A 144,179-nucleotide genomic window follows, 5' to 3' on the forward strand; every position below is an offset into this window, starting at 1 on the left:
GAGAGGGGGGGAAAGAGAGGGGGGGAAAGAGAGGGGGGGAGGAAGAGAATCTCCCTCTGCACCACGGCCACCATGTTGGCTCCCTGCAACCAGCCCCGACGCCGCCGTCGCTCCTCAGGCGCCCATCGACGGCCTTACCGACGCGAAATGAGAGCCGAGGCCGGGACCCGACCGCCGCCGTTAACGACTTCGACCGAGCAAACCCGCCTAGATATACTCCACCCCCCCACTTTCTTCTTCTTCTTTACTCCTCCTTCTCTCTCGGCCGCCATTTTGTGCGAGGCGATGTCGGCCGGCGCGCGCGCCCGCGAGCGAGGCGGGGGGGGGGGGGAAAGAGAGGAGGAGGAGGGGTGTCGTGTAATGGTTGAATAGGGGGCACCCCCTCTCCTCCTCCCTCCCTCCCTCCTCCTCCTCCCGCCGGGGCAGCCGGTTGGCTCGAGACGAGGCGCTATTGTCTCGCTCCTCGGAGGGCGGCTCGAGCCCCGCTGCCCGTCGGCCTCCTCCCTCCCCCCCTCCCTCCCTCGCTCGTCGCTCGCTCGCTCGCGTGCGCTCCCTCCCCGCGTGTGCGCTCCCTCCCGCCGCTTTCTTTCTGTGCGAGAGGGAGTGCATGGAGCCGTTGACAACAGCGCAGCCCGTCTAACACACGCACCCACCCGCCCCACAATAGACAAGATGTAAGTTGGCCCCTTCTCCCCCCCCCCCCATCGTGTCCTTGGACATAAAGGAATCCTGCCATCGAACCCCCTCCCCCCCCTCCAAACTTTCCCACTCGCCCCGCCGGCCATGAGTGAGCGGTGGCGGGATGGCTCCCTCGCCTAGAGCCTGAAGGAAGTTTGTTGGAGAGGCTCGTTTTTTCCGGCCACCATGAGGAAGAGGGTGAAGGCGGCGGGCGGCTCGGAGCCGCGCAGGAAAAGGCTGGCGTTCCTGCAGGAGCTGCGGCAATTCCACCTCCACCGAGGGTAAGCAGGCTTGCGGCCTGTGGGGAAACTTTCTCCTGGGATGGGATGGGATGGGGGGGGGGGCTTGACTGGGGAGGGGGGGGCTTGACTGGGGAGAGGGGGGGCTTGACTGGGGAGAGGGGGGGCTTGACTGGGGAGAGGGGGGGCTTGACTGGGGAGAGGGGGGGCTTGACTGGGGAGAGGGGGGGCTTGACTGGGGAGAGGGGGGGCTTGACTGGGGAGAGGGGGGGCTTGACTGGGGAGAGGGGGGGCTTGACTGGGGAGAGGGGGGGCTTGACTGGGGAGGGGGGGGCTTGACTGGGGAGAGGGGGGGCTTGACTGGGGAGAGGGGGGGCTTGACTGGGGAGAGGGGGGGCTTGACTGGGGAGAGGGGGGGCTTGACTGGGGAGAGGGGGTCTTGACTGGGGAGAGGGGGGGCTTGACTGGGGAGAGGGGGGGCTTGACTGGGGAGAGGGGGGGCTTGACTGGGGAGAGGGGGGGCTTGACTGGGGAGAGGGGGGGCTTGACTGGGGAGAGGGGGGGCTTGACTGGGGAGAGGGGGGGCTTGACTGGGGAGAGGGGGGGCTTGACTGGGGAGAGGGGGGGCTTGACTGGGGAGAGGGGGGGCTTGACTGGGGAGGGGGGGGCTTGACTGGGGAGAGGGGGGGCTTGACTGGGGAGAGGGGGGGCTTGACTGGGGAGGGGGGGGCTTGACTGGGGAGAGGGGGGGCTTGACTGGGGAGAGGGGGGGCTTGACTGGGGAGAGGGGGGGCTTGACTGGGGAGAGGGGGGGCTTGACTGGGGAGAGGGGGGGCTTGACTGGGGAGAGGGGGGGCTTGACTGGGGAGAGGGGGGGCTTGACTGGGGAGAGGGGGGGCTTGACTGGGGAGGGGGGGCTTGACTGGGGAGAGGGGGGGCTTGACTGGGGAGAGGGGGGGCTTGACTGGGGAGGGGGGGGCTTGACTGGGGAGAGGTGGGGCTTGACTGGGGAGAGGGGGGGCTTGACTGGGGAGAGGGGGGGCTTGACTGGGGAGAGGGGGGGCTTGACTGGGGAGAGGGGGGGCTTGACTGGGGAGAGGGGGGGCTTGACTGGGAGAGGGGGGGCTTGACTGGGGAGAGGGGGGCTTGACTGGGGAGAGGGGGGGCTTGACTGGGGGGAGGGGGGGCTTGACCATCTCTCTCTCCCCCTCCTCACTCTCTCTCTCTCTCTCTCCCCCTCCGCACTCTCTCTCCCCCTCCTCACTCTCTCTCTCCCCCCGCAGGACCCCGTTTCGAAAGATCCCCGTGGTGGGGGACAAGGAACTGGATCTCCACGCTCTCTACACCCGAGTCACCAGCCTCGGTGGATTCGCCAAGGTGATTATCTATTTGAGGATTGTGATGATCCCCCCCCCACCCTTCTTTAATTAGGGGGGGGGAAGTCCCGTGGGCCGACTGCTTTCTCTCTCTCTCTCCCCCTCTCCCACCCCCCCCCCCTTCCTCCTCCTCCTCCCCCCCCCCCCCCTTCCTCCTCCTCCTCCTCAGGTCAGGCCTGGTGTGTGTGTGTGGAGCCGCTGCATCAACTTCTCGCCCCAAGTCAAAATTAGCGGGCAGCTTTGAACACGGATTAATCGTGAGGGTGGGGAGGAAACGGTGGCTGGCGGATCGGGCCGGGGAAGCAGTTCCTACGCCGCGCCAGGGTTCGGTTCCGGGGGGATGGGGGGGGTTGGGGAGAGGTTGTAGGCCTCGCATTTAGGCCCGGTCGGAATGGAGAAAATGTACCATCGTTTATTCTTTTATTCGGAGTTGGGGGGAGGGAGACACAAGCTAGGTTTTGAGGTTGAGGAGCTCGGAGTGCCGTGGGGTGGGGGAGTAGGGGGGGGGGGGGAGGAACAGATGGCGATCTCTACTGGGATGGGTGCGCATGTTAATCAGGCTGCTTGTTTTTGGTGCAGGTAACCGATAAGAACAAATGGTCCCAGATCACTGAGGATTTAAACTTTCCGAAGGGTTGTCCGAATGCAGCGTTTGCCTTGAAGCAATATTACTTGCGGTGAGATCGGTTTGGCTTGATCGATTTGACTCTGGGATAAATCTAGGGCATTATCGGCTGGAGAAACTCAGCAGGTGAAACTGTGAACTTTATATCACAAAGATAAAAGATGCATAAAACCAACGTTTCGTGCCCCAGCCCCCAAACGTTGGCTATTTAAAGGACACTGTTTGACCTACTGAGTTTCTCCAGCACTGTGTCTGCAGACTTTCGTGCTTTACTCCAATATCAGACTTTTTAAAGTGCAGTTTTAAGGTCATTTCTGAAAATAGGAACACTTGGAAGTGTTTTTGAGGTCTGATTTGTGCTGTATTTTTTTTGGTGAATGGACAGGGTTGTGAAAACTTGTTGAACTTGCCGTTCTAAATATTGAACAGGTGTGTGACCCACTTTTTACGGTAACAGTTTGCAGTTGTGCAGTGCTGCAATATTAACAGCAGGCATATAAACTACTTAAAAGGAAATAGAAGGTCTGATTGTACCGACAAAAATTGCAGATGGCATCTGTAAGTGAATTCTGTGGATAAAGTTGAGCGAAGAGTTCATGTTGAGCTGTACTATTAATTATTTAATGGAGTTGTTCACATTTCAGTATAAATTTATAATTCTATAATGGTCAACGTGCATATGGCCTATTTTTGGAGGTGTAATTTTTAAAAAAGTTTTCATTTGGTGTTATAGTGAGTTCTGTGTATACATCAATTTTCATAACTATTAGGACATGCTTGGCCCACTTACGGAATGCCTGCCTCTCAGAGTTCGAGTAACGAAATAATTCAACAACAATCACTGAGCAAATCACATGGCTTTGAAGATTTTTAGTTGGCTATTTTAATGATGAATAATCAGGAGATGAAAATGATGGTGGGGGTGGGATAGTGGGAAGGAGGACATTTCTATGGACAGATTTGTATTTGGAATTGGTCAGATTCTCCAGTTGTCTGATGTGTACACTTTTGGGTAACTGTCATATAAGTACTAGTTCCACTCAATGATTTCATGTGCACTGTGTCTCTGCTTGCTAAAGTGCAGTTTACTATTACTTTAATCATTTTATAATGCACTAAAAAATGATATCAAAAGTGTAGCTGTTGAATACAAGACAAAACTTCTTGCATTTGAGTAACTTGTGGCCAGTTTTTGTAGTTAAGGAATACAGCACAAACAATCACTAAAATTAATTCAGAAGCATTAGCAATGATGAAATTGCATTTATTTGTCAAATTGTCTTGTTTTTAATAGATGTTCAATTGCAAGAAAAAGAGGATGTGATATTCTTGCATACAAACTCTGATTTAGACATTAGAATCATAGACACATAGGAATAGACCTTTTGGTTTAACTTGCCCACCCTGACCAAGTTGGTATTTTGGGCTGGTTGTTTGCCTGCATTTGGCCCATTTCCTTTTGAACCCATGTTCACTTATCTGCCTAAATGTCTTTTGTAGTCATTCTATCAGTTCTCTGGAATTTCTGAGTGGAAAAAAAATGGACTCTCAGTTCTCTCCTAAATCTTTTTCTACCTGCTCACTTTAAACATATGGCCTCTAGTTCTAGAAGCATTAACCGTGGAAGTGGGGGGGGGGGGGGGGGGAAGACTGAGCATTCACTTTATCCATGCTCCTCATGGTTTTGTATACCTCGGTGAGATCATCCCTCTGCATCCTGAGCCTCAGGAATTAACGACCTGGCCTCTCCCTATAACTTGTGCACTCTTGTCTTGATAACATCCTGGTGAATCTCTTCTGCACCTTTTCCAACTTAATGATATCCTTTCTATAGCTGGAGAAAAATAACTGTGTGGTCATGCCAACAATCGGTATAGCTGCATCACAATGTCCCATAATTTATACTTGTACTCTGCCCAATTGTCCATTGAGTTGCCATTTTCAGGGAACTATGCACCTCTTCGACAATGTTCATAATAGCTTGCCCTGAATATAATACTATCTCTGGATGAATTTAGGATGAATTTGGGAAGAATGTGTTAAATAAGATATGCCACTTGTTGACACATTAGTTTTTTGTAATGGTTTCCTCATTGAGATATCAGATTTATTGGCAGAGCACACACATAACATCCCATAAAGCCCTGAGATTCATTTTCATGTGGGCGAAGCAGAATTACCACTTACTGGTAGCAGAAAAAACCTTGTACTCAAGGTTCACACAAGCAAATAGAAATGTAAACAAATTGATTTTTTTCTGTGTATTGCACAATAGAGTCCTTAAATGGGTCCCTAATTGAGTTTGTTGTTGATGATGTGGTATCAGCTCTTCTTGAACCTGGTGGTGCAAGTTTTGTGGCACCTATACCTTTCTTTTTTTTTGAATATTTTATTTATGATTTTCCAAACTTAAACAACAATATCAGTGTCAATGTTAACAGTATCAGCATTGACTACAATTTACAATTATTAATTCTATACAAAGTTTCCTGCAGAGTTCAAACTCTTTCCGTCCCCCTCTCGCACCCTCAGCATTTAGCACTTAACTAACCACAGTTACACATGGCATTGAAAACACTCACCCTATATCTCTTTCTTGATGGAGGCAGTGAGAACAGACCATGTGCTGGGTGATGTGGATCCTTGATGATTGCCACTGCTCTCTGACAGCAGTGTTCCATGTAGATGTTCCCAATGGTGGTGAGGGTTTTGCCTGTGCTGTCCTGGTCTGTGTCACTACCCTTTGCAGAGCTTTATGCTAGGGGACCCTTTGCAGAGCTTTATGCTAGGGGATATTGGTGGTCCCCTCTCAGGCTATGATACATTTCCACCATGCATTTGCAGAAATTTGCCAGGGTTTCAGATGACATATCAAAACTCCTCAAACTTCTGAAGAAGTAGAGGCGCTAACACGCTTTCTTCACTATGGGTCCATTTGATTCATGAAAATATTTTTTGATCCTTGAAAATATTTTCAATCTATTGTAGAAACAGTCAAATCAAAACATTTTTCTCCTGAATTTTCTGATGGGCCATGTGACATGCATGTTTTCACGTGCTTAGATTTAATTTATTGAAGTGGTTAAATGTTCCTCATGGACTTTAAAAAAAACTATTAGTTTTCTTGAGTGGGTGTCATTTATGATTGCAATATTTAATTAAAGCTTATTGGTGGAAGCTTGCAAAATCAATATTAATTACATGTTTGAGGTGCAAATAGAAATTTGTATGCAATTTTTCGAGTACTAACCCTTTAATTGTCATCTGGGTGAAGAGTGGTTTAGAAAGGGTAGGGGGGAGGATGAGAAAATAAACAGTAAAAAAATTAGAATGCTTTTATCCATCAAATATAAAGTTGTGTCCCGCATATATATATATATATAAAAATAAACAAACAAATAAATAAATAAATAAATAGATAGAAATATAGAGCCTGTCCCACATCGGACTTGTCAGTCACCAACGAGCCTGCAGCAGACGTGGACATGCCCCTCCATAAATCTTCGTCTGTGAAGCCAAGCCAAAGAAGAAGAAAAGAATAAAGTTGTGTTCAGCAGTAAATTAGCTTAACACCATGGTGCAATGTTAAAGTATGTAATTCACTGAATTTTCGTATGACAGTCACATTTACAGTATTGAGGAGAACCTTTAAAGCAATTGTTTAAATTTATTTAAATAGAGTAGGGTGGATTTTTAACCCGACAAAAAAAATCTAATGACCAGACTGCAAAGAGCCTAAGCAATGTGCTTGCTTACAAATCCTGGTTAGAGGTAATGAACTTAGTATATTTTTTGTTTATGATAAATCTTTTGCTTAGAGAAAAATGCTGAATTATCACTCATTTCGACAAAATTTTGGGGTTTGCCTTTGAGAAAGGTCAATACGTGTTTAATTTGTTTGATCATTAAAAGCAATATTGTGTAAATCAACACAAAGAAAGTAAAGTTTTAAAGTAGTTTCTATCAATGATTGTTAATGGGCTTGAATGAATGTATTGTACTTTATTGTATTTACTGAGTTTGCGTAGTGTATGCTTGGTTCAAATTCATGTATGTGATTTCAATGTGATATCTGTGCAACACTTAAAAGCTAATAAGTACATTTGGCAAAAAGAATTTGGGTTGAGTACCCTGTATCCGAAGTTCTGAAAAGATCCAAAAACCAAACTTTTTTTTAAGCGCTGACAAGACATCACAAGTGGAAAAACATTCAACACCTGACTTGCCCATGTGGGGCTCTGACACTCTCCTGGCACCAGTTTGATTACAATAACAGTAAAATAGTTTTTTAAAGAAAACAAAATCTTTACCACTGGCTGGAAGATGCCAGTGTTGGCTGCAGCCGGAGTTGGCAACTCCATTCTCAACATTGGTGTGGTGCTGCTGTCTGCATCAAAGAAGTCACCCCTGGCTCCTGGGCTGGAGTGGGGACCTTGGTCTCCCAGGCAGTAGTTGGGGACTGGTGGCGGGGAGGTGTTGGGAAAGGTGGTGTTGTGGCCGTACATGTTGTAACTACAATTCCCGGGGAATTGAAGGATTTTGCACAATTGTGGTCTTTAGTGGCCTAACTTGCCCATGTCAACCAAGCAAGTTCCATTGCCTGCGTCTGGCCCATATCCCATAAAATCTTTGAGTCCATACTGAATGTATTTAAATGTTAGAATTGATTCCATTTCTAACACATCCTAGCAGCTGGTTCCACATTCCCGTCACCCTTCATGTAAAGAAGGTACCCCTCAGATCATTCTGCATAAAAGTAAAGAGAGCATACAGCCTTGCAAAAATTAGTGGGAAGCCAGAAATTGGGACCTTTTTAAAAAAAACCAACATGTCAACTAAATAAGCAAAGGAGAAAGGATGAATAACAAAAATGAGAGGATGTTGTAGTGAGTGGTGCAGTGAATAAAGCACAACAGAAGTTGTCTGTGAGCTGAACCAACAGAACTGTGTAATGGAATCTTTGCAGGAGTTTAAATAATTACAGTTGGTGTGCTATCGTAATCACTCGACCTCTGAAGTCGTGTACCTCCCAGAGTTCTTTGTGCCCCCCCCCCAGCCACCGGGATCTCCTGATCTTGCAGGGGCACGGCAACTACAAACACTGATTTGATAATGGAGTGGTGTGGTTCACCACAATGCCAACATTTTTTCAGATAAATAAAGAAAGAGTGGACATCGGACTGCTGGAAAATAATGATGGAGATGTAATGGGTCAAAGTAATAGTGGATGACCTGAAGGTATTTTGTGTCAGTCTTCACTGTGGCAGAGTCACTGTTGAATCGAGTAATTGTAGACGACTAAGGAGAGGGTGGTTACAAAGCTGAAGGTGAGTGTCTCCTTGACCGGATGGATTACACCCCAGGGTTCTGAAAGAGGAAGGTGAAGAGATTGTGATTGCATTAATAGTGATCTTTCAAAAATTATTAGAGTCTGGTATGATCCCAGAGGACTGGATATTTGCAAATGTCACTCCATTCTTTTCAGATTTATTTTTTGTCACTTATATAAATGACATCACATACAACCCTGAGATTCCTTTTTGCCTCTCTTCCTAGAGTTCCAGAAGTTGTAGAATTTTAGAGTTAATTATTAAGGATGAAGTTTCGGGGGACTTGAAAGCACATGATTAAATAGGCCAAAGTCAGCCTAGTTTTCTTCAGGTGAGATCTTGCTTGTCAATTCTGTTGGAATTCTTTGAGGAAGTAACAAATTGGACACACAAAGGAGAGTCAATGAATGTTTACTTGGATTTTCAGAAGGCATTTAATGGGAGCACATGGTATTACGGGAAAGGTACTAAATGTGGACATAAGATTGGCTGACTAACAGAAGTGGGAATAAAGGGGGCCTTTTCTGGCTGGCTGCTGGTGACGAGTGGAAATCCTCAGGGATCAGTTTTGGGTCTGCTGCTTTGCACAATGTATGTGAATGATTTGGATGATAGAATTGATTGCTTATGGGCAGATTTGTGGGATACAAAGATTAGAAGGCATAGGAGCAGAAGTAGGCTATTCAGCCCTTTGAGTCTTTCCAACCATTTAATCATGAGCTGATCCATTTTCCCACTCAGCCCACTGCCCAGCCTTCTCCCCATAACCTTTGATGCCTTGGCTAATCAAGAACCTATCAATCTCTCCCTGAAATGCAGCTATTCACACACGACCATTCTAGGTTACAGGACCTTGCATGGTCCTTTACATTTGAAGATGGAGCCGGTGTTGTTGAGGAAGTCGGGAGTCTACAAGGGACTTGGACAGGTTAGAAAAAGCATCAAAGTAGCAGATAGATTTCAGCATATGGTCCAGGTACTTTGGTGGAAGGAATAAAGGTGTAGTTTATTTTCTAAATTGGGAGAGAATTCAGAAAGTGGAGGTCCAAAGGGACTGAGAGTCCTGGTGCAGGATTCTCTAAAGGTTAACCTGCAGGTTGAGTTGATAATAAGGAAAGGAAATGCAATATTAGGATTTGTTTTGAAAGGACTATCTCAGCCTTTCTTTCCACTTGCATATCACTTTAAGTATTCCCTATGCCAAAGGTGCTCTGTGATTAGTAAGGGATTGCTTAAGGTGGTATATGGGTAAAAAAAAAAGTTTGAAAACCACTGTTTTAATCGTCCCTAATTAACTCATTATGTGGACAGTTTCATAACTTCAAAGGAAATGGGCGAATGACAATATTTGTCAAGCAAAATACTTCAGTAACAATTGGGTCCAGAGCAGTGATTCTCAACCTTCCCTTTCCACTCACATACTACCTTAAGCAATCCCTTACTAATCACAGAGCATCGATGGCATAGGGATTACCTAAAATGGTTGTGAGTGGAAAGAAAAGGGTTGAGAACCACTGAATTATAATGTGAAACCAAAGATGCAATGCTGAGGCTTTGTATGGTATTGATCAGACCCCATTTGCAGTATTACAAGGAGTTTTAGGCTCTATAAGGAAGGATGTGATGTTGGAGAGGGTCCAGAGGAGGTGTATGAAAATACAGGTAGTCCCTGATTTACGACCATAATGGGGACCAAAGAATTGGTTGTATCTCAGAATGGACACATTGGAATTGTGCCCGTGTACGTGGAGCTTCCTGAATTTGTCAATCAACCTTGGAGAATCTTTCCATATTCTGGTCCATGCTTAGCTTAGCCCCTTTTCCACTGGCACCGTGTCCCAGGAGTTACCTGGGAATTTACTGGACAGGGTCCAGTGGAAAAAGAACATTGTCCGAGTGCCAGCATCAAATGATGTCATTTCACACCAGGGATTAATCACTTCTACCCCTACTCCTATCCCTGGCATTTGCTGACGCCGGCATGCTGGTGAAACTAGTGGAAAAGGGTCAGCAGAAAGTCTCCTGTTTCCAATTGAAGGTAGAACACTCTGATCCCTGGGGATGAGTATGTTCAGTGGAAAAGCAATTTGTATTCCAGTAAAGGGTGGCCCAGTGGAAATGGCATAAAGGGCTTCCTATCCTGAGACACTGCACAGCCAATTAACTGCCAGTGGAAAAGGGGCTCTTGTTAGTCGGCGTTCTGGGATCAGCTGTATACATGTGAGTCTTCAGTTGGCCCATATGCAAGCCTTCAGTGAGTTTGCGTATTGGAGTTCAGTTGGTGCATGTGCAAGAGTTAAGCACCCTGATGGTAGTGAAACCACATCCTTAACTCTCGCACATGCGCCAACCGAACTCCAATGCGTGAACCCCTTGTACATGCACCTATCAAAGACTCATGAATTCGCAAAGAAGTCAAGATGGCAGTGCTCAGGCCTGGGACCCTGGAATGCCAACTAACAAGGTAAGTACACCCATTTTGGCTCTTACGTGGCCTGTACTCCTGTTGTAGTTTGTGACAACATGAATTGTATAAATGTGTGTGTAACATGAATGTGCATAAAATTTTTAAAAAGTTGTATGTGTGAATGGTTATAAGTTGGGGACTATCTGCCAGCCCAGAATGAGAAGGTTAACATATATTTTATGGCTTTGAGCATGTACTTGCCAGAATTTGGAAAGATGAAACCTACTGAATATTGAAGCGTCTGGCTAGTGTCGATATGGAGAAGATGATTATAGTTGTTGGAGAGTCGTGTCTCAGAGGGCACAGCTTCAGAATAAAAGTATATTCATTTAGACAGATGAAAAATATCTTCTGCATCCTTTCCAGCTAATATCTTTCCAATAGCTGGGTAACCAAAACTGTGCAAGAGTGATCTTGCCAACAACTTGTGCAATTTTAATGTTATTTCCCTCCTCCTGCACTCACTTTCTAGGATATTTTGTTGCACAATTGATTTTCATTACAGAAGCTTTTGCACATTAACAACCAACAGTCTGTTTCCAGACATCTGTGTGTGACATCTCATGGACAAAGGTATTAGGATGTTGATCCTAATCTAATGCACTGTCATTTCCAAATATTTTATAAACCAGTGGGCCAAGTTACAGTGCAGGGTAACTAACTATATTTTTGAGTTTTAGACTTAAATGGGCATGAAGCTAGTTCAATATCTTTGGATAAATGCTGCAAGCGTTGTCTGATTACTCAGTTTTGTTTTGCAAAACCATGTTGATAATATGGGGTTTACAGATCATTACATTCAGTTGATTTGCATCTGATTTTGTGCAGGGAATTGTATGATTATCACTATAATTGTCCAAATTTTTCTAAAATATTCTCTGCTTAGACTGGCATTAAAGATGGTATGAAAGTTATTAAACCAAACATAAAATATGGTTTATAAAGTAAATGTGCATAATGCGAAGTAGTATATGAACTAATTTTCCAAAATATTGTCTATTTTGGTCTCTGGATATGCATCTAATCAAACATTTTGCATGTTATTTTTGTAATTTTATATTGTATCTGAATTTGGGAGTATAATATACTCATTATCAGTTGGTAATACCTGAACAAAGTAGCCCAAAATTCAAATCTTCTCAGTTAATTTGGATGTCAAAAGTAAGCTGCAACATTTCTGTCTTAAGAGCTTTCTTCTCAATCCCTTAAATAAGGAGGTCAGAAACCTCAATTGAGCCACCTAGTAATAATTCTTGAAATTTGAGTGTGTAAACCTCCCAGTTCATATATCCATTTAAATTTTTCTATAGATATCTATGACTTCTTTCCGTTACAAAGTTTGAAAAAGGTATTGGATCTATGGAAAAATATTAATCTTAGTACAATTTACTCTACCCACTAATGTTATCAGTAAGGTGATCCATTTTTTTAAAATCCTTTTTTAAGCAATGGTAAATAATTCAATTTATACAAATTATTTAAATTATTATCTATCCGTATACCCAAATATTTAATTGCCTCTTTTGGCCATTTAAATTGAGTATACCTTTGACAGAGAATATAATCACCTTGAGTAAGAGACGTCACTTCACTTTTATCTCAATTTACCTTGTAACCTGAAATCTTGCCACATTCTTCCAAATTTAAATGCAATTTACGGTTTTGTCAAGAAAATCAAGACAACTTGTACTTCTCTTGACCAACCTTAAACCCCTTTATTTCCACATTGCTTCTAATAATCTGTCAGTGATTCTATGGCTAAAATAAATAAAGGTGGAGATAGGGCGAGGCCCTATTTATTCCTCTCCCCACCCCGACAAGTTGTCAGAACATTTTGGTGAAAGTTGCAATTTGCTTGTTTTTTTTTTGCCTTTTCATGGTTTATTTGTCTTTGACCTTACAGTGGCAATTTTATGGATGACAAAATGGTCAATCTTCATCGTCAATATACGGTGGAAATAAAAGCACCTTCTGGAGTTCTGGCACCAGATATTTCTGAAGCATCATCTCTGTGAAAATGCCTTAGAAATGTTATCCAATTTTTGCATCTCTAATTAAATGACAATTACTTTTTGGCAAAGTAGCACTTGCACAGACCATTTTAACATTACATTTTAGCTTGGGTTTTATGTAAAAAAAAAAGTGTTTTTAACGTGTAGCGCAAAGTAGTATTTTGTGTTACGTCACAGACTAGCAGCATTAGAAATTCATCGACAATGGTATATTCAAAACAATTTACTTTGGCTTGGCTTCGCGGACGAAGATTTATGGAGGGGGTAAAAGGTCCACGTCAGCTGCAGGCTCGTTTGTGGCTGACCAGTCCGATGCGGGACAGGCAGACACGATTGCAGCGGTTGCAAGGGAAAATTGGTTGGTTGGGGTTGGGTGTTGGGTTTTTCCTCCTTTGCCTTTTGTCAGTGAGGTGGGCTCTGCGGTCTTCTTCAAAGGAGGCTGCTGCCCGCCAAACTGTGAGGCGCCAAGATGCACGGTTTGAGGCGTTATCAGCCCACTGGCGGTGGTCAATGTGGCAGGCACCAAGAGATTTCTTTAGGCAGTCCTTGTACCTTTTCTTTGGTGCACCTCTGTCACGGTGGCCAGTGGAGAGCTCGCCATATAATACGATCTTGGGAAGGCGATGGTCCTCCATTCTGGAGACGTGACCCATCCAGCGCAGCTGGATCTTCAGCAGCGTGGACTCGATGCTGTCGACCTCTGCCATCTCGAGTACCTCGACGTTAGGGGTGTGAGCGCTCCAATGGATGTTGAGGATGGAGCGGAGACAATGCTGGTGGAAGCGTTCTAGGAGCCGTAGGTGGTGCCGGTAGAGGACCCATGATTCGGAGCCGAACAGGAGTGTGGGTATGACAACGGCTCTGTATACGCTTATCTTTGTGAGGTTTTTCAGTTGGTTGTTTTTCCAGACTCTTTTGTGTAGTCTTCCAAAGGCGCTATTTGCCTTGGCGAGTCTGTTGTCTATCTCATTGTCGATCCTTGCATCTGATGAAATGGTGCAGCCGAGATAGGTAAGCTGGTAGACCGTTTTGAGTTTTGTGTTTTGTTTACATCCGGTACCGCACGGATGGCAGTCTCTTCAATCTGAGGCGCCTGCAAGCTCACACCAAGACACAAGAGCAACTTGTCCGTGAACTACTCTTTGCAGATGATGCCGCTTTAGTTGCCCATTCAGAGCCAGCTCTTCAGCGCTTGACGTCCTGCTTTGCGGAAACTGCCAAAATGTTTGGCCTGGAAGTCAGCCTGAAGAAAACTGAGGTCCTCCATCAGCCAGCTCCCCACCATGACTACCAGCCCCCCCACATCTCCATCGGGCACACAAAACTCAAAACGGTCTACCATTCAAAACAATACTACTTTATTAATAACTATTAATCACATAACACTTCTTTCTTAACTCCAAACTGAACTCTAATTTATCCCCACTATGCACAAGTGTGTGTGAGTGTGTGTGGCAGGTCCAAAACCATTGCAGTTCACAATGAGAAATTTGGTATTTTGCAGCAGTATCAATAGTACAAACCATATTATAACCAATTAACCATCTTACATCATTAATTATATAAAAAATGCAGGTAAAGTAAGGCTGTGTCTTTAGTTCATTGATTATTCAGGAATCTGATGGCAGCAGGAAAGAAGACAGTCCTTGTGCCATTGATTGTTTGTCTTTAGGCTCCTGTACCTTTTTCCCCAATGGTAGCAGAGTGAAGAGGGCTTGTCCTGGGTGATGGAGGTCTTTTGAGGGTAGAGGCTGTTTTTTTTTTTTTTGAAGACACTATCTCGATGGAGATAAATTAATTTGGAAATTTGATTTGGGTAGCTTGCAATTACCAAGTTTTAAAAATTATTACAAAGCAGCTTAATTGAGAGTTTTAAATTTTTTGAAATGGAAGAACAACCAGCGTGGATTAAAATTGAACTTGATAAAACAGGAGATAAGAAATCGGAAGCCTTTATATATAAATGAGAAGCGAGGTTATTATCTGGCAAAAGGGAAGTGCTCTTGTTGAAAGATTTGATTAATATCTGGAATAAAGTAAATGATGAAACTGGAATGAGGAGTGCTCTCCAGTCTAAAACACCTTTGATGCAAAATCGACATTCTGTCCTCAGTGGATAATCAATTTCTGCATATTTGGTTTCAAAAAGGAATCAGATATGTAGGAAGAAATTTAATGACAATTGATCATTTAAAAAATAAAAAGGATACAAAATAATACCCTTTTTTGTTATTATCGATTAAGGGCTTTTTAAGAGATAAAATGGGCCCTACAATGGTATTACCCAAATGTGATGATGTAGAAATGTTGATACATAGTAGATATCTTAAGAAATTTATTTTGGCTATGTACACTTTATTGCAGAAGGCAACTATTAAACAGGGAATACATAAATCTAGCAAGGTTGGGAGTCAGATTTAAAGCTTAATATTGCCAAAATAAATTGGTCAGAGTTATGTCGTGGTAGTATGACAAATACTACAAATGTTAGATACAGACCTCAACAATGAAGACCGCACGGATGGCAGTCTCTTCAATCTGAGGCGCCTGCATGCTCACACCAAGACACAAGAGGAATTTGTCTGTGAACTACTCTTTGCAGACGATGCCGCTTTAGTTGCCCATTCAGAGCCAGCTCTCCAGCGCATGACGTCCTGTTTTGCGGAAACTACCAAAATGTTTGGCCTGGAAGTCAGCCTGAAGAAAACTGAGGTCCTCCATCAGCCAGCTCCTCACCATGGCCACCAAGCCCCCCACATCTCCATCGGGCACACTAAACTCAAAACGGTCAACCAGTTTACCTACCTCGGCTGCACCATTTCATCTGATGCAAGGATCGACAAAGAGATAGACAACAGACTCGCCAAGGCAAATAGTCTGGAAAAACAACCACCTGAAGAAACACACAAAATCAGCGTGTACAGAGCCGTTGTCATACCCATGCTCCTGTTCGGCTCCGAATCATGGGTCCTCTACCGGCATCACCTAAGGCTCTTAGAACGCTTCCATCAGCACTGTCTCCACTCCATCCTCAACATTCATTGGAATGACTTCATCACCAACATCGAAGTATTCGAGCTGGCAGAGTCCACAAGCATCGAATCCATGCTGCTGAAGACCCAACTGCGCTGGGTGGGTCACGTCTCCAGAATGGAGGACCATCGCCTTCCCAAGATCGTGTTCTATGGCAAGCTCTCCACTGGCCACCGAGACAGAGGTGCACCAAAGAAGAGGTACAAGGACTGCTTAAAGAAATCTCTTGGTGTCTGCCACATTAACCACCGCCAGTGGGCTGATATCACCTCCAACTGTGCATCTTGGCACCTCACAGTTCGGCGGGCAGCAACCTCCTTTGAAGAAGACCACAGAGCCCACCTCACTGACAAAAGACAAAGGAGGAAAAACCCAACACCTAACCCCAACCCACCAATTTTCCCTTGCAACCGCTGCCTGCCTGCCTGTCCCGCATCGGACTTGTCAGTCACCAGCGAGCCTGCAGCAGACGTGGACACACCCCTCCATAAATCTTCGTCTGCGAAGCAAAGCCAAAGAAAAGAAGATATAGGCTAGTTCAATATATTTTTTTACACCAATTATATCTTACTCAACAAAAGTTAAATAAATTAGATTTGTCAGATCAGTGTTTTAGATGTCGTCAGGAAGTAGGCACTTTTTTCATTCTAGATGGTCTTGTTCTAAAGTGAGATTTTTTTTGATCAAATGGTGTTGTAGTTGGAATGGGTTTTAGAAATTACCACAAACTCCAATGTTATTTTTATTGGGTAATAATGAAGGAATAAGACCCAAATTAAAGTTATCTACATATCAAAAACAAATTTTAAAGATTGCTTTAGCAGTAGCAAGAAAATGTGTAGCAGTGACATGGAAATTAGTTGTATACTTGGTATGGAGTGTTGGAATGCAGAGATGCACAGCTGTTCTTTTGGAAAAATCACTTATAATTTGAAATAGATAAGACATATTTTTGAAAATTTGATGCCTGTATTTAAGAATTGAAGGAATTAATCTGTAGTCCTTTCCTTCAGCCCAAAACTTCGTTAACCTCCTTGAAATAATATTAAAAGTTATTAATGATTAATTCCGTTTGGTAAGGGGGACCTCTGGCAACCAGGTTTTTATTCTAGTTTCTTGCTTTGACTTTCCTTACTTTTACTTAATTTCTGTTTCTTTTTTTTGTCTTTTATTTCTTCTTGGGGTTAGTTTAGTGGGGGAGGGGGTTGGGATTTATATCATCATGTAATAGACTTTTGATTGTTATAATTATAGCTGGATAATTTACATGTATGGAAAAAATTTTAAATAAAATTTTCAAATAAAAATGGCCTTGATAGAGTGAAGTCTGGTGCTTGTGATGTTGAAGGTCGAGTTAATAACGCTCTGGAGTTCAAACTTGTCTTGAGAGTTTAGGGACGGTAGTAAAAAGAATAAATTTTAAAAGTTTTGTCAGGTTAGTGTTGAAACTCAGATTATTTAAATTGTTGATCAAAAGTAATTATGGTAGGTGTGATATCTCAGACTTCTCAAAACTCTAAATTCTTGTACATTTGTTTTCAGAGAATTGTTTCTTCATATGAATGATTTCTCTCTTGCATGGAGGTTGCAGTATCTGTTTCACAAGATGATTTCACAAACTTGAGTACGAGTCTGACGAAGTAACCATCGTAATGGTTATGATCCAGGAACAAGAATGATCTTGCTTTCTTTTACCTAGAATTGGGTCAGTCACAAGTGGATATTTAAAATACCTTTGCAGCACTGTTCTCTCTCTCGACCATGAGAAGCAGCAAAGTGGTCATCCTTTCTGAAGCCATTGCAATTTTGTGTTCCTCTCTTGACAAGGAAAACACAAGTAGTTATTTCCTCACAGAATGTTACTGCATTCTGACCTCAGATGTTACTTAGTGCAATATTATAGATGTCTTCTGTAATGTCTTTTCTGGAGTGTTAAAATCACATGACATGACCTCATTGGGGACTTTGAAGTTTCTTCAAACCACTTCAAAATTATAATTCAAAAACAAATGACCCCTCTCTGTTTACTGGCCATTGAATCAAAAGACCTCTTTGTGTACGTGGCTGCTTCTCCTTAGCAAACACTATTGTTCCAGCAATTGAATAAATCATTCAATTCTAATTTTTCCAGATGCTGCATCTTTAAAAGATCTGTTATCTCAACGAATTGTGTGTGTGCCTATGTCCCTGTCCAGCCCATAAAATCCCTTTACTAAATATATAGAATTTTTAACCAAAAATTAATAATAGCAATTCTGTCGCATCTAGTTCCTGGCTTGCCTATGTGAATTATTCATTGCAATTGATTGCTTGAATAGCTAGATGATCTCTTTGTTGTTGGACTGCTGGAATTCCATGGAGCAGATTTTGGACTTTCCCCTTTTCCAAAGTTTGTTGATGTCAATGTAAAGATCTTCAAGCAGCCAATTTTAAAGGCAGTGGTGAACACTTGTTTTTCTACTGTCCTCAATATCAGCCCATTGATATTAGATGGAGAGTTAAAACTGAGGGAATTATTAGGGTAAAGAAAACTTAAAATTGGTGGCAAAGACTAACTGGATTGGAGAGAGTTGTGCAGATATATTTAAGGGAAAAGATCAAAATGGTATGAAGTTGATGGGAGAGGCTAGCTCTGGCATGCATCTTGGTAGAAATTTGGTGAGAAGGTCAACTTGAAGTACATTAGGTAAACAGCTAAGAGATTGTAGGGTACAAGACCAACTGAGTCAAAAATGTTTGGAGGGGAGCATGTGGTGAGAATGGAACATAGGAACATAGGAAGTAGGAACAGGAGTAGGCCAAAAATGGCCCATCGAGCCTGCTCCGCCATTCAATATGATCATGGCTGATCTAATTTATGACCTAACTCCACCTACCTGCCTTCTCCCCATATCCCCTAATTCCTCTATCATGTAAAAATTTATCTAACCGAATTATAAATATGTTTAATGAGGCAGCCTCAACCACTTCCCTGGTTAGAGAATTCCAAACATTCACTACTCTCTGGAAAAAAGTATTTTTCCTCATCTCTGTCCTAAATCTACTCCCCCGAATCTTGAGACTGTGTCCTCTCGTTTTAGTTTCCCCGGCCAGCTCAAAAAAACCTTCTTACATCTATCCTATCCATACCCTTCATAATCCTATATGTTTCTATAAGATCTCCTCTCATTCTTCTGAACTCGAGCGAATACAATCCTAGACGATTTAATCTTTCATCATAAGTCAACCCCTTCATCCCAGGGATCAACCTAGTAAACCTCCTCTGGACCGTCTCCAAAGCCAGTATATCCTTCCTCAAATATGGAGACCAGAACTGGACACAGTACTCCAGGGGCTTATACAGTTGCAACATGACCTCCCTAAAGAGGGATGTCAGAGAAATCTCTGGGTATATTGGAAAGCAAGAGAATCTATACATGCTTCAGCAGAAGGCAGAAGTATGGGGCTGCATTTTTTTTTCAATCCCTGGACATTAAAAGTTGCAAAATTCATGTTAGACATTCTTTTACTGTTTTTATATATCGTAAAAATACACAATATGCTAAAACAAAATATTACTCCCCTTGCTTAAAAAAACTCCCCTAAATAAACTACAAAAACAACCCCCCATTAATTATAAAAAACCCCCAATATATTAAAAAAATATTTTTTTATCATAAAACTACAATAATGTAGTAACTCCCCAAAAATCTGAGTATGGTAAAAACCCACTAGTGGCAGATGACTATCAGAAGTTTCAGAGCCGTCCACCCTCCCAGTCAAACTATTTAACAGTTCTTAATCAGTCATAATCAACCCAACGATTCCAATCCCAGAGACTGTTGCGGATCTTCAATATCCAGCACACTCTGTCTTAATTCATCCTTCTTTCTATTCCCATTCTGCTTATCAAGTACCCTCCTCTTAGATGACGACAATGGTGACCGTCTACCTCCTTGCAAGTCTGGCAACGAATTAGCAAAGATTAATGCCTCATGATTATTCTCAAGACTGAAAATTTCCATTAAAAAAAACTTTCAATACAGCAGGGCAACGAAATTCAAATTTATAACCCTTTCTCCACAACACTTCTTTAGCTGAATTAAATTCTCTACGCCTCTTAATAATTTCCTGACTCAAATCGGCATAAAAGAACACTCTATCGCCCAGAACCATCATTGGAGTTTGATTTTGTCGAGCTTTTTGAACCGCAATCCGTAGTATCATCTCTCTATCTTGATATCTCAAGCACAGAATCAAAACTGCTCGTGGTGGTTGACCCAGAAAAGGCTTCTTCCTCAACGCTCTATGGGCTCGATCCAATTCCAAACCATCTGGAAAAAATTCACTTCTCAACACATCAGGGATCCACTTTTTAAAAAATTTCACCAGATCAGAACCCTTAATATCTTCTGGCAGTCCTACTATTTTTACATTATTCTGTCGACCTTGATTTTCCAAAGAATCAATCTTCTTCAACAATTCTCTCTTCTCAATCTCCCAGCCCATAAAAGAATCTTCAATTTTTTCCCTATTACGTTCCACCTGATCTTTACAATCATGAAAAGCCTCCTCAATTTAAAAAAAATTTATCCTGTACAGTATCCACAGCTTTCAAACATGTATTGACATCAGCTTTAACCACATTCATATTATTCTTTACAGATGACATTTCTTCACAAATATTATTCATTTTGACCTTCATTTCCATAAATCCTTGATTAATTTGTATAGACATCTGCACTGACATATTGTCCATCTGGTAGGCAATTCCTTCCAAAATAGAAAACACTGCTTTATATCCAGAATGTCCTAATCCCTCTTGAGGCCTACCTTCTTTAACCACAGCTCCCAATTTAAATTCTTCCTGCCTTAATTCCATCAGTGTAGGGCTTTCTTCTTCTTCTTCTTCACCTGCAACTATGTTAGAGCGTCCAGCACGGCTGTGGGTCTACATCCCTGTTGGCAGCGGCCCAACTTCGTCAGGCCGCTCTGCTGTTCGCCCCCACCCCACAGCCCATACTTTTTCCAACAACTCCCGAACACGCGTCACACCTGCGCATGCCCAGGAGCACTGCCGACTGTGCAGGCGCTCCCCCAGGCTACTGGGCGCTGCAGCGGGCTCGCGTAATAAACTCTGCTCGGACAACTCAACCGTGCGCCTGGCTTCACGGGCGCGTGCACCAGAATCAGCCGAACTCAAAACAATGAGGGTAGGCACCGGCGTCATACTTATCCAGCCGGGACTTCGCTGAGCCTTGGGGATTAATTCCGACTACTCCGTGGCTTCAACCTGGTGAGTAGGCCTCAATTTTTCAACACTCTTATAAGGTAATTTCTTCTGCAATTGAGCTTTAGATTTCTTCACATTTGCTGTCATTTTCATTCTTCACTTTTCAGACACTCTTCAAACCTTTTAATTTCAGGTATTTACTCGTTCAACCAGGGAGAGGTGGAATTGCACGTCTTTTTCCCTCGCCATCTTGCCATGCCCCCCTGGGGCTGCATTTTTTGATAGTGATCTCAACATTAAAAATAACCAAATAAGTTTAAAAGAATTGTTTTAATATCCCATGGAGAGATGTTTAAATGGTTGTAACCCACGAACAGAAAAAAGAACCAATTGGAAATTCAATAAAAGGACATGGGAGAAGGTGTGGGTGATGAAATTGAATTTATTTAAGAATCTAGTAAAGAAAACCAAGATAAGTTATCTAGGTAATCTGTTGGAGGGTACAATTGCCACTTGCAGAGAATTACAATGAGATAATATTGAAGTAGTCTGGTTGTTCCTTTTTTAGTTAATTTTTTGAAACAGTAGGTAGCTGCTGAGGCTTGTGCCTAATTATTTTTTATTCCATATCTCTTGTATTCATTTGTATTCCTTGCCAGTTCAGTTCAACTTGCCTTCATGTAGTTTTCCTGGGACATCATTCGGTTTTCATCTAATCCCATGTTAATTTATTCACTTCCTTCTTGTTTTGTTTCCCTTTTAAATAAATCTTTCTCATTTACTTCAAATATTCTGTATGGAAGCGGTTTCCTTTTAATATTGAGAATAGGTATCGGAACGCCACAATAGGAAAAATGATTGATTGTGAGTTTTCAACATTTCCCAATGAATCAAATGGAACCACAGAAACATTATGGCGCAGAAGGATACTATTCTGTCATAGAGTTCCTGACATTTGTTTTTGTCAAGGCCCATGCATTCTGATTCTCCTTTTTTTTTAATGGAATTAAATTTGTATAATAAATGTCTTGGTGGTTAGGATCATTTGTTCTTTGGGACCATGAGAATTTTCAGCACCTAGGAATAACATTTTAAATTAAGCATCAGGATAAAGAATTGTTTAAATTGCTTTGTTTAGGTTTTGAAGCTAAATGCTTATATCCTATTAGCATTCTTGATAACTGATCATTTATAGTCCCATACCTTGTTTGGTGTTTGAGACATTCAATTATTCTGGAAAGTAATAAATGTGGATTCATATTTTGCAGAATAATCTTCATGGGTTATTTTGGAACAGGACTTAAAAAATAGTTTGAAACAAGATTTTACTCTTAAATGCAACCACTTCAATATACAGTGCCCTCCATAATGTTTGGGGAAAAGACATTTTTTCCCTCATTTGCCTCTGTTTCTGTTTTAAATTTGTACTTATACAATTCATATGTTATTAAAGTACACATTCCAGATTTTATTCAAGGTTATTTGTATGTATTTTAGGTTTACCATGTAGAAATTATAGCACTTTTTATACATAGTCTCCTCATTTCAGGGCACCATAATATTTTGGACATACCAATGGTATGTATATTAAAATAGTCATGTTTAGTACTTCGTTGCATATCCATTGCATGAAAGACTACTTGAAATCTGACTCATAGGCATCACCAGGCTCTGAATATCTTCTCTGGTGCTCTGCCAAGCTGCTACTGCAGCCATCTTCATCTCCTGCTTGTTTCAGGGTCTTGTCCCCTTAAGTTTTATCTTCAACATATGGAAGACGTGCTCAGTTGGATTTAGATCAGGTGACTTACTTAGTCATTCAAAAATTTTCCAGTTTTCAGCTTTGAAAAACTCCTTTGTTGCTTTAGCAATATGGCTGGGATCATTGCCTTGCTGTAAGATGAAGTGCTGTTCAATGAGTTTAGAAGTATTTGCTCAAACTTGAGCAGATTGGATGTTTCTATGCACCTAAGAATTCATTTTGCTACTGCCATCAGCAGTTACATCATCAATGAAGATGTGTGCACCAGTACCTATGGCAGCCATAACACCACAACTACCATATTTCACAGATGAGGGGGTATGCTTTGGATCTTGGGCAGTTTCTTTATGGTTCCACGGTTTGTTCTTGCCGTCACTCTGATGAAGGTTAATCTTGGTCTCATCTTTTCCAGTGTTCTGCAGGCTCTTTTAAATACTTTTTGACAAACTGTAATCTGGCCATCCTGTTTCTGTGGCTAACTAGTAGTTTTCATCTTGCAGTATAGTCTCTTTATTTCTGTTCATGAAGTTTTCTGCCGACAGTAGTCATTGCCATATCCACAACAGCCTCTTGAAGAGTGAATCTGATCTATTGGACTAGGATTTTGGAATTTTTCTTCATTATGATGAGAATTCTTCTAATACCTTTGTGATAACTGAGCTCACCAGTACGCTCTTAATTCTTAATCAAGTTCCAAATAGTTAATTTTGGTAATTCTAAGATTTGGGTGATATATCTTACCATTTTATCGTTTTTCAGCTTCATATTGGCTTCTTTGCCTTTCATTGGCACAGCTCTGGTCCTCATGTTGAAAAACGGCAACTACAGACTCCAATGGTGATCAAAAGCTTTGAAGCAAGCCTAGCTCTCTTATACCTGCACCATTGAAGCAATAAAACATACTCGAGTACTCACAAACACCTGTGAAGCCAAATGTTCCAAACATTATGATGCCTTGAAGTGGGGAACGATGTATAAAAAGTGCTGTAATTTCTACATGGTCAAACCAAAATGTATACAAATAACCTTGAATAAAATCTGGAATATGCACTTTAATTTCACATGAATTGTTTGATTACAAATTTAAAACTGTGGATCACAGGGTCAAATAAAGAAGAGGATGTCTTTGTCCCAAACATTATGGATGGCACTGAATTATCTCCAAATCCCAAGTTTAAGAAGGTTTTTGATCTTTCTCTTTTGCTCTTGCAGCATGCCATATGAAAATTTCATAATCATATTTTATTTGTAAAATTTTCTCTGAACTAAATCAGCAAAAGTAAAACAAAGGTGCAGCTGGTTCTTAAATGAATAATTAAGTTCACTAATTGCAGAAGAAAATGTTAAGTTTCTTTTGTTACTGTTCTGTTTCAGCTCTTTGGTCTTAATATGACTTCCACAATATCTAGTGTCTGATCAAGATAATACTTCATAGTTGCTGAGTGAGATTGACAAATTATGGGTAGCTTTTGGTTTCCCACCTTGACGAGTCATGACTGTCTCAGAAAAAATATAGAAATAATTCTGAATGGTTGGCAATTACATGGCAATTTCATAAGCTGAAATGAAACCTAGTGTTATCTACTTCACAATTATATTGTATTAAAAGAATTGGACATATCATTTGTATACAAAAAAATGTACAAAAACAGCAATATGTTCATTGCCAGTACATCCTCATAGAATTGCCTTTAAATACCCTCTTTTCAGAAGTGGCATTTCCCCATAATATTTTGAATTAGGTCACTGTATTATCCTTTGTCGCAACAATTTGTTTTCAAATGCCATTTATTGTACTAACTCAAGAAAAAGTTTAAAGTAATTTCTGGCAACACTTTCCATAATTTATTTGCCTCATTAAAACAAACTTCTTGATAATCCTGATAGAAATTGCGTAATTTAGAAAATGGTTGGTTCATCCCATTACCTGATCTCTTCCCTCCAACATGTACTCTGGCACTATATAGATTGATGGATCTTTCTGTAAAATTGTGGTGTTAAGGGAGAGAATAAAATTACTGATGTAGTACAAAATTAGAAAGTATATTTCCTGCCATCCATTTAGATTTTAACTTGGAGATGCGTCAAAGCCAAATATTGCTTCATCCACTATTCATCAGTTATATTCTTTATTCTGTGTTTAAATAACTCATTTATTCACATAGATGGATATGAAAATTTGTATGATGTTGCATTTATTACTACAGTCACAATGAGCAGTTCATTTGTGTATGATTTGGCCATGTTTGGTGGGAGAACAGAACAGTTTTGTGGGATATCTATTTTCTGAATATAACAATATCGTCAATAGAAATATTGCAATGTTTTTCACTAGATGCTGACATAATTAGTAATAAATGATTACTTAAAGATATGAAGTGGCTTACAGTTAGGATTATCAAATTGAGATACTTGTTTGAAAAGCTTGTGTTTTGGTAGTTTATTTTGTTTTGTATCAAGTTCTATGCATTCTGCTATTATTAAATTTCTTTGATCACAAAGGGTTTGGTGTGTGTTTTCAAAAAAAATTCATGTTACATCCAAGTTTGTCTTTCTCTTGAGAGGTTCTCTTACAATAACCTATTGTAAATTGATTTGTTATTTAAATGTTGGTGCATTGTTATAAATTTGCTGATCTAACATGAATGTTAATTAATTATAAACTAACTTCTGCATTCTCTTTTATCATATCATTAAAAAGGAAAAAAAATCAGTACTCCTCTGAAGGAACTGACTCATTTATATTGCTGATATGCAAAGGTATGACTAACTTTGGGGTGCAGACTTGCTCTGTAAATACTTCCACTGTACTTGTGATGTTCTGAGCAGCATTCAAAGCACTATTGATCTTTGACCAATCAGGTTGAAGAATCCTTTCCCGGCGCATGGGATTCAGAATATGATAAAATAAAATTGAAATTTAACTTGTTATTACATTGAAACCTGCAAATTACAGGCAAGGTTAACAGAGACCATTCATAGATGGGGGGAAAAGGTAGAAAAAGGGAAAAATTAGTGCCTAGGTCAGGGAAGTTTATCAATAATTGTCATTTATTGAGCCACTTCAAAAACTCTTTTATCCTGAATGAACTGATCCTAATTTCAATGCTTTTTATTCCATGCAGAACTACTGAGTAAGTTCTGCTGTTGCAATCACTGCACCCTTTGGAGGTGCAGGTTTTTTTTTTGACAGCACTTTTCAGTTTTGTGCATTTAATTAATTGCACACATAGACTCAAGTAATGACAGTTTGATTTGCCTAATGATAATGACAGAAGTGAGACTTTTACTGCAAAAACAGGGCCATGGCCACTCTTGGCATTAATCTCTCAGGATATAGTAAAACATAAAAAGGAAGCATTTCAAAGTGAGGATTGCTCTGAGCTTGTACGGAAGTGGTTTTAAGTTTTGTGAATAACTGCTGCTGTTGCATTTAATTTGGGGGAAAAAAACCCGTAAAGGTGTATTTGCAATTGATGTGCATATTGTATGTTTTATGTTAGATGCAGAATTCTATTTCATAAGATCTGTGTTGTATGACAGAATAATGCAAGGTCATGCAGCTTTTGCAATTGAGTCCCAACTTCATTTCTTTCAGATGGTAGATGATGAAGGTACAATAATAATCTGAGTTGGGGGGAGAAAAACTCGATGAAAATCAGTTTATGGAGATGCATAATCTTCAAAAATGCAGTGCAACCATTCTTCTTTTCTATTGTTTAACTTATTCAAATATGGATATTGCTAACTAAAACAAATTGCACACACAGTAGAAAATAATTGACAGATAAAAAAATTTAATGCATTTGGAGTAGATATTAAAAATGTACACACAATAATAGACTTTAGCTGAAAGAAAATCAGATTGTTCTTAATTGCTTATTTCCATGCAAATATCCTCTTTTGCTGTTAAAATCCCTGGTATCCAGCACCTATGGGAATTACAGATGGCGGATATGCAAATTTTCCAGTTGACTGAAACACTTACAATGCCTAACTAGGAGTAGTTATTGGGGAAGGAGGGTGGTGATTAGTGGGGAGGGAAGGGATGTAGGTTTTTTTTTGTTATATTATCCACATTTTTTGTGTATTAATTTATTAAAATTTGATGTAATTATAGTTTAATTTTTTAAAAGGTATTTAAAAAAAGCACAGTTTAAAAGACAAACTACTGCAAAATGTAAAGTAATTTGAAAAAAAAAACAATTAGTATTGTAGTCATTCATTATGTATCGTTCACTTTAGTCAGGTAATTCCTGTAACTTAAAAAATTTACATCTAAATTCGAACCCCGGTCTCTAGTGTGTAACAGCGTTGTGCTAACCATGCCATTGTCATTTTGCATATAAAATCTTACTAATATACTTAAAGGTAAAGATTCTTAATAGCAAGGGAGAGACTTTGGGAGACTCCCCCTGAGAATGCAAGTTTTAAAATGCTGACTGGAAGATGGAAGCTAGCTGTACTCCATTCTTTCTTATCACCTGAAGCTGATAACTACCTCCTTATTTGGTAAGGTAGTAAAAGACTATTAACCATTGGATAAGGGACACGAGGCTGAATAACAAATCACAAGAGAATCCTAAGGAATGTGTACTTGTATCTAGCAGTCTGTTTGAATGTTCGTGAATCCTAGGCTTTTGAAGGTATAAAAAGTATACTTGTAAACCATGAGGGGACTCTCTTGATGGAAAGGCAAGCTGCTTGTGATAGTGCTTCTTGCTGTAAAGGAGTTCTCATGCTTTGAAAAGTGATTAAAAGTTTGTGCAGCCATATTCAAGCTTGTCTTCAACAACCGAAGGTCCACTTTAACAGTCCCAGCGGTGAGTAGGATTGGCCAGCTCTTCATCCTGGGCACTGGCATTTTATTCAAACACCTCACTCAAACTTTATTCAAACAGCTTTTGTGGGTGGGGCATGACCAGGGCACTCCGCTGGCTGAATGTTTGCTCCCATCTTCACCAAAGGGTTGTGTGTTTCTTCAGAGAACATTAACTTTGTCAGTTTTAAACTTTTATTTAATTCTTTATTTATTTTAAATTTATTTATTTTCTGATTTTTTTTGTGTGTGTGTGTGTGTATGCTGGTTGCTGGTGGCTTAAATTCCAGAACTTGGGATTTTACTTTATTACCAATACAGGTAAACCCCACTTTATGAATACTTAAATTACAAAAATTTGCTTTTACGAAGAAAGCAGTGCTTATTTTTCCAAAAGGATTTGAATAGGCTTTTGCTTTTACGAAAGTAGCCTCCAATAGTTGTGAATGGGTCTTTGCTTTATGCCATTTTGGCTTAAAGGTTTCCTAGAAATGCTGTAGTTTTATAAAGTGGGGTATACTTGTATGTCATTTAGTTGTAGTGTGAAAAACTAAAAAAAAGTGAAGACTCTAGTTGATGTAGGGGCTGCTCTTTAGGCGTATATTTGAATTGTTTCCAACTTGCACCCTTGCTGATAGTTGCATTTTGAAAAACCTTTGAGTTCAATGCAGTTGTACATATGAGTGATATTATAACCCAACCTTAAAAAATAACCTAACAAGAGTAAAGTTCTAGTAAAAGGCTACAAGAAGTGTCAAGTAAAATCTGACCTTTATTTAATACCTAAACTTTGTGGCTGTAAGTTGTGTTTAATAAAAGATACCTTCACATTTTTTTTCTGTTTTCTTCATTCCAAACACAAATATAACAGAGGGTAAATCCAGTGTCTGCCAGTACAATCTTGAGCATTATTTCATATATATATTTTTAAATATTTGTATTGTCAATCTCCTACTTGCTGCTTTCAATTTTAGTGTCTTAAATTTTAATGCTTCTTCTGCACAGTCTGTACTTGGAGTTATTTTTACTGGCAAGAATAGCATAAAGCAGTGTTTGCAGCAAATAATCCTGCAGTCAGTTATAAGAAATGATGAGAAAAACAATCCTAGAAACAGAAGGACTTGGGTTCTGTGGGATATTCACTGCTTTATAAAGGCTTTGCTCATAAATGGAAAACCACTCCAAATTGTTGAAAACTGGATGTTAAATGGGTGGTTGGTAGTTAGCCCAGACCAAGTAGATAGGGCTTTTTCTCTCCGACTCAACCACTATAAAAGCATGATTAAAAAGCAGTCATTGCAGTCGCAAGGTTTTAAGACTTTATTACACACATTTTAAAAAGATGCATGAAACCATACTCTTATGTTTAGAATATTTAAGTGATTCCTTAAAATTGGGCTTTTTTTAGAGTTGGATCCTAAATCGCTGTTTGTCACAGGCAGGTATTTTGTTCACTGGAAATTTAATTATTATTTTTTCTCAGTGATTTTTTTTGCATAACTGAAAAGTTAAGAATATCAAGTTTTTATGGAAGTATTTGTAGTTTAACTTTCTGCAAAAGTTGTGTTATTTGGTAGAAATCTGTGAATATTGAATGAATACATTTAGGTTAAACAAAATATGTCTAGAATAATGTCATCAGTTATAGGATTAAAATGACCATGCAATACATTGGGCAGATATGAGTTTATGACCTCATCAACTTAAAAAGTATTTTGGCAGATTTAAAGATCTTAAAAGCGTCTATCAGATCTTGAAATTGAATCTTCTACCAGCACATTTCTTATTAAGAGTAGGGTAAGTTTTAGCTTGATGATTTGCTTCTCTGAAGATGCAAACATTTATGTTTCATCATTATAAAATTAGTCATTGAATGGCATAGCAGTAGGCAACTTGAAATTTCACAGTAAAATAATCTTGATGATTACTTGGAGCATGAAAGAAATTTATGCAGAAGCCTGACTAGTAAAGGGACAATATTTAATTATAAGTATATTAAGGGCAAAAGCATAATGCAAGAAAGAATGGGGCCCTGTAGGATCAGCATCTTCATCTTTGTACAGAACCAGATATAATTGGCAAGATCCTAAATAAGTATTTCTCATCTATGATAGATAGATATGATGTCTTGAAAAGCATCCATGTTACAGAAGAGGTGATGGAGGAATTAGAATGCCTAAAGGTAGATAAATTCCCAGTCTCAGATGTATTGTTAGTTTCTGTAGGACGCAAAGAAAGAAATTGCATGGGCCTCTACAGGGATGTTTGTGTCACATTGACCACGTGTAAGATGCTGGAAGATTGGCGGGTAGTTCATGTTCTGCCTTTATTTAAGAAAGACTGTAAGGATAATCCAGGGAAATCTGATGTGCATAGCTGTCAGTCCTGGGTAGGTTACTGAAGGGGATTCTAAGAGACAGGATCCACATGCATTTGGCAAGGCAAGGACTGATTAAGGATAACTCAGCATAGCTGGGGAAATTGTGTTTCAGAAATTTGATTTGATTTTTTTTGAAGCGGTGACAAAGACTGAGGCCAGACGGTAGACGTTGTCCACATTAACTTCAGTAAGCCTTTGATAAAGATCCGCATAATAAACTGATCTGGAAGTTAGATTGCATGTGATTCAGGATGAATTGGTCAATTGGATACAGAATTGGCTTGATGGTAAGACAGAAGGTGGTAGTGAAAGGTGTTATTCAGATTGGAGGCCTGTGCTGGGCCCACTATGTAGTTTATAATCTACATCAACAGACGATTATGTAATTCAGCATGGTTTTGTGGTCTTGTAGATGACACCAACATTGTTAGTACAGTAGATGGTGAAGTATTTGTGACAAGAGGAAATGGCAAATGGAATTTAATTTGGACAAGAATTTTGCACTTTGACAGGTTATATATACCAGGGCAAGACGGTAAATGGTAAGCCTCTGGAGAGTGTTGTAGAATAGAGAGACCTAGCTACAGGAAAGATTCACAAGAATGTAGAAAAGATTCACAAGAATGTTAATGGGACTGGTGGACTTGTAAGGAGTGGCTGGATGGACATGATTTGGTGTGTAAGAGGCTGAGTTAACTTATTAAGAAGTCATGAGGGTATAGTTAAACATAGTCTTTTTCCCAGGGTAGGGGAGTCTGAAGCAGAGTACAGATTTAAGATGAGGGGGGTAAGATGGACACCTTTCTCGCACAGATGGTAGATATTTGGAAGGAACTGCCAGAGAAAAAGGCTGGTAAAGTTGTAACATTTAAATAAAAAGGATTTAGTTAGGTTCATGGATAGTAAAGGTTTAGAGCAGTGGTTTTCAAACCTTTTTCTTTCCACTTACATACCACCTAAGATGGTATGTGCTCTAAATTGATCTAATTGACTCGTTATGTGCATGGTTTCATAACTCCAAAAGAAATGGGCCAATGACAATTTTTATCAAGCAAAATATTTCAGTAACAATTGGGTCCAGAGCAGTGGTTCTCAACCTTCACTTCCCACTCGCCTACCACCTTAAGTCATCCCTTACTAATTACAGAGCAACTAGAGCATAGGGATGACTCAAGATGGTATGTGAGTGGAAAGAAAATGTTTGAAAACCACTGGTTTTGAGGAATATGGGTTAAATACTGGCAAATGGGACTAACTTGAGTAGATAACTTGATGGATTAGCATGAACCGACTTAGGATTTCCATTTTTGACAGCTGCTATAGTTTTTCATTATTTTTGTGGGGTTTTGGAATTTTCAATTAGTTTAACAAAATTAAATGAAGTTACTTGGTCAGATACTGAGGAGTCATTTCTTTGATCATTTGAGTCATACAGTTGATAGATGAAGGTTGGAATTTAATTAATTTGTTGCAAGTTTGATAATCACAGTGATTCTCTTGATCAGCTAATCCCTTTAATTTTTAACATGAAGCACATTTTCAATTAAAATTTTAAATATTTATCAACGATATAGGATTAAAGTCTTGCTGCATTTGTTGAAGTTGAATGGAATAATACTATATGGAAACATTCTAACACGTTGTGTACCATTGTTATCGATTTATAATGGAACTTTAGTGTATTAAATTATTTTGTGGATTCAGCATTTTATATTTGTCATCTTGGTTGTAGCTGTAAAAGAACAAATTGTAAGTGTGAATTTATTGTGCTGGCTCAACACCAAAGGCGAATTTGTAGTAAATAATGAGGTTTTTATTCCTATTTATTATACAGATTAATTTAAACAAGCAACCTTGACAACAAAGGAGAACATTGATCTTGAAACTGGCAAACGAATTGCTTGAATTTAAATTGTAAAATCAATTTTTTAAATTGTTATTTGCTGCTCTGAATTGACTTTTTTTAAATCCATTGCAGTTACCTTGAAGCTTATGAAAAGGTGCATCATTTTGGGGAAGATGATGATGAATTTAGTTCAGGTGGTCAACGGGGATCAGTTCCTGTTGGCGCAGTACCTTCGTCATACAGTTACCAGCAGCATATATTATCAGGTAAATGATCATTAAATCATATTACAGTTACAGTATTGCATATTACAGTTTAGTATTGCTACACAAATGTTAGTAAGATAACAACCTTGTATCTTTTATGAAATGTTCCATTTCACTTCCTTAACATTCATCACTGAAAATCTTGAATATTATTTAGTAGCTGGTAAAAAGACAATTGTCCCAAAGGAAAGCAAACTTCAAGTCCTTTGCAGTATTGCAGACCTCACTGCGAATTGAAAACACAATGCTAGAGAAATTCAGCTGGTCAACAGTGTACTTTATGTAGCACAGATAACGTTTTGGGCTTGAGACAACGTTTTGGGCTTGAGACTTTTCATCAAGGTTTGAAAAAATATGGACAAACACCTGAACAGAATGGTCATGTATCTTTAGCCTCTTTCAGGTGGCCAGAATACTCCGATGTAAATCCACATATTCTACTCCTATGCGGCTGTCGGGAGGCCACCTGAAAGAACCCAGTGCCAGAGCACTGAAGTCCCCCATGGCACCTGAATGCAGCCACCTGAAAGCGGCTGCTAAGGGCGGGCTGATGAAAATCAGCCGGCGACCCAACTCCCCGCTGCCTGAGAGCCCCCTATCCCCGCTGCCTTATAGCCCCTGCCCCCCAGAGCGGGACGGTGCGGGACGTTCCCCGCCAGGAGCCCCAGCCCTGAAGACCCGCGCCGGCCGCCCCTGCCCCGACGTCCCAAAGGGACAGGAGCCGAAGTACGCTCCAAGGTTCCTCTCTTGCAGCTATCCCTTTCAGGTGTACAGCTCAGTGCTTTCAGGGCTGCCACCTGAACGACCATTCCACAGGTCTGCATCCACTTCTGCAGGCATATTCTTGGCGGAGAATGCACCTGAAAGCGGCTATAATCCTTGCTTTGTAAAGTACACTTTGATCAGCTGAGTTTCTCTAGTATTGTTTTTACTTCATTCACAATGTTTGTAGTCTTTCGTGTTTTCCTTCACTGTGAAATCACTTTCCCTTATTGGGAAGTTTAGCATATAGCAGTTACAAATGTCAGTTTTATATCTCAGTAATAACAAGCAATTTCATGGATTAACCCATGATTTAGCTAATATTTGGACCTGCACAATTAATTTGTACATTGCCTGTTGAAATAGACTGATTAGGTTGGAGCATCAATGAGAATTTAAAAAAAAAATTTGGATATGCAGCATGGTAACAGACCATTTCCACCCACAAGTCCATGCTGCCCAATTTACATATACCCTGTTAACCTGCATCCCGGTATGTTTTTGAATGGTGGAAAGAAACTGGAGCCCCTGGAGAAAACCTGTGCAGACACAAGGAGAACATACAAACTCCTTACAGACAACACGGGATTTGAACCCAGGTCTGGTCCCAATTGCTGGCCCTGTAAAGGCATTGCGCTAGCTGCTATGTCAACTGTACAGTATTTTATGCTAGTCTGTTTTGGTATATACAATAGGTAGCTCGTACCTTGTGGATATATTTAAAAACAATTGCTGCAGATAAATTGGTGAATTAGGACTGAATCTTTTTTGTGCATTTTGTAGAACTTCTTGATTTTGAATAAATTGTTCATCTCCCATAATAATGCACCAGAAGTTTCATTTTGGCAAATTAGAAATCCCACTGGTATAACAATTTGGCTTGGCTTCACGGACGAAGATTAATGGAGGGGTAATGTCCACGTCAGCTGCAGACTCGTTGGTGACCGACAAGTCCGATGCGGGACAGGCAGACACGGTTGCAAGGGAAAATTGGTTGGTTGGGGTTGGGTGTTGGGTTTTTCCTCCTTTGTCTTTTGTCAGTGAGGTGGGCTCTTCTTCAAAGGAGGTTGCTGCCCGCCGAACTGTGAGGCACCAAGATGCACAGTTTGAGGTGATATCAGCTCACTGGTGGTGGTCAATGTGGCAGGCACCAAGAGATTTCTTTAGGCAGTCCTTGTACCTCTGTCTCGGTGGCCAGTGGAGAGCTCGCCATATAACACGATCTCGGGAAGGCGATGGTCCTCCATTCTGGAGACGTGACCTACCCAATGCAGTTGGATCTTCAGCAGCGTGGATTCGATGCTGTCGGCCTCTGCCATCTCGAGTACTTCGATGTTGGTGATGAAGTCGCTCCAATGAATGTTGAGGATGGAGCAGAGACAACGCTGGTGGAAGCGTTCTAGGAGCCGTAGGTGATGCCGGTAGAGGACCCACGATTCGGAGCCGAACAGAAGTGTGGGTATGACAATGGCTCTGTATACGCAAATCTTTGTGAGGTTTTTCAGTTGGTTGTTTTTCCAGACTCTTTTGTGTAGTCTTCCAAAGGCGCTATTTGCCTTGGCAAGTCTGTTGTCTATCTCGTTGTCGATCCTTGCATCCGATGAAATGGTGCAGCCGAGATAGGTAAACTGGTTGACCGTTTTGAGTTTTGTGTGCCCGATGGAGATATGGGGGGACTGGTAGTCATGGTGGGGAGCTGGCTGATGGAGGACCTCAGTTTTCTTCAGGCTGACTTCCAGGCCAAACATTTTGGCGGTTTCCACGAAACAGGACGTCAAGCGCTGAAGAGCTGGCAATAAAACCCCTGATATCCAGAGTTCAAGCAACCAGCAGCTTTAAGCAACTGGCAAAAATACAGAAATTTAAAATGGCACTCCTTGTGGTTATGTCACCAATCCATGAAACACACAATCTTAAGCAACTGGAAAATTAACTTATCTAACATCTACCAATTTTCCATAGATGCCAGATACCAGTGGCTTTTCTGTATTATGGCATATTTAGTATAGAACATCTTTGGCAATTATCTTGTAAGAAATGTTTTGGAAAATTGCCAAGAAAAACCCTAAATGGTTCTTAGAAAGATATTTGAATTAACACAGTTAAGTAATGGCTAAGAATACCTGGTTCCAGCAAAGAGCCCATGAATTTATTCTCTAGAAATGAGGCTTGTATTGCTTTTTGCCTCGTTGTTAAGCATTAGATAAACAAATGATTCGAGCATGGTGGCTTCTGGGGTTAATCCTTAGTTTTCCCTCGCTTTCCATCTATTTCTCTGTAGTCCTGTACATTGGAATATAACAGTTTATGTAATGTGACCTAGTTAAGAAGTCAGCAAGTGCTTTTAACTTTGGACATAAGGAAGGATGAGTTATTTCTAGCCACAAATTTTTAATACCATTGAAATTCAGCACCTTTAGCAATATCTTTCATTTACAGCTTTTGATTTTCCAGTATAAAATGCTAGTCACTCTACAAGACAACCATTTGAAATAATTTGGTCACGTCATTTTCAGTAATTCACCCCTGACAATTTCAGCTCTGCTTTGAATCAGAGTACACAATTCTCTTGTGCCAATGCAGCAATTAATTTTGAGGCTTCATGTGACATACCTTTCGCCATTTCCAATGTTACAATATCCTTCCTATGGCTAGGTGACTAAAACAGCACATAATATTCAAGGTGAGGCCTTACCAATGTCTTGTTCCACTTCAAGTCCCTGACCAATAAAGGCAATTATTCTAAAGACATCTGTTTTTTTAAAAGTTCATATCTTGAGGAAGGGCTCAGGCCCCAAACGTGGGTGATTATCTACCTCCTATGGATGCTGCAAAACCAGCTGAGTTCCTGAGCTGCTCCCATTTACCCAAATGCTGCACCTCACACTTCTTAGTTGAACTGCATCTGCCATTCCTTAGCCCAGTTCCTCATGTGGTCGACCCTGTTGTAAACCCTGATAACCTTCTTCACTGTCTGCCTTAACTTATATTTTGGTGTAATCACCAAACTTGTTTAACTTGCCATAAACCCCCCTTTTCCAAATAATTTCTACAAAAAGCAAGAGTCCTGGTACTGAACCCTGAGGAACTCCACTGATCATGGTCTAATAGTCTGGAAAAACTAAATTCTACAACCATTCACAGACTCCTATCAATGGGCTATTTAAAAAAAAATCCAATTGGCCTCCTATCCTGTGAGCATTAATTTTCCATACCAATCTGAAATGTCGGACTTGATCTTAATACTTTACCATAATTAATATAAATAACATCAACTGCCTTGCTCTCGTCTACCAGCATTTTTAGTTCAATAAATTTTATCAAGTTTGTGAGACAGAATTTCTCTGCAGGTACATGACCCCCTCATCCAGTCCTCCCTCACCACAGTTGTCCCCTTGGCATCTGTGACTGCAGGAGATGCTCCACCTATGGCCACATACCCCCTCCCTCACTACCATTTGGGGCCACAAACAGTCCTCCCAATTAAAGCAAGTCTTCACTAGTGAATATACAGGGGTCGTCTACTATGTCTGCTGTTCCCATTGTGGTCTCCTCTATATTAGAAATTGCTTTGTTGAGCACCTCTGCTCTGTTCGCCACTATAGCTTGGATCTCACAGTGGCTGTATCTTGCTGAAACTGGCTTTGATCAATATAGGATTTAAATTTGAGAGTTTTTTTTCCCATGATTATCATTAAAGCTAATAGACTTGTGGTTACTAGTCCGAAAGTGTTCTCCAACTGATACATTAGTTAGCAGACCGGCTTCATTCCCCAGGACAAGGTCCAATATTGATACTTCCCAAGTAGGCCTATCTGCAAATTGCTGCAGAAAGTTCTCCTGGACACACCTAACAAAATTTACCCCATCCAATCCCCTAAGTAGTAATAATCCCCTGTTTTCCAGTCAATGTTGGAGAAGTTGAAATTACTTTCAATAACAGTTTTGCTATTTTGGCAGTATCTCTACATATTTGATCCTCTAGCTCCTGGTAATTGTTTGTATGGTGACCTTTGGTATAAGGAGACTTTTCCTGTTTGGATCCTGATTTTCATCAACCCTGCCTCACACAATAGTTCTCTGGCAATGTCCTCTCAATTGTGATATATTCTTCAATTAATTTTGAAACTCCCACCCCAAATCTCTTTACCCACTATCACACCTGTAAGTATGGTACCCTGAATCATTACACTGCCTCCATCAACCACATTTCTGTTGTGGCTACAACATCCCATTGTTCTGTACCTATTCACGCCCTAAGCTCACCTGCTTTCCTAGTCAGATCTCTTGCTTTAAAATAAACACACTGAAGCTTAACCTTCTTACCTCGACATTTGTCCTCCACCATCCTGTTCTGCTTCAACACACTTCCTTTATCATGTTCGCTCCATTACCTTTTTAGTCACTCTCTCCATTTTGAATCCCACCCTCCTGTCAGATGACTTTAAAACCTGGGTGAATCTATCAAACCTCTCTGGCAGGATATTGGTTCCCCTCTGGTTCAAGTGCAAACCTGTTTCTCTTGTGCAATCACCTGTGCCCTAGAAAAGGTCCCAATTGTTTACAAATCTGAAGTCCTCCCATTGCACCAACTGCTCAGCCACATGTTCATATGTTCTATCCTTTTGTCCCTTCTCCCACTGACATATGGCATTATTAATAATCACTGGCCATGAAAGACCTCAACAATGAAGACGCTGTTTACATCCGGTACCGCACGGATGGCGCCTGCAAGCTCATACTAAGACACAAGAAAAACTTGTCCGTGAACTACTCTTTGCAGACGATGCCGCTTTAGTTGCCCATTCAGAGCCAGCTCTCCAGTGCATGACGTCCTGTTTTGCAGAAACTGCCAAAATGTTTGGCCTGGAAGTCAGCCTGAAGAAAACTGAGGTCCTCCATCAGCCAGCTCCCCACCATGACTACCAGCCCCCCCACATCTCCATCGAGCACACTGAACTCAAAACAGTCAACCAGTTTACCTACCTCGGCTGGACCATTTCATCTGATGCAAGGATCGACAAAGATAGACAAAAGACTCGCCAAGGCAAATAGCGCTTTTGGAAGACTACACAAAAGAGTCTGGAAAAACAACCACCTGAAGAAACACACAAAGATCAGCGAGTACAAAGCCGTTGTCATTCCCACGCTCCTGTTCGGCTCCGAATCATGGGTCCTCTACTGGCATCACCTATGGCTCCTAGAACGCTTCCATCAGCGTTGTCTCCGCTCCATCCTCAACATTCATTGGAATGACTTCATCACCAACATTGAAGTACTCGAGCTGGCAGAGTCCACAAACATCGAATCCATGCTGCTGAAGACCCAACTGTGCTGGGTGGGTCACGTCTCCAGAATGGAGGACCATCGCCTTCTCAAGATCATGTTATATGGCGAGCTCTCCACTGGTCACCGAGACAGAGGTGCACCAAAGAAGAGGTACAAGGACTGCTTAAAAAAAATCTCTTGGTGCCTGCCACATGGACCACCGCCAGTGGGCTGATATCGCCTCCAACCGTGCATCTTGGCGCCTCACAGTTCGGCGGGCAGCAACCTCCTTTGAAGAAGACCGCAGAGCCCACCTCACTGACAAAAGACAAAGGAGGAAAAACCCAACACCCAACCCCAACCCACCAATTTTCCCTTGCAACCGCTGCAACCGTGCCTGCCTGTCCCGCAACGGACTTGTCAGTCACCAACGAGCCTGCAGCAGACGTAGATATACCCCTCCGTAAATCTTCGTCCGCGAAGCCAAGCCAGAGAAAGAAAATAATCTAGAGACTTCCACCTTCGAGACCCTGCATTATAACTGATGTCCTAACTCCCTATTTTAGTTTTGCAGGACTTTGTCTCAGCCCCTATCTCCATCATTGAGACCATGATGCTTGTCTTTCCTTGTACTCAATCTGAGATGTCCCTGACCAGGATCTAATGACACTCCCTCTGACTACAGAGTCCCCTATCATGATCATTATTGCTTTTCTTCCCCATGTTGTTTGAGCCTTTGAACCAGACTTTTTGCCAGAGACATAGCTTCCATGACTTCCTCCTGGTAGGTCATTTCCCCCACCCCCAAAACTATACTTGTTACTCAGGGCCATGGCCACAGGAGTTCCTGCTTTTGCAGGCTACACCCTCTACACTTCTGGTAACCTCTCTCCTCCCTGTCTGCACCTTTGGAGTCACCTCATCACAAAATCTCTTATCTACAAGGTTCTCAGCATCCCAAATAATCTGTACTTCCACCTGCAATTCCAGTTTCTTGAACTAGTCATTTAGGAGTTGCAGCTCCATGCACTTCCCTCAGGAGTACTCTTTAGGGAAACTGGATCATTCCCTGTGCTCTCATAATCTGCAGCAGGAACACAGGACAACCCTCAGTGCCATATTGTCCGCACTTAATCACTGAAAAGGAAAGCCATTGCCTGCCAAAGCATCAATGTCCCATTCTTACACTGACCATTGTTGCAATGGTCATTCTGCTGGACTGTGCCTATCCTCTTTTATACTCTTCTAAAACTAACCAGCACTCACCTCAACTTTAGCTTTTTATAAAATAAAATCCACTGCTCAGCTCTTCCACTTTTCTTCTGACAAGACAGTAGCCCTTTCTCCACTCTGACAAGTTCAGCTCTGTCTTCCCCTCTCTCCTAATAAGATAGCAGCTCCTCTCAAAAATATTGAAATAATTGCAGTTTTATATTGGGCACAAATAAAGAATTTGGTGGAAACTTTTTCTATTTATTGTTGATATGAAACTTGCTACTAGAAATATATAATAGAAGCAGGTCACTAGTCCTCTGAAACCTATATGATCATGGCTGATTCACACCCTCAATTCCTTATTCTTTCACACACTTGTGTAACTACTCCTTAACTATATCTAATGATCTGGCTTCCTCCACCACTAGATCAAAGAATTCCACTAATTCATTCCCATTGAGTGAAAAATTTCGATTTGCCTCCGTTCCAAATGAAAGACTCTACATTTCATAACAATATCATGTCAGTGTTCATGATTTCCCCACAAGTTGAAACATCTTGATACCTTTCCTGTCAAGCCCCCTTAGCATTTGGCATGCGTGAATAAGGTTGCCCCTTTTTTTTTAAACTTCAAACTGCTTAACCTCTCTTTATGGGGCAGTCCTCTTGTCTCAGGAATTGGTTTGTCCAATGGTGAAAGGAAAGTTGGGTGAAAGCATAAATAAAAAGGAAGTAGTCCGTATGTTGCTAGTTCAGGAAGAATTGGAAATAGTTCAGATGGAGCATTGATACAACTATGAACTAGATAAGGTGCATGCTTGAGTTTCAGTGATCTAGGCTTTCATTGACCCTATTTTTAGATGATTTGTGGTGAGACAGCACAGGCTGAAAAATATGGTTTGGCAATCATTGATGTGTTTCTACCACAACCAGTGCTGGTAGGTTCTATGGAATGGAATTTATACAGAGGTCATGGTCTCTTGATATCCCCTGATCTCTCTTGTTAGAACAAATGGATACATTCGTATATCTTGTTTGAAATATTTGTGTACTTTTTAATATAATGGATAACTATTTCCAATAGCAATTTTAAAATTGAAAAGTCATTGTGTTTTCTTGTAGCTCAATCAACTTGAATATTTTAAAGCTCTTTGTTAAAATTCTGAAAGTAGGGCTTGTGATACGTTAGTTGAAGTAGTAATAATCAATCAATACTTACTATTTGAAAATGCTACCAGCAGCTACTTTGTAAAATCATTACATGGAGTTTAAAAGAAATCTGAACTGAAATTTGAACCCCTTGCTTAGTTTAAAATTAATGGAAGGAATGTATTTGAGCTGTTGATATTAATTTGCATTGAATCGAAGTTGAACTTGTAAATTTTTTTGTGATGTGTTCACACTACATTTGTGATTTTTTTTTTCTCTCTTAGATTATATTCGGCAAAGTTATGGACTTAATACAGAGTTTGTCACAACTAGTATCTACAATAAACTGGTGCTTTCCCTTATGTCTGGACTACCTAACGAAGTAGATTTTGCAATTAATGTTTGCACTCTTCTCTCAAATGAGAGTAAGCACATAATGCAACTTGAAAAGGATCCAAGAATCACCACCGTACTACTTGCACATGCAGGAGTTTTTGATGACAGTAAGTTATTTTAATTAATGCTTAAGTACCCTAACAATATTTAGTGTTGCTAGTTGTTTCACTTCAAAGGTGGCATTGTTGAACATTGTGCAATGTGAGTTGAATGACTATGAATGTACTGGTTTATTTGTGTTACTGTATCTTTTCAAGTTTGAAGTTGATAAAATATCCCTGAGATGTTTATGCACATCCCCACCCCAGTATAAAGGAACAATTTATCATTTATTTTCTTTCTATTAGCAAGATTTTCCATTATATTTATAACATTAGTAAACCATTGAAAGCCACCATGTTAGAGCAGTATTTAATATTAATTTGCATTTGTCTAATAATATAGGAACTCAAGTAATCCATTTACCAGCTGTTGGTCTGTAGCCTATGCTGTGGCAATTTAAATGCCTACCTAGATACTTAACAGTTGTGAAAATACCTTTCTCCACTATCCCATTGGTCAGTATGTTCAGTATGTTGGGTGAAAATTCTTTTTCTATCCTTTTTTCTTTAAAATCATCTACCTTATCAAGTAAAATAATATTACCCTTTCTGTAACTCTGTACTCAATATCATGTTTTATTTTGTGCACTTGTAGTTGGATAGACTTGCTGGTTAGCATGCAAAACAAATCTCACTGTAACTCTGCATATATGATAATGTAATTTTGAACACCTCTGTCCTTTAGAATTTTGTATACATATTTAAGGTATGCATCTCTGCTCCAAGGAAAACAAACTCAGTCTATGTGTTCTCTCCTTGTAATGGAATTGCTCCTTCCCTGTGATTTCCCCAGTGCAATTATGTCCTCCTTACAGTGTGGCAGTCAAAATTTTGCTCACTTCTCCAGATTTGGCAAACCAATTTTATAAAGATATACTCTTATCCTCACTGCTTATATATTCTTTGCCCTGGATAATGAAGGCAAGTACCCCATATGGTGCCTTACCAACTTGTTTGTTCTCCCAAAATGCATAATCATATGTTTATCATGATTAAAGTCCACCGGCCACTGCTCTTTTCATTGTACCAATAGATGTATATGCTGTTTGGGATTTCAAAAACAGAAAATGCAGGAAATTCTCACTCACGAGGTCAGGCAACACTGAATCTATGATGCCAGTTGACAAGCTATTTTACATTATTCATACATTAATTCCACATTCATATCAACACTCCCCAGTCCTTGCAGGACACAAGGTAGGAGCATATGTTTAGTTATATGGCTAATGTTTTTTTTCTTTATTGAATGTTTCCTTTTGAGTTTAATGGTCAAATTTCAGGAATGAAGCTGTATTAAATGCTCTTCCTCTTTTACATTAAATTTCAACTCTGTGTCCAGAGTTACAGGAGAAATTTTGGCTCCATCGAGCTGCTGATACCTCTGGGATTTCCTGTTATAGGTTGTGTGACTTGCTGTGGTGTTACCCACCCAGGAACTACCACAAATCCCATTTTCAACAAGCACCAACAGCAACCTATTCTGACCGTGGAATGGAGCATTTGCAATAGTGGACGTGACCTTGACAAATCCATCATGACATTTTAAGAAATGGACAGAAGAACTTGGAACATGACAGCAGAGTGCAGGCCCTTTAGCCTATGATGTTATACCGACCTATGTAATCATAGCAATCTAATCCTTTTCTACCTCACACCCATAACACTCCATTTTTTTTGCATCGCTGTGTCTATCTAAGAATATTTTGAATGGCTCAATTGTACTAGTTTCCACCATGCAATGCATTCCGGGCACCCACTATTCTCTTATATAGAAAGAACTTGCCTCTTGCATCCCTAAACTGACCTCCGCTCACCTGAAACAGATGCCCTCTGGTATATGTTGGAGTAGGCCAATTGGCTACTTGTTTGATCTGATCTTGAAGAAGATTATGGATAATTTAATCTTGGCTTCAACACTACTTAATAATCTTTTTTTTCTCCCCCATTCATCTTGATTTCCTTGTGATTCCATTATTTATTGATCTCTGCCTTGAATATATTCAACGATTCTGCCTCTGCAGAATTCTCTGGGATAGAGAATTCCAAAGAATCATGACCCTCTGAGAGAAGAAATTCCTCAGCGCTATCTTAATTCAACAATCCTTTACTTCTAGATACTCTATTAGAGGAAAAATCTTCTCCAGGATCTTGTATGTTTCAGTAAGATCACATGCCATTCCTCTAGACTCAAGTGAGTATAAGTTCACCGTACTCGACCTTTCTTCAAATGTCAACTCCTCATCTTCAGATTCCGTCAAGTGAATCTTCCATGTACTATCTCCAGTGTAGGGCTATCATTCCTTGCATGTGGAGACCAGAAACATACATTGTACTTTAAGTGCAATGTCTCCAGTACCCTTAAAATTACATCAAAAGTTCCCTGGTCTTTTATTCCATACCCCTTGCAATAAAAAAATCCAGTAGTTACCCTATTTACTTGCTGTAGCTGCATGTTAGCCCTTTGTGTTTCATGCACCAGGATCGTTCTGTTCCTTTGGGACAGTAACAATTTGTAATGTTGGTTTTGAAATTATTTTTATTTCCTACAGAGTAGATTACCTCCTATTTTTCCACATTATATTCTTCTGCCAACCTCTTGCTCACTCACTTGACCCATGTACATCCCCTTTCAGAGTCTTCATGTCCTCCTTACAAATTGCTAACTTTTGTATCATCAGCCCAACTTGACTTCAGAACACAGTCTATTTGTTCAGATGTTTAATAAAGATGTAAATAGTTGAGGCCCCTGATTTGATCCTTGTGCCACCCTCACTAGTTAGTGATTAGTAATCAGAAAATGATCCACGTATCCTGATTCTTCTCTGACCCATTTCCTTATCCATGTCAATTTATACCTCCATTCCTGTGTTTTTTTTTGTCAAGTAATCATCTATGTTGCACTTTATCAATTACCTTTTGGAAATCCAAATGCATCTTCTGATTCCATTTTAAACCACCATGTTACATTCTCTAAGAACTCCACATATTTGGCAATCATGATCTCCCTTTCATAAAAACAATGATGACTTTGAATATCATTTTCTAAAAGTCTTGCTGATACCTCCTTAATAATACTAATTGTCCTTGTTGAAATTCTAAATGTTGATTTTTATGCTATCCTTTTTGTTACCTCGAAATGATTGGACTGACCAGCTTAAAGTTGCTTCTATTCTCTGTATTCCTCATTTTAAACCACTTGTATGAAATAAGCTGTTTTCCAGTAACAAACCTGCCAAACAACACTTGGAAATGGTGATGAGTGCCTGTGCTATTTGCTTCTTTAAGAGCTCAACAAATATTTTTTCAAAATTTTATTTGCAATATCAATTAGTAATTTTTATAAGTAATCACAGAACAGCCCTTCTAATAGGAATTATGGAAGGAGAATAAATACTGATATTGCTTAATGATGCCCTTGTCTTGAGAATGAATTATTCGTAAGGCACGGTCACCAGTACCAATACAAATGATGAGAAGCTGGAGAAACTTACAGCAGCCTTAAGAATAAATGGTCAGATAATGTTTCTGAATCTTTATTAAGATTCTTGCATTTTCAGTTTGTCATTCTGAATTAGCAGTTCTAGTATTTATTTAGCATAGCACATTTGTTATGGATCAATGCACAAAATTATTTTTTAAAATCTGTGCGTTCCCTGCTGATGGGCCTACAAATAAATGGCTTGTGTGCTTAAATTACATTTGCTTTTCAATTGCCCAGTTACCTATCTGTCTAAATAGTTTAATTATTTTAGTTCTGTTGCCCTTTCCTGTGTTCCTGCCATTAACAAATGGATTGAGGGAATGATTAAAAAATGTACAGTAAATTATAAAATATATAAATCAAATGTTAACTGCAGGGATACAAGTATGTTTGTTGCCTCTCATTTGAGCTCTGGATAGTTTGGGCATCCTGGACTTGTTTATAGATTAAACATAGAGTCCAAATTGTCGTATATATGTATATAAAGTTTTATCCAGTCCTCCATTCTACCATTTGAGTTTTGTGTTTTAAGATGACTTGAATTCATTTATGCGGTCATTTCATTCAAATATGTTGAGAATGTTCAAATTAAGCATTCTATAGATTATTCTTTTTGTCTGTTGACCTTGAGATCAAAAGCTGGTGAAGTGTAAGCTTTCTTATTCAGTTATTGATGGCTTTCTCCTCCCCTTTTATTAATGAATATGGAATTATTTTTTGTATGGAAACTTAGTTTTTGAATCAGTTAAATTCTTGGTATTACAGAGATAGATAACCATATAACCATTTACGGAGCAGAAACAGGCCATGTTGGCCTTTCGAGACCGCACCGGTTCACTGATTTTGTGCGCCCTCTTCAGGCATTGGTCCCGGTAGATCTTGAGAGAGTGCTGATGCTGCTCAGCTCTAGCCACCCAGGTTGGTTTCTGACTTCATGTTAGGTACATTCTATGCAAATTACGTTCCTTTTCTTGGGAAGATAGAAAGAGACCGACAGAAATGGAGGGACTTGCTGATTACTTATGATCCTATTTATTCAGGTCAGATACAGTGGATGATTACCATTAGTTATAAATTTCAGTAATTTCCTTGCAATGGGTGATAGACCAGGTAAGATCTATAATTTCTGGTTTATTTCTCTTCTCCAGAACAATATTTGAAGTGCCAATTGTCCAAAACATTTTTCTGTAATTCTCCCAATTAATTGGAAGGTTTCAGCCCTTTTAAAATTGTGTTTGGACATCAGGTTAGAGGACCTTTAATGTTGATAAAAGAACAGTGGATTAATGAGGATGTGCAGTTGAACTTGCTGGATTAAGTTTCTAAATTTAAAGATAGGTTACAAAAAGTGTGGACTTTGGCTTAAGAGAGTTTAAAAGTGGCTCAGGGTGAAATGAAGTGTTTATTTGACAGGAAAGCTCAAGTGAGGAATTTTAAGACAGGAAGTAAAGTTTTAATTTTGTTTCCAACACATGGCAATCTTTTGAGAGCTAAATTTTAAATCAAAACTGAATGATGTTAACTATGTTGTTAACACACTCCAGATCGAAGGAATAAAATTTAGGTTTGTCACATAAATATGTGGAAACCTTAATATGAGGATAAGGGTAGTAGAGGACAATCTGTATCAGAGGTGTTAGTTGTTGACAGGGTTGAGGAAGTTATGGATCATAAGATTATGGAAACAGAATCTTGTGAGGATGACCTTAAAGAAATCATGGTTCCTGTATGCCTGTCTAACTCAGCAATTTTGGAAAATTTGGAGGAAAAGTTAGGCCATCTTAAGTCACAAGAACAGATGCAGTTGAAAGAATTAATTTTGAATATACAAATTTATTTCCTGATATGCCAAAAAGGACATCAGTGATTTATCATGATGTAGACGTGGGAGAAGCAAGTCCCATAAAGCAACACCCATATAGAATAAATATTCAGAAGAGTAAAATCATGGATCAGGAGGTGGAATATATGTTGAGATTGATATTATTAGACCTTCAAACTTGGATTGGAGCTCTTCTTGTATTCTGGTACTGAAACCAGATGGAACTGTACAGATTACAGGAAGGTTAATTCAGTAACTAAAACAGATGCTTATCCTATTCTGAGAATAGATGACTGTATAGATAAAATTGGGAAAGCTAAATTTCTTGCTAAGTTGGATTTGTTGAAGGGTTACTGGTGTGTGCCTTTAACTGAGAGAGGAAAGAATATTTCGGATTTTGTAACTCCATCCAGTTTGAGTTACTTTTTGGCATTTAAAATGCCCCTGCAACATTCCAAAAGACGATTAATTTGATAATCCAAGGGTTAACACATTCTTCTTTGGCTTGGCTTCGCGGACGAAGATTTATGGAGGGGGTAAAAAAGTCCACGTCAGCTGCAGGCTCGTTTGTGGCTGACCAGTCCGATGCGGGACAGGCAGACACGATTGCAGCGGTTGCAAGGGAAAATTGGTTGGTTGGGGTTGGGTGTTGGGTTTTTCCTCCTTTGCCTTTTGTCAGTGAGGTGGGCTCTGCGGTCTTCTTCAAAGGAGGCTGCTGCCCGCCAAACTGTGAGGCGCCAAGATGCACGGTTTGAGGCGTTATCAGCCCACTGGCGGTGGTCAATGTGGCAGGCACCAAGAGATTTCTTTAGGCAGTCCTTGTACCTTTTCTTTGGTGCACCTCTGTCACGGTGGCCAGTGGAGAGCTCGCCATATAATACGATCTTGGGAAGGCGATGGTCCTCCATTCTGGAGACGTGACCCATCCAGCGCAGCTGGATCTTCAGCAGCGTGGACTCGATGCTGTCGACCTCTGCCATCTCGAGTACCTCGATGTTAGGGGTGTGAGCGCTCCAATGGATGTTGAGGATGGAGCGGAGACAACGCTGGTGGAAGCGTTCTAGGAGCCGTAGGTGGTGCCGGTAGAGGACCCATGATTCGGAGCCGAACAGGAGTGTGGGTATGACAACGGCTCTGTATACGCTTATCTTTGTGAGGTATTTCAGTTGGTTGTTTTTCCAGACTCTTTTGTGTAGTCTTCCAAAGGCGCTATTTGCCTTGGCGAGTCTGTTGTCTATCTCATTGTCGATCCTTGCATCTGATGAAATGGTGCAGCCGAGATAGGTAAACTGGTTGACCGTTTTGAGTTTTGTGTGCCCGATGGAGATATGGGGGGGCTGGTAGTCATGGTGGGGAGCTGGCTGATGGAGGACCTCAGTTTTCTTCAGGCTGACTTCCAGGCCAAACATTTTGGCAGTTTCCGCAAAGCAGGACGTCAAGCGCTGAAGAGCTGGCTCTGAATGGGCAACTAAAGCGGCATCATCTGCAAAGAGTAGTTCACGGACAAGTTTCTCTTGTGTCTTGGTGTGAGCTTGCAGGCGCCTCAGATTGAAGAGACTGCCATCCGTGCGGTACCGGCTGTAAACAGCGTCTTCATTGTTGGGGTCTTTCATGGCTTGGTTCAGCATCATGCTGAAGAAGATTGAAAAGAGGGTTGGTGCGAGAACACAGCCTTGCTTCACGCCATTGTTAATGGAGAAGGGTTCAGAGAGCTCATTGCTGTATCTGACCCGACCTTGTTGGTTTTCGTGCAGTTGGATAATCATGTTGAGGAACTTTGGGGGACATCCGATGCGCTCTAGTATTAGCCAAAGCCCTTTCCTGCTCACGGTGTCGAAGGCTTTGGTGAGGTCAACAAAGGTGATGTAGAGTCCTTTGTTTTGTTCTCTGCACTTTTCTAACACATACAGTTGCTTATATTGATGACTTGGTCACAAAAAGTAACACATGGGAAGATAGAAAGATATCCAAAGCAAACATAACTGTTAATTTAGCAAAAAGTCAATTTGCAAATGCCACTGTAACATACTTGGGTCATGTAATTGATCATGGCGGGGGCGTGGCAAGATGGTGTAGAGTCCAGATATGCAATCTTGACCTCTCTGGCCAGACTTTTAAATACCCGTTTTGTAACCCTTTGTTTCCAAGGTTAAACTTTTTAAATTTTAGTTTAAAGTATTAAGGAATTATTATGGCCACTAATGGTAAAAAGACTAAATCTCAAGTTCAAAAGAAAATACATTTTCGAAGTGCTGAAGATTTGGGGTCTAGATGACTTGAAACAGCCCCAGGCTCAATTTCTTCATTGCCTAAATTCCAAGGATCCCCTGTGGAGGCTGAAAAGGAAATGCATCAGGCAGCATTACAATCTGAAGAAGTCGTTTTTCTTTGCGAATGGATGAGAAGACAACAAGATGCCGGGGGGGAGACCAGCGGCGACTCCCTGAAGAAGTCGGGATGCTGTCGCTGGGAGTCCAGACCCGCAGTAAATCTTTTAAAATGCCTTTTGTTGAATTGCAACAGGAGCCGCAGTTACCTTGTTCTGCCACCATGTTAGAGAGCAGAGCTGAGATTTACGGATTCACAATGTATGCAATTAAATGTATTTATTCAACCTACGTTGACATTTCTAATGAATGAGATGGTTCAAATGAATGCTGGTATAAGTTCAGAATTAAATATGGTTAAGACACGTGTGGATGCATCTTTTGAAGAATTTAAAAAATTTCAGACTGCTTTTTTGGACTGTAAACAACAAGTGACTTCTAACACAGAAAAAGTGTTGAAGGTGGAAAAATTAGTCATAGAATTAGGAGATCGTGAGAAGGAGCTAGAAAGAAAAATAGATTATTTGGAAAATCAAAGCAGAAGGAATAATGTGAAAATTGTTGGTTTGCCAGAAGGTATAGAAGGACAAGACCCTCTTCGTTTCTTTAAAGACTGGATTCTGCAAATATTAGGGCAATAATTTTTCTATGGGGGATTGGCACCTGGAAAGAGCACATAGAGTTTTAAGAAGAATACCCTCAGCTGGTCAACCCCCGAGACCGGTAATAATTCGAAGTCTGAGTTATTTGGATAGAGAAGCAATACTTCGACTTGCAGTACAAAATGCAAGATACCGACAAACCCCATTATTGATTCAGAATAGTAGAGTATTTTTTAATCCTGATCTGAGTCAAGATGTAATTCAACGTCGACGTCAATTTAATCCAGTTAAAGAAGTTTTGTGGCATAAAGGTTATAAGTCTACTTTTCGTAACCCTGCAGTGTTGAAGGTCTTTTACGGTGACTATCAATTTCGGTTTTTTGAAACTCATTGTGAAGCAATAATTTTTGCTGACTCATTGCCAGATATAAGAGGACAAAGATGTAGCTCACCATTATCTCCTAAAGATAAATTTGGTAGTTCTGGAAACATAAGAAATGGCAGAAATGGGAATGGAAAGAGTCCACCTCCTTCCGAAATGGGATCTTCGAGACTGGAGTCTTTTGGATGAAAAGAAGAATTTTCTTTTTTTTTTCTTTTGTTATTATGATACTTGGATGTTACTGATTGTTTGGCTGAAGGGGGGGGGGGGAGATTTGCACTAAGTTCTTTACTAGTCATCAGCCACTGGTGGGTGATCCACACCCAATTTTTGTTTACGGGATTACTACCTTTTGGTAGTTTTCTTTTGGGGGGGGGGATTTTTTTTAAATTGTTTTTTTTTAAACTTTTTTCTTAGTTTTTAATTTGTGATTTTTTTTATTGGAGGGCCTATATATGTTGATTTGAGTTTTTATATAAAGATATTATTGGTATTTAGTAATAATAGCAGATATGTCAAAGTTGAGGTTTGCTACTTTTAATGTTCAAGGATTAAATAGTACGATTAAACGTAAGTGAGTCTTAGTGTATATTAAGAAAATGAAAATTGATATTGCCTTTTTACAAGAAACACATTTGAATGTGAAGGAAAGTGTGAAATTAAAAAGGGATTGGGTTGGGCATGTATATTTTTCTTCATTTAATTCTAGAGTTAAAGGTGTAGCAATTTTGATACATAAAAATTTATCTTTTGAATTACAATCAATGGAGGAAAAGGCAGGATGTATTCTTAAATTGAACTGTAAGATTTTTTAGTGAATTTTGGACTTTACTTAATATTTATGTTCCAAATGCAGATGATGAAGTATTTATTTCGAATGCATTTTTGTGTTTGGGTCAAGCTAATGATAATATTTTAGTTGGTGGTGATTTTAACTGTGTTTTGGAAACTTTATTAGATAAATCTCCGAAGAAAGTTAAAATATCCAAGATGGCAATCCAGGTTCAAGCGTTGATGAAAGATCTTAATTTAGTAGATATTTGGAGACGTCTTAATCCGACAGAGAAAGATTTTTCCTTTTATTCATCTAGACATGAATCGTTTTCAAGGATTGACCTTTTTAGTATCGGCACACTTACAAGGGAAAATACAACAAGCGGAATATAAAAGTAGGGTGATTCCAGATCATTCTCTGTTATATTTTACATATGAAACTTCTGAGAAAATTCAAATAGCTTATCATTGGATATTTAATACAATGTTGTTAAAAAATATGGAATTTATTGATTTTTTTTTTTGAAAAAACAAATTTTTTTAAAGAAAATTCTAAATCTGTTCAAAGTAGGTTTGTATTATGGGATGCTACGAAAGCCTATTTGAGAAGACAAATAATTAGTTATACTTTGATTTAATTGATTCTTTTTTATTTTAAGAGTATTGAATTAGAGAAACAGATCGATGAGTTAGAAAAGAAATTTTAGAAAGATGCTACAGAAGATCAGAAAATAGAATTATCTATGTAATTGATCATGGCAAAGTTGCACCTATTCAAGCTAAGGTGAAGGCAATTGCTGAGTTTCCTATTCCCAATGGCAAGAAAGCAGTGAGTAGATTTTTAGGAATGGCAGGATATTATAGGAAATTTTGCTGAGCTTGCTCTTCCTTTAACCAATCTTTTGAAGAAAGGGGAGAAATTTATGTGGACTTAAATTTCTCAGACAGCTTTAGAAAATTTAAAGGAGATGCTATGTCATTGCCCTGTGTTTAAAATCTCCTGATTTTGACAGACCATTTTATTTAGCAATGGATGCCAGTGAGTGAGTAGCAGGGTCAGTTTTATTGCAAAAACATAATGAAATTGACCATCCAGTTGCCTACTTTTCAAAAAAAATTTAATGTTCATCAAAGGAACAGTTCCACTATTGAAAAAGAACTGTTGTCTATAATTGCTATGCAGAATTTTGATGTGCATCTCGATACCTCTCTTGAACCAATTGTGATATTTATTGACCACAAAAATGAATAAAAACAAGATTGTTAAACTGAAGTTTAATATTACAAGAATATAATCTGCAAATTAATCATATCAGAGGTACAAATAATGTGATAACAGATTCTCAAGATGTTAAATTGATGATGTATAGAAAAATATACTCTCAACATTGGGTTACTTTATTATAAACATGTTATATATTGTGTATTGTTATCTCTAGTGATTTTAAAGACAGTTTAGTTATAACTGAATTTTAACTCGAGTTAAAATCCCTTTGAAGGGGGAAAATGTGACAAATATAAATGTTTTTTGGAGATAAATTGGGGCAGGGTTTGTTAGTCTAGGTCACATACAAACATTTTAAAACCGATCTTATTTAAAATACTGGAGCTCTGCTAATACTAGACATGTCGGGGCCTCAGAGCCTTTGCAAAAGCTTTGGAGAGTGCCTAAGAGACTTCATTAATGGATTGTTATTTACAAAAAGGCAACAGATGAAAGAGCTTGTCGGAACCGCAGGTTGTCTGGAAGGGACCTTTCTGTTCTAAGAGGGTCATGTCATTTTGAAAGCAGAGAGAGTCAAACAGACTTTCTGTGTGTGAGAGAGAGAGGCAGGCAGACAGACAGACAGAGATCAGTTCTACAGTTTTACCGACAGTGACAGCAGCTCGGACTGGAATAGAACAAGCTGGCAAGCTTGTGGTAAACCCCATTTGGAAGACTGGTTGTAAGTGGTCTGGTCAAAGCCCTTGTGGTTCATGCAAGAGGAGAGGACTGGCTGTCCAATGTTTCACTTGAAATAAGAGAAACAAAAAAGCACTCTGTGGTGACCTCAAAGAAAGAGGTTATCATCTGGAGAACCCTGAGGGGGCAAATTTCGTCAGCAAGACACTGTAGTGGCTGATGGAAGTTGTGGTTCTCCTGGAACAACAAATCTCTCTCTGAAAACTGACAAGAATCTTCCTGAGCAGTAACCATTTACAAGCACCAAAGCCTGGTGAACTTTATAAATGTTAGATTCTGTGCACTGTATAAGAATTGCCTGCAACCTGTGAACTTGGAAGAACTTTTCTGAATTACACACACATTATATACATGTACGCTTAGAATTAGAAGGGGGTTAAGTTAGGTTAGTTAAGTCAATAGTGATAAGTTAAAGTGTGATTTTTGTTTTCATGTTTAAAGGTAATTAAGCACAACCTTTGTCTTGGTGACTATCTATTGCTGCTGGGTTTTGGGGTTCTCTGGGCTCGTAACAGATAAGCTGCAAATGCTAAGATTTGTAATTAGTCGCCAAATGCCCTGGATGCCAACGTATTAAGTTAGAAGCTCAATGAGAAAATTAACATAAGTTGGAGAATATTTTATCAATTATACAATGTGTAATCATTCACCAGTCTGTTTAATGTGCATTTAAAAATAGAATCATAGGTGGTAGTTTTTTATGAACAAACCTAACCTTTTTGAAGAACTAGTGACATCTTTTTCAATCCCATATAACATTTCCATTTTGGGTTCTTATCAGATCAATCTATCTGACCACCTTTCATTGTTTTATGAACCTTTCTTGCTCTTGTATTCCATTTGCAGTTGGGCTATAAAGTGCTTTCCCCTCACCCTACCATACTGTCGATAACACTGGATATAACATTTATTAAACTTCCTAATTAGTTTATCAATATTAGTCACAGTATTTTGAGTCAAGTGTAAAGAGACATTCTCAAAAAATTGCGGAGGCTGGAAATTTGAAATACAAGATGCTGGAAATTCAAGGAAAGTAAAGCAGGAAAGGTGGAAAGAGAAATATTTTGGGTCAAAGACAAGATTAATTCTGTTGACTTCAAATGATATTTCATTGTTGGAGTCATCAATAAATGTAAGGTATCATGTGGTATTTATTTGTGTTAACCTTGCCTGATGAAAAGTGTGTTATCGTGGTCTGATGGTTTCATTTGAAATGCTTAACTGTTTCTCTTTCCATTCATGCTGCCTGATTTGCTGGATATTTCCAGCATGTTTCTGTTTCAGAAGTGATGCTCTACTTGGTGGCATAGCCATTTTGCTTCATTTATAAACAAATTCTTTGCATTGCTGCTTCCAGAAGTTTGCTATGTTCAAAGTACTTACAAAGTGGTTGTTATAATTTCATCGTAACCGTGGCCACGCTTTGCAGGAAGTTTAGTGGCTGTAAAGCATTTTGGGTTGTCTCAGCATTATAAATTATAAGTAATGTACTTTTAAATTTTGTACAAGGGAATGATAAATATATCTACCTGGCATCTGTATAACTGATTGCCTTTCAGTTTGGTGCCATTGATGCAGATTCAGTAAAAGCTTGTTTGAAATTGATTTTTTTAAAATTTGAAACCCAAGCTCTAGAAAAATACAAGTTTAGAATAACCAAAAAAAAAACAAGTTAATGCAATAGATTGGAATTTTAAATTTTATTTTTCCTTCCACTTCCAACATTTTCTATTTAAAATATATTTTCTACTTAAAGTGCAACTGTTTTAAGACTTGCTCCAGATTTCATTTAGAAATTCAAATTGCTTAGAGGCAATTTATTGGCATTTTTCTAGTGAAAGGAAGTTTAGAATTGATTTCCATGGTGTTTTAAGGGCTATGTTTTACTTTTAAAGCACAATTCTTTAAATAACATTTCTTTAAAATAATTGTTTTTTTTAAAATCCACGATAAATTCAAACTCAGCTGTATAGTATTTTATTAGCTTACTATTCTCAACAAAGTGATGCTTAGCTTTAAACTACTATGACCTACTAACTATTTTGCACTCATTTATTCTAATATTACTATGTTCACAGCTTTGGGAACTTTGTCTTCTGTATTTGGAACAGAGTGGAAAGAAAAAACAGGCAGAGATTTTATAAAGGTAAAAAAATGTTTTGTAGATTTGTATAAGATTTTTAAAAATAGTGTACATCTTATAACCTAAAATAAATTTGGGATTCATACCTTACACTTGCTAAAAGATTTTTTTGACTTTCTGGGATTTTCAGGATAACTTGGACTTCCTGAAAGGAACCATTCATTTGGAGCACTATGGGTGAAGATTGTACTCCTTTAGATGTCCATCTGGGCTCTTGAGCATGACTTTGTACGAATCCAAAAACTTTGGAGTTTAGAACTACCTTTGGCACTATTTGCAAGTTGAAAGACCTCTTCTAAAGATTTGAGATGGGCAGAGTACATCAAGATTCTTTCAATTACCATTGTTGTCTTGGCCTCCCTTCTCGATGTTACTTTTGTTAGATCAGGCACAGGAAGATATGGAATAGTTATTGAGGTTGGACTGAGAGGAATAGACATTGATTTATTCAGTGTAAAAACAAGTTCAGTCAGGTGAATGACCATGTTTGTGGAGGTGAACTGGTTGGACCTTGGTTCATTGAAGAAGTGAAGGCACCACATTCTGTGGTGGGACAGAGATGTGGAGAGATTGTATGTCTGTGCTATGAGTAGGTTGGGATGATTAAATTAGTAATAATCATGGTGGGGGAAGGCTATTTGAGGTCTGTGCAGTCCTCCTCTCTTGCATCAATAGCAAGAGATTTTTTTTCACTCCATCCAAAAGGAAAGCTTTTGCCACTTCTTTCCAAAGCACTAAATGATTAAGAAACCAATCATGCCACTGACCAATTTTCTGCTGTGCCATGGCAATATTTTGTCTGTTGCAGGGACAGCCGTAATAATCTTTTTTCAATAACTTGAACTTTTTTTTATACAAGATGTGAAAATTAACTAGAAACGAACATGGTTCCAGATTATAGGCACATGAAAGATGTGATTTTCCACCCCCCCATACTTAGTAGTGGTGTAATATATGTACAATATACAGATGTACAGAAATTTTTCCCGTCGGCAAACAGATACTGTATATTTTGGTGTGCAAGTAGAGTCGTGAAACCTCCAAAAAAAAAGGGCATCGACTTGTATCCCAGAAATGCTTTTGAGACCTTAAATTCAGCTCAAAATCCAATCTGCGCTTATCCAGCGAATAGGTCGACTCTTGAAAAATCAAAGAAAATCCCGGCTGCGGCAGATCTTCATTGAGATTTTTATTGAAAACAACAACGCAATTAGCACCCTTCAAAATCTCTTTTGCTATCGTTGTCAAAGATGGCGGCGAGCACATCCACACTCTCACTGTTTAAACAGTTGTTATCTGACGAGGTGGTTTCAGCTTCGTCAGATCCCACAATAAAGTATCTTCCGTGCCATCAATTGCATGAGATATCACACTTTTTTAAAGGATTTTATCGCAGTCTTCTTGAACTTTGTACCATGCCTTGAGCATGAAGTTGCACAGCATGTCAAGAGATGCAGCATGCATTGCCCCTGCCTTTTGTAAACTTCTGCACTTGACATCTATGTACTCTGTTCCTCGTGTACATGGCAAACCCCCACCCCCAGATAACTGCCATGTAAGCATTATGTAGTGTTAATCTACTTTTAATGTTCTCAGTTAAGTGCCTACGGAACCTATCCCAGACCAACAAACTTCGTTCTTTGCATAAACCACCTGGCTGTGCATTCCACACGATGTCTATCCATAGTTTTACACCATTTTCATCCATCCATCCTTTTTCATGAAAAAGTCCAAGAATACCTGCAGGGAATTTCATTTTTGGTTTAATTTTGCATTTCAGGATTACCATGGGTCTTAACTTTGTCCTGTCAGCTATGCATGATAACACCATGGTAAACCTGGTCCTTCTGTGGCCTGTACTTAGGGTTTGCCTAGTTTTAACACCTTTCCATTCTATTGCATGTCATCTTGAAATTTATGGGGGGTTTCGTCCCTGTTTCCGATATTTGCCAATGCAAACTGGTGTTTCTGCCGGTTCCTTATAATAAATTGGTGGAAACTTGAAACTTTATGATCAAGATTTTTTGGTAGTTTCTGTGCAATTTTTGTTTTTTGGTGTAATACCAGATTTTGCTTTTCCTGTTCATGAAACAATTGCACTAGCCTACTTTAGCCTCAAAATTATCACTGAGGTCTGCGTGCAACATTGCCCACTGCAGTGCAAATTTTCTTATTTTTCAGATGACTATGTAGCAATCCAGCCTCAACTCTCTAATTTATTATAAAGCTGCCCAGCTGTGTTTTGTAAATAATGTATGATTTAAATAAAATTCCATCTTGAGTATATATAGAACTAGTAAAATAGGGGAACCAAACCCACAAAATTTTATTTATAAATGGAATTTAAGGTTGTTAACAATGAACCGAGAAACTCCCATATTGAAGCAATTAGTTGAGCTTTGGAATAAGGTTGATAAAGATATTGCGGGAGGAAGTTTATTGTAGATTGATTGTTTTCCATAGGAAATAAATTTTTTAAGATTTGGCAGTGTCCAGGAATTAAAAAGATAGAAGAATTAAAAAGATAGAAGATGTTTTTGAAGCATAAATGAAGAAGACTTTCAAGATGCCTGAAAATACTAGATTTGGTTATTATCAAGTTATAACATTTTTGCATGAAAATTATGGTCGAACTATTATTACCAGTGGAGACGGAATTTGAATCATTGTTACATAATGGAAATATGAAGAAATTTATCTCAATGATGCATAGGTTTAATACAAAAGAAAGTCTGAAAAATAGGGCATCATAATTCTAGTCAAAGATGGGAAGTAGATTTGAATAAACAAATAGATGATCGAGATTAGATTGGGATATGTAGAGAAAATATGAAAAGAATAATAAATGTGAGATAGAGAATGGTACAATATAATCTTATTCATCAGTTGTATCCAGCTCCATATAAATTTAAAAATTGAATCAGATTCTTTCGGATTTGTGCTTTAGATGGGGACAGGAAATTGGTACATTTTTCCATTTTACTTGTCAGTGTCCTAAAGTTGTACCTTTTTGGTTAGAAATGGGTAAATTATTGGAACAAATATTGGGGATTATATTCCCACAGGATCCAATGCTGTTTTTTTTTCTTTTATTGAGTGAAATTATGGTGAATATTGAACCTGAGTTGAAATTGAATATGTATCAAAAGAAGTTTGTTCAAATTGCTTTAGCAATAGCAAGAAAATGTTTTGCCATAACTTGAAAGTCTGAATTGGATCTGAAGATGTCATGCTGAAATTCAGAATTGTATACCATTTGAAGAAATTACTTCTAACTTAAAGAGAAAAAAATTATATATTTTGGAAGATATAGAGACCTTATTTACAAGATATGGACATTAATGTTTATATGAAGCTTGGACATTCCCTTTCTCCTTGAGGTCTCAGTGTACTATAAGAAACTTTAAAGTAATAGGCGCCCCTGTTGAGGGTCTCTTGTCCCTTTCTTTCTTTGTAGGGGGATAGTGGGGAGAGGGAGGTCTTTTCTTTTTATACGCTGCATGTATTTATTTGTGTGTTTCTAAATTTATAAATAAAATTTTAAAAAAGCATTTAAATGAAAGATTGATGACCATCCATCTATCTGAACTCCTTGAAAAGCCATTTAAAATGTTTTCCATACATCATGATGATGTACAGGCGTGTATAAATTGCTGACCTTTTAAAAATGGATATTAAGCAAAATTTGAATCTTGCAGGACCTAATCATTCAAACTTTATCGATCAATATCTGCAACTTATGATTTTTTTGAAACAGAAATTAAGCTTGGGTTCATTTCATGTGATGTATATTGTTAAGATTTTGAATTTTAGTATTCATTTCAATGATTTCTCACAAACAGATAGAAAATGTTAGGATTTTTGTTTATTATCAAACCGAGACAAAGATCTTATATGGGAGGTGAAGGGTTCAGAATAGACATCAATGTTCTGTTTCCATTATACTGGGATGTCACTTGATAGCAGATGTGGTATAATATTTGAAGTGTGGACCTTCATTACTTGGTGATGGTAAAACATTGTTATTAGTTTAGAATTAAATATTTAAAAAGCCCATCAAATTATAAAATTGCAGTCATATAATCTTGTCATTTGTGTATTATTTACCAAATTTTGAATTCCCTTTCTAAATATCTAAATTGAGTTAATTATGGCAGAGATGATTGCGAGGAGATGCATTTGATTTTCATTAAGAGCCATTCTCATTTAAGAGTGGTGAAACAGGATTATATGTGATCTGAAATCAGCTCTCAATATCATCCATTCTGGTGGAACAATCAGCTAGGTTTGGATTATGTGTGACTGAGTGCTGGTTTTGACTTGCGTATTTGTTCTCCTGCTTTTTATGTTCTGAATTATTTTAGAAACCATTGTTCCTTCTTGAATTTCCTGGATTTGGATGATTTAAATTGAGTCAAATGCAAATTTCGGCATCAATACAAGTAAGAGCAGACTTGATTTAGTCTAAAGTTAAAAGTAGCGATGAATTTTGGTTTCTGAACCATGATCTTTGTGTAACAAATTTGGAAAGAGAGTTTAATGTTTTACAATGATAATTGAGATGGACTTTGTTTTTTTTTCTTGATGGAAAAATAGTTTCAACGTATTAGCCTTCTCCCAAATTGTCCTTAAAATCTTTGCCGGCCATTGTATGTCCCTGATCTGTTGAATTATGACAAAATAAAGGTAAAAATTTCCTCTGTAATGTTGCACGTGTTGTGGATTGCTCTTGAACTTGAGTCGGATATAAATTGGTAATGCCATGAGTGATGCTCCACACTTTTAGTATTTCCAGTTAGAAGGAGAGTCTGTTAACTGTGGTTATTTCAGTTTATGATTTCTCGGTTGCACAGAATTTTTCATAATTACAGTAATCTTCAATATATCTGTTTAGGATGATTAAAAAAAAACCCTGAATGATGACATTTGATTATTGATCTAGGGAATGATACTGTATCTGCAATTGTATACAATTAAACAGGTGCACATCTAGACTTTGATTCTTCCGTATTTTTAAAAGGAAAGCTTCCAAAATGTTTGAATTAAGAATGTTTTTGACCACTCAAGCCTGATGTATGGAAGAAATTTTTTATATAGTTCCAATAGCTCATAAATTTGTGGCTTTGTTTATGTATACATTTTTATTAGATAGACAGTTTAATTAAATTTTGTTAGAAATTGGTTTAGCAAAATATAATTTAAAACATCTTCTGTATCTTGACTTCCATAGTTTTGGAAAGGCAATGTTGAAGATGATGAAATACGAGAGCTCATTATTTTTAGGAACAATGGATCACAAGGTTAGTGAAATCAAAAAAACTTGTTAGCTGAAACAAAGCCATAGGTTGACGTTGTATATTGTGAGTCGTCATTTTAACAGTACATTGTGTGATTATATGAGCAAAGTGTCTTTCCTTGATTTTTAAATACCTAATTTGTTGTATTATTCGAGGAAATGCTGAGCAGTCAGCCTATTCCTAAAAGAATCATTCAGTCGTACACCATGGAACAGGCCCTTCGTCTCAACTCATCCATGCTAACCAAATTGGCGATCTGGGCTAGTCTCATTTGTCTGATTTAGTCTGTGTAATTCTAAGCTCTTCCTATCCAAAAATCTGTGTGTCTTTTGAATTGTTTTGGTATAAATATATATATTTTTTTTTGCCTATGTAGCCAGAGATTTTATTAATATTTATTGACGATTATTTTTTCAAATTCAGGTACAGATATAGAAATGGACGTGGAAATGTCTTTATTCCATCCCTCTGATAAACTTAGCATTAATGATGTTGAGGGACAGCGGGTGCTTCAGATAGCAGTAATCCTTCGCAATTTGTCATTTGAAGAAGGAAATGTGAAGTTACTGGCAGCTCACCGCACATGCATCCGCTTTCTGTTGCTGTGTTCCCATTGTCAGTATGCTTCCCTCAAGCAACTGGGACTAGACACATTGGGTAACGTTGCAGCTGAGGTATGAAATTATTCAGACCAATGTATTTCAGTTATTAAAGTTGTACATATTATTTACTCTTAGAAAGTAGAATATTAGATTATTAATTTAAAATGTAAAGATGCCACTTTTAGATACTTAAGATTAGAAATAGATACTTAATAATAGGAGGATTGCACATCTTGCCTTAAAACACTTCATATTTTCAACAATTACATAACTTTGATCTTATTGTTATGATTCCATAATGTTTCCTTTAATCCATTGCCTTTGCTTTCTCCTTTTGTAAATTGTATAAAATAAATTTATCTTCTGCTATTGGGTCCACATACCTGTTTACTGAGAAAACTTTGTTTATTAGGAGTCTGCCTTTTTGAGCTGGAAAAATATTCAAAACCTGTTTCTAGCACACATTGACTGTGTATTTCAAAGGCCATCAATGCTTGAAGAAAAAAAACATCTTTATCTTAAATGGGTGATCCTGTATTTGAAGGTTAACGAGAAATATGCAGATGTTGTGGTCTGCAGCAAAGTCCTGTATAAATAGGCATGCAGCATTCACAGAAACAAAAAGGTCGTAATTTTAGATTTTCTCAATACAAACCATCCTCTCCACATTCATTGTGTAAACATCTCTCAGGATCTGATGTGATTCAATTAAGTTATGCCTCAGTTTTCTCAATTCCAATCGACATATCCTGTCCAGACTTTTCTGGTAAGAAAATTTTATCCAATTTCAGATATCAATTAAATAAACATTTTTCCCCCTTAATAGTTTAACATTTTTCCTTAACTATTAAAACTGTTATGTACTCCTGCTGTGATGTCAAGAATGATGTACAGTGCCCTCCATAATGTTTGGGACAGTCGATTTTTAACTTTTATTTGCTCCTGTGCTCCACATTTTTATATTTGTAATCCAACAATTTGTGTGTAATTAAAGTGCACATTACAGATCTTATACAAGGTTATTTGTATACATTTTGTTTTGACCATGTAGAAATTACAGCACTTTTTAATTACATAATCCCCTTATTTGAGGGTACCATAATGTTTGGGTCATTGGCTTCACAAGTTTATAAGTACTCGGGTATGTTTACTTGGTTCATTGGAACAAGTATAACAGAGCTAGGGCTTGCTTCTGTGCTTTTGATCACCTTCGGAGTCTGCAGTTGCCATTTTTCAGCACGAGGACCAGAGTTGTGCCAATGAAAGCCAAAGAAACCGTTATTAGACTGAAAAACAAGAATAAAACAGTAAGAGACATCACCCAAACTTTAGGAGTACCATAAACAACAATTTGGAACATCATTAAGAAGAAAGAGCATACTGGTGAGCTCAGTAATCGTAAAGTGACTGGTATTCATTCCACCACTGATGACAGAAGAATTCTTATCATGAAGAAAAATCACTAATGGATAGGTCCATGACTAATGTTCGTAGAAGACTTCACGAACAGAATTACAAAGAGTAAACTGCAAGGTGAAAGCAATGGCAAAAGTGATATGCTTTGGGTCTTGTGCAGTTCCTTTTAAGCCTCCACTCTTTGCTCTTGTCGTCACTCTGATGATACAGGTTGATCTTGCTCTTATCTATCCACGACCTTTTGTCAGCATTCTACAGGCTCTTAAATACATTTGGCAAACTGTAATCTGGCCATCTTGTTTCTGTGGCTAACTCGTGGTTTGCATCTTCCAGTGTAGCCTCTATTTCTGTTCACGAAGTCTTCTGTGGATATTAGTCATTGACGTATCTAAACCTGCCTCCCGATGAGTGTTTCTGATCTGTCGGACATACTTTTGAGGATTTTTCTTCATTATGATGAGAATTTATCCGTTGTCAGCAGGGAGGTCTTCCTTGGCCTGTCAGTCCCTTTGCGATCATGAGTATGCCCGTTCTTCTTAATGATGTTCCAGATTGTTGATTTTGATAATCCTAATTTTGGGTGATGTCTTTTACTGTTTTATTATTGCTTTTCAGTCTAATAATGGTTTCTTTGGCTTTAATTTGGCTCAACTCTGGTCCTCGTGCTGAAAAATGGCAACTGCAGACTCCGAAGGTGATTAAAAGCGTAGAACCAAGCCTAGCTCTGTTATACTTGATCCAATGAACCAAGTAAACATACCTGAGTACTTAAAAACTTGTGAAGCCAATGTCCCGAACATTATGGTGCCCTCAAATGAGGGGATGATGTAATTAAAAAGTGCTGTAATTTCTACATGGTCAAAACAAAATGTATACAAATAACCTCGTACAAGATCTGTAATGTGCACTTTAATTGTATGTGAATTGTTTAATTGCATATTTAAAACTATGGAGCACAAGGAAAATAAAGAAAAAAAATTATTTTGACCCAAACATTAGGGAGGGGAATGTACTGTATATAACAGATGCATATTCTCCCAACTTTTGTGTTGAATTCCTCTCACAATAAATGATTTTTATTTAATGTACTGGTGTACTCTAAGGATGCATTGTCCTTGCTATCTCTTGGTGAAAAAAAAACCTTGCTGTCATCAACAGGTTTACCTTTGTACTCCGTTTGTCAGATCTTTGACTCAGTTAAGACATTTGCATCATTTCATAGCCTACTGTCTGAAGTATTTTACTGTCCACTCATAATCAGCTAAATATAGTTTTGAGTAGCAGTCAGGTAGAGAGAATAAGTATAAAGCTGTCTACATCCATAATGCTATCATGTGCGGTGTATGAACAAGGGTATACGATGCATTATTTGTATAGTGTTAGTAATACGAAAATAAATATTCCAGGAATGCTTATTGTTATCCTAATTGACATTTTTGATAGGTGCTGTCTTTACAGTGAGGATACTGGAATTAGTGACCTTAATTAGGATGGTTAGGGAAATGTGGCAGGAGTGCAAAATAGGGCATTTCAGGAATGGATTGTTAGAACTTGGGCAAACTTGAGTGCAGTATAATAGAATTATATTTTAAGTATTTCACCATGTTTTGGAATTTGTCACCAAGCTTTCTTCTTTTTTTTGAAATTTATTTATAGTATCTCCATACATTCATTTCAAATTGACTTAGTATAATATTACATAATAGATACGAAATAATTTTCAAATTTTCAACCCCCCCCACCTCCCCTAACCCCTTAGGAAACCACCTTGTGGTGGTTAATTCCCAAAAACCCAAATGGGTGTGGTATAAACCACAAGTGGCATATGACTTTCGGGAGCAGGAGTACCACCCCCTCCCCCCCCAGGCAGACAAAATACACGTATAAACCGAAAAATCATCATTTCTTGTATCCATAAAACCCCGGTCCATCAATTTAACCAATCTTATTCATAAACTCTTTTTTTTGAAAATCCAAACTTTATATTAAATTTTGCACCCTTTCCACCCTCCCAACACTGCCACAAACGAGCCTGCAGCTGACGTGGACTTTTTACCCCCTCCATAAATCTTCGTCCGCGAAGCCAAGCCAAAGAGAAGAGACAATCAATAAAAGCTTTTTTCAAGTCTTCCTGAATTTCATCCACTGAATTAAAACACCTCTGAACATCCCAGTTCAACACCGAATCTTCCATTCTTCTCAGTCTCAAGTTAAATTTGTAGCTTACTTTCAAAAAAAGTTTTTTCAAATCTTTTAAAATTTTCTTGAACATAATTCCTTCAGTCTTGATCTTCTAAAGCATCAATGTTATTCATATGTTCTTTCTTCTATGTTTCCCAATTTAATATCAAATTTTCCACTTTGTCAATCTTCTTAATGTTAAGTTGAAATTATTGTTTATTTTCAAGAAAAACTTATTCAAAATTTTTAACTCTTCTTGGACATTGCTCCTTCAACTTTAATTTTATAAATCATCAATCTTGTTCATAGTTTCTTTCTACTGAGTTTCCAAATTTAATAAAGTTTCCGTTTTTTCCAATTTTCTCAATATTAAACTGATCTTGTTTAGTTTAAAAAAACCTTTTCAAAACTATTAAAATCTGTTTGCAATGTATGCATACTCACAGATAATAAATTGACTCTTCCAATATTCCATCCAAAAAAAAATCACTGATAAACCTTATTGCAGGTCAAGAAGTTCCATATATATGTTTATCTTCAGAAAATATTTCAAATATTTCAAATCAACATTCGTCGCCATCTTTCAAAAAGGAGTCCGAAATCAACTTTAATAAGTTCTGTTCTTGAAAAAATTCCAGCACCAACTCCGGCTCTGTCTGGGAAAATAGGTCAAATTTCTTCCAAAGTCAAAGAATGTAATTTTGTTCTGTATTTATAGATAATAAATTCATCCTTCCGATATTCCATCCAAAAAAAATCACTAATAAACTTTAATGTTATCTGGATTTTTAAAACTCACAGGCAACCAATGCCAATTACTGCAATTTATCTTCATAAAACATTTCAAATCAATATTCATCACCATCTTTCAGAGGGGTGTCCAAGGCCAGCTTATCCGACAGTCCAATTAATGAGTTCCGTTCTTAAGAAAATTCCAGCCTTGACTCCGTGGTTCTGTCTGGGCAAGTAGGCCGAGTTTCTTCCAAAGTCGGAGAGTGTAGTTTTGTTCTGTATTTGAACTCTATTTTCCTTAATCTTTGTTGCCATTTTAAACATCTTTCAGAGGGGTGTCCAAGGCCAGCTTATCCGACAGTCCAATTAATGAGCTCCGTTCTTAAGAAAATTCCAGCCTTGACTCCGTGGTTCTGTCTGAGCAAGTAGGCCGAGTTTCTTCCAAAGTCGGAGAGTGTAGTTTTGTTCTGTATTTGAACTCTATTTTCCTTAATCTTTGTTGCCATTTTAAACTAAAAACAATTGATAAACAAAACAAAGACTTTTAACAGAAAAGAAATATTCTTAAAACGGGTATTTATATAACTGCCTGGGGGAGACCGGGAATGCACGTCCACGCCCTACGCCATCTTGCCACGCCCCCTCACCAAGTTTTCTTCAATTGGGTGCATCCTCCGGGAGAGCTTTTTGTGGATATTAGTCATTGACATATCTAAACCTGCCTCCTGATGAGTGTTTCTGATCTGTCGGACATACTTTAGAACTTTAGAAATTAAAACACTGCATGGATGGCAAAAAAAACTTGGAACAAAGTTTATGTTTCAGCCTTACTCTGTGATTTTGAAATGTTGTGAAATTACCATATTTGATCTCTTGATTGTTCATGTTGTACTCTTGCTTGGATTGCTGGAACTTTGGCAGATGTTCAGGAAGTAACAATATGCTAAAGGAATTGAATAAAAAAAGAAAATTAGCTGTGTTAGTGGTGAGAATGACAATTACATCAGGTTTGAACATGAAGGAGACCAGTACACAAAAATGGTTTAGATTTGGTATTACCCAGCCATGTTGAGGGAAGATATTGGAAGCAATAAGGCAGACTATACAGGTGGTTTCAGGTGCAATGATGTTCATGGATTCTTTGCATTTATTGTTATTGAGGTGGGTATAAGGAAATTGGGAGGAGGAGCAATTGTATTCTAAAACTTTCTGACTCTTCAAAAAACTCGGTGAAACTGGAAGTTCACAATTGAGGGGCACCAAATTGAATCCACTGTAGCACTAATTTTGGTGTCATCTGAAAACTTACTAACCACGGCACCTATATTCTCATCCAAATCATTAATGTAAATGACAAACAGAATGTTATTTCTTTTTAGTGTCAGATGATTTCAGATGAAAATTAAATACAACAGTGGCTATTGTTTAATTCTAACATCAATTACCAGCAAGTTCCAGTTCACATACAACTTTTTGAACTTTACCAGTGAAAGTTGGACACTAAGTCATATTTTTAGCCTTTTGATTTACCTTTGAGGCATGGTTTATTACTGCTCGTTCTGTTGCTTAGCAAGCTTTGAGGCCCAACAGCAATATGGGTATTTGTGGCTGGTCTTGTGACACCCATATAACGCAAACAGATGAAAATGGATAGTCAGATAATAGATTGCTAATGTATATTACTGCATATTAATATCAATTTGACGAGTTCTTTGTCTTTAATCTTCCAGCTTCAGTTGGATCCTATTGATTTTAAAAGTACACATCTAATTTTTCATACAGTAACAAAATGTCTCTTTTCCTGTGACAAATGTTTGAAGATCAGAGGTAAGCAATTTCAATGTTAGTTTCATAATTTTGTTTTACATTTGATACATTCCCCTCTAATGTATTGTGTAATTCCTAGGTATGGAAATACTCGGAAACCTGTGTAGAGCTGAAGATAATGCTGATATAATATGTGAATATGTGGATCGGGAGTCCTACAAGGAGATTATATGTCATCTAACTTTACCTGATATGCTGCTGGTAATCTCTGCATTAGAGGTGCTATATATGCTCACTGAACTAGGAGAAGTACCCTGTGCAAAGATAGTTAGTGTGGAAAGAAGTGTGGGTAAGTTTAAAGAATGTATTGTGTATAACTAGGAATTTATTTTTTTAAACATTTTTAACTTGATCTTCACAGTCTTAGATTTAAGGCAAATGCAATGCTGTCATTCATTTCAAGGGGAATTGAATACAAGATGTGATGTTGAGGCTTTATAAAGCACTGCTGAGACCATGGAGATTTTTAAACAGTTTTATATTTGTCAGAACAAGTACACAATGGCTCTTCATTTAAGAAAGGATGTATTGGCGTTAGAGTGTGTTCAGAGGAGATTCACAAGGATGATTCTGGGAATGAAAGAGTTAATATTTGAGAAGTGTTTGACAGCTCTTGGCCTGTACTTGTTGGAATTTCAAAGGAGAGGGGGATTTAACTGAAACATTCGAATGTTTAAAGGCATAGACAGAATAGATGTAGAAAGGTTGTTTCCCATACTGGGAGAGTCTAAGACAAGAGGGTACAACTTCAGGATTGAAGAGAGTCTGCTTAGAACAGAGATGTGTAGGATTTTTTTTCAGCCAGAAGATGGTAAATCTGTGGAATTTGTTGCCACAGGCAGTTGTGGAGGCTGGGTCATTTGGTGTATTTAAGGCAGAGATTGCTAGGCTCTTGATTAGCCAGGGCGTTGAATGTTATGGGGAGACAGGCCGGGCAATGGGTCTGAGAGGAAAAATGGATCAGCTCATGATTAAATGGTGGGACAGACTCTGACCTGAATAGCCTATTTCTGCTCCTATGTCTTATGATACAAGTATTGTAGTCAGTTGTAGCATGTCCTTTTGAACTGAGCTAATGAATGATTTATTTTTGTGGCTTTTCTTACCATCAGCTTGTGCTGATTCTCATAACATTCCCATTTCTCCTCCCTGCAACTCAACAACCTATTATTGCCCATTAACTCCAGTCTGATTCTGCTGCTACCCATGCACACTGCAAATAATTTAAAGGAAGCAATTATCCACTAATTAGTATCTCCTTTGGATGTGGGAGGAAACTGGAATACCTGAGGGAAACCCACAAAACTACATGGAAAAACTCCAGACAACAGGTTGATTAATTTTGAGTCAAGAACTGTTCATCAGGACTGGAAAAGTGGGGTGGGTAGGAAAGAGAGAACAGAGGCAAGGTCTGTGATAGGGTGTAGATTAAAGTTACTACTTTTTAAAAAAAATAATTTTATTTTGTTAATGGAAAAGAAAATTCAACATATTTGGGATAGCCACACCTGTAGAATGGAACAAAATAGAGTGCTTGCTTGAAATTTATTACATTCATTATTAAGTCACAAGGGCTTCAGTGTACCCAGGTGAAAGATGAGATGTGGTTTTTGTATATTGTTGGGAGCATTGTAACAGGTTGAGGTGGAGGGGGCAGTCAGTTAACGTGATGGACATCTGGAAACTTTGCTGTATAAAGTTGTCAAGGTAATGATTAAGAAATAGGATTTGGAGCCAGAAAAGAAAAAAAGTCTGCAATTTTTAAAGTAATTGCTACTTTGACAATTTGGATCTGGAAAGCTTCCTGTCATATGCCACTTTAATTTGCCATTCACATTCACTTTGACAGCCTACATTACATCCAATAGAAGCTTGAAAAGCAGTACACCATTTTCCATCAAAGCAAAGGGACTTGGCAAGTCAGGCATCATCCTAAGAGAAATGAACAGTTAGCCTTTCAGGTCAGGATCCTTTCTTAAGTTGAGACTCCAACTGGGTATGTTGAAGTCCTTGAGATTTAATGTTGAATTAAACTATTTCATCAAACTCCGTTCTTACATATTGATATATCATTGTTGTTTTCAGCTGCCTTTTTAAATTAAAATAATCATCTTTACACTTTTGGTCTCTCCCCATCACATACATTCCTTTTTTTACTATATTTTCTTCTCTGCAGCCTAAGATAAACATAGAAAACATAGCAGGAGCAGGTCACATGGCCCTTTGAACCTGCTTTATCGTTCAGTATGTGCATGACTGATCCTCAATCTCAGTACTCTATTCTGTCTCTGTCCTTCGTGAAGAGACTCTTATCCTGTCTCTAGGCCAAGAATTTTGTATTTCAGTGGGATCCCCCTGATGAATACAGGCTGAGTCAACTCACTCTGCCATCAAAAAACAGTCTAATCATCTTGGAAATCAGTCGTTTTCTCACTCTTTCACTTATCAAGTGTCTTTGACCTGAAATGTCAGCTGTTTCTCTCTCCACTGATGCCTCCTGATTAGTAGTTCCAACATTCATTTACAGGTACTACCCGACTTACGACCTACTCAACTTGCATCTATCCGCACATATGACTGAATTTTTAAAAAATAAATAAAAATATAAAATTTACACTGTTTGATTTGACAAACTATACCAGGGATATAGGACATGTAAGAGCCAAAATGTGCGTACTTGCTAGTCGGTGTCCCGTGGTCCATTGGTATACGCGAGTCTTCGGTTGATGCATATGTGGTGGGTTTGCGTATTGGAGTTCGGTTGGTGCATGTGTGATGAGTTTGCATATTAGAGTTTGGTAGGTACATGTGCGAGAGTTGAGCTCCCGGACGATATTGAATTTACACCCTTAACCCTTGCGCATGTGCCAAGTGAACTCCAATATGTGAACCCACTGCGCATGCGCCAACCAGACTCATGCATGTGCACAGGAATCAAGATGGCCGTGTCCAGCTTATGGACCCCGGAACGCTGACTAACAAAGTAAGTTATGCACTTTTGGTGCTTACATGCTCTGTATCCTTGTTCTGTTTGTCAAATACAACCAAAATCTATGATGAAAAAAGATGTGATTTAAAAAAGTTTTCTCTAAGACTTTGGTACTCTACATTCTTTGGCAGAATTGCAACTTGTATCCATTCAGAGATATAACCGATCATTCAGTCCTGATTATGGTTGTAAATTGAAGACTACCTGTATTTTTATTTTGGATTTTCTGCATATTGTTCTTACTCCAATGAATTAGTCAAATCAAAAATCTATCATAGATTTAAAATAGAAATAATAGATGCCACTGTTCTCATGCTGTTAGACTATTTAAAAGGGGAACAAAAATTCCCATTTTCGCAAAAGGATATTGGTCTGAAGTAGTCCTGGTAGGAAATATAAGCTCGGTAAGTTACTTGGTTGAATTTACAGGCAGCTCCTGGGTTTAAAAACAAATTCTGTTACCGAGGTGTCTGCCTTTAACTCGAATTTGTACTTAAGTCAGAACAAGTACATACGGTCAGTTAGTTAAATGTTTATCTTGGTATGTAGTATATATTTTACCTTTCTATGCATGTAAAACATTTAAGAAACACTTCCAAATATATTACAACATCTTAAACCTAATAATACAGTACATAATTGGATGATGTAGGATAGGGCTCTCCATAGTGGTTGATATCGACCCCTGGGGGTTGAAGGGACTATATAAAGAGGTCGATAAATGCAGGGGGGAGTCCATTGAACATTTTTGGTCAAATGAATTATAGAGCTCGACGTCCCCACTCCTGCCCGTAGCCCAACATCCTAATGCATTGTTCTTCTATGGTTTGGATAGTGCAGGGAGCCCGATCGTAGCGGGGGCAGCAATAACCTGCAATGCAGCCACTTTCTCTATTCCACAGCTCAGTGCCTATATTTCAAATATTTTAAACTAGAGTCTTGCAAAGTATCATGAGGTTTAAATAGCAACAACAATAAAACGTTAACTTTCCAAATTTAAAATTGTGGGTCAAAAAGAGTATCGTGCAGGATTTTCTCTTGCGATGCTGACTCAACTACACTCCAACCAGAAGTTGACAGTGTTCTACTTCTGGCTGGTTTGTTGGTTCGTAAGTAAGAGCTTTTCATAAATCAGGAATTTTTAACCCGGGTCTGCCTGTACCTACTATAATTGGTGGTTTGCCATGGTTTACCTGAAATAGATACATTTTGGAACATTTTGGGCTTGTATTTAAAATGCTTGTTAATTTGAATGTGGCACCAAACAGAAATACAAATAACCTTTTAGTTGGTTATTTTCCCTTTATGTTTCTGCCATGTTTTTGTATTTTAAAAAAACTGAAGCTGTTTTAAGAAATTCACATTTCTGTTTAAAGTTTGTTTTTCATAAGTTTAATTTGGAAGACTTTTATTAAAATATTGGAGAATAAATTGGGCAAGTGAAAAATTAAGAAAAAAGGGAGAAAATGTTTGGGAGAAAACAAAATTGTGCATTTGAGTACTAATTTTAGGTAAGTTAGTATGCAAAATGGATGAAGATAACAGGAAATGACAAGTATTGACCAAGAAAGTTACTTTTTGGTGAAGAAAAGCTGATCAAAAAACATATCTACAGTAATATAGTAATTGAGATATTAGGATATGAATGTGCAACAATTTACATTTTAACTTCGACAAACACTAAAATGTTTTTATTTGCAAGGAAAAGCGAATTAGTTCTTGTGAGAGAATTAAGACAAGTAATCCAAAACCTGGTCAGAGACTAAACAGCTTGTGATGTTACACATTTTTTCTGCCAAATTACTATATTTTTGTTTCAAAGTTGGGAAAAAAATAGTCTACACAATTGTATCTGAGTCTGCAAGCAAATAGCATTTTTTCTTTTCCAAGCAAAACATTCATTTGCCAATAAAATACACTTTTGTCAATTCACTTTCAAATTCACTTGTCAAGAGGACGACAAATGCCCAGTAGATCGTACTTGGTTCTATTTCAAGTCTTTTCCAAATTTGTATAAAGAAGTTTGAGCTTCCCTGTCACATTCCAAATGAATACCTAGTGTACTGTTGATAAATTTATTTCCAAGAGACTAGAGGTCAGAATGCAACATCATCCTGCTCTTAGCCAGTTTTGTTAATTAGATGATTTGGACAATTTTCAGAAATCCTTTGTCTTCCTGGTTTCTTAAATGGGACTGAGCATCCAAATCTTTGAAATTTGCTTTGTGACCTGATTTGTGCATTTGGTGCTGTACAGGTCAAAGGAGCAATAATTAAGCTGTCAAAAAAGAAATGTCTTTGGGTAGCAGTTAGGGAATCTTTGGAATCTGGTGAGGAAATCCAGCCGGATATGATTACTGAAGACGAGGCAATATTTTAAGAGCCTTTTATTCCCTTCCTCATCAGGTCCAATTCACCAAATCCAAACACAGCTGCACACTTTTTGGAAAGCTATTAGAGATTCCTGGAATGATGCTTTTGGGTAATATCTAGGATAATTGTCATTGAGGTTCACACTTTCTTTTTAAAAAAAAAATTAGTTTTCATCTCAATTCAATACACTGTGCATTATTTTGATACTTGAATTCAAAATTTGTTAAATTATCTGCTAATCCTCAAAATGTAATTTTGGATATTTTTGATAAGTAATTTATTTTCTCATCAGATATGCTAGTGTGTCTTGTGTCAGTGGATATCCATTCATTTGGGTCTGATACACCTACAACTGTCAAACTAATAGAACAGCAAAGTTCCAACCACCAAGCAATCTCTGACATCAGACCACAAGCAGTGGACCACTTGCAACAAGCACCAACCCAGATCACACCAGCTTCGGGTAAATGATCAGCAGTGATTACTTTTATTTAAAAAAAAATATCGTGTTGGAAATCTAAAATTCAGAACTGTGAGAAATCAGACATTGTGTTGTATTGCAGTCCTCTTGGTTTAATCTTTGATTTGCATGCTGTAAAAATGATTTTAAATGAGAATTATTTTCTCATTGCAGGCAAATATCCTTCTAATGGTCATTTCTAGCATTTATAGGATCTATGATGATAACAGATACTGCCAGAACTAGGTAGAGCCTGTATTGCAGTGGAAAATATTAGGGGAAATTAAAAGGTGTGACTTGAATGAACTGTATCGGGAACATAGAATGGATTTGCATCGAAGGACCAGTCAAAACCAGGCGTGTGTATTTGTTAATTCCACAAACTTGATATTTATGATTGGAATATTACTCTGTTAATAGTCCAACTAATTAAACAAAATCTTCCAAATAGTGAAGACTATCTAAGGCAAGAAGTTGGTTAATAAAACAAGTGTAAAATGCTGGAATTACTAAAAAAATCTCCATCATGAGATTTTTAAAAACTATAGGAAAATGGATAATGATAATGATTTCACCTTTTAAAGCAATATGAGAAAATTGTTTAAGTGATATGGCAGAGGGAGGAGTCTGATAATAGTGCTTGCTCTCTTGGCTCTTTGGATCTTGGTAGAATTAAGTTTTGTCAGGACCTACCCCCTTCCTTGTGGCTGAAGACTTGTGCCACTGAACTACTGTCAGTTGAGCAAGAATTGACAGACCACACACTGTCTAATTGCATATGACACTTACAGAATGCCCTTAGTATTTTAGTCTCTAACACTTATCTACAATTTGTAAACTCTGCCCAAATCTCACTGGTAATTCATCTTGGAATCCAGTTAAGCTACAATCATGGCTGAGAAGGAAAATATCTAACTGAATTGACAATGTCCACATGAGTAGAAATTGTTTTAAAATATTAAATTGGGAAATACTCCCCGTGTCTGTTTAAAACAAATCACCTGAATTTGCCTGTGTGACGTGCATAAATCTCATGTGAACTATACTGTTTTCATGCTTTTTTTTATTTAAAGGTTTTCTTTAAGATTATATCTTCCACATACAAACACTTGGGTCTCCCTAAATGTAATTGTACAATGACGAATGGTTTACATAATCTTCTTCACAGGATCCCTCGCATGGCATTGGTTTCGACTTCACCATTGACTTCGATTTTAAATGCACGTTCCCCATTTTCTTCTTTCTAACATTTCATCCTTCTGTTTTTTCCCCTTTATTGTCATAACTTTGTGCTGTTGAATGATTCCAAGTAGACTTAAATCATTTCACCTGTATCAAACTTAAGCAAACAGCAGACTTCAAATGTCCTTGCTGAATAATTTTGCTTCAGGTGGCTGGGCATGTCTGTTATGGGCCCCAGAGAAGCTAAATTTAAAATAACATGAAAGAAACCAAAGACATTAAAGCTATCCAGTTCTAGGCTAGTTGCTCAAGATTTATTTAATAAGAATTTCTACATTTCTTTTGCATTATTAGTATCTCTATCGTAAAACTGATAGTTGTACAAATTTGATGGGTGTTCGTCACCATTTTTTACAAAATAATACTGTACCAGGCCATTGAGGGTTGAAGGTAGTAAATGTCATTTGGGCAACTGGTTAACTGAAGTTCAGTCCCTAAATATTCTCTAAACGTGTTTGTCAACTTCCTTTCCACCATCAGAATTATTAGCCTTCCAACAATAATTTGGCTCCTCGATAGGCCAGTCATTTGGCCTTTATTCCTAACCAACATGAACATGGTTGCAGCTGCTGGAAAATGACTGCCATCTTTCTTTGTTTAACAGCAGAGACCAGGCCTATTCTCACAGAGAGGAAGGAAAATTTGGAGGGATGTTTTCCCCGGGGCCATGTTCATGCACTTCCTCGTGACTTGGAGAATGGTCTATGGCGTGGGGAGACCTGAAAAAAGTGTAAGGGGAGAAAATATAAACTTATGACAAAATTTAGAAGATTTGTAGCCTTAAACTAGGCCAGAGGTTCACTGTGGTTGCTGTACATTTTCATTTTTTTTCAAGATATGCATATCTCTGTCCCTCTTAATATACCTTTTAGAAACTTCCGTGAATGGAAGGTCTGTTTTTGAAGGAGAAATGGAAGTTGCCCATTGTAATTTCTGTTCTCCAAAGAATGGCTTTCTGACAAAAATCCATTTATTTTCTCTTGACAAAACTTCTTGATTTGGCCATAGGGGTAGGGATAAGTGAGTGAGTAGGATGGGGATGGTGTTTTAACCAGAAAAAGAAATTGTTGCTAGCTATAATAGAGCAAGTTTTTTTTTGTCTTTGGCAACCTAAAAAGGAAAGCATTTGTACCATTTGCAGATAACATCATTGTCTATCCCTTCATCTCCGGCCTTTGTTTCTTCCTCTGCTTTCTTACTGATTTGTTTTGTGGCTTGTTTCAGCTTTACCCTCACTGCTGAAGGTGTATTTAATATCTCTTAGAATTGTGATTATTTAAATAAGGAATAGCTTTCTCTTCCCTCCCTCCTCCCCCCCTCCCCCCCCCCCCCCCACACACACACACACACATATATATATATATAAAAATCTTGCGTGTTCTGGAGCAAATAACTTTTTTGTTAAATTACGAGATTATTCTCTGGGCTTTTGCCATCAAGTGCATTGGTGCTTGCTAACTGGTCAACTAGTGGTGGACTGAATGAGAGCAGAAGATTGATTTCAGGTTTTTTTAAAATTGCCTCCAGACCCTTTGGCTTTCAAAATTAGCCAGAAAATCTCAGAATCCAATGTGTGGCACTACCACCTGGGTGCTGAGACCATGTCACCTCAACAAGCAACTTCATTCTTTCTAGCACGGCAAGGAAGCAGTGTCATTTGCTATGTAGATGGAGACATTAGAGCATGTGGTGACTTTGGAAAGTTTCTGCCAACATGCGTACAGTTAGGTAAACCCAAGTGTTTATATGCATAGTTGTGTTTGGAGAACAGAACTTACAAAGAGTAATTTCCCTTTGTAGCTGGAAAGCTTATGAATAAAGTAAAAGGTTATTTATCAACAATTTAAACTGCCCCAATGAGGCTTTATTGTATATTATGGTTATTCCACCAACTTTCTTTCTCTATTATTAATCCTTTTTACTCATTTGCACAGCACCAAGAATTGGCTCTGCAGTGGGAACACCACCAGGATTGGAACTTGATAGTGAAAAGTTTTGTTGCCAGTGGTCAGTAGACGTTTTCATCCCCGATAATATTATTGTGCATTTCAACTGTAGTAATTGAAAGCATATACAAAAGCTTTTGTATTTTATCTCAATTACATAATGCTCCAGTTCTGCTCAGTTTCTTTAGCTCTTTGTAAATATCTGTGCTCTTTAGGAAATGCAGGGTTGTAATTAAGGCTATTTTCAAGGAGCAATTGAAAAAATGCATTTTTAGCACAAAACTTCAGTTGATCCACATAAACATTAAAAATGTATTAATCAGCATTTTCCCTCTTTTGGTTTTCCCATTAGCTTGGTCATATGATTTATAAAGCAACTAAATATTGGGTTTAAAAAGTGCTATTGCCATAACAACACCATGTGATTTAAAATGAGCATTTTTTTAAAAAAAAACAAGTTCTTTCAAATATGGATCAGATGAAACACTTTTGGAGACCTTTAGATGCTCAACTTTGATTCTGTAATCTTTATCTCACTTATCAATGACAAAATCAATCATGTACTGAACATTAATTTAACCCTAGATTTGATTTGCATCAGGAGTTGAGCTTTAGTGCATTAATAAGAAATTGATAGGATGGTTTGAAGTGAAAGATGAAGTAAATAGAGTGAAGGACACTTATGTAAACACTTGCATCTGTGCTGCAAGTTCCATATAAATAACCAATCTTAAAAAGATTGTGCTGTTAACTGATCTTTAAGTGTCAGGGCATAAATAAAAGATGTTTGTGTGAAATGGCTGAGATAGTTAGCCTTGATGAAATGCTTAGATCAACCAACATTTTTTCAAAAAAGAAACTAGCACAATTGAAATTGTTTTAGGATTACAATGTGTATAAAAGATCCATATAACAGTGAGACAAGGTTTACTATTCCTGTCTAGGAGATTACATTTGTGGGTGGTAGGGGAAGGGAGAGGCGAAGAAGATGATGTTGGCATGCATGCACATACACGTGAAATTGGCAAAAAGCATCATTAGCCCTTGAAAAGGATCAGGCAGCGATGGAATAAGAGAGGACAAAATAGATGAGATGATTTTAATCAGTTTATCGCTTAATTACATTTTTATTCCAGGTGTGTGGACTTTTAGTAAATTCACTCGTACTTCATGAGCACGCAAGGAATGAGAGCATGAATGAAATAAGTGTGAAAAGGGGTCAGAGATGCGTTAACTGACAGTATTATGAACCTATTGCAAACACATGGAATAAAATGTGTATGCAGAGAGTTGTAAAATAAGTATAATGGAATGTGATCAAGATCCAAAATGGAACTGCAGGAATGTGTGATTTGGTGAAGTATTGTGATAGGACCGAATGCAGGTGGTACTGCTGAATGATTGAAATGTTTTTGTGCAGAAAAAGCCAAAATGAACATGTGTTGATCATGACTGTCAACAGAGCGCCTAAGCACGCCTTATCAACGCTTGGCTGAGTTGTCTGAGTGCCATTGACGCACTGTGGGGATTGTCATTGGCAAAAACCACTGTTCCCCTTTAACATTTCAGCTGGCATTTCTTTTTGTCTTGGTTTGTTGTTGAAAATAGTTCAAAATACAAATGTCATCACTTTTAAATATTCATGTACATTGCTAGCCAGTCATTAAATGATCCATACTACCTAATAATTTAAAAATAGCCTTTCTAAACTGGATACAATGTCACATTCTCAGCACTAAATTGTTTAAAGACCTATTTTCTTTTGTTCATAGTTTTATACAGGTAGAACAGCCTTTTGTGGCTACAACCTCCTGATTACAAACCTTGGGCTTCTTTTACCTCCTCCTCTTTGATTTACAAAACCAGTGTGGTCTTTTATTTTTACAGGTTAAGCTCACATTTTGAAAGCTATTTAGAAGGTTCTATCTCCCGAATGGACTTGTACTCTGAATACCTTTCCGTATGCAGTAAATTGGCTCGGGGTGGAATTCTGACATCAACAGGATTTAACAAATGCCTCAGGTAAGTCAAACAATGGGAGGAATTTTTTAAATATAGAATAGCTTGCCTGTTTTTTAAAAAAAAATCAATATGATAAAATAATGAAACACTATTTTAAGAACACCCAATACTCACGTTCCAAGAATAACTGAAAAATAATTCCACATTGTTCATATAATTTACTAATTGAAAGTTGATGTGCTTCTAGGTAACTTTGTGTTATTCTTTCTATCTTTACTAATTCCAAATTAAATTCTGAAAGCATGGGAAGATTGCTTTCTGGTATCTGTTTTTAAATTGGGATCATTGCTTTTGTTCACTAGAAAGCTTGTAATAAGTTCCTTCCTGCCTCTTGCTGTAGGGAAAAAAGTGTCTAAAGCATGTCATTTTATAATATCCCAAAGTGACCATTTACCATCTTTAATAGCTTCATTGTTCAGCTTGAATCATTTTGGTTTAAAAAAAACTAATGTGGTTGTCTGATTACACTTGACTCATTTTTTCCTTTGCAAGGACTCTGTTTCCAACACATACCATAAAACGAATAGAAGAAAATAATGGGCAAGCGCAAATACACATAGTAGGGATCCAAAGAAGGGCTACACCTCTTCCCATGCATTCACCAGCAGATAACTCTGTTACTCTAGAGCTAACACAAAGCCCATCTCCTTCAGGTAAGAAGTTATTTATTCATTTGAACAGTTGCCTCAGATGAAAATTTATGACAATCATAATATTATGGTTCCTTCACGACATCAAAAATGTTAATAATGTTCTTTTGATTAACATATTTGAATTTTATAAGTGACAAAGTTTGCTGTGAAAATTAAAAAAGTTGTACAGTTGGTAAATTAATGGACCAATGTGTGAAATGTATCACACGATAGTGAGAATATTGCTTTTCATGATGGTTCCTGATGCTAAACAGAGCATAGTTTTTCTACATTCACATGTGTTTAGTATTGGCAACCTGAAATAAACATCTTTGCTTGAGAATTAGGTGGCACACATCATGAATGACTTCCATGTTTACACCAGGTTTAATATACAACACAATTGTCCTGAAACCCTAATGACAAAGGAGCAGTGAAAATGAATGTCAATCTGGAAAGGGGGAGATTGAGTTACTCTTGCATTGTATGAGATTGATCTCCTTGGATGCATCAATTTACTCTAGCAATTTTGAGATTTCTGAGTTTGATTTGTAGCGTTTTCCTCCCTTTTTACTAGCATTCCTAAAGCTCATAATAGTGTTGGTCATGTCCTTTACATATCTGCTCTTTTAAAGCTCTTCACCCAAATAAGTATTCATTATGAATAACTGGCAACATTTTTTTTCCAAAAAGTTTGCTTCCTGATAGACAACTTCAAGCTGAACATAAAATTTCAGATTTGCCGTATCACATGTGAAATTGGAGAAACATCAAATTAACTTTTATTGAATGTAGCATGTTTAATCATATAATTATGCTGACACATTGTGTTAGTTTAACTGACCTAAAAATGTTTTGCCACTGATTTTCTTTGTACTTAGCATCTGATGCCTCCCGTATCGGTGTCCAACAATAGTCAGCCAGCATTAATGGATTCCAGATGCCCTTATGGTCCACACTTTTCCATGGTTGCAATGTCCTGGTGAAACCTTTCACTATGTTCATCACTGACTGCACCAAGATCAGCAGGGAAGACGTCCAAGTGCAAATGCAGAAAATTAATTTTCAATGACATGTGGCACTTCATGGTATGCTTGAAGTCGACTTAAAGTATGACCAGAAATCACAAAAGTTTAAGGTGATTTTTGTGATTAACAGCCCAAAAAACATAAAATACACCCAAAAGTGTTCAGAAAGCAAACTCTTGGTTGTCCAGCGTAATCTGTGCCATTTTACCTCCTGCGTAACCATGAATTTCATTTCAGTAAAGACTATCAGAAATCATTTCTCTGCTTGTCCACATTTCACAATTTTGCAGACAGTGGTTGAAGAGCTGTTTTATTTTTACAAATTCTTTGTACATCTCTGAATTTCGCTATTGGCCAGTGTTCAAAAAAATTTCCTGACTTTTTTTTTGGAGCATGTTTTAAAATCTGACTCTTTGGTAAAACTTTTAGTCATCTTCCTTAGTGTTTTCATTGTTCGATTGAGTCAAATTTTGTTACTAAATTTTCTCAGTAAAATTACTAAAGGAATAACGATGTACAGGGGCAATCTGGTATGTGTATGTGTTATAATAAAATGCTAACAAATTTATTGTTTTAGCTATGTTTGGGTACTCTAGTTGAATGGGTTTTATTATTGACTCTTTTGGTCACTTTATCAAAAGATTTATATACTTGTAATTTCATTTTCTTCAGAATGCAATTTATTTTTTTAATATCATTAAGGTGGTTGAAACATGAGAATGGAGATTAGTTGATGCAACATGAGAAAATTAAAGTGTGGAGTTAATAGCATATCAGTCAGACAGCAACACTGAACAAGAAATAGTTCACATTTTAGGTCAAAGAACATCTGTTGGTACCCCTGTTTCTTTCTGCAGATGCTGCCGGACTTACTGAGTGTTTACTGGACTTTCTACCTTTTATTTCAGATTTCCATCATTATAGTTTTGATTTTTCACGCAATGGATGATCTTGTTTTTTGGTAAAGCTGGCCTTCTGGATGCGGATTGTTTAGCTTAGTACAAAGAGAATGGATAAGCTGTATTGGTCTCTGAAATAAATGATAAGAGGATATTAAGTTGAAAGTTCGCTACTCTGGTTGTGGTATCCATTGAAATTACTTTATCTTTTTATTTTTTCAGCACAGGTAGTGGTAAACCATTTTCAACGGATCCCTGCAACTAACCTTTCAAATGCTCTGCCAGGATCACAAATGATCTATACGCTACAACAAAGTGTCCCAGCTCAGAATATTGCTTACAAAAAGCAAGATCGAACTGGTGTGGCACAATCACACCCAAATACTACTGTGACTGTCATACAAAGCAGGACTCCAGTTACAAGTGAAGCAGCCAGATGTTCAGTTGTGCAATCTTCAACCTTTGATACTCAAACCCCAGCTTCAGTACCGTATGCACTGAGTGGAACCAATATTCCCCAGGGATCATTGATACAAAACCATCCCACAAAAACAACACAGTCATCCGTTGCAATGACTACTTCTCAGCAAGTGCTTCACCAGCCACACTTCTTTCAACAGCAGGTTCCTGGTCACCAGCTATCGATACCAATTGTCTCCTCTCATCAGGTGAATACCTCTGCAACAACAACAGTTACTGTGATACAGCAGGCTGTCTCTCATAGCCATTCAGTAATTGATAGAGTTCAAAATCTATCCGCCAACACGGTTATTGTTTCACAAGGACAGTTGTTATCGGGCACAGTAACCCACTCTGTACAGAAATCCTGTCACCAGCCAAAAGCAAGTAACCAGCAGGACAGTGTTCTGTTGGCATCTCAACACTATTTATCCAGTCCCAGTCCTGCTGTTTTATCTGGTGCTGCAGTTCAAAATTTTCAAGTCCCAACGGGCCAAGTGGTTGCAATTGCTGGTGTTCAAAGCTCTCCAGTCCCAAGAATGAGTTTCCAGAATATAGCACCAAAGCCGGCAGGAATGGCACCACAGCATGTTCCGTCTACTCTAACGCAGCAGCAACCCCAGCAAAGTGTACATATGATCGTCGGTCAGCCGGCTTCACAGGGGCAGAATTTTGCTCCAGCGATTCATCAGATACTATTGACAAATCCAGCTTCTGTTCAAGCTGGCCAAGCTATCCATTTGACTGGGAATGCAAATGTGACTCCTTTCTCATCACCATCCCCAGGGCCTGTCAATGGAAATCCAGTACAAATGGGGTTGGTCACTCAGCCTTCCACCCCTCCGATGCAGGGGCCTCAAACTGTCAGCAAGATGTTATCTGTGAAACGACAGCAGCAACAACAACCCCAAAAGCAGTTCCAGGTGCAGCTTCAGACTCCGCAAACGGGTACTGGTTCTAATCAGCCACCCTCTGGGGAGTCCAGTTTAATCAAACAATTACTCCTTCCAAAAAGGGGCCCCCCTACTCCAGGAGGCAAGCTTATCTTACCTGCTCCGCAAATGCCTCCCCCTCCTCCTGCTAGAGCTCCTAGTCCTCAGGTTGTTTACCAAGTGACTCACAATCAGGCAGCCAATATTGGAGTTCAGGCCCCGGGTCAACAGTTAGTCGTTGGGCAGTCAAATGTGCAGCTTGTTCAAAGTCCCATCCACTCACAGGGGTCAGTGCAAACAGTGGCAATTCCTCACATCTTACCAGGTCAGTTAATCTCTACTAGTAACACTGCTGCTCTTCTCCAGGGATCAACAGGTAACCAGGTAACCATAACTGTTGTGCCAAGTAACACCTTTGCTACGCCAGCTGTAAGTCATTGTGGTGGGACACAGATCCTTGCCCCTGCAGGAATTGCTGTTAGTGGGTCGCAAGTACAAACTCCATCACCTATAGTGACACCATTGAGCGAACAGGTGAAAACCTCAGAATCTGAAACCGTATTCACGGGTGATAAAATTATTTGTCAGAAAGAGGAAGAAGCAAAAGATACCACAGATTTACATCTACATGAACGTAAAATAGAAATCATGGAGAACCCTTCTTGCAAAGAGGGAGCTGCTAGTACAACCAATCGGGGCTTAAAGGAAAGCGAAATGCAGGCTGCAAAACTTGTAAATGGAAAAGAACACGATCATTCACGTCTACCTCCATCTAACTCAGGGATTGCTCAGTCTCAGCCCACACAGTGTACTTTGGCTTCAAATGGACGTTTGCAGGGAGTAGGTCAAAACGTAATAAATGGGAAGCTGAATACAGACTGTGAAGGGGTGCAGGAAATTAAAAAAGATCCTTTGAAGTTTCCCATGGTAAATGGGATTTGTGATTTTGATAAAGGGGATGGTTCACACTTAAGCAAAAACATTCCAAATCATAGAGCTTCCAAACACGTGGAAAATGGTGACATTGTTGCACAGGATCAATGGGGCAATGTAGACAGTAATCAGCAAAATTCTGCCAAAAGTGTTCAACTGACCAAAATGCATAATGGACCTGTTTCAATAGGAAACTCCAGCACAAGCTGTGCTGTGATTTCAAACTCTATCGACCAGCATATCAGTGGTACAAACTCAGGATTATCCAATGGACCTACAACAGCTGGCGTAAATTCAGTGGTGCCTCCGCTTCAGCAGTGTCCAAGTTCATCTGTTTCTTTGGTTTCCAACTCTGCCCAGGTGCTTCACTCTTCAGCTTTAAACCAATCTGGACCTGTAGCTATACATTCAGTCCAACTTTATCAGACTCCAACAACCAATGGTTCAACTGAATGTCAATCTTTAAAAAGGTCAGCTGAATGCAAAGATAATATATCAGGAATTCCAAATAAAGTGGGAGTAAGGATTGTTACCATTAGTGACCCTAACAATGCTGGCTGCAGTTCAACAATGGTGGCTGTGCCAGTGGGAGCTGATTCCAATTGTATAGCTAAAGTAGCATTGGGCAATGTAACACAGCAAAATCAGCATCCACCTGTTTCACAGGGGATAGTTAATCAGGTAAGCAAGGTGTCAAATAATTGCTGTTTAATCGTTTATCACTTTACAAAATTGTACATTTAAGTTGATTGAACATTGATTCATGTTACTTTGTTTAAGAATCGAACATTGTGCATTTTGTTAGTTGATGCTTTTACACAAACAAATTAAGATTGTTACTGAATAATTGTAAAATTACAATTTATCGAAGGATTTAAAATGAATATGGGTTCTTGTGATAAGTTTTGTAACTATAAAAGCTTATGAAAATTGTCAAATTTTGCACTGAATAACTTTGAGGCAAAAGGAAATCACATTAAGCCCAGTATCTACTGAATTCTCTTTTTTTTTTAAATTTTCTGCACTAGATCCATTTACCATGTTCTTACCAATTTTCTATCAATGACCCAAAAAAGGGAGAGTTAAAAGTAAATTTAGAATATACTTCAACATCTGAAGTGTCACCAATTAATTGACAGCATTTCCAAGATAATGTTGCAAAGGCAGATTTTAAATGACTATCAGACTTCATGCCAGACCTCATTGTAAAAAAAATTATAAAAATGACATTTTGCACATTTGCAAATCTAAGGATCCACCTTCAAGAATTTAGTGTGGGTTTTAACAATGCCTGTCTAGGCTTGCCTTTTGGGACATTTTTCTGCTGGTTTTTAAAGCTGATTTTTAGCTTGGCAATTAATATTTTTCCTTAAACATTTACAATTTGATACACAGTACACGGTAAATATGGTCTTGTGTACATGATTTAAAAAAAAAAATGACAATTTTTAAAGTTCAATTTCATTACTGAGCTTGTTCAGTTGTCTAAGATGCTACTGGAAGATAGTTAAAGAATCTTAAAGATTTCCTTTTGTATTTGATTATGTGTGGAGTATGATGTTTTTGGTAATTATATTTAAAAACTTTGACATATGGAACAGACATCTACTGTTGTCACTGTACTTTCATCCATCTGCTCAGCAGTGCCAATGACATGTATAGGTAGTCCTTAACTCACGACCGTAATTGGGGCTGAAGGATTGGTCATGAGTTGGATTTGCATGTATTAACGTGGTATTAAAGTAATTTTTCAAAAGAAAATTCAACAAATGAACCTTTAATGAAGAATCTCAGCATATGTATTTTTATTAAAAAAAAAGTTGCATGTGTGGGTGGACGTAACTCACGGAGGTCGTAAGTTGAGGACGACCTGTATTCTTTTGGATGGGGCTACATCTGGTTGTTTTTAAGATTAATGGGATTGTTCAATTTGAGTTTTTAAAAAGTTTTAAATGGGTTTCATAAATAATACCTTTCTGCATTAGTCGCTTCAGCTTCCGAGATTTCCAATGTTAAAATGGAAAGCTCCAAAGATCTTGTGTGAGCTCATGTCTAGGAATTGTCACACTTAATTAATGAAAGCATTGAAATTTAATGTCAGTGAAGTACAGTTATTACTAGAATCTATCGCCAGGGACAGAGTGACTGAGCACTTGAACGAGTCTGAGCTGATCAAAGATTTGCATGGATTTGTGAAAGGTAGGAAATTTAGATAAATTTTTGAGAAGGTTAGTAACATGATGGACAGATATATCTATGGATATCCCAAATACCTTTAATTAATCCAAGTTCTTTACAATCGATAATTCAGCAAAAAGTTAGATTTGGTAGAATTTGGGAACATGGTTTAGCATTTGGCTGGAAGAATGGGGTGAGAGCAGGATTAAAAAAAAAGTTTCCAGGATTTCATTTTGGGTTCTCTGCTTTAATTAGCGATATTAATAATGGAAAGCAGAACGAGAGAGTTGAACTTTTACATTTAAGCGAAGCATCAACTTTTATTGAAAGATGTCATTGGTTAATACAGAGTAAACAAATGAGCTAAACTGGTAGATTCATTGTGTAGAAGGATCCAGTTGTTCAACTGGATCCAAGAGCTGTATTTCTTTGGTGCATTTGTAGAAAATGTGGAAAAGCATAGAGAGTTTGGAAAGTGTACGAACAGCCAAAAGTCAGCACTCAAAAAGAGAATTGAATATTTTCCTATATATCAGAGTCTGGAATACCAAGTAAGTCAGCTGTCTTTCTTGTATAGAATCTTGGTCAGACCGAACTATAACCCTAAGTTTCGGGTACCACATAAATGCATGTAGAAAGAGCTCTACTATAAGTTTGCAGGAATCGAGGGCCAAATTATGAAGAGTCTGTCTAAATTTGAGTGCAATCAGTAGTTTAAAGAAATTGGTGTGGCGGTGAGAACCATCTGGGAATTTAAAAATTGATAGGCTGGATATAGGAATAACCACTGGCTAAGTTTGTCCAGTATGACCCAGCTATGTCAGAGGTTCCTGTAGTGGATTCCTTGAACACCATCATCAATAATAGGCCAACAGATCCTTTTGTAACATTAATATCAGCATCTATTATACCTGCAATGGGAATTGCTGAAGAATTGTGAGTAATTGCCTCTCTGATTGAGGAGTGTAGAAACCAATTTAACATCCCTTCTATGACTGCTGCTCAATATTTACTAGGGTGTGGTGATCTGTAGTACATGTTGCTGCATCAGTGGGAGTGACATTTACATTTTGCAGTATAACTGTGTTTCATTACATTTGAAATGGAATGTTTCATTTGCTACAAATTTAAATCTAGTGCTATATTTAATGGTTGATTTTTGACATAGTTTTCTGGATTCATTTCCACAATATTATGAAATTTATTTATGAAATATTTAGATTAAATGTAACCTTGCTGAGTCCAGTTTCATTATATAGTGGTTTATTTAAACATAACAGCTTTGAAAATCTTTACTGTTGTCGTAATTAGATTCAGTGAAATGATATTAAATTATTTTGTCTGCTGAAATAGTGTGAATTTCCCAGTGGCCACCCATTTCAATTCTCCATCCCATTCTGTTGTAGACAATAGATCCTGGCGTAGGCCAATTGGCCCGTTGAGCCAGCACCCCTATTCTGTTGTGTATTCCTCCCACTGCAGAACACATTCACACGAGACGTGGTTACTCCTTTGTTTCTTTATTTAATCTAAAATGGTTCTACTGTGCCCCACAGTACAAAGCTGTTATCTGACGTTACATGTGTACACTCTTTCCCACCCCCTTAAAAAACTAAACTAAGAATACCAACAATATAACTCAGTGGCAACAAGTAAATTACTAAACACGGTACTTCACAATCAATCATGGGACATAGTCCTTCAAATTTAACGGATGATGCTTCCTGCGTTTAGATCTCCTTGGCAATGTAAGACTTAGAGGAAACATTCGGTCTCGCAGGGGAAAGTACCATTTCCTCATTGGTTGACCCTAGAGATTGGGTAGTTACTGTTGGGACGTCTGGTGGCGGCTCATCACTCTCCCGTGTACCTAATCATGAAGGTATCTCTGAAATCAGTAACAGGGTCAGATCCAATGTGTCCTCGTTGGCATAAACCCACTCTGGATATGGTGTGTCAAAGAGATCATGCACCTCGGAAATTTATCTATTGGTCTCAATTGGTTGATGTGTCGTTTCCACTATCATTTCTTTCACCAGCACAGAATATGAATGTGGGCTCAATATAGTTCAGAAAGACTCCTCTTATCCATATTTCTTTATTCTCTTGGTAATCTCTCACCAATATTTGTTGTCCAACATCTAGAGTTCTGGTTGGTTTACCAAGAGTTGCTGATTGCTGGATGCAAAGCCCCATGTTTGGGTGCACCACAGAGACTATAGTTCTCAAGTTCTGTCCAAGCATTGGTTCTGCCGGTGTGCGTTTTGTTGTAGAGTGCAGGGTTGTCCTGCATGAATCAGAAAACTTGCAATCCTGTGATGCCACGTTATGTTCGATTACTTCTGCATCTTCATGGCTTTTTAAAAAAAGTCTGTATAAAGTGTTCCTCTTCTCCAATGATACTCGGATGATAGAGTGCCAATAAGATGTATCTTTTTTTTCAGGACGCATTGTTGTCCATTGTCAGAGACCAGTTCTATTGGCAAATCATGCGTTGCAATAATGCTCCTTCGTCTCTCCATTGTCTTTTCTGCTGTTTTTGTCCACATTTGGGATACCTTAGGCCATTTGGGGTGTGTATCCACCATAATCAGTTTTCATCCATAAATGGACCAGCAAAATCGATCTGAATTCGATGCCAGGGATATGAAGACCATTTCCAGGGGTTAGCTTCAGCTTGGGGTGCTTTAGGTTGGATTTCTTGGCAAATGTGACATCTTTTCATAGTCGGTTCAATGTCCATAGCTAATAATGTCCACCAGACATGCATGCACTCTAGTAACTTTTATTTGGACTATCCTTGGATGATCGTTCTGGAGTTCGGTTAACTCTCTTCAATTGATATTGCATTGCCTATAATAAGGTTTTAATTTGGGCCTAATCCTCTTGGCTTTGGGCCATCTATTTAATGTGAATTACATGATCTTTGATAGGGTCACCTATCACTGATAGTTTTTACTGTAATTGGCAAATGCCGAACTTGCTCTTAATTAGTAGCTGTGGCCTCTGCTATTCAGTTGATCAATACTTCTGTCTGCTCTGTCTCTGGTAGAGGTAGGCCGACAAAGCATCTGCAGAAAAAGCATGGCAGTTTTCTTTCCCTGGACTATCTTTTAAATTGTGATTACATGCTGCGAGCTGCATTGCCCATCTTTGAATTCTTGTGGCCGCTAGTACCAGAATGCATTTCTTCAGGTCCAGGATTAAACTCAATGGGTTGTTGTCTGTCACTAAGGTGAACTTTCTATCGTATAGGTATTGATTAAATCTTTTGACACCAAAAATTATGGCCAGTCCTTCCTTTTCCAGTTGTGCATAATTCTGTTCACAGGGTGTTAAAGAGCAAGAAGTGTAAGCTGTAGGTTGTTTTTTTTCTGTGACCTGTGACAATATTGCTCTTAAACTCACTGGTGACGCATCAACCACTAGGGTCACTTCTTTCCCAGTTCGATTTGTGAGGCAAGGTGCCCTGCGACAGCTTCGGTACCTGCTATGTTCATCCGGGAACCTTCTCTGTTGATTGTAAGTCTCAAATATGTTACTGAGGGTACCATAAACACACATTTGTCTTGACATAGCCTGACCTTGGCTTACTTCATTTGGTTGGGCAAGTGCTCCTCACTGTTGTGGTGACCATTAAAGATAACGACGTCTGGTAACATACCACATTTATTCCGTGCAACAACTTACTGATTGAAATATCGTGGGTGTTGCTGATGTTTGGCATTCTGGTAATACGTGAACAGCCCTAAGTGAGTATTTGATTGCCATGTACTTTCTTGACTCAGAATCCAATTCAACTTGCAGATATGCTTGAGATAAATCCAATGTTGTGAACTTCTTACCACCATTCAGTGTTTGAAACAAATCTTCTGTTCTGGGAATTGGATGTTGGGGTACTTGCAGAACAAAAATTTGAATTTCCCCTTTGGGTTTTCTAACAGGAACTATTGGGGGCAACCCAATTGCTGAATTGCAGTTTCTCAATGATTTCTGTTTTTCAGTCTGTTGAATTTGTCTTCAATTCCCTTCTTCGTCGCAAAAGGAACCGTCCTTGGTTTGAAGAATTTGAGATTGGCCTCCGATTTCAAGTGTAGTCTGGCCTCGACTTCTTGGATTTTCCCCATGTTTTTTCCAAATACTATCTGGTACTTTTGGAGCACTTGTCTCCAGTTCTGATTTTTGTTCTTGCTCAGTCTGTACATTTTTAAAAAATTGTCCCAATGTCCTTCCAAATCATTTAGATTCATGACATCCAATTTCTTTCAAACAAAGCAGGTCCCTTTGTGTCCATGATGTAAAGGGGTAACCTTTTAGATGTCTGTCCCTTATATTCGACATATTCCTTTTCCCAGTACTTTGATTTTTCTGTCTAGTGACTGTTGGATTGTTTCACCTTGAGATTGGGTAATACTAATTTTTAAGATCTTTGGCATTAAGGACACTGTGGCCCCAGTGTCCAGTTCTATCTGAACTGGTTTGTTGTTAATGGCAATCAAGATTTCTGATTTGCAGTTTATCACATTATTGACTTACATTATTTCCATCGCTTGACCTGCTCAGAGCCACTTGGGTTGTTGCTCGGACTTTTGTCTTCCTCCTTGAGGTTCCTCACCTTGCATGTCTTATTTCTCGACTTCTAATTTCCCCTCTTGGGTGATCCTCTTTTTGCTTATTTTCCCATTTCTTTGGGCATCTGGACTTTGTAGCATAGATCGCATTTAGCTTTTTTGAAGAAATAGTTATCTGGACTGTGATGACTTTTTCAGCAGCAGGAACATACTTGGCCTTCCATTTTCTTCATTCCCATTGCTCTCCTTGAATAATATCCTGGTTGCGGTTGGCCATTTTGACACTCACTTCTATTTCATGTGCAGCATCAGTAATCGTTGTTGAGCGTTGTGGTTGGCCAATCTGATAACCAGCAAGTCCTTTAAGGCTTCATGTAAGAATATTCCAAACTCTCAGGTTTTTGATAACCTACGCAATTCAGCCATATATTGGTTCACGGTTTTGCTTGGTTTCTGCTTTCTAATCCAAAACTGGTATCTTTCTGCCATCACTATTGGTCTTGGGGACAGATTTCCTCCCACTAGGGCACGCAAAGTGGGCTTGTGCGTGCCACTATGGATTTTTAATCAGGCTATATGTCCTGCTTCCCACCTTGCTTGGATATGTCGCCTGTTTTCTCAAATTGCCCTCTGTACCTCTTATTCCCTGGGCGGTACAGAACAAATTGAATTTTTCAACATACTCATCCCAGTTTTTTGATTCCTTGCACTCTTCAGAACGTCTGTCTGCCATTTTGGCTTCTTTGTTTCACTGTGAATGAGCTTCGGCAGCTCAAGGTCATTGTAGTTTCAGTTTTAAATCTTCTGTTCTCCCCCTCCAACGTGTGAATGTGGGATAACATTTTTATCTTCATTGCCAATTTGTTTTATTCCTCCCACTGTAGAACACACTCACACGAGACATTAATCCTCTGTGTCATTATTTAATCTAAAATGGTTCTACTGTGTCCCACAATACAAAGCTGTTACCTGACATCACATGCATACAAGTTTCATAACATTCCCTTACTGACATGTCTGTCCACTGTCTTGAGTTCTGACAGACTGAGATGACCGCAAATTAGATGAACAACTCATTTTCTGTCTGGTCTCCTCTACATTAGACTGGGAGATTGCTTCGTTGAGCACCTCTGCTCTTACTGACTCAATAGCATGGATCTCCCATTGGTAATCCATTTCAATTATCCATTCCATTCCCTTGCTGATGTATCTGTCCATGGTCTCATGCACTGCCAGACTGAGACCACCTGCAAATTGGAGGAATAACATGTCATCTTCTGTCTGGGCACCTCCAAACAGATGGCATTAACATTGACTTCACCGGTTTCCATTAAAAGCCCCGCTACTTATCTTTGTCAAGTTCTGTCTCTCTCACTCTTCCTCTTTCCTCCAGTCTCCTTTCAGAGCCAACATCAATTCTCATCTCTCATTTTTTCATATCCAATCAACAACTTTTGTTTGTTGATTTCGACTCCTCTGCCCCTCATTCTCTTTCCCAGACTTTATTCAGACAAGTGCCTGCTTTTCACTTATACCTTCAGGAAGGGCTCAGGCCTGAAATGTCAGTAATATTATCTTTACCTCCTATGGACACAGTGATACTGGCTGAGTTCATCCACCATTTACTGTGTGTTTTTTAACTACACTCAAAGTATCTGCAGATTTCCATGTTTCACTCCTTATTTCAAAATCTTTTACAGCTGGTATGGAAGATTGGTAAAGAATAAAATATATCTTCTCCATCTTTTTTCTTGATATTAGTGACCTTCAAGTTTACGATAAAAGTTACTTGATCACTTTCAGGGGACATTATGGCAATTGAATGGCTAAGCTGAGTGTAAATACAGTACAAAGAATCCTCCCTAGTCTCATATCATTATAATGCACAAAGGAGCTTTGGCTAGGCTGTTTTAGAATGTATTGCTCAATCTTAACTGTATATTTCAGAAGTCGTATTGTGTATACAGTATCCATATTGATTTACAAATTCTGAATGTTCCTTTAGTCTTCTCCTTTGGCAGTCTCATCAACTTCACCAGCAACAATTCAGCAAAACAGTTCCCCGTCCCTTCAGCCTCAACTTCCATCCCAGCAACAAAATGCAGAGCTGACAAGAAAACCAGGACAGAATTTCATGTGCTTGTGGAAAACATGCAGGAGGTGATGCAGCTTTTTTTGATACTTCAATAATGAGCATCTTTTAAGACAGATTATCAAGTAGTGTTGCTCTCATATTTTCTCTTTAGGGAAACTTCTGAGGCTCTTGTTAGATGTACATGAAAAGGCTAGGTTTTCTAGCTCAGTAATCAGACTGACCGCATAATTTTAGAGGTATTGTGGTAAGACATTGGCTCACCTCATGTAATTTCTCATTTATAACCCTGCATCTCACCAGTCTGATCCTTGTATCCCAGCTCAGTAACTGTTGTTACCTGTGCCAGATAATCTCCTTGTGCTCTGCTTCCTTCAGCCAAGGTCTCTTTTCCCTACGACCACTAAACCAGAATCGTAGTTGTTTTTAGTTGTGCTTCAAGCACTATAGAATTGCGAAACACAACTTGGCTGACTAGGTATTGTCTGAAAGTCGCATTCAATGAGCATCAAGAAAATTTTAGGTCAAAATATATTTCAGAAAGGATTAGGTTAACCTGCATTTTTTTGTAACTTCCTTGACAACTGAAGACGTGTCTTAGTAGTAGATTGACAAAATTGAAGACCAAGAAGATATTACAATTAGAAAAGTGTTCTGATCTGAGGATTGGAGAGGTAAAGAAGTAACTCATGGTATCATTTGTAAACAAGGATAAAAATATTAGATAAAAGCATAGCCAGATTGGGATGCTAATGTAGGGTTAGTGAGGTATCAGCGTGGGTTTAAGTGCACAGGTGTTGTTTGTGTATAGGCATCATATTTTTGATTTGTGAGAATGGAAAGTGAAAAATGGGTGGGCTTGTTTCCCACTAATGGACTACACAAAGGCTCGTTTGAGTGTTTCTTCAGCAAAAAAAAAGGATAGGGCAGAGGTTAGTAATGCTGGAGATGTTAAATGGGTGTGGATGGAAGCTGGACTCTGGCCCAAAAAGGATAGGTAATGAATGCTGTCGTTCAGCACCTGAAAGTGATCATGGAAGGGAAATGGACTGGACTTCTGAAGATTTTTAAAAAAAGTGCTTATCCAGGACTGAACATCGGATAAGAAGTGCCATGAGATTAAGAGATAGTGAGATGGAGTTTGGAATTATCAGAAGCATGTGGAACTTTGGATTGTGTCATGCAAATGAAACCTGTGGTGAGTCCTAAGGAAATTCCAAAGGGACTGGGAAGAGGAGCTATTGTGGAAGTATTTTGAGCTAGAACTGTCTAGGGAAGAAACTCTAGCATTTATGTTCTATCCAAGGCTCTATAGATGCCTTTTCTCTGAATTAGTAACTTGTGCTGATGTTTTCACACTTTTATTCTTGTGCGTATAGAATATATTTTCAATGATCTGTCCTTGTAGTTTATCAGAACCTTTCATGCTTTTTAATTGAATAAAGTATTGCACCCCAATATTTACCTCAAATTATAATCAAAGTAAATCCAGGGAATAGATAGAAAAAGAATAGATTTATAAAATGCTTAGAATAATAGTGATTTGAGAAATTCTTTTGCTGAGGCAAGATTGGTTCTTAATGGCTTCTGCTGAATACTGAGCTCGAACTGAAAGAAATTGTAGCAGGATACAAATAAATGCAGTGATTGAGTTTGGGTTACTAAGTATTTTTCTTCACAATTTTAGATGGTTTGATTCTCCATCCCAGGTGTTCTACCATGCTGCAAATGAGCATGGAGGGAAAGATGTGTATCCTGGGACATGTATGTGGGAAGCCTGTGAACAATTCCCACGGCAAAGATTTTCCTTCATTACTCACTTACAGGTAGGTAATGCCATAGGTTTATGAAGTGTCAGCTTTTCTTGTTTTGGATATAAAATTCTGTGACATGGTCCAATTTTATATATAGGATAAACATTGCACAAAAGAAGCGCTCCTCACAGGACTGAAGAAGCTTGAAGAGCAATCACACAATGGAAGCCACCCTCCTAACAAGTAAGAAGGCACTAATATTTAAATATGAGGAAATATAGTTTGTTTCTCCAATGCATCAGTACCAAAATCAGATTGGGATGTTTAGCAATGTATTGAAGTTATTCTCATTGTGGATGAGTGGCTTAAGAGCTGTGTGTTCTTCTTGTACTGCTGCTTCCCCACCATCCTCCTCTGGCCTATCTATCCTAGACCTGGAACCATTTTGTTTCTTTTCTCTCGTGTACGTGACCCAATTCACTAAATTGAATACTGGGCTTTCTTTCCTACCATACTCTGTAACTGTTGTGTAGTCGATTGCTCCAAAACTCTTTTCCTAAGCCCCTTGCACTCTTCTGTTTTGCTCCTCTAGACTTGCTAATTCAAGAATTTGGTCACTCCTAATATCTAATGGGTTTTTAAACACATCACTGTGAAAAAGCTTTGAGATGTATATCTGCTAAATAAGTTAGATAAATGCAAGTTATGCTTGTCAGTTTTTTAAAGGAGAAAATTCCTTAGGTTTTCCACAAGCATATTATATATTCTATAGTTTCAAAGTTCCTTTATTGTTCACAAGATGCACAAATATGGAAGGGAATGCAAATTTTTACACCACTTGCATTTACCTAATCTTCCATTATTTGTGTAGACAGACACCTGCTGGAGCTGCTTCCACTCCGAAAGCACAGAAGACTATTGTGAATCATCCCAGTGCAGCTCTAGTGGCATTGAGGAGAGGATCAAGGAACCTTGCATTTCGAGACTATATGGTGAGTTAAAAAAATAAAATTGGGACAAGTTCTATTTAAGTGAACAAAATTGGCATCCTTCAAGCCAGCATATTTTATAGAACACTATAGCATAGTACAGGGCCCTTTGGCTCTCAATGTTATGCTGACCTATATATTTCTACCAATGAAAAGTAAAACCTTCCTATTTCATAACCCTCTTTCTTTCATCCATGTGCCCAAGAGACTTCTCAAATGTTTCCGCCACCATCTCTGGCAAGGTATTCCAGGCACCCACTACTGTTTTAAAAACTTACCCTTAATGTCTCCCCAAAACTTCTCTCCCTTCACTGGTTGTCCATCTCATCTATGCATCTCAGAATCTTGTAGACCTCTAATAAGTCACCTCTCATCCTCTTTGTCCCAAAGAGAAAACTCCCAGCACTGCTAACCTTGCCTCATAAGACTTATTTTTCAATCCACGCAACATTCTGGATTGTCTCCTCTCCGTAACTTCAACATGCTTCCTAGAATGAGGTTACCAGAATGGAACACAATATTCCAACTGTGATCTCACCAGAAATTTGTAGAGTGGTAATGTGACCTCTCGACTCTTGAACTAAATCCACCGACTCGTGAAGCCCATCATCCCTTAGGCCTTCTGCATTATCCCATGGCAACCTTGAGAGATGTATGGATTTGGACCCCAAGGTCCTTCTGTTCTGGCACACTGTTAAGCATCAGACTATTAACCTTGTACTCAGCCTTCAGGTTTGACCTTCCAAAATGCATAACCTTACACGTACCCAGATTGAACATCATCTGCCCAACTCTGCATTCTGTCTATTATCCTTTTGTAACCTACACAAACCTCAACACCCTCCAACTTTGTATCATCTGCAAACTTACTGACCCATCCTTCCACTTCATCTAGATTCTTTATAAAAATCACAAAGAGCAAGGGTCCCAGAACAGATCCCTGCGGAACTCCATGCAGAATACTTTGTGTTCTAATACTCTGCTTTCTTTAGCCAAGCCAAAACCATTTACTTTCTCAATTCTCGCTTGCAGGATGAAAAAGAAGGCCCAGTTACAAAACACATCCGGCTAACAGCTGCCTTAATCTTAAAAAATGTTGCTAAATATTCAGAATATGGTCGCAGGTAAGAATTTTTTTTTTTGCTTGCATGAAATTCTATTATAGATGAGGTCAAGATGATCATTGTGAAGTCACAATTCTTGGATTTGTATTGTGTTGTTCACATCCGAGCAAAAGTAGAATAAAAATCGGAAAATAGTCAATCGGTCTGCGTCTGGAGAGGGTATTTTCAAGTGTAAAACCATATTGGTTTAAAAAGAGGCTGGAGCATGGACTGTCCTGGAATATCCAGATACATTTCTGAATGAATTTGCAAATAAAGATGACGTAACTCTATGGAGAATTTGTAGAGGACGATGAATGTATATTTAGACATGTATCTGACTAATAAAGATGAAGGCAAAGTAGGACATAATGCAGGCAGTTTATAATTTGTTCTAGGTTTGATATTTGATCTTTTCACTCATTGATACATTACATTCTTGATTTAAAGGAGGTCATTACAAATTGAGACAGTACTTGAACATTTTATTTCCCATTGTTCACTTTTTCAGGCTTCCTGTTAATGCAGTGTTGTGGTACAGCATAATTTCAGTCTGAATTTGACAGCACAGAAACAGGCCCTTTGGCCATCTTTTCCACGCTGACCAAACTAGTCCCATTTTCCTACATTCGGCCCATATCCCTCCTAAATGCTTCCTAATCATGTTCCTGTCTAAATGTCTTTTGACCATTCCAGTTGTATCCTCTTCTACCACTTTCTTTAGCAGCTTGTTCCATATGACTCACCACCTTTTGTGACCCTGCAGATCCCTTTTAGATCTTTTTCTTCTTCAGCCTCTAATGCTCCAGGGAGAAAAGTCCCAGTTTCTCCTTGCAATTTAAGCCCATCAAGCTTGGTAATCTTCTCATGAATTTATTCTGCATTCTTTCCTAGAGCTGGGTAATCAAATCTGTGGAAAATAATTCAAATGTACTATCACCAATGTCTTGACCAATAAAGGTAAACGTGCAAAACACCTTCATCAACCTGTCCATTTTTTATGGAAGTGCAACCATGCCCGCCTCCCCCCAAGTCTCTTAGTTCTTCAAAACTTTGAGGGTCCTATCCAGTTTTAATTTGACAAAGTGTAACACTTCTCATGTTAAATTCCATCTGCCATTTCTTGATCCACATTCCCAGGTCATCTTAGATGACTTTTTCAGCAATTTTAGTGTAATCTGCAAACGTACTAACTTCATTGACATCCCAGTCAACCAACCACAGTGGACCCAGCACCAATCTCTGTGGCGCACCAATGGTCAAAGGCTTCCAATCTAAGTAACAATTCTTCACGATGTCTAGTCACCTCTTCAAAAGAAACTAAAAATTTGTGAGACAAAGCCATGCCATTCTTAAATAGTTCTTGCCTTTCCAAATGCAGGTAGATCCCATCTCCCAGAAACAGGTTTGGTAATGCCCACAATTGATTTTAAACTCACTGGCCTGTAGTTCCTAGACTTGTTTTTACAGCCTTGTTGAAATAAAGGCGCACAAGCAAATTACTAGCACCTCAACAATGATGTAAATACCATCACCAGGGCTCCTACAATTTCTTCCCCAGCTTAAAATCTACTGGACTGCACTTAATCAGGCCCCAAGGATTTATCCATATTAAGATTTCCAGCACCTACTCTTCTGTAATGTGGACTTCTTCTCACTGGGCATGAAATGTTAGTTACCTTTTTCTTCCTGTTGATGTTGCGTAACCTGTTGTTTTTCCAGCAATTTATGTATTGCACTTGGTCCCAGCAACTACAGATTTTTTGTTCAAGGCATCACTATTTACTTCAGAGTTCCTAAGCCTCCTGAGAAAAATACTTAGTTAGGATCTCACCCATCTCCTGTTGCTCCACACACCAATGACCCTGTGGACATTTAAGGGGCCATATTTTCCTGTTTCTTTTTGCTTTAATTTTGTACATGGAAAAGATAGAAATGCTAATGAATAATTTCTAAACAGTATTTCAATGAAAACATGGCAGAAGATGGTTCCTTGCAAAAGGATTCAGGACCTACACTGAGCTTGTGGCTAATAAGTAGCTAATTTACTCATTTGCAAGTTAATCATGTAAGGTTTTAAAGCCATATTTTTAATGGTCTTTCTGCACAGAAAATTATATTAATTGCAGTAGCAAAATGATGAAACTTCTCAAGCTTATTTAAAAATCTACATTGCAATACCACATCCTAGTGTCATGTCATACGTATTTATCCAGAGCCCAGTGAATGGATACCTGGCTTTGACAATAGAGAAGAATCCGAGTGCTTGGGAAACTGGATGTGGTAACTTTTGTGAGAAACATAAGTATTTTATTAAACATCAAGATGTTCTGCATAATCCATAGATTTATTCCCCTGGATAAATAAGTATTGATTGTTTAATAAATTACAAAGCTTTCTGTGATAACATCATAGTTTGGTTGCTTAAATTATGGTTTCCAGCAGGCATAATTATGCACTTTCTGATATAGTTGAATAAGTGGGGCCCAAATAGGAACATTTTAAAACCTGATGATCTGTGTTTTGTTTCTCCTCCAGACTACTAAAGAGACATGAGAACCAATTGTCTGTACTTGCCCTTAGTAACATGGAAGCTTCCAGCACTCTTGCCAAATGCCTTTTCGAACTTGTCCATCTAGAACAATTACAACCACCAGAAAATAAACTCTGAAAGGGTGAATTGAAGTATGTATTCTAAAATATCGTTTACAGGGTTCTGAAGTGAGCAAGAAGTCTTAATGAGAAATGACCATTGTGGAGTTTTTTTTTAAAACCTCTTTTTTCCATGATGCACAGAGGCTTAACATTCTAATCACCAATGGAATTGAGCTTTGACAAACATTTAATCGGAGTAGCAGCTGTGAAACCACCACTACTTTTTTAAAGTTAGAAATAGTAAATTCTGAAGGAGCTACACAGAATAATAGCATTAAATATTTTTACCCTGCACCCCTATGAGCACATTTTTTATATTTCAGAATTAGTGACTAAGCTGGGTTTAATAGAACAGAAAATGACACACTGGAGGTATCCCTGTCACCTGAGAGGTTGCAGTTTATTTCTAGTGATGTCCTTTCTTTAGAAATCAGTAGCTTGTTTTTTCATACTTGAGCCAATATATTTTCACTTATTTATTATCATATGATCAACTGTAAATATTTGTGAATAAAATTAACCAACTTTCATGCCACTGCAATCACTGGAAACACAGCCTCGTGTCATAATTGTTAGGATGTAGGACTTGTGTGTTTCCTGCCAATTGTAAGTAATTGTGATATATTGTCTGCAGTGGATGAACGTTCTTTAATTCTTTGTAAATAATTCTGTAATGGTACCAATGCTGTAAAGTTAAAAGCAGTTTTGTGGAACTGATTTTTTTGTATTATACACCTTGTAGAACTCATTTGCTGGTTGAAAGAGTATGGAATAATATATCTCATGTCATTTTGTAGAAAAAAAAACTATTGAAGGTATTTTTGGTTTACCCTAACTTGGACCCACTGAAAGATATCACTTTGTACAAGCTTGGTGCTTGTACAGGATTTTTTGTATTTGTAAATTGGTTTAAATACAAGGAATTTTATACAGGTTTTTCTCCATGTATTATATTTACCTTGGGTGCAGGCATGGTATTTTCTGGACTATTCACAATGATTTCTCCTCAAAAATAATCCAATTATAGTACAGTATTTTAGTGTTTGTTCTCCGTTCTTCAATATTGTCACATTCCCGTTAAAAACCTGTTCATGGTTATGTCCTGAATGGTGTGTTATGTGATTTTCATAACTGCCTCTTGCCTAATGTATCAGCATCCAAATGAGGGAACACGCTCCCATTTCTTGCTGTGTCTGTAGAATGTGCAGTAAAGGCATACAGTTTTACATTAGATAACTTTAATTACTGACTGTTTATAGTTTTAAATAAAAGACTGGACACTTTCATTTTTGTTTAACTCATTTATTTCAGTACAATAATTTTAGAAAGTATAAAACAAGATTTAAAAAAAACAACAGCTATTGTCTAAGGAGCATGGGAGGCTGTCCAAAAGAGTAAATTATTGGATTAAAATAGACATGCCTTAAGACTGGGTTTATCCGAGAGAAAGAATGATCTTTTCGTTATTGGCAAGTAGCATAACTTGGTTACAGGCTATCAAGTCCTAATTTCTTATGAGCACATTCCTGCTAGCCTTTTGAGTAAAGCTGCTTCTTAGAGCTTTTGGCCTATTTCTGGTTCAAAACACAAGTTTTTGCACATTCAACCAGCTATTGCTGTTTGGAATCGTGAGAGTATGTAGATGCTGGAATCAGGATTTTTAAATTGGCCGGAGGCATGAAGGGCCAGGCAGCATCTGTGGAAGCAAAGTGATTGTTGAGGTTTTGGATCAAGTTCCTGCATCAGGACTTAATGTACACTTAGAGGTGAGAGAAAAGAGCATGGCAGGAGCTGCAAGCAACCTGCAGAGCCAGATGGGAGATAGCAACAATGGGCTGCAGATTATGGAGAGTGGAATGGTGTGGAGAGAATAGGAGCCCCAGTCAAATTGAGGTGTAGAGGATTGGATGGATGTCATCCATGGTCAGAATATTGTCAAATGTTTAAATAAGAGAGAGCATGCAAGGTGCCCCAGATATTGATGGAAAGGGACAACATAGAGATGAATTCAGCCTAGAGAAGGTAGAAGCAATGGCCTCACCAGGGCAGCCCTGTTTGTGGATCTCAGGTAGGAAATAGAACCAGGCCCTTTATCAGATTCCATAATCTGCAACTCTTCTCTCCATCAACCTCCACACACCTCTTGATAGTGGGAATTTTGCACTGTTCTGTTGTAGGGTCTTGATCTGAAATGCTATAGCCTGAATGTGGCTCTGAACAAAGATTGACCCATTTAATTGCAATTTCATAGCAATGCAAAATGTAACATGACTTTTAACATGGACCTGCAAAAACTTGCTGCATTCCACACTGGAGCTCAATTCTATCAACCTGTGGAAAACTATTCTTTCCTAATTAATTATACCAGTAAGTTGATGCCGCACCTGTATTTTGTATCTTTAGTCTTGCTTCAGCCACTCACAACAGTTTCACATTGTCCAACACTATTAAAACCTTCAAATTATGTAGCTTACACTGCACTAAAGTAAAAAAATGTAGTTCCTTCTTTCCTAAGTATAACCTAATCCATTTCTTGCATGTTTTGTATACCCACTATTCTATGCACATTGAAATTAAAAGGCAACCCATCTGAGTTGAAGCCTCGTTTAGCGAAATCAACTTTGTTCATCAACAATCACTTTGCCTATTTCAAGTAATAAACATTTTACTTTCTACAACCAAGTCTCAGCCGTGGTAAATACATCAGTTTTTAATTGTAGCAATGAATCTTGTCAAACAACTATATGCTGTTATTTCCAAATAAAAGGACATTTTTAAAAACATTTTCTTCCCAATTACTGTGCTTGTTCAGATAGATTTGTGACACAGCAGGTACCTTACCGTACTTAAGAGATCCAACAAGGGCTGCAAAATCCTCCAATCCATTGCCAGGAATAGCAGCTCAACACACTCTTCCAGACCGGCATTCCCAGTGTTAAGACCCTAATCACGGAGGTGTAGACAGCATGCAACAATGCAGTTCCTAGTCAACTTAAAATAAAAGACAATTGACTATCTGCCAAATCTTTTCTAACAATGCTCTTATCCGCTGTAACCAATTGTATGAGGAGTGAGAAATCAATGTGATCCAATACTTCAACATTGAAAGGATTGGTAAAGCATTTGTAAATATATAACAACTGTACTTCACAAAATGGGTAAATTAATTTGAGCAATCCAGGAGACTGAAATACCTGCACCAATCTACCATTTTGAAGTGAAACTCAAATCACTGCTAAAGTATTGTTTCTCCCATTCATTCTACTCCAGTTAGAAAAGTGGATATTTACTAACAAAGGAGGACGTCATCAAAACAAAAGCCTTTTTGCTGCCAAAATGCATTGCAGAGAAAAATGGATTTTTAGGTTTCAAAATATGAAGCAGATGCTGTTAATGACGTCTAACATCTGCAAATAAAGCATGTAAATGCATGGTCAATTAATTTTTAGGTTACTAGGGACAAAACCATTTCAGTGGATTCCAAAGCTTTGTAGTACAAAGGTGTTATATTTAGAGATCCAGCTGAAAGAATTGTACTTATTGCCTTGGATCTGAGGTGGCCAATATAATAAATATTGCTGACCCTATGCTTTAAAAACTGTCTTACTTTTGGAACATTCATTCAACCTGATATATCTAATTCAAAATATCAACAGATTCACAGCAAACTACTTCAAGTGAAAACACAATGCTGGAGAAACTCAGCAGGTCAAACAGCTTACTTTATAGAGGTACACAATCCTTTATCCGCAACCTTTAGTGAACAGTGTGTTCTGGATTTTGGAAAGCCCGGTCCCTCAGTCGCCGACCCCACTTGCTGGATTTTAGGTGTCCGGATAAAGGATCGTGTACCTGTATAGCAAAGATAAAGATCATCAACCAACATTTTGGGATTGAGCCTTTCATTGTGCAAGCAGGTGCCTGTCAACTTGGCTCAAGCCTGAAATGTTGGTCATGTATCTTTGTTATATAGAGTACCACTGTTGGAATGGCTTGAGTTTCTCCTGCATTGTGTTTTTACTTCAATTCACAGTGTCTGCAAACTTTAGTATTTTACTACTTCCTCCTCAAGACAACTCACAAAGAATCATTTGTTATTCGGCAATTGTTCCCCAATTGCAATCACCTGCAGACAATTAATAAACTGAGCCCTGCATACAAATGCTAATCATGGGTACAGGCATTCTTCCCCAGAAGATGCTGGAATCTGAAGCCAAACACCATCTGCTGGAGGAACTTAGTGGATCAAGTCGCATCAGTGGGAAAATAAAAGGTCAACATTTCAAGCTGTTACCCTTTATTGAGAATGTAGAATAAGGTGGGAGTGGGAGCCTTTCTTCTACAGATCTCCAGTCTCAGTAAGGGGTATTGGCTTGAAACATTGACCATTCTTTTCCTCTGACTAAATTCCTCCAGCAGATTGTGTTTGGTATCCTTCCCTACTGTACCAGCAATTAAATGGCTACATTACCCAATCTTATAAGGCCTGGGTTAATGTTGGTGTTGACGACCTGATCTCCATTATGCTGGCAACATATTTAGTCCCAACACTCCTTGGGAAAGGAATGGGCAAGAAAACCCACTTCTCAGGCTATTTTGTGCAAGGACAGGATTGACATTGGTTGATATTATCCAATCATCAAATACTTCTCAAAATTTACTCAATCCCACAGCTACATTAAACTGTCTTTTGACCAAAGGCCGGGCTGCTGAGCACCAGTGAGGAAAATAAGCACTCTGGAATGAAGGCTGTCCTTCAGTGCCAAGATAAAATACACACTGGTACTGAAGTAGTTTTAACTTTATTTTCTTGCCAGAGTTAAATTTTAGATCTGTGGATTAAGGGATGCAAACTTTGAGAATTGAATGTAAAACTGTACCACCAATACAATGATATCCCCACCTGGATATATTTTCCTTTGTCCTCTAACAGGACAATAAATCACAATGTTCTACAGCTCTAAATTAAGGATTAGTTACCACCAACAATCTCTTCAATATAAGAGGCCTCATTTCTTTTCTAGTCAAGAAAAATTTAAGGCTCTATACCTTGAATCATTTTTAGCTAAAGGATACCTGTGTCACAGGAAATAGATTCAAAAGTCATTGAAGATGATCAAGTTTTTTTCTTCCCCCCCCCCCCCCCCCCCCCATAAAAACAACACTGGATGTTTGGAGACTTTTGAGGAGACTGATGTTTGTAGTTAGACAACAAACAAACTAATTTTCACTCCTTTTTCTGCCTAGTACATGTATAAAGAATGAAAAACATGTAAAACTTAATATTAAGCAACATTGCATGTACACATTTAACTTTCATGATTATTCCACTGTTTAAATACATTTTATTTTTAACAATAGGATTAAAAATTATTTCACAATCTTAATCAGATACTTCCAACTTTATTGAATCATATGAAAATTTACCAACCTTTTCTTCCTGGCATCAATGAATTTATCACGCTCATTCCTTTCACAAATACATTTTTGCTCTAAGTGCAAACGGATTATCTTCAACATAAAATGTGCCAGTCGTTTCCTCAAAAACGCAACTAGGGTCTATTGTAAAAAGTGACAAGGTTCGTTGTAATTAAATGAAGTGACTTGATGGAAATCTCCACACAGGGACATTCAAAAAAACGACCTTAAAAAGGAAGAGAGGCAACAACCACGTCTGAGGTTCTAACATAAAATTCCATGAATAACTAGTGGGCACGAGATGTGGTTTTATTATAAAAATGGTTCTGCACTACTGGCATTAGTTTTGGAAGTTACAGAACTCGCCTTGATCATACAAAAAATTTGAGCTCATTATTTAAATTATATTGGCATATACAATACAAGGCCCATCCCCAGTATTTAAACAGTATTGCCATACTAATTTTTTGTGTTTAAAAGTTGACAAAACAATTATCAGCACCTAATACCATCACCAGCACATAAAACAAAAATACTTTTACAAAGGGTTCCACTTTTGGAGAAAAAAATACAAATATATCTTCTGATTTTCAATGAATTTTACATGTTCATCAAGACCCAGAAACTGTTTTGACAAGCAGCAGAAAATTTATTTCGGTGAATAGATTAAGTATTACAGAATACTCCAAGCACATTTTGAACAATTCTTTTCTGCTTTTTTCAAAAATGAAACTATAGAATCAAATCTTTTATCAAACATTTTTCCATGGAGCAACAGTCCTAGCAGAGTTAAGCAATCATAGTTGTTTAGACCCTAAATGCACTAAAATAGCTGATCAGCCTCAGTTGCCAGTGCAACTACATGATCCAGATCCCTTCCAGTTAAACCTGGAGGCATTTGTACAACATACAAACTGTTTACAAAAAACACTTAACTAGAGTTAACAAAAAAAAAATCAATAAGAGATCATTTGATACATTAGGAAATCATCTAAACAAATATCACATTTATACAGCTGATCTACTGATAACCCACAGGAGGGGCCAGGACAGATCGTATTATCCTTGCAACTCCATATAACTAACAACAGCATGCCTTTATTTCATGTCATTGTGGTGTCCCAAATGTTTCAATTTTAAAAAAAAAACAAGCTCTGTAGGAAAAAAAAATTATACGAATCAATGGAAAACAAATTTCCTACACATCATTCTATTTTGGGTTCATGTTAACACTGGTAATCAATTTGCTACATCATTACATCATTTAAAAAGATTTGTTCCCAATGATACTGCATTCTTCAGGATTTTGCTTTGGGTTCCCTTTCCTTGCATGTTTATATTTCTCTACATATGCTTTAACCAAGTTCGCTACTTTCCCTGGGATCACTTCACCACTCTTGCTATGGCACACCTTAGAAATAAACATACACATTTCAGTGGATCATTTCAAAAGATGTGCAGTTATGAACATGGGAAGCAGAAACTGTCCAACTGACAAGCAAAAATATTGTAATGTTTAAAATCTGAAAGTTTTACTCTATTTGATGAATGCAATGTAAAACAAGGAATAAAAATCTCAAACATCTGATCTGACATATGAGAAATTTTCTGGTTAGAATTTTATACCAAAAGCAGAGCTTAAAGGGAAAGGATAACTATAAAAAAAGCTGAAAATGAAAACAAGAAGTGAATGAAGTTGGGGTCAGGAGAGAGAATCAGGCATGAAATTAGAGGACGTCACAAATAGCTAACAGCTGTTGAGCTCAAGGAGCTGGGGTTGGGATAAGAATGGATAGGTGAAGGGAAAGAAAACTCACAATGCCCAAGAGCAAGGTGACCTACCTCAAGGACAACTGGCCTATGTTCACTGTGATGAACTGCTTTGAGAGGTTGGTAGTGGAGCAAATCAACTCCTGCCTTAGGAAGGACCTAGATCTACTTCAGTTTGCCTACTGTCACAACAGATTAACAGCTGATTTCATTTCACTCGCCCCACTCTGCATTAGGTCACATGGACCTCAAGAACATCTATGTTAGGCCGTTGTTCATTGATAATAGCTAATTGTTTAAACACCATCCTATCAGAAAAATCAAGCTCAGATCTGGATGTTTATCCTTCTGCAACTGAATCCTAGTCTTCCAATCAGTACGAATTGACAACATCACTTCTTCTCACTGACCAAGACGGGCAATTCAAAACTCTGCCCTACTGTATTCTCTTTACACCCATGATTGTGTAGCCAAGTATGGCTCCAATCTATAAATTGGCTGATGGCACCACCAACCTCAGCCAAATAACAGTTAATGAAAAGCCACAATCGAGAATCTGGTTATGTGGTGGTAGAAGAACAATCTTGCTCTCAACATCACCAAAACCCTAAGACGTAGGACCAAAATTAGGCCATTCAGCCTATTGAGGCAGCCATGCTATTCGAATCAAACCCATTCTCTTGCCTTCTTCTCATGACCTTACTAAACAAGAACCTTTAAACCTCTGCTTTAATGTCTTGGCTTCCACAGCCATCTGAGGCAATAATTTTCAGATTCACCACCCTCTGGCTTAGGAAATTCCTCATCTCTGATATAAAGGGTCATCCTTTTTACTCTGAGGCTGTAACCTCTGGTCCGAGACTCTCCCACTACTGGAAACATCTGCACACCTGCTCTATATATTCCTTTAATATTTGGCAGATTTCAGTGAGATCCTTCCTCATCTAAACTCTAGTGAGTATAGGCCCAGAGCTATCAAGCATTCCTCATACATTAACCCTCTCATCCCTGGGATCATCCTTGGAATCCTCCTCCAGATCCTTTTAGATATGGGGCCCAAATGGCTCACTAGATTCCAATTGCTCTTTTCCATGGTCCCAAAGAGTTGGTGAAACCTTTCACCATGTTCCCCACTGAATGCACCAAGATCAGCGGGGAAGTCGTCCAAGTGTGAATACAGAAAACTAATTTTCAATGACATGTTGCACTGAATGGTTTTAAAAACTTCAAGCATATTGTCAATCAGCTGAATGTAGTTTGGTACTCTGTAGTTGTCAAGAAAATTCTCAACAACATCTTTAAACGGCTTCCATGCCTGACCAAAACAGTTTGCTTTGTGGGCAATATACTAGCAGACTTAAAATATGACAATAAATCACAAAAATAGTTAAAAAAAAATATATAAAAATAAAAAGCACATAACAGGAAAATTTTAAGGCGGTATTCATGATCAGCAACCTAAAATCTATAAAATACACTCAAAAGTGTCAAGGAAGCAAAATCTTCATTGTCCAGTGTATAATCCCAGATACTCTTCAAGAAAATTATCAACTCTTCTGAAAAGTACTATTTTCTGATTCTTCAACTATCATGGTACAGTTATAATATTAAAATTTTTTACCTTATCCACTGCTTTGCGGACAATTTCTTTGTATTCATCCTTGGTAATGTCCTTCTTCTGGTAATAAGGCTTGATGGCTAGTTTTACCTCTTCTACGGCTCTTTCCTGAATAGTACATTTCTATGCATTAGGAAAAAAAAAGTTGTACGCTCTAAATTAACCAACTGCAACCAAGATAATCACATCAAACCCAGAACAATGGTTAAGCTTCAAAAAAATCAACAGACGGTAGCATTAAACTAACCTGAATAAAGAAATGATGAAACAGAATTGCACAAACTACAGTAAAACCCATGGTAACTGGCACCTTTGGGGATTGGTTGATGCCGGATAAATGCATTTTCTGGATGCTTCAGATTTACTCTTACAATGCCTAACTAATACACCTGCATTAAGAATAGTTTAAAAGACAAAAATACTATATTGTACTTACACTGAACAAAATTAACTGACATAAAGATTCCTCCCCTTTCATGGAGCCACCCAAAAGATGAACGATAACAGAATAATTAATGCCCCCTCTCCACCAACCCCCCAGTTTACAGATAAAGCCTGTAATCGGGACAACTTGAAGAGTCACCCCAATGGTGAGCAGCTTCAACCAGCTCTTCATCCTGGGTGACGCCATTGCTGTTACACACAACTTTATTCAAACAGCTGCTATGAGCAAAGCATGACCAAGGCTCTCCACTAGATGAATTTCTGCTTCTATCTTCACCAAAGGTTTATGTGTTACTTCAGAGAACATTTATTTTAAACTTGTGTATTTTTTTAACCTATTATTTTATTATTATTTATTTTATTTTTTTAAATTTGTTTTCCTCAATTCATTTGCTGGTTGCTTGAATTCCAGATACCATGGGTTTTACTGTATATGTACATTATTTAATCCATCTGTTCAAACACTGAAACTATTAGAACCTCAAACTTGTTGGATGTACAGACCAGCTGAACTGCATTCTCCCAAATTCTGAGTCTAAGTTATACATGTGCTTTGAAGGAATGTAATTCAGAAATTGTACTTCAGTCACTGATGTTTCTGGACTTGCCTTGTCCTTTTTGGGCTTTTCGATTTCAAATTCTTCCTTCAGGCTTTCTTTCTCTATGGTAGTTTTTGGAGTTGCAAGAGTTGCAAAGACCTGCTGGACAGACTGAAAGGCAGAGGAAGAAACATCGACAGGAAGTGGAATAGGCACCGCCTTGCCAGCGCCACCCGCTGGAATGGGTATGCTAGCAGCACTGGTCTGCAAATCCACTTCAGAAGCTGAACAGGGAGGAGGCATCATCTAAAATAGACGTGAAGCAAAATATCATTTACAATTATCCAAATGTTTGGACAAAAATTACAGTATTTAATCACAGAAAATAGGTGCAAGTGTAGGCTATTCAGCCCTTTAAGCCTGCGCCACCAATGAATATAATCATGGCTAATCAAATGACTCCAGTATCCTATTCCTGCTTTTTCTTCATACCACAAGGGCCACCTCCAACTCCCTTTTGAATATATCTGATTCACTTGTCACAACAACTCTGATAGAGATATTTATTTTTGCAAACAAGTTTTCAAAAAGCTTGAGTAATAGCTTGATAATTGGCAAAAGTTCAAAAATGTCTGACAGGGAACTTTAACATTTTAGGACATTTATGAATATGTAATGAAACCACAATTTTAATACAGGTACACAATCCTTTATCCGGACATCTAAAATCCGGAAAGCTCCAAAATCTGGCAAGTGGGGAGAGAGACCGGCAGTGCGAGTCGGGCGGGAGAGGGGGAGGGGAGATGGCAGCGTGACTGGAAGGGGGTAGGGGTGGATACGGCAGCACAATTCAGGTGGGTTTAAATTTGGCTTTCCAAAATCCGAAATTCGGAACACACTGTCCCCCAAGGGTTCTGGATAAAGGATTGCCCCCAAGGGTTCTGGATAAAGGATTGCCCCCCAAGGGTTCTGGATAAAGGATTGCCCCCCAAAGGTTCTGGATAAAGGATTGTCCCCAAGGGTTCTGAAAAAAGGATTGCCCCCCAAGGGTTCTGGATAAAGGATTGCCCCCCCAAGGGTTCTGGATAAAGGATTGCCCCCCAAGGGTTCTGGATAAAGGATTGTCCCCCAAGGGTTCTGGATAAAGGATTGTCCCCCAAGGGTTCTGGATGAAGGATTGTCCCCCAAGGGTTCTGGATAAAGGATTGTGCAACTGTATCACCAACTTTATTGGAGTAAAAGTTTCATTCAATAATACATTTAAATGTACTACATAGCATATTTGCAACTGAGATCTTCATACAGCCCTTCCACTACACAGCTGGTTGACAAGAACTTTTTAAAATTTTATTAACCCAATCTTTGCCAATCCAAAGACAGCAGTCTACTCACTCATTCTCCTTCCTGATGGTAACGTTTAGATTCTATTATCTGGAAAATGTTTGACAAAATAGCAAGTCTGGAACATTTCTTCATTGTGTCCATCATAGACACTGAGCTCCAGGCATTGAAGACAATCTATGTGAGGTGCTGCTTGCATATGGAGGGTTCCCATCCTCTCTCCTCGCTATCACCTTCAGGCACAGACACTGAAGCCCAGAGTCAAGTGCCTCCAAATTTAAGACCAGATTCTATTTCCCAACAGGTATCAGTCTCTTGAACCTCCCTGCACTACCTTTCCCATAACATTAATTCAACAGCACCAAAGATCTGTCTGCACTACTGACTCAGGACTGTTTTTGCACTCCTATTTATTTCCAATTGTGCATATTTATTAATACTAATTATTCCTACTCCTATTATCTATTTTTTTTCTCTTCTCATGTTTGGTGTGTTTTATGTACCTGGGAATCTATAGCATATTTGACTTTCATTGCATCGGAACATTGTAATTGTGTGTGTATATATATATATGACAATAACATTCATTTATTTATTCTTCAATGCTGAGCAGGTCTGGTACAGAATCTCAAAATAGCACAGATAATATCATGACCAAAAATCAAACAGCAGCACAATCAAAAGGTAAAAGTAAAGTTAATTTCCAGTTCAAAAATGCCCAAATTCCAGACAGATGCAATGCATCTGACAGGGGGAAATCAATGTTTAAAGAAAGCATACAATGTTAAATGATCGGTGCTTAAAATGTAGCCCTAAAGTTATTTAAATATTTATTACCACTGATGGATTTATGGCTTTGAAGAGATTACCATTTTTCAAAATATATTGTAGTTAATTCAAAAATTACTTCGAGGGAAAAATATTTTTATACTCTAAAGTGAAAGTATTTTGTACCGCAAGTCTAGAAGCAAGATAATGGGCCTCATGAGGAACAATCATCATGGCTTTGGAAGAGGCAGGACATGCCTTGCCAATTGAGTTTTTTTTTTAAAAAAAGAGGTGATAAAGATGAGGGTAGGGGGTGGATTTTGTGTTTGACAGGTCTCTCATGATCGGGAGGCTGATTCAGAAGGTGCAGATAGATGCTTCCATGGTGAGTTGACAGTTTGAATGCAAAATTGACTGGTTCCCAAAAGAAAGGATAGTGGTGGATCACTGATATTCAGATTGCATCGGTGTTGGGACTCCTGTTTGTGAGAGACAAATTATTTGAATGAAAAAGTAGATGGGTGGATTAGTAAGCATGCAGTTAACACAAAAGCCCCTTTCACACTTGCAAAGTGGTCCCAGGAATTAACGGCCAATCAGCTTAAAAAGGGTCTAGTGTGAAAGGAAAATCTTCTCAATGCCGGCTTGAGATTATGTAGTTTCAAGCCGAAGATAGACTGCTTCAACCCCCAGTACAATCCCTGGCACCTGCAGATGGCGGTGTTGCAATCAGGCAAGTGTAGAATGGGCAATTGAATTCTGGGATAGAAATGACCCAAGTTTTTGCATGAGTGTTGGAACGTGAAGGAAGAAAAGATTAAAATTAAGGTATAAACTTTGCTGTGGGAAAGTCACAGCGGGAGAGAGAGAGAGAGAATTAAAAATTGTCCGCTATTGCTATTTATTGCTAGCACTTTCCCACGGTCCCTTATAAGGGTTTATCTAGGTCGGCACATCAACAACAGGAGCTGAAGGGCTCATACTGTGCTGTACATAAAGCTTAACTATGTTATAATTTTGTTCAAGATCATAATACATTGATCAGGATTTAGGCCAGGTCCACCATCGCTCAATGCGTCAAGACGTCACCCGTAGAAGGTAGAACCTCGAGGATGGCTCCTTGCACGTGTGAATGTGTGCAGTGTCCCAGTTAAGAGTGGTCAAGTGTGAACAGCTAAAACACTATTCCTATCCTGGGATACTGAACGACCAAGTGTAAAAGGGACTAAAGATTGGTGGAATTGTGGATAGTGTATAGTGCTAACCAACAATACAAAAGGATATGGATCAGCTACAGATATAGGCAGAGAAATGGCAGTTGGGAGTTTAATCCAGACGAGTGTTAGGTGTTGCACTTTGGGAGGTCAAGTGCAATGGCAATGTATACAGTTAATGTTAAGTATTGAAGGACAGAGGGATCTGGGCATCTAGGTCCATAGCTCATTGAAAGTAGAAAGGGTGAAAAAGAAGGCATATTGTAATCTTAGCTTCATCAGAGGCAGGGCATTAAGTATAAAAAGAGGTCATGTTACAGCTATAAAAAACTTCGGTTGGCCACACTTAAAATATTGTATACAATTCTAGTAGCCCTATTACAAGAAGGATGTAGAGGCTTTAGAAAGGGTACAGAAGTAGTTTACCAGAATGTTGCCTGATTTAGAGTGCAAGATGTGCAGAGAGAATGGACAAATGTGGGTTGCTTTCTCTGGAGCATTAAAGGCTGGAGCAAACCTGATGGAGGTGTACAAAATCATGAGATGGGGGGGGGGGGGGGGGGAAAGAGTCAGAATCTTTCTCCCAGAGCAAAAGCATCACATGTATTTAAGGTGAGGGGGAGAGTTTTGGGAGAAAAAATATTTTACACAGAAAGTGGTAGGTGTCGATAATGGGTGCCAAGAGTAGTGGTAGAAGCAGCTACCATAGTAGGATTTAAGAGATTTTTAAATGGAAACATGAATATGAAGGGATGGAGGGATATCCATCTAGTGCAAGCAGCCGAGTTTTAGTTTAATATGGACATCATGCTGGCACAGATATGTGGGGGGAGGTGGGGGGGGGTAGGAAGAGGACTTAAAAGGAGTAAATACATTTATGAGGAAGAGATAGGATATAGCCCTTCTTTTTCCCCCAGGGAGGAAATGTCAAACACTAGAAGGCAGTTTAAGGTGGGCACAGGCAGAGGGGCAGTTTAAAAGAAATATGTGAGGCAAGAGTAACGGGTGCTTAGAACACAGTCAGAAGTGGTGGTAATTGCAGAGATTAAGAGGCATATCGACAGGCACATGAACAGGCAAGAATAGAGGAATATTAACCATGTGCAGTCTGAAGGGATTAGACTGGCTTCACTGCCAATGCAGATATCGTGAGTCAAAGGGCCTGTTCTTGTGCTGTATTTTCTGTGTTCTACACTATCTGTCACATGCAGTTAAGTGAAAGTTATAACCTTTATAAAAAAAATTCAGCGTAGGATCACACAGTTAAGCCATCATTATTTTCCATCACTAGATGCCGTGAAGTAATATTGGTGGATAGGTTCTTTTAGGTAGCTTCACAGATTAAGTACACATTAAATTAAATTATGCATAAACCAAACAATGTGACTTTGCTTTAAATACTGAGCTTTTCTTTTTCTTTTTGCCATCTGATTTAATTAATTTTTAAACTTATAACAGTAGAGTTGACCCATGAACCATGTGTTACTAGTCCCATTACTAGAGTATCCAAATGTAACACGACAGTACAAACAGCTTTAGCAGTGTCTGAAGAAAGCAGTTTCTATTCTCAAAGACACACACCACCCAAGCCGTGCCCTCTTCACTCTGATACATTGTGAAAAGTACAGGAGCCAGGAGACGAGCACTCAGTGGCACAAGGACAGTTTCTTCCCCTCTGCCATCAGATTCCTGAATGAACAATGAACCACAGACACTGCCTTTCTTTTAACTTTTTCTTTTGCATTATTTATTTTGTCAGGTGGTTTATATAAATGTTTGCACTGTGATTGCTATCGCAAAAACAACAAATTTCGTGACACGTTCATGACAATAAATCTAATACCTTAACAACTTTTACATTTTAGCCTGGGACTATAAGTTTCCAATTAGAAGATAGTAACGTCCTTGAACAGGTTTGCATTAAATGTGAAATATGAAATATATCACAAAGAAAATGTTATTCTGAGAGATGTGCTCATTAGGAAAAGAACCAATTTTGCGGATAAAAGTTTTGTAACTGTGCAAACAAATATACTGTATTTAGTGCAAGTCTCCAAACAACCAACTGTTACTGTGCTGCAATGTCCTACGAGTTCCTGTGAGAACAGACTTGATACCTTCTCACCACTTCCCTGCTGAACACGAACACAGCAAAATTTCATATTTTGTTTTTCTAGCCAAGGTCTTACCTGAGGTGGCGCCAAATCAAGCTGTTGGACTGGATAGTTCACTGCTTGCGACGGCGGAGGTGGAGGTGGGGGAGGGGGTGGGCTGTTAGGTAGACTGCCAGCAGCAATTGGCGGTACTGCTGTAATTCCTGCATGCACATTCAGTGGAGGAGGGGGGTGAATATAAGGGTTATGGAAATGCATTAAGGGAGGATGGACATTCATTGGATATGGAAAGACATTCATTGGTTGGGGTGGAGGATTCAGTGGTTGTGGTAAAACAGGCTGGTGCATAATATTAACAGGCTGCTGAGAGCCATTCATTTGCTGATTTGCTTGGTCACCGAACGCTGATGTCCCATGTGATGAATCTGTCAAATAACAAAAAGAGGAGATACAGACATCAACATTTTTTTGATACGAGCTTTGAAGAATTCTGTAAATTTTTATTGGGAAGCTTGATCCACGCAGTTTGCTCTATTACTTTTAACATATAACAGTACATAAAAGTGGAAAATCATATGCACGGTCCAGCAATTGAAAAAGTAAATCCTGCTGCTGCAAGTATGAAATGGCTAGATGCACTTTGAAGATCTCACCAACTTGTGCACTGATAAATGAAAGAGTTGAGTGCTTAAGTCAACTACAAAGCTTCCGAACTGAAAATTCTGCTCATAGACGGCCTAAAATTAGGCAATCTGGCACAGAGACCTTGCGAGAGCTCCATGGAGAGGTGTGGTTTTCAATCATGGATAAAGCATGACTACAGATTACATTGTTCACAGTTTGTGTGAACAGAGTGACAAAACCAGCAGACTTTGTTGGTAAAACATTTATCACAATGAAGGAATGGATCAGAATGCCTCAGGTAGAAATTTAGAACAGTGACATGAAAGTGGTATGTACCTGGAATGTGGAAAGTGAAATGCATTGCTGGGGAGAGGGGGGGGGGGGAATGGTTGAAGCAGATATGATTGCAACATTTATGAGGTTTTTATACAGACACATGAACACTCAGGGAATGTAGCGATTTGAATGACGTGCAGGCAGATGAGCATTTTAAATTGGCATCATGGTTGGCAGAGACATTTGCTGGACTGATACACATTTTATGTTCTAACTCAGCACCATTCGAAGCACTGCGTGTTTGTGATGTCTTTACTATGGCATTTAAATTCAAGTTGTTGTTTGCTTGCTGTATATCTATCATCCCATCAATCTGGGCATCTTTTGAATTAGACCCCAACCCTTCGAGGGAAGGATAAATGTTCTAATGTCCTATCAGTTAATTCTTTATATTAATTCCCTTTAAACATCTGAAATCCAATCACAGAATTATCATGGCACGTATGGCCATTTGGCTCATCTAACCTATGTTTGTCCCAGGCACGACAAATCCACTGTCCCAAAGCCAACGCAGGTTTGACTTTGCAAGAAAATCTCCTGCTCCTATGTGCAACTGCTTCCCTGTATCGCTGGCTTATCACCCCCTCAGCCCCTTGAATGTTATAGAGTTCGTCCAGGTGCAGCTATTTACAGACTAAGTTCAGGAGCTGGAGCTGGATAAACTCCGGGTCATTCAGGGGGATCTGATGGGGTGATAAGACAGGAGCTACAGGGAGGAAATCACACCTATGAGGCAGGTGGCTTTCAGGAGAGGGAAAGGGAAGAGGCGATCAGTGCAGAGTAGCCCTGTGTTTTTTTTCCTCCTTCAATATCACGTATCATTTTGGATACTGCTCAGTCGGGGTGGGGGGGGGGGGGGGTATGGGTGGGTGGCGAGAACGACGACCTACCATGGAAAAGCCACATGAGGCCCGTTCTGTGGTTTAGAATGGTTGGATAGAGAGAATGATAGTGACAGGGGATTCACTGTTAGGGGAGTAAATGGAAGGTTATGTGGAAAAGATCAAGACTCTCATGTTTTTATAAAAAGGAAGTAAGTGCAAAAAAAAACACAAACCTTGCTCCGATGAAGGCTGGTATTGTTCTTCCTCTGAGCCCTGCCAGCTTGACCGCGTGCCTGAAGCCTGCCTTCCCCTATTTGCATAATAATTTTGGACATCAGCGGGAAGAGTTTTTCTCGCATTCCAACTCGAGAAAGAAGACCATCCAGAACGGTCATGGACGTCAGAAGATGGATTTGATTCACCTTTCCATCTGTTCGGCTGATGGTCACTATACCTGCGGGGTCCGGTGCCCTGGTATTTCCCGGAATTATTCTGCTCGCCGGAGAAATTTGACCTTCGGTTTTGCCACGGAATTTCACTTTGGTCACCACGAAATGGTCCTCCTCGAAAACGTCCACGACCACGCTTCCAGCCAGAGAAAAAGTTCCGATTAGTCCACGAATCGTCTCTTTCATATCTATTTTCTTCCCACTTGGCATCATTCCTGTATTCATTTTCTCTCAAACGAACATCAGGCGGTGGCTGCATTTGTTCCATTACCCAGTCAGGGTTTCTGTCATCATTATATTCATTTGTGTCCACAGCTGATTGCTCATTTGGATATCTATTCATTTGCTGAAATTCTCTATTCCTATTATCTTTTCTGAATCGATCAAATCCCCGTGGTCTATCCCAATCATTCATTCTGTATCTATCCTTTCCTCGAGCATTTCTCCAGCTGTCATCCGTATTTCCATCTCTTCCGCCTGGAGAAAAAGCAGGCTTTTCCTCTTTGTCTCCAGAATGGTATCTTTTTCTGGATCTAGACCTCGATCTAGAACGCTGCCTTCCTTTTCTTCCTCTGTCTGTTTCCAATTCCCTCTTCCCACCTTCACTTGGAGGCTCTTCCTTGCCCCTCTCTTTACTTGGTGACCTGGATCTCTTCCTGCAAGATGGAGATGTTTGGATGTTTCGGTCAGCATCATCACCAAATGAACGAATTCGCTCATGCACAGGTCGGTCCAAGTGACTATGATGGTCTTTTCCCCATGACCTGGATCTGGAGCTCCTCTGTGATGGTGACCTGGACCTTCCCCGTGTTCTGGATCTTCCCCGCGACTTGGACCTAGACCTGCCTCGCGACCTGGACCTTGCCCTCGACTTGGAGCGGGATCTTCCCCTTGATCTGGATCTACCCTGTGATTTGGGGCCAGAGCTTCCTTCAGGTGTGGGCATGGACTTTTCTTCATCTACGGGCATGGTTTTACCCTGTGACTTTGATCTAGATCTCCTGGGTTCACGTTTTCTTTCCCTTTCAGGAGACCAAGTTGTAGATGCTGCGTGAAACCTTGATTTGCGACGTGGAACGTCTTTTTCTTTCTGTTCTGATTTTTTCTCAAGTTCAATTTCAGGAGGTCCTTCCTTATTGATATTTTCAATAGAGACAGCTAGTTGCAATTGCTCTTGACTTTGACTTGATCCAAAGGATAAAGCAGAATTTACTTCATTTTCTTTTGATTTATTTTGAGATTCAAGTTCAGTTTCAGGCATTGGGTGGTCAGGCGAATCACATTCCATAGCCACTACCTCATTATTATCTGTATTAAAGTCCTCAGGTCCACTACTGTTGATCTTATCAGTAAATAACTCAGTTTTAGCCTTTTCACCTTCACATCTCTCTGTGGTAAGTGTAGTATGGCTCAACGGATCTGAAGAGGTTTCCATTCTCGGGCATTCAGCCTCTGTAGCTTTTCCAGGATTTTCATCAGTTGACTGCTGACCAAAACCACTCAGAGGATCAGATGCCGGATTATGATTACTTAAATCTCCATCCAGACCTGTCTCTATTTGAGGCCCAACATTGCTGACGCCTATTTCAGACTTTAAGCTGACATTCTCCACGACCCCCTGACCGTTTTCAATTGACATCTGCTGACAAATACCAATTTTGCAAACAGGCCCAGGTTCCAATTCATTTGTAGCTTTCGTCGAACCCATGGCACAATGCTCCAGTTCTGGATTCTCTGGAGCGATTTCGTGCGCCGGATTATCATCTTCCATGCATGCTCCAGGCGGTTCAGCATTCTGTTGGCTAATGATACTTCTACAATCAGATTCCTTCTCAGCACATAAAATTTCTAGAGTTCCCGCATTTTTAGGCTGTTCAGGTTTAATATTCTCCAAAGCTATTTCATGTCCCAGGTCGCTGCTAGATGTGATCTTTCCAGGAATTCCAAGGGATAACTCTGTATCAATAGCTCTTTTATAGTCAGGTGTAGGCTCTTCCTCTCCTGGATCACCCTTAGTCTCTGCACATTCAGCGGTGTTAGGATCCTCAGCATCAGTGCCATCCAAGGCCATTTTCCTTTTGGAGAGGGTGCTATCAGCATGTATTCCTGCACTCTCAGTAGTTGATCGCTCTTCATTAACACCCACACATGCAGGTATCTGTTCCGACCTTTTCATGTTCTCTGTAAATTCTGCCTCTTTATATTCTTCAGAATATTGATCTTGCGCCTCAATTTTTACCGTGTCACAATCTTCATTTGATGGAATTTCAGAGTACCTTGTGGGACCAATATCTTTATCACAATTAGGCACACTGCCATAGGGCACATCTGCATTGAGAGAATACATTTCATCTTTCAAATGACACTGTTCCACTTTAACAATTTCTTTTTTACTCTGTCCTGCTTCTGAGTTTCCTGAGTTAAATTCCGTAAAACTTTCGACATCAGTAGATGGTGGAACATTGAAATGGCCTGAGTCTTCACTGTTAACTGGGTTTGTACTCTCTGCAAGAATGTTCCCTTTTTCAATGATTTCTTCCTCTTTATCCTTTTCTATTGAAGTAATGGTTTCACTACAGCCGTTAGCTGATAAATGGCTTGGATTAGATTTATCCAAATTTGTTACTTTCTTTTCATTGGAGACAGGTGTAGAAGTTTGAGGTTCAGTTTCACTGACAAAAGGGCTATCATTTGGGTCAGAACTACTGGATTCAGATTTCTTGAAGGAACTACGGGTAACTCTGGTTTTCTTCTTATCAGAGGGAATTTTACTTTGCTCATTCTCCAATTTCCTCTTGGCCTTTTGCTTTCCACCCTTCTTCGGCGGAGATTGTGCACATTCCAGAGATGCTTTTGAAACGGATGTATCTGAGCTCGACTGAGGCCTCTGAGATGAGCTGGCAGATTTGTCCAAATTTTCTGCTTTGCTGATGCGCATTGATCTTCTTCTGCCTTGTGGAGTTTCAGAATTGCCTGCATTAGTACTACCTGATGTGCCAGACTTATTCTTTTTCTCTCCACCTCCTCTGGTGCCTGCAAGTGCACACTTCTGGCCAGGAAAATTAACTGGATAAATAGAATAACATGTCATCGACAATGGTCTGCTGATAAACATATTGCAAAACATTACTATCAATTAACTAAAAGATATTTTAATCAAAGAGCGTATGCTGTATATTTCTCATTTTTGAAGATAACATTTTCAATTAGTTTTATGAATAGTTTCCTGATGTACTCTTCCTTTATTGTCATCGTCCAAAGGCAGCTTCAAATAACTAGGGTGCAGGCAAATACAGTTAATGCAGCATGGCACTGAATGCTAAGAGATAAACATTTCAATGTAAACCTTATATAAACCATAATAAAGATCTCTATCAGCATCAGTTCCTGAAGATTTTAAACAATGGCAGAATGATATTCTAACCACACAAATGGAAACACAGGGAATTTATCAAATATTTAACTCGGAAAACATATTTGACCAATAGGAAACAGTATAAATTTAAACTAGGTAAAAGAGCCCACATCTTAAATTTTCCATCAATTTAATAATTGTTCTAGAACAATTAATAATGAGCAATGTTTACTTATTCACTTTTTCCATTTGGTTCAGAACAAGATTGCCTCACATATTTCTTTTAAACTGCCCCTCTGCCTGTGCCCACCTTAAACTGCCTTCTAGTGTTTGAAATTTCCTCCCTGGGGGAAAAAGAAGGGCTATATCCTATCTCTTCCTCATAAATGTATTTACTCCTTTTAAGTGCTCTTCCTACCCCCCCCCCCCCCCACCTCCCCCCACATATCTGTGCCAGCATGATGTCCATATTAAACTAAAACTCGGCTGCTTGCACTAGATGGATATCCCTCCATCCCTTCATATTCGTGTTTCCATTTAAAAATCTCTTAAATCCAACTATTGTAAACACAGAGTGGGTCCTGTATCAGGTATGTCAAATGGAAGCCCAAAATGTTCAAGAGAAGGACTGGGAACACATGGTGCCAATTTATAGAGAATCAGTATCCTGGCCTCAGTGTGTTCTTCAATCACCTTTGGTAGTACACCTCATCAATGAAGGTGAAATCTTGCAGTGCTATCTTACTCACCTATGTAATCAAATAATGCATGGAAAACATTTTTGTTAAACTAGAAGATGAGATATGGTTTCGTAATTAATGCAAGTCGGGTCCTTTTACCCTTGGGGTTAATGAAAAAACATACCTGTCTTGGGTGATGGAAGAAACTTCTACTAATTTTGTATGTAATAAAACATTCTCATGATACCCAGGCCACTGCACAAATACAATTTATATAAGTGTATTTAAGTAGCATCAGGATCTCTATCACTTTCAGGAAACCTGCCTCCAGATTTAAAATTTTAACTGGGTGAAGATCTCCCATTACTCCAGTAGGATACGGTTACTACTGAACTTGTCATATTGCTTCAACTGTTCCATCTGATGAGTAGCAATATATTCACCGTGCAGTTTTAAAGTATCAGACCAATTGTTATACAACTAAAATCATAATTGTAATCTTCAAGATAATTTCCAAGCTTAAAAAATAAACCAGTGATTTTCAAATTTTTTCTTTCCACTTACATACCACCTTGAGTAATCCCTATGCCATAGGTGCTCTGGCGGCCCCAGTCCGGGCACAGGGAGAGCAGCGGCGGCCCCGGCCCCGGTCCGGGCGAAGGGTAGACGGCGGCGGCCCCGATACGGGCAGGAGCAAGGGGGAGGCGGCGGCCCCAGTCCGGGCACAGGGAGAGCAGCGGCGGCCCCGGCCCCGGTCCGGGCGAAGGGTAGACGGCGGCGGCCCCGATACGGGCAGGAGCAAGGGGGAGAAGGCGGCCCCAGCCTCGGTCGAGTGAGGCAGACGGAGGCCCCGGTCCGGACAGGGAGTGGGAGGCGGCGGCCCCAGTCCGGGCACAGGGAGAGCAGCAGCGGCCCCGGCCCCGGTCCGGGCGAAGGGTAGACGGCGGCGGCCCCGATACGGGCAGGAGCAAGGGGGAGGCGGCGGCCCCAGTCCGGGCACAGGGAGAGCAGCGGCGGCCCCGGTCCGGGCGAAGGGTAGACGGCGGCGGCCCCGATCCGGGCAGGAGCAAGGGGGAGACGGCGGCCCCAGTCCGGGCACAGGGAGAGCAGCAGCGGCCCCGGCCCCGGTCCGGGCGAAGGGTAGACGGCGGCGGCCCCGATACGGGCAGGAGCAAGGGGGAGACGGCGGCCCCGGCCTCGGTCGAGTGAGGCAGACGGAGGCCCCGGTCCGGGCAGTATGGACCGACCTAGGAGGGGAGGCAGGCCCCTCCAGCCCGGGTAAGAAACCTGCATAGGAGAAGGCCACTCCGATATAAAACCTACGACCCAAGGACCTCGCTGCCACGTCCCAGCTTGCTTGGCCACGGCACACGAACCATGGGTGTAAAGGGTGGGGCCAGTACTGCGCGCACTGCACTCCACCTAAAAGCTCCTTTGCGCAGGCCCGAGGACAGGTCCACGTCCTCCCCCTCCACGTCCTCCCCCTCCACGTCCTCCCCCTCCACGTCCTCCCCCTCCACGTCCTCCCCCTCCACGTCCTCCCCCTCCACGTCCTCCCCCTCCACGTCCTCCCCCTCCACGTCCTCCCCCTCAAAAGATGCTCACAAACTCAAGCTAGCATGCTGGAACATCAGAACCATGCTAGATAAGACTGACAGCCATCGACCTGAACGTCGGTCTGCCCTCATTGCACATGAACTCCTCAGACTTGACATCGACATAGCCGCTCTCAGTGAAGTCCGCCTGGCAGATGTAGGCAGCTTCCAAGAACGCGGCGCGGGCTACACACTCTACTGGTCTGGCAAGCCTTCGGATGAACGACGCCTATCTGGTGTAGGCTTCATGGTCAAGAGCTTCATTGCCTCCAAACTCGAAAACCTTCCGACAGGCCTCTCGGACCGAATCATGTCCATGCGACTCCCACTTCAAAACAAGCGTCACATCACCCTCATCAGTGTCTATGCTCCAACCCTCCAGGCGGAACCAGCAGAAAAGAACAAGTTCTACACCGACCTGCGCAACCTCATCCAACGTACCCCTACAGCCGACAAGGTTGTCATCCTGGGCGACTTCAACGCTCGTGTCGGCAAAGACTCAGAAACCTGGCCAGGAATCCTGGGCAAGCATGGCGTCGGCAAGTGCAACGACAATGGGCGCCTCCTGTTGGAGCTCTGCGCAGAACAGCGGCTTGTCATTACAAACACCCTTTTTCAGCAGAGGGACAGCCTTAAGACCACCTGGATGCATCCCCGATCCAAACACTGGCACCTCCTGGACTACATCCTGGTGCGAGAAAGTGACAAACAAGATGTGCTCCACACCAGGGTCATGCCTAGCGCGGAATGCCACACTGACCACCGGCTGGTTCGCTGCAAGCTCAACCTTCACTTCAAGCCAAAGCCCAGGAACAATAAAGCCCCCAGAAAGAGGTTCAATGTTGGAAAACTGCAGTCAGACGAAGCGAGAGGAAACTTCCAGGCAAACCTCAAAGCAAAGCTCGACGTTGCAACCCGCCTCACGGACCCGTCCCCTGAAACCCTCTGGGATCAGTTGAAGACTACCATACTGCAATCCACTGAAGAGGTACTGGGCTTCTCCTCCAGGAAAAACAAGGACTGGTTTGACGAAAACAGCCAGGAAATCCAGGAGCTGCTGGCAAAGAAGCGAGCTGCCCACCAGGCTCACCTTACAAAGCCGTCCTGTCCAGAGAAGAAACAAGCCTTCCGTCGCGCATGCAGCCATCTTCAGCGCAAACTCCGGGAGATCCAAAATGAGTGGTGGACTAGCCTCGCCAAACGAACACAGCTCAGCGCGGACATTGGCGACTTCAGGGGTTTCTACGAGGCTCTAAAGGCTGTGTACGGCCCCTCACCCCAAGTCCAAAGCCCGCTGCGCAGCTCAGACGGCAAAGTCCTCCTCAGCGACAAGATCTCCATCCTCAACCGATGGTCAGAACACTTCCAATCTCTTTTCAGTACCAACCGCTCAGTCCAAGATTCCGCCCTGCTCCAGCTCCCTCAACAGCCCCTAAGGCTAGAGCTGGATGAGGTTCCCACCCTGGATGAGACATATAAGGCAATCGAACAACTGAAAAGTGGCAAAGCAGCAGGTATGGATGGAATCCCCCCAGAAGTCTGGAAGGCTGGCGGCAAAACTCTGCATGCCAAACTGCATGAGTTTTTCAAGCTTTGTTGGGACCAAGGTAAACTGCCTCAGGATCTTCGTGATGCCACCATCATCACCCTGTACAAAAACAAAGGCGAGAAATCAGACTGCTCAAACTACAGGGGAATCACGTTGCTCTCCATTGCAGGCAAAATCTTCGCTAGGATTCTACTAAATAGAATAATACCTAGTGTCGCTGAGAATATTCTCCCAGAATCACAGTGCGGCTTTCGCGCTAACAGAGGAACCACTGACATGGTCTTTGCCCTCAGACAGCTCCAAGAAAAGTGTAGAGAACAAAACAAAGGACTCTACATCACCTTTGTTGACCTCACCAAAGCCTTCGACACCGTGAGCAGGAAAGGGCTTTGGCAAATACTAGAGCGCATCGGATGTCCCCCAAAGTTCCTCAACATGATTATCCAACTGCACGAAAACCAACAAGGTCGGGTCAGATACAGCAATGAGCTCTCTGAACCCTTCTCCATTAACAATGGCGTGAAGCAAGGCTGTGTTCTCGCACCAACCCTCTTTTCAATCTTCTTCAGCATGATGCTGAACCAAGCCATGAAAGACCCCAACAATGAAGACGCTGTTTACATCCGGTACCGCACGGATGGCAGTCTCTTCAATCTGAGGCGCCTGCAAGCTCACACCAAGACACAAGAGAAACTTGTCCGTGAACTACTCTTTGCAGATGATGCCGCTTTAGTTGCCCATTCAGAGCCAGCTCTTCAGCGCTTGACGTCCTGCTTTGCGGAAACTGCCAAAATGTTTGGCCTGGAAGTCAGCCTGAAGAAAACTGAGGTCCTCCATCAGCCAGCTCCCCACCATGACTACCAGCCCCCCCACATCTCCATCGGGCACACAAAACTCAAAACGGTCAACCAGTTTACCTATCTCGGCTGCACCATTTCATCAGATGCAAGGATCGACAATGAGATAGACAACAGACTCGCCAAGGCAAATAGCGCCTTTGGAAGACTACACAAAAGAGTCTGGAAAAACAACCAACTGAAAAACCTCACAAAGATAAGCGTATACAGAGCCGTTGTCATACCCACACTCCTGTTCGGCTCCGAATCATGGGTCCTCTACCGGCACCACCTACGGCTCCTAGAACGCTTCCACCAGCGTTGTCTCCGCTCCATCCTCAACATCCATTGGAGCGCTCACACCCCTAACGTCGAGGTACTCGAGATGGCAGAGGTCGACAGCATCGAGTCCACGCTGCTGAAGATCCAGCTGCGCTGGATGGGTCACGTCTCCAGAATGGAGGACCATCGCCTTCCCAAGATCGTATTATATGGCGAGCTCTCCACTGGCCACCGTGACAGAGGTGCACCAAAGAAAAGGTACAAGGACTGCCTAAAGAAATCTCTTGGTGCCTGCCACATTGACCACCGCCAGTGGGCTGATAACGCCTCAAACCGTGCATCTTGGCGCCTCACAGTTTGGCGGGCAGCAGCCTCCTTTGAAGAAGACCGCAGAGCCCACCTCACTGACAAAAGGCAAAGGAGGAAAAACCCAACACCCAACCCCAACCAACCAATTTTCCCTTGCAACCGCTGCAATCGTGTCTGCCTTCCCGCATCGGACTGGTCAGCCACAAACGAGCCTGCAGCTGACGTGGACTTTTTACCCCCTCCATAAATCTTCGTCCGCGAAGCCAAGCCAAAGAAGAAAGAGGTGCTCTGTGATTAGTAAGGGATTGCTTAAGGTGGTATGTGGGTGGAAAGAAAAAGTTTGAAAAACACTGTTTTAATCGTACCTAATTGACTCACTATGTGCATGGTTTCCTAACTCCAAAGGAAATGGGCCACTGACAATTTTTTTCAAGCAAAATATTTCAGTAACAATTGGGTTCTTAACCTTCCCTTCCCACTCACATTACCACCTTAAGTAATCCCTTACTAATCACAGAGCACCTATGACATAGGAATTACTCAAGGAAGCATGTAAGTGGAAAGAAAAAAGTTAAAAATCACTAATTTTGACATACAGCACATAATAGACCCATGGGGCCATACTGCTCAATTACACCCAATTAACCTGCAACCCCAATATATTTTTTGAAGGTTGGGAGGAAACCAGGGCACCCAGAGGAAATGCATGTAGAGACGGGGAAACCTTGCAGAGTGCTGGGTTCAAACCCTAGTTGCTGGTGATGTAGCTACTCTAACCATGCGCCCTTTCTTTTTCTACTGTAACAAAGAGATTTTCCAAATTGATGTTAATAAGGAGCAATGGAAATGAAACATTAATTTAAAAAAAATGAGAATAAAACAGCCAATAGAATTTGAAGCAAAATAATTGGTTAAAGAACAAAAAAAAGAGAAAATGAATTTCAAATAGTTGCTAACATTCCTCAGAACTTTGGGTGTACAAATAAGAATCAAAAGTGCTGAACTGTGCAAACCATAAAGGTTTTAAAATCAGGAAGTACCTAGATGAAAGCTGTCTTTGAGTTGGAAATAATTATCTCACCAGAACACCCCAACCCAAATGGGTTTGATGGAAAAGCAGTTCCTGACATCACTTCGCGCAGAGATAAAGCAGTTGATGTCTCATCATATCCAACAGAAGTTAAGTTTATTTCGTCCCTGCAAAAGAAAAAAAAAATCTCAAAACATTCTGCTTTCTTGTTCTACACTAAGTATACAAAAAGGTGTAGTGCATTTTAAATCATTGAGTGACACCCCTCTTACATTAAGAAATGCAAGTTATTTAGTTTTCAAGGCAAATGATCGATTTTTACCTTATTATCTAGCATAGGTAAAGACAAAAAAATCCAGAGTGTTAAAAGTTGTGTTAAACAAACAAAATTTCCAGGACAGCTGGGCATTACACATTGTCATTTTCAGGAAGTATATAATATGTATTATTCAAGGGTTTTAGCTCAAATGAAACCAAAGTTAAATAACAATTTGATGATTAGCCAGATAATTAACTGAATCAAATGTTTTATTGATATTAATTAATAGAAAATTGGTTGGGAAGACAACAATAATGTCCACTGGTAATATGGTCAAGAGAAGCACAACACAGGTGAGGCAGGAGGTGGATTGATACCAAAATATTCTGACAATTATGTTTTATCTGATTCCAGCAATTCTGCAATCAATAAGCAAAGTCATTGTATTTAGCTAACAATATTGGTTTTTAAAATAATGTTGCCACAATACCATAAGAAATAGTTACAGGCCCATCAAGCCTACAGTGTCACTCAATGAGGTCATGGCTGATCTAATGACAGCTCACATTTGCCAACATTGTACTCCATCTGCCAGACCCTTGTCCACTCACTCACCAATTTATATCTTTTGCACAACTTGCTTTTCCACTCAATTTAGTTTCATTTAGCAAACTTAGATACACTACACTAGTGATTCTCAACCTTTTCCTTTCCACTCACATACTACTTTATTAATCCCGATGCTATTGGCGTTCTGTGATTAGTAAGGGATTGCTTAAGGTGGTATGTGAGTGGAAAGGAAAAGGTTGAGAACCACTGGGGTAGACTCAATTGTTACTGAAATATTTTGCTTGACAAAAATTGTCATTGGTCCATTTCCTTTGGAGTTATGAAACCGTGCACATAACGAGTCAATTGGGGACGATTAAAACAGTGGTTTACAAACATTTCCTTTCCACCCACATACCACTTTAAGCAACCCCTTACTAATCACAGAGCGCCTATGGCATAGGGAATACTTGTGAGTGGAAAGAAAAAGGTTGAGAACCACTGCACTACACTCTGAACAGTTGTGGGCCCAGCACTGACCCCTGTGGCACACCACTCACCTCCTATTGCCAACCAGAAAAACATCCCTGTACCCAACTTTCTGCTTTCTATTGGTTAATCAATTCTTTATCCATGCTAATATATCATCCCCAACTCGATGCTTTCTTACCTTCTGTTTAAGTCTTTTATGTGGCACCTTATCGAACACCTTCTAGAAATCCAGGTAAACAACATCCATCTGCTCACCTTTATCCACCGCGCTCATTATATCTTCAAAGAGCCCAAGTAAATTGATCAAACAGGACCTGCCCTTTGCTGAATCCAATGCTGTGCTTTCCTGATGGATCCATATCACTCCAGATGCCTTGCTATTTCTTCTTTTAAATGATAGCTCCAGGCATTTTACAGTGGAACCCCGATTTAACACAAACATCCAGTGGACCCCCATTTTATCCCTCTTTCCGGAATTGAAATTGTTTTCAGATGAAAATGGAACGCGCCATTAGAAGACGAAAATCTTTTACAGTGAAAGATGAGTTTCACGCACTTGACGTGGTTAAGAATCAAAGTCAAACACTACCTTGGCATATCTGAATCAACAGTTCGTGGCTGGAAATCTCAGGAAGTTAGGCGCGTCGCTTTGGAAAGTTGAGGAAGAGGTGGGACTAAAGGCCAAATGCATGAAGACAGTCAAAGATGTCAGCCTCAATGACTCCCTGTATGAGTGGTTCGTTCAAGCACGCTCAGAAGGCCTTCCAATTTCTAGGCATATTCTCAGAGCTCAAGCTGAGAAGTTTGACCAGCTGATCAATGGAGAAACCTCACAGTTCAAAGCTAGCAATGGATGCTGTGATAGATTATGTTATATTTTATATTGTATATAGATATGTTTTATAGGAGATAAACTGTGGTAGGTTTTTTAGTCTAAGTCACATACAAACACTTCAAACAGATCTCATTTAAAATGATCAAGACAGGCAGTTCAGGCTCCGAGCGTGAAGTGCCAGTTGATGAAGTAGACAAAGACGATATGGTCAAACAATAATCATGGCTTTTATTAGCAGAAACTCATGGTACAATAATGAAAGACAATAGATGCATATACAGTTATATCAGTAGAGATAATGCACAGCCAATGCTAGTACAGCAAGGCTTGCCAGAGAGGAGACAGGCAGCTTGGCAGACATTCACCACAGAGTGTCTTTGCACAAACTATGAAGAATGCCTAGAAGGACTTCACAAGTAGGTCTTAATTGGACATGGAGTAATGAATTATTGTTTTGGAAAGCAACAGATGAATGAACTCAGAAGATTAGGTTTGGATCCACAGTCTATCTGAGTGCAGTTGGCTGTTCTAAGAGGGTCATATGGTTTTCTCTGAGAGAGGGAGAGGGAGAGAGAGAGAGAGGGAGAGAGAGAGAGAGAGAGAAAAAATTTAGTTCTACTGTTCAGCAGCAGCAGCTGGGACTGGAACAGGACAAGCTGGCAAGCTTGTGGAAAAAAAACATTTTGAAGACAGGTTGCGAATTCTTAGTTCAGCCTGGTCAAAGCCTTTGTGGTCCATACAAAAGGAGAGGACTGGCTACATAATGTTTCACTTAAGGAAATAAGGGAAACCAAAAGGAACTCTGTGGTGACCTGAAAGAAAGAGGTCATCATCTGGAAAACCCTGATAGGGCAGGTTTTTTTAAGCAAAACACTGAAGTGGCTGTTCAGAAGGAATCAGTTGTGGGTGTCCAATGAGCAACAAATCTCTCTCTGAAAACCGACAAGAACCTTCCTGAGCGGTAACCATTTACCTGTCAAGCATCAAAGCCTGGTGAAATTCATAAATGTTAAATTCTGAGCACAGTAAGAATTGCCTGATACCAATGAACTTGGAGGAGTGAGAAATGAAATTGGACTATGAATCAAAGAACTTTTCTGAACTTATACACAACACATACATACACGCTTAGAATTAGAAGGGGGTTAAGTTAATAGTAATAAGTTAAAGTTTGATCCTGTTTTCATGTTTAAAGATAATTAAAAGTAACTTTTGTTTAAGTAACCATTTGTCTTGGTGAATTTCTATTGCTGCTGGGTTTTGGGGACCTCTGGACTCATAACAATGGCTAGACCAGTTTAAATACCATCACGGAATTTCTCAAGTCTTAGTGTCTGGAGAAATTCTTTCAGCTGCCAGTGCCGCCGCCAGCGAATACCCGGCAGAAATAAAAACTCTCTTCGAAGAAAGTGGCTATGTCAAAGAACAAGTGTACAATTGTGACGAAACAGGATTCTGCTACAAGATGATCCCAGATCACATGCTGTCTAGCAAAGATGACACCCATCGACATGAGGGGTTCAAATAACGCCAAGATTGTGCGACATTGTTGTTTTGTGTTATCAAGACTGGAACACACAAGTTAAAACCACTCATGATTGGCAAATCTCTCTTGCCCCACTGTTTCTACCACGAGAACTTGAAATCATTATCGTTTGAGTAGCAGCAATACTTGGATGACCAGATTCATCTTTGACTATTGGTTTTACATAACTTTTGTCCCTGCTGTCCGTGCTCATTTGTGTAAGCAAAAGCTAGAACCTAAAGCTTATCTTTTGCTTGACAACTATCTCGCCCACCTGCCAACCTATTAAGCTGTGATGGAAAGATCTGAGTTTCTTACCTCCCAAAGAACACTACATCTAAAATCCAGCCCCTAGATCAGCAGATCGTCTCCGTGTTCAAGCAGAATTACAGGTGTGAATTAATTTGTAAAACTGTAGACGAATCAACAACGCTGGAAGACTATCTGAAAAGCATGAACGTTAAAGAAGCTTTCCACTTAGGTGGGAAGGGTTTGGAGCAGTCAGTTCCTTGTGTAAGGGGAAAAATGCTGGGAGAAGGGTCTGGGTCCAACATTTTCATCACGAAAATCCACCAAAGAAGATGAAGATGAGCAAGAATTCTAGAGCTTCACAGATGAAGAGGGGGGGGGGGGGGGCGGCGGTGAGATGCAGAGGCTGTTTCAAATGAGCCAAGAGGATTTACATAGGAGCATCTGACGGACTCCAAGATCATCCGTAACGTTACCATAGGACTGATTCTTGAACCACAAGAGGATGATAATGAAGAGCCTCCACCTCCACTCCTAAAAATGTCTGAAGCCATTGAGTACCTTGAGGCCAGCCTACGTTGGCTGGGGACCTTGGACATGGACCACATAAAAGTCCTCCAGCTCAGAAACATTTTGAATTTCACTCGCCACCAGCGACCTGCTGCATTCAGGCCACGAACACTCGATTGTTTTTTTTATTAAAAAAGAAATGAAATGATGATTGTAAGAAATAAAAATGAATGCAAATACAATTATTGTACGTGTTTTTTTTTGAAAACGCTGTTTTCGTGACCCCAATTTAGCATGACCCCACTCTTTTTGCGATCAAACCATCGCATTATAACGGAGTTCCACTGTAACCACATTCTTTTTGGAATAGTGGCGTAACATTTGCCATCTTCAAATCAACTGGGACCCACCCAGAGTCCAGAGAATTTTGGTAAATTATCACCAAAGCCTCAATCGTAACTTCTGCCACTCCTTTCAATTCCCTGTGATGCAGTCCATCAGAACCAAGTTATCTGAGTTACTACTTTTGTTATAGGAATTACATCCAGGACCTCATCTCCCATCACATGCCTAACATCTAAAATTGTACTAGAGGACAAAATTATTATCCAAGATATTAGACAACTGCTTCATACATTTTAAAAGATCCAATACATTTAACTAATACCCAAGTTAATACCTCCACATTTCTGTTGTAAGAGCAGTGAAACCATTGCCCCATGGCAATCTAAGTGACTCAGGTCCTCTTCTCTTCTGTCTGATTAGTGGTGTAGTTTCACACACATCAACAAACTCGGTGCTACAAAGAGAGAACATATTGAATAGTTAAGTGTTTTCCCCAAACATTTACAGGAATAGTTGTCAGCATAATTCCCCCACCCCCCCAAAAAATGTCATATTTTATTCCTTAATTAAAGTCTTCCATTTTAGTTCATGCAAGACTATTTGTAAAGCTTAGATATGTAATTCTCATTCTTGTGTTGCAACTCCACTACAACTTACAAGTTTTGGCTTACTTTCCTCTGGGTCGTATTTGCAGCAAACCTTTCAGCTATCTCGTCTCTGATCTCAAATTCCATCCAGAACCTTACCTCATTTCTTCTCCACCCCCCCCCCCCTTACATAATTTCCTTTAATTTCTCCGAAACTGACCACCATCTTTTTGTTCCAGCGTAAAGTATATTTGGATTCCTTATGACATTAAAAAATGGAACATACAAATTCGAGATGAACTCAGTTTCATACAATTTACATACAACTCAACAAACAAGATATTCCTTAATATATAGCAAACTGATACATCTATTGAGCACCATTCTTTTGTCAAATTTACTCTTCTACAATATTTTGCGTGTTTTAGTAAGTTTTGTACACACAGGCAAGTGGTATTCACGAACATTTACATTCAACATCTATACAATTTTACTCTTAATTTTCTCTAGTCTCATTGCTAAAGAGAGCATTTTCAGTCATTACCATCATTACAAAAATGTGTTAAACTATTCCATAACACATTGGATGCATATAATGTTCAAATAACAATGCCTTGAATCCTAACAGGATATTGATCTTTATAGTTTAGCTTGGGAAAGCAACATAATAATTCTCTTGATATTCACTCCCAGAATGCATTTTTCCATAAAGATTTTAAAAAGTTAAAAAGGCACCAGAGTTTAGCACTTCATAATTTTGAAAAAGGCTTTTAAGATACTCCAGGTTCACATTTGTTGCATGGCTGCCGTATTACTGTATAACACAGAGCAAACTTAACAGTGTTGCTCCATTAATGAAAAATAGTTATGCTTCATTAACATAACATAAATTATCCATGGAATTCTCAACAGCTAGGTCATTCTCTTTCAGAAATATTAATGCCTTGGTTTAAGAACTGAGATTTACCAGTTTCCAGCTTGGGAAAGGGACATTTCTGATTTCCCATATTGTGAAGAGAAACTGTTCAGGTCATTCCTCATGCATGGCTGATGACATTTTCTTCTGGTAACCTGTTGAAGTTTAAGAAAATAAAAAATATATTTTATTGCTACATAACAAAATTAAACACACAAATCAGTTTTATTTAATTCTTTCGGGGAAAATATAACAAAGGGGAAGTCTATTCTCAAAAAGGGCACTTTCTCAGCTGTGCATGAAGCAGATGCTTCTAGCTGTTGCTTGAACTACATCTTAAAACACATGCTCTGAAACATCATACATACATACATAGCACAAAAAGTCTGCTGCCAGTGACCAGCATAAACAATCGGAAGCATCCACTTTCTTTAAAAAACGTGGTTAATGGGAAGAAGAAAGGCCAAATTGGTGTTGAACCAGTGAAATGTGTTAGCTTTCTATTGGAAATTGGAGCAAAATAAGATGTCTATATTTCTGGTACCTACTTTTAATTCCCCATAATTATACAATAGATCACACTGGAACTTTCATACATATGAATAGGTACATAAAAAAGTATAAAGGCTTTAAATAAACACATTGCTAGAAAAGTCAGTAAAAATTAAACATGGTTCAAAAATCACAAAAGAAAATAGTGTCAAAATGTTCAAAGGTTAAGCTGTAATTTTCTTCATGGTAGTAATATAACATTTTCAAATTACAATGACATACATGGATCAGTGAAATAGACATGTAGTCGCTAAGCTAGCAGATTGATTTAAAAAAAAACTCAAGTATACTAATCTATTTTAATAAAATATATAATTTACATGTCACCAGACCTACAAAAATATACCTTATATTTTATTATGACAAAGGAGGCCATCTTGTCCCACAGACTGGCCCACAAAGCAATCCCATTCCAACTAAATCTCACTGTAATCTATTTCCCTGCATGTCAATTAACTCCCACCAGATTCTATTGCTCACATTCACATAATAGGACAATTTAGAACGATTAATTAATCTATTAACTTCTTTTGAATGTGGGAGGAAGTAAGAGCAGCCTGGAAACCAGGCAGTCACAGTGAGAATGTGCAAACTCCACACAGGAAGCAGAATTCAGGGTTGAACCCAGGTCACTGAAGCTGTGATGCAGCAGTTCTAATTATGCCACTGATCCTCAAGAGTTGGATGGATTATGTTGTGTTAAATCAAATCACCTTAGAAACAGTTCAAACCCATTTTCTGAGGGCAACATATCAAGAATGAATAAAACATTCTCAGAGATGTTGAGAAGCATTTGAGAATGTGCCCCAGAGTGCTGGACACTATGTTCAATATATTTTTTTTTAATATATATAAAATGCTTCAGAATCAACATTTAATGTTTTTATTTTAAACTCATATATACAGCACAGTAACAGGCCCTCTGGCCCATGAACTTGCACCCACAAATGCACCCATGACCAATTAACCTACTAACCCCTTACATCTTTCGAGAGCGGGAAGAAACCGGAACAACCGGAGGAAACCCACACAAGTCACGGGGAGAATATAGAAACTCCTTATAGTCAATGCCATATTCCAGCTCAGGTCACTGGTGCTCTTACACTGTTTCACTAAACGGTACGTTTTATTGGTGACTCCCCATCACCACTTTCAACTAGTTAATAGACGATTATAAATGTAGTTATCCTGACAAAACATTCAAGAACTGAGAAAAATTAAAGAGAATCCATTGATAGGTTTGCCACAGGAATTCTGTAAACACTTCAAATGTGTATATTGTTGTATCTAGATATTGTGGATTCATAATCTTCCAGCTACAACCATTTACGCTAGTTTATGAAACATCTATTAGGAAATGCTGCAGGTAGACAGGAATATCTAAATACAGAATGCTTCATTTGCTGGCATCTTAATCGGTGGCTTCTGAAAGAACTGAAATGCTAAATTAATCATTGTATATACATAAAAATGTCATGATCTTATTCGCATTACAAGTATCAAACATTTTACAGTGAGCAGCAGAGAGGCAATGTGGGTTCTTCAAAATAATGCTCCACAAAGTATAACAAGTTCTCCAGAATATGCTTTACAGAGCATTTAAACTAACCTTATTTTTAGTCCTCTTGGAACTTCTGCTCCTTTTGTTGCAGGTGATTATTGGTATGCTTGGTATTTTGCAAGATCCAGTCTGTTTCCAGTCATCACAGCGCTCTGTTCAAAAAAAAATCTTTAATGGTGCTGCATATTATCTTGATTTTGATTCACCAATCTGATACTCCCCATCAGAGGGAACAAACATCCCCATTCCAGACCTTCAGTTAGTTACCTGGTCATTGACAGCATTATTCTCATATTTGACAAGCACCGACAGAGCGGAAGATTGTGCAAGACTGAATAATAGTACATGGATGATGAACTTTAAGCATCTAGAAAGAATCTAAAATCTTCCCAGAGAAAGCAAAAATAATCTTTTTTTTCCTTCCATCTTAAACATAAAGATAAAAATAATTTTCAACTTACTTTTACATTTTTCCTTTAAGCAAGTGCATACTCCATCATTCAAAACATGTTCTCTGAAATTTTCAGAAGAAGTAAACAGATAAGTTTGTTTAACACATTTTCCAAAAAAGGCCCATTAGATTAAAATATAGTTGGCTTAGATCACACTGTCAAAAAAATAATGGGGAGTCGTGTTGCATTCGCATTACGTGAAGAGTGAATCAGACTGAAGCATTTCAGGACTATGAATGTAATGTTCAATGTTTCTACCAATAGGAGAGTCTTGAATGAGAAGACAGTTAAAAGACTGGGGTCGTCATTTCATTTCAGAGGGTGCTTCATCACAAGAAATCTGTTCCCCAGAGGATTATGGTGGCTAGATCATGAGGTACTTAAAGAGAAGGTAGAGGCATTGTTGAAAGATTGCAAAATCAAGGGTTTTGTGGAACTGGCACAGAAGAAGAGTGGAGGCTTGCAACCAATCACCCATGATCATATTTATATGGGGGGGGGGGGGGGTACAGGCTTAAAAGGTCTACCAGTGTTTTTACTGTCATCTGTGAGAGTTGGATAGGATTGGCAAAGTGGTGTGTACTACAAGGTAACAAGCCAGCGATTTGAATATTTTCTGGATCCATTAATGAAAATGACTTCAAGTAGATAGAGCATTGTGGACAAAACCAATTACTGCAAAAGATGTATTAGGATGATTTCCAAAGACTCTGCCATTACAAACCTTGTGATTCTGACACAATGCCTTTTACTGTTGCATTCCTTCTGTTCTCTTGAACTTTTCCTAAAGCACTGCTTCACTGGAATCTGAAAAATATGGGATAAGGGAAATTGTATTATATAAAAAAAATGATTTATTTCCTTTTTCATGCACTAACTTTTTAAAAACTAATCCCAGAAATTGCATCTTACTTCAATAATTCTCAACTGAATTATATCTTTACCTATTGCTTTAGCTAATACTATTTTCAATGTTTAACTTATCAAAAATCATATCAATACTATACCTTTGTATTACTCTTTATATTGTCTTGCTTGTAAACAACACTGAATGGCTTTCTATCTATTGGGCAGGAACTGACTTTCTGTAAAACAGTAAATCACATTTGTTTTAACATACACTGAAGTCTTAATGTCATTGCCTTAAAGGTATTCTCTGGGAAATCTATGTTCCTGTCCCTCAAGGTTAAGAACTTAACCAATACAAGCTTAAATTGCAAACCCCTCCAATGCAGAATCAGCATTCAATTAAACTGCTATACTTTAATCCAAATGTGATGAATACATCCATTGCTTGTATTTTCTTCCACAAAATTGCTAAAAACATTTAACTATACTTCTCAACCAGTACAATTATATCACCATGCCTGACTATATATATGTATTATATTTCCTATTTTTCTCCAAATAACAAGATTAAAAAATAATTTAAACACTGTTCAATATGGTTACCTCAGCCCATGTAAGAATGCATCTCAGGCAAAAAATGTGGGAACAGCTGTCAGGAACAGCCACTTCTTGTTCCACAAAGAGGTTCAGGCAGATAGGGCACCAGTCAATTTGATCAGTGGTTGGTACAAACAACATATTATCAGCTTGTTTCTGATCATTTTCTTCACCTGTTAAATAAAATATAAATAGTGGTCAAAAGTGTACAAATTCACATTATTATTTGGGAAATAAACAATTATAGAAGACAAAGAAGTTAAAATTATTTGTGGAACTCTGACCACAAGAATAACAGCTATCATTATAAAACACAATTATTTTAGCCTTGGGTTTCATTATGCATTGATAAAGCAACTTCAAAGGGACAAGTTGAGTCACTATGGACCAAGCAGGAGTGGTGGTTTTGGGGTTGATAAAATAAGAAATGGTACATGCGAAAAAGAAACAAATTTATTCATGAATGACTTTGATCTACACATGAACATCAAATTACTGTGAAGGGTGAATTCCCAGGGTGTGTACGGGATGGTTTACTGGACCAGTATGTGAGGGACCAACTGGAGAGCAGGCCATCCTGGACTCAGTAATATGTCATGAGAAAGGATTCATTAACAACCTTGTTGTCCAGAGCTCTTTGGTATGATGGCATTCTTAAGCGTAATTGAAGGGTAAACAAGACGATCTGCAGATGCAACATACAAAAGTGCTGGAGGAGCTCAGCAAACCACAGAAAGTAAAAGGCAATTAACACTTGGGAACTGAGCCCTTCTTCAGAAGTGTCAGGCAGACACCTGAATAAAATGGCAGCAGTGAACGGGTGTGGGAAGGGGGAGGATGTCGGCTGATAGTTCAGAGGTAATAGGCAAATACAGGATGGAGAGTAAAAGAAAAAGCTGAGAAGTGATGGGGAGAGATAGGGCAGATGGCTAAGAAAGTTACCTCAAATTGATTTTGTGACTTGGGCCCCAAATTTAGATTAAAGAAGCTACAGGAGAATGTTGCCTTCAGTGAGAAATGTAACAAATGGGACTGGGGAGTGGGGGGTTGGGGGTGAAGCATCAATGACAAACATTTAAATACTGCATGAATAACCTCCAATTGTTCACTCCTACTTGACACAATAGGAAGGATGGGAAACGAGGGAAATTAGTGACACTAATATATCCAAAGAGAAAGCATAAATGACATGAGAAATCACCAAAGTGGGTCCTGAGGACTGGGCACAGTTTGAACTGAGCAAAGAAGGACCAACGGTTAATTATGAGGGAGAAATAGAATAAAGGTTTGCAGGAACCTTAAATTGTTATAAAAGCTTCCATAAATATGTGGAAAGATTAAGATTAGTGAAGGAAAAATTTTCCCCTCAAACGTGATGCAAAGTAAAATAATCCCAGGTTCATGGTCTTAAAATTGCAAACTTTAAAAAAGAGGTAATTCCTTAATGTGTGGGAACTATGGCACTCTAGGAAGATGCAATTTCAGACTGTGCGCTGAACAGAACAATTTAAGCTGCTCTCTCATGCAAGCATTCATCATGACAGAACACACCCGACCCCACATGACAATTCATTCACATTGTCAATTTCATGTGAAAAGGAATCTAAGCAACTAGTATTCAGGGTTTCAAACCAGTCTCGCACAGTTCAGAGGATTTAGTACGCTTTCAGTTTTGTGTTGCAGAAGTCAGCCTGAAGAAAACTGAGGTCCTCCATCAGCCAGCTCCCCACCATGACTACCAGCCCCCCCACATCTCCATCGGGCACACAAAACTCAAAACGGTCAACCAGTTTACCTATCTCGGCTGCACCATTTCATCAGATGCAAGGATCGACAATGAGATAGACAACAGACTCGCCAAGGCAAATAGCGCCTTTGGAAGACTACACAAAAGAGTCTGGAAAAACAACCAACTGAAAAACCTCACAAAGATAAGCGTATACAGAGCCGTTGTCATACCCACACTCCTGTTCGGCTCCGAATCATGGGTCCTCTACCGGCACCACCTACGCCTCCTAGAACGCTTCCACCAGCGTTGTCTCCGCTCCATCCTCAACATCCATTGGAGCGCTTTCATCCCTAACGTCGAAGTACTCGAGATGGCAGAGGTCGACAGCATCGAGTCCACGCTGCTGAAGATCCAGCTGCGCTGGATGGGTCACGTCTCCAGAATGGAGGACCATCGCCTTCCCAAGATCGTGTTATATGGCGAGCTCTCCACTGGCCACCGTGACAGAGGTGCACCAAAGAAAAGGTACAAGGACTGACTAAAGAAATCTCTTGGTGCCTGCCACATTGACCACCGCCAGTGGGCTGATAACGCCTCAAACTGTGCATCTTGACGCCTCACAGTTTGGCGGGCAGCAACCTCCTTTGAAGAAGACCGCAGAGCCCACCTCACTGACAAAAGGCAAAGGAGGAAAAACCCAACACCCAACCCACCAATTTTCCCCTGCAACCGCTGCAACCGTGTCTGCCTGTCCCGCATCGGACTTGTCAGCCACAAATGAGCCTGCAGCTGACGTGGACTTTTTACCCCCTCCATAAATCTTCGTCCGCGAAGCCAAGCCAAAGAAAGAAATTAGAATTCAGTTTATAGGCTGTCTCCAGTTATGAAAGCCCGATATATGGTCACTTTTAAAACTGCACAAGCTTCCATAGATTAAATTCAGAAGTTTGAGGTACATATACATTTGTTTCTACCAACATTAGGATTACTTTCCTCGGTAAGCCCACTTTTATTTCATTGAAGTCAGAGTGTGGAAACAGATCCTTCAGCATCACTTGCCCACACTGACCAGAATGTCCCACACTTGAACCAGCTGCCTGCATTTGGCCCATATCCCTCCAAACCAGTCCTGTCTATGTATCTGTCCAATTTTTTCTTAAATATGCAATAGTATCTGCCCCAACCAACTCCTCTGACACTCCATTCCATACACTCCTCACCCTTTGTGCAAGTTACCACTCAAGTTCCTGTTAACTCCCCCACCCCTGCCTCATAAACCTATGTCTTCTGGTTACCAATTCCCCGATAATTTACCCAATTGTTTTTTTCTTATCCGTTTTATGTGCTTTTGATGTCATTCATTTCAATACTGCACGAGCGATACAGGTATTCACTGCTTTTTGAATGTTCACTTTACTCCGCTTCGTTTTTACATAAGACCTACATTGGTACTTGTTTTTGCAAAACCAAACAAGATTTTCGCTTTTATGAAAAAAGACGAGCGAAAAGTCGCAGTCTCTGGAAGGGCTGTCAGTTGCTGCTGCCAGACTCAGGGTGGCAGTAGTGAGCAAAATAAACAATGACATCTTGCAAGAGTTGGCCTCAGTGGCCACCATGCTGTATTTGGCATCAGCATTTTAATAAGATGAGAGCAAACAGGAGGAGGAGGAAGGGTGGACGGAGCTTGGGAGGGAAAGGCCTGGGGTGAAAGGAGTCAGCCTCGGTAAAATTGACTTTTAAAACTCTTTATCAATAGAACCTGTTCATTGCCCAGGAATAGCCTCCACAATGTTTGAAAGATAATCCCAAAGTTGCAAGGAAAATAATCTCAAAAATGTTTCTCTTGTTATGTGCCCAGAGGACTCCAAAACCCAGCAGCAATAAAAATTCACTAAAACGATGGTTACTTAAACAAAAATTGCTTTTAATTTTCTTTAAACTTATTAACAGTATCAATCTTTAACTTATTACTATTAACTGAACTTAACCCCCTTCTAATTCTAAGCGTACGTGTATGTAATGTGTATAAGTTCAAGAAAGTTCTCGGTTTCACTATCCAATCATTCACTTTTCACTTCCCCAAGTTCACCGGTATCAGACAGTTCTCATACTGTGCACAGAATTCAACATTTATAATTTCCACCAGGCTCTGGTGCTTAAAGTTAAATGGTTACTCTTCAGGAAGGTTCTTGTTGGTTTCAGAGAGAAATTTGTTGCTTGTTGGAGGAAATCAGTTTGTGTGCATCCAATCAGTCACGTTAGTGTCTTGCCAAAGAAACTTGCCCTATCAAGGGTTTTCCAAATAATAGCCTCTTCTTCCAGGTCACCACAGAGTTCCTCTTGTTTCCCTTATTTCAGGAGAAACTCTAGCCAGCCATTTCCTCTTGTAAGGACTACAAGGGTTTTGAACAGACTGAATTCAGAACTTACAACCAGTCTTCAAAATGGGGTTTTTCAACAAGCATGCCAGCTTGCCATTTTTCAGCCTCAAATGCTGCTGTACAATTCTCTTCAAAAAAAATCACCTGTTTGTTTTTCCTCTCTCTGCTTGTAAAAACCATACGACTTCTTACAGGGCTCCAAACTCAATCTCTGAAAGATCATATCAGTATCTGAGCCTAGACATGATCGACATTATGTTCCATTTGTACTTCCTAGTGAAGTTCTTTCCAAAGCACTCCATTGTCTCTGCAAAGTCACTGGTGGCATCATGTCTCATTTCAGCAAAGCTCCTGCATTTTAAATGAGATGTCTTTTGTGAAGTATATTCTGTTTGTGAAGTGTAACCTACTAAACCCCCACAATCTCTCTCTTTTAAACACATATTTTACCCATAACTATTCTAACCTATCTTGTAACACTCTATTCTGCCTAATTAAAACATTCAGTTTCATCCATGCACATTTGTAACCAAGACATCAAGTAATTTAACAAATGAACAAGACATTTGTTCTAGACCACTCTTCATACTGGTTAGTTGGATTTTACAAGTCTGTTTCTGTGCAATAATAGATTAGCAGAGCAAGTTCCTAATCACCAATGTGCATCAACTCTACACGCTTTTTTCTTCACTGATTAATATACCAATTTCAATCTTCTATCAATTACATTCTTGAATAGACTTGACAAATATAGCAATGTACACAGGATGATACAGATCAGAAGCATGATTAACAATTCCAAAGCAATGACTGGTTAATTAACAGTTTCTATATTAAGTTTTAAATCAACAGTGCACATCTCATTTACAAAGAGATCAGTATCAAAAGTCATTTCTATCATACTGCAGCTGACTGCTTAATCTTTACAGCTATTAAATGATTTAAGCCAATATATTCTTTCTTTCCAACAGGAAAGACAACACACCTTCATATCTTGTTGAATCTTACAGCACAGTGTATAATCCATGTGCACATAATTCATAGGGCTTATTTTAGTGTTCTGGTTGCTTATATGATTTCTATCTGGAATACATGCAGTCAACTGAAATCTTGCATAATATTCTGAGCAAAAAAGTTTTCAAATGACCTAGTATGAATATTTTATTTTCAACAATTTTAACACATCCAAATTTAATCTCTGAATCATTTGAAGATTTGAAGCATGAGTTGTTAAATATAGTAAAACATTAAGTTCGGCACTTTATTAATTCCATTTTACAAACAAAAAAAATGTATTAATTCTCAGATTTCTAACATGAAGAAATACAAGCAAAATGACAACAAGCAGCTAGTTTTGATACCTTTACATAGCTAATTATTCAAATGAATTTTTCAGATTAAAAGAATGTATGAAAAAAGGTGGTCAAATATTAATTTGGCTGCCAAGTAGGTCCTCGAGCAAGGTAATAAAAGTAATAAATGGATGTACTGACGTACTGTCAGTGAAACTATCACCTGTCAATTTAATAATTAAAACTCACCATTACAACATTTAGAAATTGTCGTGTTATTCACAGATGGCATTCCACAAAAAAATTAAGTCCAATGTGATCTGGTCTTTGAAAATGAAAAAATACGATACACAAATACAGTACAACTCCGATTTTCCAAAATAGTCGGGTCAGGACCTTTGTCGGATAAACATTTTCTTTCGGCTAACTGGTCATTTTTAAAAAAACAGCCCAGTAGCAAAACCAAATCTCTTGTAACAGTGATTAAACAGCAAACAACAGGGAAGGCTTTTTAAGTATTAAAATAATGTTTCCACTCTCTCCAAAATAAATGCTGACTGCTGCCAATCACCGACTTCTGCACCAAGGCCCCGCTCCTGCTCGGGAGCCCCGACATCCCTGCTCCTGCCCAAGAGGCCTCCCTCCTTGATGACGCCAGGACCAAGGGATTCCTCCGACCGCTTGCGGCTGGGAGACAGTGGCGTGCAGTTTGAGAGGGAAAGTTGGAGAGAAAAGTCAATAGGGGAAGATAAAGAAGAAATGGAAAGAGATTGTCCTGAAACAAGGACAATTGTCGTTCTAATTTCATGTCGAGTGATTTTTTTTTCCTCCAAACTGTGAAGTCAGTTCAGCTCCAAAAATTTTTGGATAAATGAGGATTTCCGATTTGTTTCTGATATGCTCATTTATCCTAAATTTAATTTTTTTAGGTTAAATGAGGACTTTGGATAATCAGTTATACTGTATATCAATGCATTTAACCTATTTTAACAAGTTGTGCGTTTTCTTTCATGCATCTAACCATATAAGTCATACACAATAGAAATATGGCTTTCAGTCCATTATGTCCTTGCCAACCATCAAGCATTTGTCTCGACTGATCACATATACCAGCACATAGCCTGGCCAACCAAGGCATGACAATTCAAATGCTCACCCACATATTTTTAAAATGTTGAGAGTTCCTGCCTCTATTACCTTCTTAGGCAGTCTATTCCAGATTATATACATATCAAATTTATCTTCTGTAAAATTATACCACTAATATTTTGTTGATAATGCTCCAGCTCTTTGGGCATTTGATGATAACATTTAGTAGCTGTTTTAAAGTAGATTGCCATACAGATGTACATTTTAAAATTACACCCAAGATTTATAACTATTGCGAATGGCAGCAAAAAGTCACACAGGAAGAAGGGAGTGAGAGCAGAAAAATGGAGACAAAATGTTGAAAATTTAAGTGGGGAGGGGAAAAAACTGGAGTACAAGATGATCTGTGAACAAAGCAGATGAGAAGGTATAAGTTGCCCAGTGCCTAAATTCAAGTACACATTATGGAGGATATACAACAGATTCCATGGAATGTAGACATTAGAGACAGGATAAGATATTTATGAATCACAAAAAATTGGAATCTGGCAGCTGCTTGGATCTGGCTTGAAATCTTTTTTGGAAAAAATCTCAGTTTGATCATTTTAAATTTACCAAAGCAGCTACCAACATGTCATGGAAACAACCGGGTCTGATTAAGCAGAGGTATCCTTGAAAACTAATTGTCCTCCAATAATTTTGAATGCAGCAACCTCAATGGATTCAGGAAGTTAAATGTGCTTGGCCAACCTCTAACTTCCAATGAAGCCTCTATATGAAGAGGACTGGGGTGTGCATAGGGAACATTTACTTTCAAAAGCACACTTGACATAGTCCCTCACACAAGCTACATTCCTTAAAGCAGGAAGGTTCTTACCCGTAAAGAAACAGAAATTGTAAGAAGAATAAATGTGCTTAATAGAGTTATGGGAGGTTAAGTGGGAATATAAAATTGTATTAGAAACTTAATCTGGACTGATCAAATTCACTGACAAGAAACTAGATGGGGCAGTTGAGCAGGGTGGAGGCAGATAATGCAGACTAGCATTTTAAATGGACAAGGGCAAAGTGCAGTCTATTATACATAGGAGAGAAAAAATACAATGAAGTGGTGCAAATGAGCAGAACAAAAATAGCCCAAACATTGCAGATGATATTGGAGACATTATGCTCCAAGTGTGTTCTGTGCAGAAAATACTTTGATGGCATTTTCTGCTGTTTATGCTCATAATAATCACTCATCCAAGAGAATAATTTGAGAGCTTCAGCAGAGAATCAAATTGCTTGAGGAAAGACTGGAGAAAGTTATACTTGACAACCTTGAAAGACAATAAGAGTAGAATCTGACGAGAGTACAAAAAATAAAATTCAGAACATGTATCAAATTAAACTATTAGGTAGGAAACTCAAAAGTTTAAACCAGAAGCCAGCAAATTTAGAATACTGGAACAGGGTCCGGCAAATCCAAATAAAGAGTATGATTTTTATTTTAGAGGGGACAAATTTGGAAAGAAAACCACAAAGTTTTAAAGAATGTCAGAATAAAATGACATTCCTCATCTATTTCCATTTTGTGATTGATCTACCAGTCAAAAATCTGAGTACTTCCAGTACCATGCCATTGAAAGTACGTTTTTGTAGAAAATAAATGATCACCTCGAGACTCAGCATTAAAAATAAATCTACATCTTTTGAGAGTTATTAAATTTGCTCGAGAAACAATCACAACCAGAATCAGACGAGTGACTTAAGGAAATTAATGAGGCTGTTGAGAAACCTTTCTTCAGAAAATTTAACATCAGCTCTACAAGTCCCTTACACTGTCAGACCCAATAACGGCACTTTAGCAGCTATAATGATGGTCCAAACGAAAAGGCATTTTGTTCAACCCTGGAAAATATGACTTCAAAAAAAGTCTGGCCATTATTCAGGCAGTAATAAGAGAAAAAATGATCAAAGCTGCTGGATCAGCAAAAAAAATTCTTAACTAAAATTCTATAAGAAAGGGTAGCTCAGCCTACATGAATAGTCCAATGCGTATAAACTTAAAATGTCGACTGAAGCAGCTATACAAGCTAGTCAATTTCAGACAACCAGAAGCCATCTGCCTTTTTTTTTAAATTCCTTACTATCCAAAACTCCTCCAAAATACACTGATTAACAATGATAATATGAATCATCATCGGAGCTTTAACACAAGTTTGATGCAGCTTTGTCATGTCATCAAACTAAATAGATCCACGGGAGACAGAGATATTCACACAGTTAAGCTTCCCTGCAAATTTTCCCAACCCAGGAAGAGTCACGTCATGTTAATAATAATAATAATAATAAGCTTTTTATTGTCATTGTACATACAACGAGATTTATGACAGCAGTACAAGGTTACAGCATGATGCTGAACCAAGCCATGAAAGATCTCAACAATGAAGACGCTGTTTACATCCGGTACTGCACGGATGGCAGTCTCTTCAATCTGAGGCGCCTGCAAGCTCACACCAAGACACAAGAGAAACTTGTCCGTGAACTACTCTTTGCAGACGATGCCGCTTTAGTTGCCCATTCAGAGCCAGC

At 39.2% G+C, this 144,179-nt stretch overlaps 2 protein-coding genes across 7 annotated transcripts in view; one reads left to right on the forward strand and one right to left on the reverse strand.

Annotated features, from left to right (window-relative positions):
• The first annotated feature begins 388 nt into the window (after nucleotides 1-388).
• On the forward strand, nucleotides 389-99,027 carry arid2 (AT-rich interactive domain 2). The gene is made up of 21 exons (XM_069904133.1): nucleotides 389-959; nucleotides 2,201-2,294; nucleotides 2,873-2,970; nucleotides 31,912-32,045; nucleotides 40,724-40,942; nucleotides 54,366-54,433; nucleotides 59,661-59,730; nucleotides 60,151-60,401; nucleotides 66,389-66,485; nucleotides 66,565-66,774; nucleotides 72,139-72,309; nucleotides 75,483-75,555; nucleotides 77,382-77,516; nucleotides 78,009-78,169; nucleotides 80,298-83,080; nucleotides 91,154-91,308; nucleotides 92,928-93,066; nucleotides 93,152-93,237; nucleotides 93,866-93,986; nucleotides 95,016-95,107; nucleotides 97,625-99,027. The coding sequence occupies exons 1-21, from the start codon at nucleotides 865-867 to the stop codon at nucleotides 97,755-97,757; spliced, it is 5,385 nt and encodes a 1,794-aa protein (XP_069760234.1). The 5' UTR covers nucleotides 389-864; the 3' UTR covers nucleotides 97,758-99,027.
• A 4,760-nt stretch (nucleotides 99,028-103,787) lies between these two features.
• The window catches only part of scaf11 (SR-related CTD-associated factor 11), a 63,529-nt gene continuing 23,137 nt past the window's right edge, over nucleotides 103,788-144,179 (reverse strand). For 4 of the 6 annotated variants that reach the window (XM_069904134.1, XM_069904140.1, XM_069904137.1 and 1 more), the window contains 13 exons: nucleotides 135,121-135,287; nucleotides 134,676-134,753; nucleotides 134,393-134,475; nucleotides 133,678-133,730; nucleotides 133,265-133,368; nucleotides 131,155-131,258; nucleotides 129,935-130,054; nucleotides 124,888-125,003; nucleotides 114,985-118,266; nucleotides 113,043-113,392; nucleotides 107,600-107,836; nucleotides 106,551-106,670; nucleotides 103,788-104,570 (listed from right to left, as the gene is read on the reverse strand). In XM_069904134.1, coding sequence (XP_069760235.1) covers nucleotides 104,424-104,570; nucleotides 106,551-106,670; nucleotides 107,600-107,836; nucleotides 113,043-113,392; nucleotides 114,985-118,266; nucleotides 124,888-125,003; nucleotides 129,935-130,054; nucleotides 131,155-131,258; nucleotides 133,265-133,368; nucleotides 133,678-133,730; nucleotides 134,393-134,475; nucleotides 134,676-134,753; nucleotides 135,121-135,287 — 4,961 coding nt within the window. In that variant the 3' untranslated portion in view covers nucleotides 103,788-104,423. The remainder of the gene's footprint in view (nucleotides 104,571-106,550; nucleotides 106,671-107,599; nucleotides 107,837-113,042; nucleotides 113,393-114,984; nucleotides 118,267-124,887; nucleotides 125,004-129,934; nucleotides 130,055-131,154; nucleotides 131,259-133,264; nucleotides 133,369-133,677; nucleotides 133,731-134,392; nucleotides 134,476-134,675; nucleotides 134,754-135,120; nucleotides 135,288-144,179) is intronic. The other 2 variants (XM_069904138.1, XM_069904139.1) reach the window with 2 other exon arrangements.

This window comes from Narcine bancroftii, chromosome 11 (assembly GCF_036971445.1).
Source record: "Narcine bancroftii isolate sNarBan1 chromosome 11, sNarBan1.hap1, whole genome shotgun sequence".
Classification (NCBI taxonomy): Eukaryota; Metazoa; Chordata; class Chondrichthyes; order Torpediniformes; family Narcinidae; genus Narcine; species Narcine bancroftii.

Coding starts and splice junctions, on each gene's coding strand:
- arid2 (XM_069904133.1), top strand. CDS start 865: ATGAGGAAGAGGGTGAAGGCGGCGGGCGGCTCGGAGCCGCGCAGGAAA. Junction 54,434..59,660: donor CAGGCAGAGATTTTATAAAG/GTAAAAAAATGT, acceptor TGACTTCCATAG/TTTTGGAAAGGCAATGTTGA. Junction 60,402..66,388: donor TGGGTAACGTTGCAGCTGAG/GTATGAAATTAT, acceptor TTAATCTTCCAG/CTTCAGTTGGATCCTATTGA.